Here is a 131,887-nt window from a genome sequence, read left to right as displayed (position 1 = left end):
TTTACAGCTGTGAGAAATTTTAACTTATTCAGAGGCCTTGTTCCCCATAATTTGGAATTCTCATTAGGATTTGACCAAGACAGGTAGAGTTAGTCAAATCCAATGGGAGAAAGGGACAACAACAAAAAAAACCAACAATATGATCACTTAGCGCTCTAATGGTAAGGAGAAATTAAGACCAGCTGGTTGTCAACTTTAACCTTTAGTCATTATGGAGAATTTTCAAGACAAAAAAAAAGCAAGCAAGCAAGCAAGAAAACCAAATCAGCTTCTTACCTAAAAATGGATCTCAGGTTGAAGACTACTCTCTAACATCCTAGAAGCAGGAAGAAACTCAAACTTGCCTTCCCTGTTAGGTATTAGCTAAAACTCCGAAAAGGAGTTACCTGTTACCTGCCTTCCAACATCATGGGAGCAGGAAAACTTGCCTTCCTTGCTGGAAGCAAGTATAACTCCAGAAAAGGAATTGTAGAGCAAAATAAACTTTAGATCTCAACCAAATTTTGAGAGATCAGGGGTTCTCTGGAGAAAGGGGAGTTCCCAAGCCTCAGCAAATTGTCCTGTTGATTTGAGCCATAAAGATAGCTCAAGCTGGTGCCGAGCACCGATAGGAGATTTGTCAAAGGTCAGGGCTACATACACTCAGACTCCCTTCATGGGCACCAATTTGTAAACCAAAAATTATCTGAGACAAGTCTCAATCAATTCAGAAAGCTTATTTTGCCAAGGTTAAGGATGCACCCATGATACAGCCTCAGGAGGTCCTGAGGACACGTGCCCAAAGTGGTCGAAGTACAGCTTGCTTTATACATTTTAAGGAGACATAATACATCAATCAGCACGCATAAGACTTAGAATGGTTAGATCTGGAAGTTTGTGATAACTCAAAGGCAGGGACAGGGGCTTCCAGGCCGTAGTTAGATTTAAACATATTCACTCTGATTGGCAATTGGTTGAAAGAGTAATTATCAGTAGAAAGGAATGTTTGGAGTAAGATAAGGGGTTTTGGAGACCTAGGTTTTATCATGAAGATGAAGGCTTCAGAGAGAATAGATTGTAAATGTTTCTTTCTCTTTTTTTTTTTTTTTTGAGACGGAGTCTTGCTCTATCGGCAGGCTGGAGTACGGTGGTGCAATCTCGGCTCACCGCAACCTCCGCCTCCCGGATTCAAGCAATTCTCCTGCCTCAGGCTCCCGAGTAGCTGGGACTACAGGTGCGTGCCACCATGCCCAGCTGATTTTGTATTTTAGTAGAGACGGGGTTTCACCATGTTGGCCAGGATGGTCTCGATCTCTTGACCTCGTGATCCTCTCACCTTGGCATCCCAAAGTGCTGGGATTACAGGCGTGAGCCACCACGCCCGGCCTGTAAATGTTTCTTATCAGACTTAAGGTTTGTATTGATGTTAGTGCCAGAGGGGTATAATGAGGCATGTCAGACCCCCACTTCCCATAATAGCCTGAAACAGTCTTTCAGGTTAAATTTTAGAGTGCCCTAGCCAAGGAAGAAGTCCATTCAGATGTACATGGGAGGCCTTCAAATTTTATTTTTGGTTTGCAGCTCCTTGAGGACAGGAACTTTGTCTTATTCAACTTAGAAACACCAATGTGTGACACATGGTAGATATTCCAAAAGTTGAGTAATATTTGTTTATTCTTTCAGCAAATGTTTGTAAAGCCTAGAGGTATGACATGATATGGTGTGCTTGGAAAACAGGAAACAGGATGTTTATTTCAAACATCCATGGATAAAGGACATCTATGAAAAACCCACAGCTAACATCACATTCAGCAAAAGGCTGAAAGCTTTTCCCTTAAGATCAATAAGATAGGGATGCCTGCTCTTGCCACTTTTATTCAACATTGTACTGGAGGTTCTAGCCCGGGTAATAAAGAAAGAAAATGAAATAAAACCACACAGAATGGAAGGGAAGAAATAAGACCCTTTATATTTGCAGATGACATGATCTTATTTAGAGAGAATGCCAAGGAATCCATAAAAAACTATTAAAAATAAATATGTTCAGCAAGGTTACCAAACTTGCAAGATACAAATCAATATAGCTGGGCAAATTGGCTGATGCCTGTAATCGCAGCACTTTGGGAAACCAAGGTGGGAGGATCACTTGAGACCAGGAGTTTGAGCCCAACCTGGGCAAGATGGCAAGACCGCATCTCTACAAAAAAAATTTTTTTAATTAGCCAGGTGTGGGGATGTACACTTGTAGTCCCAGCTACTCAGGAGACTGAGGTAGCAGGATCACCTGAGCCCAGGAGTTAAAAGCTGCGGTGAGCTATGAATGTGCCACCACACTCCAGCCTCAGTGACAGAAAGACTCTGTCTCTAAAAACAAATTAAGAAAAAATAAATCATATAAAACTTCAATTGTACTTCCATACAATAGCAATTTCAGAAATCTGAGAATGAAATTAAGAAAACCATTCCATTTACAATAGAAAAAAATCCCAAAATACTTAGGAATAAATTTAATGAAAGAAGTGCAAGACTTGTACACTGAAAACTATGGGACACCAATGAAAGAAATTAAGGACCTGAATACATGAAGAGACATTCACAGATTCGAAGACTTAATATTGTTAAGATGAGCCAGGTGTGATGGATCACGCCTGTAATCCCAGCACTTTGGGATGCCAAGGCAGGCCACTTGAGGTCAGGAGTTCAAGACCGGCCTGACCAACATGGTGAAACCCCTTCTCTACTGAAAATACAAAAATTAGCCAGGCGTGGTGGCGGATGCCTGTAATCCAAGCTACTCTGGAGGCTGAGGCAGGAGAATCGCTTGAATCCAGGAGGCAGAGGTTGCAGTGAGTCAAGATTGCACCACTGCACTCCAGCCTGGGTGACAAGAGCAAGACTCCATCTCAAAAAAATTAAATAAATAAATAAAATATATACATATACATTATTAAGATGGCAATACTCCCTAAATTGATCTATAGATTCAGTGTATTCACTATTAAAGTCCCAGCTGTCTTTTTTTCAGAAACTGATAAGCTGATTCTAAAATTGACATGGAAATACAAAAGACCCACAGTAGCTGAATAATCTTGAAAAAGAGCAAAATTGGCGGACTCACACTCCTAAAATTTCAAAATTTATTACAAAGCTACAGTAATATAGACAGTGTGGTACTGCCATAAGGACAAACACGAAAATCAATGGAATAGAATTGAGAGTCCAGAGACTGGTCAATTGATTTACAAAACGGGGACCAAGACAATTTAATGGGAAAAGAAGTCTTTTTAACAAATGATACTGGGACAACTGGATATCCACATGCAAAAGAAGAAAACTGGACCCCTGTCTTATACCATAAACAAAAATAAATTCAAGGGCGGGGTGTCTGTAATCCAGCACTTCAGGTCTGTAATCCAGCACTTCAGGAGGCTGAAGCGGGCAGATCACTTGCGGTCAGGAGTTCGAGATCAGCCTGGCCAACATGGTAAAACCCTGTCTCTACTAAAAATACAAAAATTAGCTGGGCGTGGTGGCAGGCACCTGTAATCCCAGCTACTCGGGAGGCTGAGGCATGAGAATTGCTTGAATCCAGTGGGCAGAGGTTGCAGTGAGCCGAGATCGCACCACTGCACTCCAGCCTGGGTGACAGAGTGAGACTCTGTCTCAATAAATAAATAAATATTTTTTTAAAAACTCAAAATGGATCAAAGACCTAAACATAAGAGCTAAAACTATAAAACTCTCAGTAGAAAATGAAGACACATCTTCATGACTTTTGTACTTCAAAAGATGCTGTCAAGAAAGCAAAGAACTGGGCCGGGCGCAGTGGCTCACGCCTGTAATCCCAGCACTTTGGGAGGCCGAGGCGGGCAGATCACGAGGTCAGGAGATCGAGACCACCCTGGCTAACACGGTGAAACCCCGTCTCTACTAAAAATACAACAAATTAGCCGGGCAAGGTGGCGGGCGCCTGTAGTCCCAGCTACTCGGGAGGCTGAGGCAGGAGAATGGCGTGAACCCTGGGGGGTAGAGCTTGCAGTAAGCCAAGATCGCGCCACTGCACTTCAGCCTGGGCAACAGTGAGACTCCATCTCAAAAAAAAAAAAAAAAAAAGCAAGCAAAGAACCCACAAAATTGAAGAAAATATTTGCAAATCATATATCTGATAAGTCTAGTCTTCAGTATTCAGTATTCAGCAAAGGAAGGCTGGGCATGCTGATGCATACCTGTAGTCCCAGCTGTTGGGGAGGCTGAGGCAGAGGGTTTGCCTAATGCCAGGAGTTCAAGGCTGAAGTGCACTATGGCATGCACTGGAGTACCATGCCTGTGTACGCTAGCCTGAGCAACATAGCAACACCTCATCTCTAAAAATAAAAAAAAAATAAAATTTAAAAATTAAAAAGAAGTCTTACAAGAAGACAATCTACTTTAAAAATGAGGGCCAGGCTTGGTGGCTCATCCCCGTAACCCCAGCACTTTGGGAGGCTGAGGCGGGCAGATTGCTTGAGACAGGAGTTCAAGAGCAGCCTGGGCAACATGGCGAAACCCCATTTCTAGAAAAATTAAAAACTAGGCGGGCGTGGTGGCACGCACCTGTAGTCCCAGCTACTCAAGAGGCTGAGGTAGGAAGATCACCTGAGCCTGGGGAGGTTGAGGCTGTGGATAGCCGTGATTGGGCCACCGCACTCCACCCTGAGGGACAGAGTGAGACCCAGTCTCAAAAAAAGAAAAAAGGCAAAGAATCTGAATATATATATATGCATATATATATATATACACACACACACATATATACAAATGGCAAATAAGCACATGAAAAGATGCTAAACATCTTTGAGTCATCAGACAAATGCAAATTAAAACTACGATGAGATACCTCTTCATACCCTCTAGGATGGCTATAGCCAAAGAGATTGACAATAACAAGTTTGGTGCAGATGTAAAGAGACCAGAAGCCTCATACATTGCTGGTGAAAATGTAAAATGATGCAGCTGCTTTGGAAAACAGTCTGGCAGTTCCTCAAAAGGTCAAACATAGTTACCATGGGTCTTAGTCCATTCATTTGGGCTGCTGTAGCAAAATAAGGTAGACTGGGTGGCTTACAAGCAAGAGAAGTTTATTTGTTGCAGTTCTGGGGACTGGGAAGCCCAATATCAAGGTTCCAGCAGATTTAATATCTGGTGAGATCCCATTTCCTGGTTCATAGATGGTACCTTCTCACTGTATCCTCACGTGATGTAAAAGGGCAAGGTAGCTCTCGGGGCTTCTCCTATGAACTAATGACCTCCCATAAGTCCCGAACTGCTAATATCATCACTTTGGGGGTTAGGATTTCAGCGTATGGATTGTGGTGGAGGTGCAAACACTCAAACCATAGCACAGTATGACCCAGCAACTCCATTCTTAAGTATATATCCAGAGAAATGAAAACATGTTCATACAAAAACTTATACAGTTGTTTGGAGCCAGACTATTTGTAATAGCCAAAAAAACAGAAACAACCCAAATGTCCATCAGTTGATGATGGAAACAAAATGTGTTATATCCAATGAAATACTATTCAGCCATAAAAAGGAATACTGGGCCAGGCATGGTGGCTTATGCCTGTAATCCAAGCACTTTGTGAGGCTGAGGTGGGAGGATCACTTGAGCCCAGGAGTTTGAGGCCAGCTTGGGCAACATAGCAAGATCTCATCTTTACAAAAAATAAAATATAATAAAATTCTGGCCCTGCGCGATGGCTCATGCCTGTAATCCCAGCACTTTGGGAGGCTGAGGCGGGCGGATCATGAGGTCAGGAGTTCAAGACCAGCCTGGTCAATATGGTGAAACCCCATCTCTACTAAAAAATAAAAAAATTAGACGAGCTTGGTGGTGCACGGCTGTAGTCCCAGCTACTTGGGAGGCTGAGGCAGGAGAATTGCTGGAACCCAGGAGACTGAGGTTGCAGTGAGCCAAGATCGCTCCATTGCACTCCAGCCTGGGTGACAGAGCAAGATTCCATCTCAAATAAATAAAAAATAATTAAAAAACAGAAAATTAGCCAGGCATGGTGGTATGTGCCTGTGGTCTCAGATACTTGGGAGGCTAAGGTGGAAGGATGGCTCAAGCCCAGGAGTTTGAGGTTTCAGTGAGATATGAATGTGTTGCTCATTCTGAGCAACAGAGCAAGACCTTGTCTCCATTAAAAAATAATAATAAGGCCGGGCGCAGTGGCTCATGCCTGTAATCCCAGCACTTTGGGAGGCCAAGGCAGGCAGATCATGAAGTCGGGAGTTCAAGACCAGCCTGACTACCATGGTGAAACCCCGTCTGTACTAAAAATACAAAAATTAGCCTGGCGTGGTGGCACACACCTGTAATTCCAGCTACTCGGGAGGCTGAGGCAGGAAAATCGCTTGAACCCAGGAGGTGGAGGTTGCAGTGAGCCGAGATCGTGCCACTGCACTCCAGCCTAGGCGACAGAGCAAGATTCCATCTCAAAAAATAATAATAATAATAAAATGTGATCATAATTTGAGAAAGGCTGCTCATTCTAACCATACATAAAAACAAGGAAAGCAGCAATATTATTGTAAAAACCCACCAACTGTTTCTTTTCTCCATTGCCAACGTCGGATTGGGCAAATCCTACCTTAAAAAGCACTGGCTTGCCTCGGTTTATTTTGCATCATCCAAAGGCCCTCTAAGGATCTCTGACTCACAGACCCTCACCCCAGACAGATTTTATACACAGGCTCTCCCAGTCTCTTTCTTCCCATGGAACTCCAGTGAGATTGGGCTCATTTCTATCCCTCAGTTAACAGAGAGCCGATCAGGAGTGACTGACAGAAATCATCCACCAAAAATAACCAAGCTTGCCTGAGGAAAGTAACTTTCTTTCCATGCTTCTTCCTCTAAACCTAGTCTCTTTTAAGTAAAATAGTCTGACTCTTATAAGAATAAAACTAAAGGCCGGGCACAGTGGCTCACGCTTGTAATCCCAGCACTTTGGGAGGCCGAGGTGGGTTAACCACGAGATCAGGAGATCGAGACCAGCCTGACCAACATGTTGAAACCCCGTCTCTACTAAAAATACAAAAAATTAGCCAGGCATGTGGCGCATGCCTGTAATCCTAGCTACTCAGGAGGCTGAGGCAGGAGAATTGCTTGAACCTGGGAGGTGGAGGTTGCAGTAAGCTGAGATGGCACCACTGCACTCCAGCTTGGGCGACAGAATGAAACTCTGTCTCAGGAAAAAAAAAAAAAAAAAGAGGAAGAAGAAAACTACCAGCTCCAGGTTAAAGGCAACACTATTGTTGTTACCGCCTTCTCCAGGACAGGAAAGGCAAGCCCAGGGTGAATAAACAACTTTTGGGCACCTACTAAATGGCAGGCCCTGTGAGGCAGACACAAAGTCACAATTGATGCCCTCAAGAAGCTTGCATTCTAGTGGGAAAACAGAAATGTAGTTAGTTTCATTATAAAACCACAAAGTAAATATTAAACAGGGATAGGAACAGTTTGTCCTGACTGCAGGAGTGATTACTTCTGACTTGGAAATCAGGAAAGGCTTCATGTCTGTTGTACCTGGCTTACACTTGGAAGGATATGCATGATTTTGATAGAAGAGTTGGAATGAGCATAGCAGGCTAGAGGGAACAGCATGAGGGATACATGAAAATAAATAACAACTACAATGCATAGTACATCAGGTGTAGGGCAGGATCTGGAAGAGAAATGTAATCAGGATCAGATTGAAAAAGGTTGTAGTTCCATGCTTGTGTTTGGACTTTGTACTTATTGGTGGCATCATAGAGGGCTTTTCTGGCAATAAGAAGTTTGGAGGCTGAGCATGGTAGCTTACGCCTATAAACCTAGCACTTTGGGAGGCCGAGGCAGGAGGATTGCTTGAGGCCAAGAGTTCAAGATCAACTTGGCCAACATAGCAAGACCCTATCTTTTAAGGTACTTTTTTTAGGAATTTTTATTTTTCAATAAAAAGTTTGAAGCCAATACATCTGCCAGGACCCCTGCAATGATGACGGGGAGTTACTCAAGCAGTGAAAGTAGGAATAGAGAGAACAGACAAGATACGGTAGAATTGACTGAACATGGAAAACTAAACCAGAGAAGGGTCAAAACATGATTCACCCTCCAAGAGCCAACAATTTATGGGGATCTTTTAGAGCCAGCCATTTAGTGCCCCCTGGTGGACAGATGAGACCATCACAGCATTAACAGCAACAAGTCACTTAGGCTGTTTCATTCTTCCAGTAAAAAGTTTATATTGAACATTATCCAGACCCTCACTAATCAGCCTCTGCAGAAGCCACAGAGATCACAGCACTATTTTAGGTGAATCTAGTTAGGAGAAAAGATAGACCTCAAATGCCTAACTAACCCATAACAGAAAGTAGAATAAATGACCAAATGCTAAAATATGTGGTGGATAACACTGACATGAGATTTTAGAAAATACTGCAATTTGAGAGGTGGGTTAAGGCTTCAGATATAACAGAGTTTTTTGTTTTACTTGTTTTGAGACAGTCTCGCTCTGTCACCCAGGCTGGAAGTGCAGTGGCTCAGTCTCAGCTCACCTCAATCTCCACCTATGTTCAAACGATTCTCCTGCCTTAGCCTCCAGAGTAGCTGGGACTACAGGTGCATGCCACCACACCTGGCTAATTTTTGTATTTTTAGTAGAGACGGGATTTCACCATGTTGGCCAGGTTGGTCTCAAACTCCTGACCTCAAGTGATCCGCCCACCTCTGCCTCCCAAAGTGCTGAGACTGCAGGTGTGAGCCACTGCGCCCAGCCACAGAGCCATTTCTTTAACATATGATTTTTGAAGAGCATCCAGGTCAGAGGCAATTGTGAACAAAACATCCTGAGAAGTAAATGAAAAAATAGTAAGGTTGAAATACTAAGAAATTCTATAGGTAATGAAGTCTGAAGGTTCAAGCTGGCTAGTGATGTAGTGTTCAAGTTTTAAGACCAATCTGACACTGGAATAAAAAATGGAGAAATTAGGATGCCCAAGACAAAATTTAGATATGAAAACAGTGAAAGCCAGTTGTGAAGTCCTAATAAACTAATCCTGGCCAGGAGCTGTGGCTCATGCCTATAGGAAGGCCAAGCCAGGAGGACTGCTTGAGCTCAGGAGTTTGGGACAGCCTGGGCAACATAGCAAAGTTGTCTCTACAAAAAATTAGCCAAGTGTGAAGGCAGGCACCTATAGTCACAGCTATGTAGGACACTGAGGTGGGAGGATCACTTGAGCCCGGGAGGTTGAGGCTGCAGTGAGCCACTGCACTCCAGCCTGGGTGACAAAGCAAGACCATCTCAAAAAAATAAATGATCCAATTAATATAAGTTAGCTGGACACATTAAATGGTTACTGCATGGTTGGAAAAACAAGCTTTCCGATTGTCTCTTAGCTAAGTGTATTTTGTCTTCTGCATTTCTTGGGCCCACCTTGAGGTAGAAAAGGTAGCTGGGCGCAGTGGTTCACACCTGTAATCCCAATACTTTGGGAGGCTAAGATGGGAAGATTGCTTGGTCAACATAGACCCCAAAGACAAGGTTACCCAGACCCCAATCCAAAGCTCTAGGGCTGCTGGCATGGGTAGTTCATTTGCACGTAAGCTGTATCAGGAGCACACAAAAGCGCCATTAGGTCAGTAATTCGGCTATTCCTTTTTTTATTTTGAGACAGAGTTTCACTCTGTCACCCAGGCTGGAGTGCAGTGGTGTGAACTCGGCTCACTGCAAGCTCCACCTCCTGGGTTCACGCCATCCTCCTGGCTCAGCCTCCCGAGTAGCTGGGACCACAGGCACCCGCCACCTCGTCAGGCTAATTTTTTGTATTTTTAGTAGAGATGGGGTTTCACCGTGTTAGCCAAGATGGTCTCGATCTCCTGACCTCGTGATCTGCCCACCTCAGCCTCCCAAAGTCCTGGAATTGTAGCAGTGAGCCACCGTGCCCGGCCCAATTCAGCTATTCTTTTACTTTCCCAGGCTTATTTCTCTCTCAAATGCCAATCAGGGTTACATGTTATCCAGAAAACCTATCATTCTCAACTAAACACATAATGTTCCTGCTAGTTGTAATGTAATTCCTACTCCTTAATTCACAAGTGGCAACCTCCCTTCCACACCACCAGTACTTCTACCACAAGGCAGAATTAATAGCCATCTGCAATCTAAGAGAGAATAGGAAGATAAATAATCCTTACACCCAAAAGGCCAAACAATTTTTATTTTCAAAAACAACTTTATTCATGACACATATTAAAAAAAAATTCCCACCCCTGGAAATGAGCTAAAAAAATAAACAAAATCCACCTCCCACCTCCCTGTTCCCACTTCCTCCCATTCCCTCCAAATAAAAGGGAAAAAAGGCAAAGAAAAAAAAAAAACAAAAAAACAAAACAACTGAAAAACAAAAACACCCCTAAACCCCCCAAAACAAGGTAGTGCATTTCCCCAGGGGGAAGGGGAATTTACACTGGAGCCGCTGGGAGCGGAACGGAGATCTTCCGGCTACAGAAACCTGCAAAGAAAGACACTCAAAACAGAAAAAGAAACACAAAAGGAAACAAAATAGATCACCAGGCAATCTGGAGGGGCAGGGAGCCGGAGAAGAGGGGTGGGGTGGGTGGTAGACCTGGCTGGACAGGAGCAGGCAGGAGGGGACTGTGAAAGGCGAGGAGAAGACGGAGGGAAGGTAACAAGCAGAACAGTTTGGTGTCCTTCCAGAGCCCTGGGTAAAAAAAAAACCTCCTACCACCCACGCCCACCTACCCTTGAGCAGCCCCCAAGGGGGTGAAGTGGGGCAGGGAAACATGGGGAGCAGCTTGCGCAGTTGAGACGTGTCCATGGCGAATCCCCAGAGTGAATAAGCAGCCCCCTGCCCCACTCCCTGGGCCTTCCCCTACTCCCCAAAGCAGGTCCCTCCTCAGCAGTTAGTTATGGGATTCTCCCCCCTTCCACAGTATATCTTTTTTTTAAAAAATATTTTTTTTCCATCAAGGTCATCTTCTGTTTTTCTTTTTTTTTTTTTTAATTCTTTTTTTTTTCCTTCTTTCCTCTTTTTTTCCTCTCTCTCCTCCTAATACACACTTTTTTTAGTAAGGGGAATACCATGATGTCGCTCTAGCCCGGCCCCTGGAAGAAAGAAGGAGAGTTAGGTGTTAACGTGATCACTAGATAGTTCAGTACAAGCCCCTCCCCGTAGGCCCTTGCCCCAGTTACTGGTGAAGGGAAGGGGGGAAAAGAAGTGTTCAAGTGTCCTAAAACTGACCCCATGATCCCAGAAATAGTAACGCACCTGGAGAACTGGGGCAGGGGAAGGGGGGCTTAACAGAAAACTTTGCCAAACAGTGGCGAAAAAGAAGCGCATCTGAGTGAGAGACGGGCAAGAAAAAGGACCCCCTTTTTATCCAGTTTTCAGTCCTCCACAGCTCTTAAACCCTAGGCCATCACAAATAGATCCTCCCTAACTCCTGGGGATAGGCAGGTAGAGCTTATGAAAAGCCAAGGTTTATATGCCTAACCCGTCTATTTAAATGTAGAGACAGAAGTGAAGCAAGGCAAAAACCTGGGCACCACACTAGGCCCAGTGAGAAGTTAACCTTGCAAGACTGGCTCAAATAAAGAATAAGTATCTCAAAATCCTCCCACAAGGCTGTTGGGGAGGATCAACTAGCTAGCCTCTGGTATTCTTCCAAGGGAGGTTCAGTCTTCAATCCCTCCCGAACTCCGAAAAAAGTAACAAAATGTCCAAGCAGCGCTTTCACTGCCTGGAGGCCCTGTTCCTCCCAGTTTTGTCCGCAAACACCTTCAAATGCCACCAACTCCCAAGAAAAAAAAGGCTGGGGGTGGAAGCCTCTTTGAACCAAGGGAGGGATGCAGCCCTTATCACCAATTCCTACTGCAGAAAAGATGATGAGGCTGGCCTTCTGGCCTGGCCTGCGACTACCTTCCTCAACCTGCACAGGCAGGAGACAAAGTTCCTGAAGACCACGGGGAGGGGTGGGGGGAGGGAGGTTCCTCAGACCAGAGAGAAGGAAGCATACAGGGCTCATGGGAGGCGGGGGAAAGAGGAGCAGCCCATCTATCCTGACCTGTAGACGCGACCCCGGGGCCTGCTGTTAAAACCACTGTAGAATCGAGAGCGGGAACTGTTGTAGTTGGTGGTCCGGGCGCGGTAGCGGGCTCGTGGAAAACCCCGGTCTGTTGTGCTGATGCCTGGTCTGTTGGTTCGTTTTGGGATCACCTGAGTCAGAGATGAACAAATGATAGCCTTAAAGTCAACCTGGAGAGTTTATACACAACTAGAACAGCAATGGACATAGGCTTACCTTGATTTGCCTTCCTCTAAATAGGGACTCATCTAAGGCCAAGGAAGTCCTCACTGACTCTTTGTCTGAGAACTCTATATACGCAAACCTGAAAAGAATTGTCATTGTATCTCTCTGAGGTTACAAATACCTCACAGGTCAAATTCAACCTGCAGGCATGCTTCGTTTTGGGCTACAATGCGGTTATATTTTTTATTTGTCAAAATTCTTCTAAATGGAAAAGTTCAATCATTCAAAATCATTTAAATTTTAAAATTTCCAGCTACTCTTTGAAATTTGTAAAAATAAGACACACAGGGCCTGAATTTCCATATGGCCATAATAGGCCAAGTAGAAGCTGCCCCTCCCCTTCTAGTTCGTGATCCCACCCACATCTAGCCTTCATTTTTGTTATCTGGCCTCTGAAGACATTTAGGTGCAACTCCTGATATATCAACATTAATGCCATGATCTTAAATGACACAGATCACCTGTGTTAACAGCAAATAACTTACTGCTCAATATAAAACATAATTTATCTATTTGTACACTGTAATTTAAATTATCTCAACTTACTCCCCTTTACTTACCCTTTGGGATGGCCACTAAATTTGTCACAGAGTATGGTAACACGGTTGACTGAACCACAGCCATGAAAGTGAGCTTCCAGCTCTTCTGCTGTTGCACCATAGTCCACCTGATGAGAGGAGAAAAATTTCACAGGCACCAGGCAAATTCCTGTCTCAAAAGGAACCCTCCCGAGCCTTTGGTCTGGGCCATCTATACACCAAAGTACATGAAATCTGGTAATTTGAGGAATTAATCTCTTTTCCTTCCAAACCCAGAGCCTTTGCTGATTACTGATCATTCCATTACCTTTAACCTCCTTCCCACACTCCCTCCACACCCAAAACCACATCTATCCCGGAGATGTTCCTTTCAGGACTATTAAATAATTCCCCAAAAGAAGAACTTGCCCCCAACCCCAGTCAGAACCCCAGTACGTACATTGCCAACATAGATGGAACGGGCATCAGCCTCCATCTTCTCCTCAATGGACATGATCACTGGGCCAGCTACCAGGAAAAAATAATTTTTTACAAAAACCACACACTTGTTTTCTACTTGACCAATATGTTGCACTTCCACCACCAGCACTATCCCATAAGCTCAGTGAAGGCAAAGATTTTGGTCTGTGCTGTTCCCTGCTGTACCCACCACGACCTAGAATAGTGCCTAGTGCATAGCAGGTACTCACTAAATATTCGATAAATTGAAAGAATTAATACACACTTAAAACAGTATAGGAATCCCTCCTGCCTCCAAATCAAATCCCTAATGAATGGCTTTGGTTGAAATGCTTTTAAGAGTGAGCAAAATTAAGTAGGCTGAGACGCCACATTTCTAGATTAAAGGGGAAACCCCTTGCAGCTTGCTTTCTCTTAGAATCCTAAAGCGTCTCCAGTTGGAGGAAAAACTATTAGATTTGAAGGTCAAATGCGAGCACGCAACCTCTACAAAGAAAGATAGACGTAAACTAAGAACAAAGAGCAACACAATTATAACAGGCACAAAGGGAGGCACAAGGCTACCACCACCAAAATATAGGTTCTGCCTCACAAAGGTCAGAGGAACACACAACGGACTATGACCGCGGCACAGTCATAATAGCTCAGACAAGCAGCTCCAGGGTGCCGAGTATCTAACCCCACATTCCCCATCCTCCCCACAACCCTTCCAACCCGAGAACCCGGGCTCCGCGTGCAACCGCCAATTACTCACCATTGCCTGGTGGTGGACTCATATTCATCTGCTTCTCTACCTCGTTCTGTAGCTCCTTTAGCTTCTCAGCTTCTTCCTCCATCTCCCTGACTCGAGCTTTGATAGCTTCCAGCTCCTAATATAAGTGGGGAGGGTATGGAGGACAGCTTAAGAGGAACCAACGCAGGGGCTGTGCCCTGCTCTCGGCCAGAGCGCGGCCTCAGCCATGCTCGGCCATTTCCCTCGCCCCATGCGAGGGTCGTGATAAAAGAAAAGCTACCCTCTCTACAACAACACTAGGCACCCGTGACGCCCGAATCAAGCCAGTCGGGCCCCTTGTAGTGATCGCTGACCCATCCCCGGCCCGACCCGGCCCCAGCCACGTTATTCCCCGCCCAACCCCACCCCCCGCCTGCCACCCGCTCGCCCGAGCTCTGGGCCTCCAGTGACCCGGCCGGCCAGCCGCCGGCCTGCTCGCTCGCCCTCCTTCCCTCACCGGGTCCTCAATGGCGCCGTCCCCCGGGTCACCCTCGACCAGTCCCGGCTCCTCCTCCTCCTCTTGGCTGCCGGGGGCTCCCGAACCAGGCCCAGGGCCCGGAGCTCCCGGGGGGGCGCGGGGCCGGGGCGGCTCCTCTTCGGGCTCGGGCTCCGGCTCGGGCTCCAGCAGCAGCTCCTCAGGCTCCAGTTCCTCAGACTCCAGGCCGTTCCCGTAGTCCCCTGCGCCCCCCGGGGCCCCCTCCCCGGCCTCCCCACCGGCCCCGGGCACAAGATGGCGCCGCCGCCCCGGCCCGGAGCCCCGACCGCCCGCAGCCCCCGCTGCTGCTGCCGCCGCCGCCGCCGCCGCCATCGCCGCTCAGACTGGGGCCCGCCGCCCGGCGATTGGAGAGCTGCACCGGCCACGCCGAGGACTCATTAGTCAAGCTGCCTGCCCGTCACCACGAGCTAGTACTCCATTGGGGAATATTACTTGGCAATCAAATAAGACCCCACCTCTAAGGCGGGGTACTGCGCCAAATTCTCAAATCCCGGTAGGGGAAATCTGCCTGTCAATCAACACGCGTCCCACCTCCTATCGAGTCCTTAGGTAATAATACCGCCATGCTCTGACGATATTCCTGCTTCTCCCCGGCCTACGGGCGGGCCCGCGAAGTATGGAACGCTCCGTGATTGGCCCTAGCTAGGCGACTGGAAAGGACCAATCTTCCGATCGCCTCACCGCAGTGGCCCAGTCTCAGATGCCGATTGGCTTGCGAGAGTCGAAGGGGTGACACTCGTTTCGTGACAGGTGAACCTTGCCCCCGAAAGGACTGCCGGGCTTCAAACTTGGGAAACCCGAGGTCACATGACTAGCCAGTCCTTAGGGGGCCGCCATCTTGATACTACTGCTTGCCAGCTAGTGAGCTGTTGGCCGGGTGAGGCCCAAAACAGAGCAGCAGTTTCAGGAAACTTGTATCTTGACCAGGAAGCACCAGTAGATGGGATGTTGCTGAAAATGGAGGTTGTGAATGAAGCATTCCAGGAGGGAGCTTACTTTCCCCATCCAGGTTATTGGCACCATCATCCACTAGCTCTCCCGCACCAGAAAGCAGGGAGGATTCCTCAGTCCAGAGCTACTAGTCACAAGTCCTGTCTGTCCCGCCCTCTTGCGTAGGCCTTCTGCTCCCCAGTTCCATTTTCTTCTCTTTCCTGGACAGCTTCCAATGTCACCCCTCCAATCTGCACCGCTAACAGACTGGCCCCCCTTTGCTGGCGAGGTAAAGTCTCAAAACCGTAAATCACGGCCTTCGACACCCCAGCATGTGGTTACTTTGTGGATGTTGTTTCCTTCCACTCTTCTCGTTCCTTTGGGTGTACCTGCACCCAGTCTGTGCCTCTAACATGTAGTCCCCCTTCAATCAAACCACTGCAAACCCCAGCTTCCCCTCATTTCCCAGGACAAGTGGGCCTATCTCCACGGCACGCTTAATTGTTTTGCTGTTTCCTAACTAGGTTGTGAGCGCCTGCAGATGAGGGGCCGGTTCCTATTTATATTCGCATCTCCACGGCCTGGCAATATGCCTACCACATAATGTCCTGTTAGATGTTTGTTGATTGAACAGGCATTGATTGGGGATTTGGGTGCTACCCTTCATTTAAGCCCTCAAGCCCCCAAGGTCCCAGAGGAATTTCTCCTGGCAGGTTCCCACTACACCCCTGCACCCGAAGTACCAATGAGACCTAGCCCTGAAAGGCAGGATTGCCACATTTTGGTAGCAGTCCTACACATTTATTAAAAAGAAAGGAATGGCAGTGTAAGTTTGCAAGAGAAATTTTTGTGGACACACTAACCTACAGTTCGAAAGATACATATAGCCCAACCAAAAAGTTAAACAAACATGGTTGGCCGAGGGATTTGGACAAGAGAAGATCCTCATTAGCAAACCAAAAAATCAAAAGTGACTCATTATACCCCACTATTCCCCTCACCCTCACTTTTTCTCACAATTCCTTACCTCAAGATCTGGGGAACTTGCAGCAGAGTCACAGTCGCTTAAAATTTCACTGCAAATTACTTCCATCAGCCATCTCAGCTTCAGTGATCTGGGATAACTAAAGTTGAGCACCGAAGACAAGCTCTAAATGATTGAATACCCTGGAAGAAAGGTCTTTTATACTAATCTTAACCTAATCAAGATTTGTTAATCTTATTGGTACCCAATTTAATCAAGCCAACAAAAGGAAATGTGATTTTTAAAAATGGCTTTGAATCCTATTTTTGTTGAGCGTTTGATTTTGTAATAAGCACCACTCCTTATTATTTCATTGGACTCTCACAACAACCCCATGGGGAAAGTATTTCCAAAACCATAACCTTTTTTAGGGAAAAAGAAAAAGGCTTAATGAAATGAAGAAACTTGCCTAAGTCATTGGACTAATTAGAAGTGTGCAGGGCTGGCTGGGCGTGGTGGCTCACACCTGTTATCCCAGCTCTTTGGGAGGCTGTGGCGGGAGGATCACCTGAACCCAGGAGTTTCAGACCAGCCTGGCCAACATGGTGAAACCCCATCTCTACTAAAAATACAAAAATTAGCTGGGCATGGTGGTACATGCCTGTAAACCCAGCTGCTCAGGAGGCTGAGGCAGGAGAATCGCCTGGGCAACAGCAAGACTCTGTCTCAAAGGAAAAAATAAAAATTATATATATATTATACATAATATATATTATGTAATATATATAATAATGTGCAGGGAATTCAAAGCCAGCTTTCAAAGCTCAGATCACTACTACTATAAGGCCTGCTTTAATACATAAAAATTATGTGTGAAAAATGGCAAGACTAAATTCCAACAATAAACAAAAGTTTAAGCAAACTATAATTATATCCAAAAAAAATTATTATGCATCTCTTAAAAGGGTTACATAGTATGACAAACATGCGAAAATAATTTTGTTAAGCCAAAGAAGAATGTAAAATTGTACATAATATATAATTACAACTATATCTGATTTTTTTTAAAAACTTAGGCATGGGAGGAAAAAAGGAGCAAGAACCAGTACAATCTTTCTATTCTTTGGCAGTATATACCAAAAGCTTTTAAAATGGTGAGATTCTTAAGACCAGGTGGAGTGGCTCACAACACTTTGGGAGCCAGATTGCTTGAGTCCAGGAGTTCAAAACCAGCTTGGGCAATATGGCAAAACCCATTCTCCACTAAAAATACAAAAATTAGCTGGGCAAAGTGGCGTGTGCCTGTAGTCCCTGCCCAGCTACTTGGGAGGCTGAGGCTACAGTGAACCATAATTGGTGCTACGTGCACTTCAGACTGGCAACAGAGTGAGACCCTGTCTCAAAAAAAAAAAAAAAAAAAAAAAGAGCCAGGTGAGGTGGCTCATGGCCTGTAATCCCAGCACTTTGGGAGGCCAAGGCAGGTGGATCACCTAAGGTCAGGAGTTCGAGACCAGCCTGGCCAAAATGGTGAAACCCTGTCTCTATTAAAAGTACAAAAATTAACTGGGTGTGGTGGTGGGCGCCTGTAATCCCAGCTAGTCAGGAGGCTGAGGCAGGAGAAAGGCTTGAACCTGGGAGGTGGAGGTTGCAGTGAGCCAAGATCGCGACACTATATTCCAGCCTGGGTGACAGAGGGAGACTCTCTCCAAAAAAAAAAAAAAAAAAAAAGTTGAGATTCTTAACCCAGTAATCCTATTTCTTATCTCTTCTAAAAATGTAATCCAATTTGTGAATAAATATTTTTTGTTTTTTTGTTTTTGTTTTGTTTTTTTTGAGACAGAGTCTCACTCCATAGCCCAACCAAGCTGGAGTGCAGTGGCGTAATCTCAGCTCACTGCAACCTCCACCTCCAGGGCTCAAGCGATTCTTGTGCCTCAGCCTCCTAAGTATCTGGTACTACAGGCACACCACCACCAAGCCCAGCTAATTTTTTGTATTTTAGTAGAGATGGGGTTTTACCATATTATCCACGGTGGTCTCGAACTCCTGAACTCAGGTGATCAGCCCGCCTCAGCCTCCCAAAGTGCTGGAATTACAGGCGTGAGCCACAATGCCCAGCCAGAATAAGTATTTTTATCAAAGTGAAAAAATACAGATAAATGACCAAGTGGGCATTAAAATTACTGTACACAAGTAGAGGTAATTGTATATAGTCACTATGACTTTGAAACATTTTAACATCAAGAAAAAATGCTTGCAATATAATGGTAAGCAGAATTGCGTATACAAAATTGCATGATCATAAAAGCAGACAAACAAATACTAGAAAGAAGTATACCAAAATAGTAATTGTCTCTGGGTGACAGCATTATGATTCATTTTCTTTATAATTTTCTATGTTCTACAAATTTTCCACAATCATTATTTTTTATTTACTTGTTTATTTTGCTGCCTTTGTTGTTTGAGACAGGGTCTCTGTCGCCCAGGCTGGAATATAGTGGCATGATCACAGCCGACCACACCCTCAAACTCCTGGCTCAAGCAATCCTCCCTCCTCAGCTTCCGAAGTGGCTGGGACTACAGGTGTGCACCACTATGCCCAGCTAATTTTTTCTATTTTTGTGGAGACAAGGTCTCACTATGTTGCTTAGGCTTGTCTCAAACTCCTGAGGCTCAAGCCATCTGCCCAACTCAGCCTCCCAAAGTGTTGGGATTACAGGCATGAGACACCATGTCCAGCCCATTACATATTTATTTTTAAAAAATCACTCCAACTTTCAAACTTCTTCTAATAGGCATAATTACCTTATGAAAGAAACAAACACATTAGCTGAGTGTGGTGGCATAGTCCCAGCTAATCCAGACGCTGAGACAGAAGGATCACTTGAACCCAGGGGTTCCAGGCTGCAGTGAGCTATGATCATGCCACAATACTCCAGCCTCAGCAACAGAGTAGGACCCTGTCTCAAAAAAAGAAAAAAGCAAACATATTTAAAAGGCTATTTGAGGGACAGGTGCGATGACTCATGCCTGTAATCCCAGCACTTTGGGAGGCCGAGGAGGGTGAATCACCTGAGGTCAGGAGTTCAAGACCAGCCTGGCCAACATGGCGAAACCCCGTCTCTACTAAAAATACAAAAATTAGCTGGGCATGGTGGCGTGCGCCTGTAATCCCAGCTACTCAGCAGGCTGAGGCACGAGAATGACTTGAACCCGTGAGGCGGAGGTTGCAGTGAGCCGAGATCGTGCCACTGCACTCCAGTCTGGGCAGCAGAGTGAGACTGTCTCAAAAAAAAAAAAAAAAAAGCTTTTTGAATGGTGACTTGTAAGATCCTTCTTTTACAGTCTATAAACTGTAAAAGACAGGGAACCATCTTATATTTGTGTTCCCTTTGCCTATCACTCTGTGCTCAATAAATGATAACTGAATGAGTCATCTTCAGTAATGAATAATCTTATTTTTTTAAAAAAGAAAGTAAAAAAATAAATGAATGAATAATCGTATTTATTATCTTGCCTGTTGTTGATGCATAGAGAATATCAAAGAGATAAGTTTTCCTCTGAGAATGAATTTTTTGAAATTTGGTATGTAATGGTGTGAGATTCACCCATTATAATTCTCTCTAAGTAATAACCTATAAACAAAGGACCATGGAGTTTTGGAAAAAGTTAAACTCCAATGATACTGTGCCCCAGAAGACGGGAAAATGTATTAATAAAAGGGAATCGGCCGGGCGCGGTGGCTCACGAGGTCAGGAGATCAAGACCATCCTGGCCAACATGGTGAAACCCCATCTCAACTAAAAATACAAAAATTAGCTGGGCGTGGTGACCTGCGCCTGTAGTCCCAGCTACTCGGGAGGCTGAGGCAGGAGAATCGATTGAACCCGGGATGCAGAGGTTGCAGTGAGCCGAGATCGCGCCACTGCACTCCAGCCTGGGCGATCTCAAAAAAAAGAAGAAGAAGGGAATGGCTCAGTGGAGTTAAGAAAAGGAGAATTAAGTAGTAAAAATGGGTGAGGGCATTCATAGTTCTTCCCAGAAAAGTTTTCTCACCAAACGACATAAATATTTGACGTCTTGGTAGTTTCATCCCTATTTTTATCTCCTTTCTTGAAATTTTTACAGACTACAATAATGCTCTATGATCTGGAACTACTTTGAAATTTTTACAGACTATAATAATGACCTATGATCTAGAGCTACACTTTAATATGATAGCCACTAGTCACACATGGCTACTGACCACTTGAAACATGAGTAGTCCAATTTGAGATGTGCTAAAAGTGTTGAATACACACTGAATTTTGAAGACTTAGTATGAAAAACAGAATGTGACATAATTCATTAATAACTGTTTAATATTAATTCCATGTTGAAATGATAATATTTTTATATACTGGGCTAAATAAAATATTAAAATTGGTTTAATAATTTCTTTTTGCATTTTAAATGAGGTTACTAGAAAATGTAAAACTACATGTGGCTTGCATTATATTTCTATTGGACAGTGCTGATGTAGAACCTTGGAGTCTTTCTCCTTTACTGACCTCTGTCTTGGAGCAGACCTCAATAATCTTCTAATGTGGTCTGGTCCTGCTTACCTTGGCTCCCTAAGTTTGCCTTTGCATGGAAGTGGGGTGGCCATTTAAATGTGAAGGACCCTCTGTTGGGCTGCTTAATTTCCATCCTGCTTCGTTAACTTTTTCAAAATTTTGTACCTAAAGAACTTGTTTTCATATACTGTACTGGAAATATCTGGAAATATATGTTCATTGTCAAAGAATCAGAAAATACTGACAGCAAAAAGAACAAAATAAAAGCACTCATAAAGCCCACTATCCAGAGACAATCACTAATGATATTTTGGCATATATACTTCCTGAAAGTTTCAATATGCAAATATATATCAAGGCACACAGATATAAATATTTTAGCAAAATGGGATCATACTGTATATATTATTTTCTAATCTATTTTCTTTTTTTACCCAATTAAAAAAAAAGACAAACATCTTCCCATGTCAATAAATATATTTTTCCAATTTTGTTTGTCATAGTTTTACCCAAAAGTCACCCTAGAAATGAGGCCTTCTCTGACCACTCAATTTAAAATTGAACTCTTATGTGTGTATATATACACACACATTCCCCTCAATGAATTATTTTTCTTTATGGTATTCATCGCCTTCTCACATACTACATAATTTTTAAGTTTTCTGTTTCTTTTACTAGAATATAAGCAACATGAGAACAGAGATTTGCATCTGTCTGTTCACTCTACCTCAGAGCCTGTAACTGTGCTTAGCACACAGATGATGCTTGAATATTTGCTGCATAAATGACTGACTGAATAAACTACACAGCATTTCGGTGTGTTTTCTGCTGAGTTTCAAAATAGTCGATTTATTTCTGTATTTCTCCTGTATCTACATTTAAGGCAAATTTTATTTTATTTTATTTTATTTTTTTATTTTTATTTTTTTTTTGAGACGGAGTCTCACTCTGTCGCCAGTCTGGAGTGCAGTGGCGCCATCTCGGCTCCCTGAAACCTCCGTCTCCCAGGTTCAATCGATTCTCCTGCCTCAGCCTCCCAAGTAGCTGGGACTACAGGGACTGCGCCACCACACCCAACTAATTTTTGTATTTTTAGTAGAGACGGGGTTTCACTGTGTTAGCCAGGATGGTCACGATCTCCTGACCTTGTGATCCTGACCTCGTGATCCGCCCGCCTCGGCCTCACAAAGTGCTGGGATTACAGGCGTGAGCCACCGCGCCCAGCCTTAAGGCAGCTTTTAAAGTCTTCAAAGGATTTGCTATTAAGTTACAACACAGAGGGCCGGTCGCGGTGGCTTACGCCTGTAATCCCAGCACATTGGGAGGCCGAGGCGGGCGGATCACGAGGTCAGGAGATGGTAACCATCCTGGCTAACACGGTGAAACCCCGTCTCTACTAAAAATACAAAAAATTAGCCGGGCGTGGTGGCGGGCGCCTGTAGTCCCAGCTACTCGGGAGGCTGAGGCAAGAGAATGGAGTGAACCCGGGAGGTGGAGGTTGCAGTGAACCGAGATCGCGCCACTGCACTCCAGCCTGGGCGACAGAGCGAGATTCCATCTCAAAAATAAATAAATAAATAAAAATTTAAAAAAGTAACAACACAGAATATCTACAATCTATCCATTTACTAATAATTGTAACTAAGTGTTGCCCAACTTTATTGAAGGTGTCATTTGTCCTAACACACTTAGGACCTTCTAATAGATTCAGAAGGTCCTAAGTGTGTTCTACTAGGCTCATCACAATTTAGCCCAAATATGCTGCTCTATGATGATTTGGTTTAATACAGGATTAAATTTTGGGCTATCTAAAGCGATAGATGGATTATATTTCCTTCATATAGTTCTCCACCAGTGTTATTTCTCGCTTAGGACCTTCTGAATCTCCATTTGGTGTTTTTAGAAGAAACAGTGGTCAAAACTCAACATCATATTTGCTTTTAGATGTCACAGAAGGTGGTGTCCACTATATCATTGTCTTCTTAGAAAAGCCACAAAATTTTTTTTGCCCCTCTTGAGTAACTGATAGGCTTTTATAAATCCTAAGAGGAATGTGAATTTCATTCTGTATTTTAATTTGCTTTAGCCACCAAGAAGCTCACAGCTGAATTCACAGCCTAGCTTTAGTATTTGGAAATGCTACTTATAGAATGTTTTTCTGTGCATTAATTTTCCTTTTGCCGCCATCTTATTTCAATTTTCCCTTTACCCCTACTTATTTTTTTTACTTAACCTTGTCTTGAAATTCAACCCTAACTTAAAAAATTTATGTTTTCCTATTATTTTGTGTATTATAGTAAGATATTGCAAATATTTTTTGGAACTAGGCAAATGCAAATCAATCATTAAATCAATCACACAGCAGTGGAGATAAATACACCAGCTATCATACTTGATGATATTAACTATTAAGAACATCTAATTTCCTTTCCCATAGTGCCATCCATATTCACTAAGCCACTCTCTGATTTTAATATGGTTTCCCCTGTAGACTTTTGTATAAAGAATAGAAAGAGAATGCTGGATTCCTCTAAACAATTATATTTCTTGCAATTTAACACATAAACCCAAGTACCAGTCTATTGCACTGGATTACAGAAAGGCTAGAAATTCCCACCTGAAATTTAAAATTAGGATCACTGTTTCAGTTAACATGATTTTGATGTGGTCCAAGATTAGAGGTAGAGAAGGATGAGCTGAATATTCTTAGAAATTCCATCCAGTTTATCAATTTGCATTAAAATGGCTGAAACCAAATGTCTCACAGGACCAGCAAAGGAAGCAGGGACTCCCATTTTTGCCAGACTCCGCCTTGCCTTATTTTTTGTTTGTTTGTTGTTTGAGATAGAGTCTCCCTCTGTCACCCAGGCTGGAGTACAGTGGCTCGATCTTGGCTCACTGCAAACTCCACCTTCTAGGTTCAAGTGATCCTCATGCCTCAGCCTCCTGAGTAGCTGGGATTACAGGCACGCACCACCATGCCCGGCTAATTTTTGTATTTTTAGTAGAGACAGGGTTTCCCCATATTGGCCAGGCTGGTCTCGAACTCCTGACCTCAAGTGATCTGCCCGCCTCGGCCTCCCAAAGTGCTGGGATTAGAGGTGTGAGCCACCGCACCTGGCCCAGACCTATTTTTAAGTCTGAGGTAGGCAGGAAGGCACCATGGAGAAATGTTCATTATTATCACACACTTCTGATTAGAGCCTGAACCACAACTGGGGGCTTGATTACTATCACACAAAGATTTTTGGTAGGTTTTCTTTGTTTCTCATTTGGTTATTGTTAGTGGCAGTCCCAGAGTACCATATACACACACCCTCCCAAGGCTCAGGTTGAAATAGAAGGAATTCTTGGCTTTGACCATTTGGCTGGTATAGGAGTGGGGTGAGGATGGGGGAAAGACTCTTTTTTTCTTAATGATCCCAACACTTTCTCAAATCCCTGTTATTCTAATTCTTGCCTTTAACAAGGTCATGAAGAGATGATTGGATCAAGGAAATGTCCTGACCCCAGGCTATACAGTGTAGAAGTCACAAACCCTGTTCAGTCCTTCTCATTAAACTTCTGGGCTTTATTTATTGTTTTTAATACGACCATTACATATTACACAAAAATAAAAGTCAAATGAACTTGGTATTTATAAATTATTAAATAAAAATACAGGAATATAGATTTATATTTATAGAGCTTTCTTTTCTTCTAAACTAACCAAATCTGTTCTGCCGTTTTATGATTTTAAAAAAGTAAAATAGTGTTTGTGTGCCCTAGAATAAGTGGGGAGTGGGATTAATAATCGCAGGACCGAGTTGCCCTACTTCCGCTCCTTCCTTGGCCTAAACAAAGTCCCTATTTGTCCCTTTGGGCTCTGGAGAGCAAGAAACCCCTCTCCTCCTACTTAATCTTTGAAAAATGGCAATTACATTTATTTCCCTTATTTTTTAAAAAATGAAATGGATTTAAAAATTGGGAACCATACTCAGCCTTCTTGGCCAAGAGCTAATCCCAAGGAACTATATGGCTCTAGAAGAGAGTCCCTAGTTTTCCCTGACAGAAGAGTCTCTGGGGTTTCCCTTCAAGCTAAGAAGGGCAGGACAGGTCAAAATTGCCCACTGTGGTCCCATCTAAGCTATGCTTCTGGGAATCCAGACCAAGCCCTTTACCCTTTCAGAAAACAGCCTCTCTTTCCACCCAGGTGTCAAGGCTTCAGAGCAGGGCATTTTGGTAACCTGGCCATGGTCCCTGCAGCTCCTCTTGGCTAAAGGTCCCGGGGAATGCTAACAGGGATATGCGTCCTGTGGTAGAGGGTAGGGTGAAGAGTGTGCTCCATACCTGGGGAAGGAAGCACAGACTCCAATTTGGAGCCGATGGTCTAGTCAGTGGTTTTCCAACTTTTTTTCAGCAGCAAACCCCTTAATGCAAATAAAATCTTACCCTGAACCCCGATATGTAAGACAGCTACAAGGGGAGCTGTTCTGTTTGAGGGCAAATTGCCCAGCCTGCTCAGCTCCCCACCCCCTTCATCTCCCCAAGGACTCCTGAGGCAACCCCTAGGAAACTTCAGGGCTCTGCCAAGCAGTTTGAAAACCACTGGCCTAGTTTGTCCTGAGCAAGTCAGAGACTCCCCACCCCAACTGCTTGCCACAAGCTGGCTCTGAGTTTCTGGTGTCAGCATACTCACAACAAGACCAAGTGGCACATGCAGCCTACCACCTCCCCTAGAAATACCATGAAAAAGTGCAGCCCTCTCTCAAAAGCAGAAGTCTGGACTCAACACCTGAGGCCAATTTGGTCCCACGTTCTGGCGAGCACAACTACGTTGCCACATTCTAGGACCAAGTGAAAATCTCCAAGAAGAGTCAACCATGGTCTAGCTAAGCTGATCAGTGCTCAGGACCACAGGCAGGGTTCTAGAGCACTGTGTCAGAAAGTTAGCATTGGAGAGCAGCAATCTTAGCACCTTGGAAAGTGCAGCAGTGAGGTCTGGCTCAGGGCATGCATCTGGAGTGAATAATTTCTTCCTCAAAAGAAAAAGCCATAATCTGAAGCTGTTCTAGAGGACTGCGAGTTCCAAAGTTAACATCCTCAGACTCTGAGGTACAGACAAGTAACACCCATGCAAACAGTGTGGCTTCAAATAAATCATAAATGCTTCTAGGTCATGGTAGGTACTCTAGAACCCATATGCCTGGCCCCCGATAAAGCCGAACCAAAGCCCACAACACAGCATAGGCCAGTCCTGGAGTACCCATCACCCTCACACCCATGGGATTCAGATCTGAAATGGTCATCTCAAGGCATCAACAGTCTCACTGAGACACAGTGTGGGACCCAGACTGTATTCTAGATCAGCACTTATGCCCACAACCTCAAAAGGAAAATTAGTTAGGGCCCCAATTTAGAGTTTCAGTTTGGGTACAGAGGTCCCAGAGATTGGAAACACTTTAGGCACCATTGTGCCTGAGTGGGAGAGGAGGGTGGCAGGCAGGTCCGGCTACCTAAGCCTCCACCCATCCAAGCTCAACAGCCCTGCCCTTCTATCAGAGCCCAGGAGGCAGCAGCAAGTGCATAATGCACAAGGAAGGGGGATGATGAAGGAACAAGGCCAGCTGCAGAACTGCTCTTCTCTCCAAAGCCTTGCCAATCACTTTCTGGAAAGAAGCAGCAGAGCCCTCGGTCTGGATACAATGTTTCTCTCTAAGCCTTGAGGCATCAGGACAAGGGCAGGGGAAAGGAGGGGTTGGGAGGAGGGACAGAGAACTGCCCCTAGTTCTTGCCATTGCAAGAGGGAATGTTTTCTCCTTGAGGAATCCCACCACCACCAGATTTGCCAGGCAGCCCAGCATGCACACCAGCATGCGTGCACATGCACACGCGTGTCCAAGCAGCCCACTGTTAACAGCCACCTCTCCCTATCACCTGAGAACCCCTAAGCTTCCATTCCAAAGGGATGTGCCTTCTGCGTTCCCTAAATCCCACTCATCTAATGGAATACAGCTGCTTATGTAAGTCCACCTTCCTCAGGGCTGCAAAGCAAGTTCCAGGTCGTTTCATGTGCCCACACCTATAGGCGTGATCCCTCCCACCTCCCCCAGCCCTGGAACGACTCCATCTCTTGCGCCCCTAAACTTGCCAAAACATTCCCCTCCCCTATGTGTCCTGCTCACTCTTCCAATCGCCTACCTGGCCTACTCAGCTCCCTCACACACTACCCTTCCCCTGCCCATCCTGTTCCATGCCCACCCATCCACCAACTCCACTTCTTCCAAGGGCATTTCTCTGTTCTGTTCCTGCTCTCCTGGCCCCCAGCCACACCTAGCCCCACCTGGCCCTGGACTTTCACTTGCTAGCAAAAAAGGCCCCTACAGTTACCAGGGCCCCCAGTGCCACGGCCCCCGTCAGCACTGTCCTCACTGATGCCCAGTTCCCCTCCCGCAGACGCCGCGCCTCCTCCAGGGCCCCGTCCCCGTATAGAGCTGTGAACTCCGCCTGTGGGAGAGAAGGGAAGCAGGAGAGAAAGAAGGAGAAAGGGATATCAGGAGAGGAAAGAGTGGAGAGAAGAGGAGAGGAAGAGTTCCAGTTCCATCCACTGCGAGCACTACCCCATACCCAGCTCCTCTCTGGCCAAAGCTCTTCTCGCTGCAAGCCCCTCTGATCCCCCCAGGTGCACCCCCACCCTGAGAGACTGGTTCGTCTGCCCACTCTGCCTCCAGTGAATTCCATCCTTTCCTTGGCGAAAAATTCTGCTCAGAACTAGCATCCTTTGCCAAGGCTTGCCTGACCACCACCCATCCCTGGTCCTCCCCACCTCCCACGCCATGACTCAGATGTAAAAAGTCCCTGACAACATTCCCCTGCAGGCACTCCTTGGGTGTGTATTCTGTCCTCTGCTTGGGACCATGAGCCCATCCAGTGTTGACTGCATGGCAGCCCTGGAGTGCAGAGTCCAGGCATCTCTCAATCTAATTCCATCCAGACGGGGAGACTCAGCCCCGTACCTCATTCCCAACATAGCTGCCTCAGCCTCCAATCAGAGCCCCCATCTTCCCCCTGGAGACCAGCTTTGCAGAAGGATGTGCAGAGCGGCAATTGAGAAGCTTCTTACCCAGCCCCCACTGCTGTGGATCCAGTCAGCCAGCCGCGTCTCCAGGTAGGCCACCATCCACTCCTGCACTTGTCCCACCAGTGGTTCCATCTCCTTGTTGACACTCTCAGCACACAGTGCAGCCCCAAAGACAAAGAAGGCTACAAGGCGGCCCCAGTTGGGGCCCCCTTGAAAAAGTTCATCGGAGACCTGGGTGAAGCGTTGTTGGGCTGAGCCTGGGGTCACATGCAGCTGAGCCGCCAGATCAGAGAAGGTGCGCTGGAAGCGGGTCTCGAACTCATCTCCAGCTGCCCGCATGGCTTGGTGCAGCGGGTCAGCTGCTGGGCCCTCCCCGGGGCCAGCTCCACAGACATAACCCTTCTGCCTCAGCTTATAACCTACAAAGTCTGCCACCAGAGCCCGTGTGTCTGGGGCTGAGGCTGGGGTCGCCATCCGGGCGGCTATAAGAGGCAAGGATGAAAGACTGGCATGAATATATGGAGAGAGAATCAGAAGGAGCATTTCTGGTTTGACCAACCCAGTGAGATGAGGAGAGAGGAAATGCTCAGGACTCACTGGACAGGGAGAGGCAAGAACAAGGGAATTAAGTCATGATATGAGACTAGGCTGTGAGAGGCTGGCCATTACATTCCTAATATGCCAAATTAAATGTAAAACAAGTAAATTTTCTGTTTAGAATACTTTAGATTCTTTTCACAATAAGACAACGTCAGCTCTATGACACCCCTACAACACCCCCGCCCCCGGGTCTCCTTAGTCCACACCTTCTTGGCTAGAGGAAGGGTCTTAGGACCTCCCCAAATGCAAGATGTAAAGATGTTGGCAGAGACACAAGATGAGGGGGAGCAGATGGGCTGAAGAGAAAGGTGGGAGACGCAATGGGTTACTCCAGACAGAGAAAGGAAGGAGACACTCACCCAGCCGGGATGGCAGCTCTTAAGACACAGCACTGGTGGCAAGGAGCCCCCAGCTGGGGCCTTTCATCCTCCCGGCCAGCGTGGAGCCCTGGAAAGGGGAGGGGGAGATCAGAACCAGGAGGGGAAGGCCAGGGATCAGGTTCTGGCCTGGGAAGGGCTGGGGTTGCAGCTCTGGGCCTAGGCCCCTGCCCCCAACGCTCTACCAGCTGTGTGGCCGAATCCATGTTTAATGACTGTCCTCCCGGGAAACCCAAGGCCAAGGGCTTCCTGCCGACACCATCTCTATTCCCGGTTCCCCCTAGTGCAGCCCAAAGGCCCAGCTCCTCCCTTACCCCCACCTCAGCCAGTCTCCAACCCCGCCCGCCTGCCAGGTTAGGGATCTCACGGGTCAGGCCGCTGCCGGGATCCGGGCCGTTTCCTGGTGCAGGAGCTGGGAGGGAGGGAGAGAGGGAGGAAGGGAGGGAAGGAAGGAGGGAGGAGAAAGGGGGGGGCAGAGGGAGGGCCCGGCGCCGGGTGATGATGGGGCCCAGAGATGCGTCCAGAGAGAGGGGCGGGGCTGGGACGCAGGCCTGCAAAGGGCCACTACTCAGGAAGAGGGAGGGCTGCTGAAGGCAAAGAAGGGCTGGCTGAGAGGGCATGGTGGGCTGGGCTGGGCTGGGCTCCTGAGCCTCTAGGCTGCCCAGAGAAATATGCCGGACTTCGGGACATCTCGGGGCAAATTTAGCATTTCCAGGAGGTTTCCGATGTTCCATGCACTTGTTGAACTTTTCCAGCCCTGAACTGTGTGCCTGGAAAGCAGGAGCAGTTCCCATTAAGCTGGGAACCGTCTACCAGGTGCCTTACCCTTATGGGGCTAGCAGACACCACATAAACACCAAACCTTTCCCATCTTTTCTCCGGGACCTTTAACCCAGTGTTCTCTTTGTGGGCTGGGCTTCAGCCAGGCATCAAGGAGCCAGGACTTGGATCACAAGCAGTTTCTCTCGGTACTTTTCTTTAATTCATCTTCTTTTGTAATTAGATTGATTTTAGTGGGGTTTTTTTCTTTTTCTTTTTTTTACCCAACACACAAACTAATTCTCATTATGAAAAAAATCAAACAATAAAGAGGTGCGGAGTAATAAAATACAGGTTCTCAAATACACACACACATACACACCCAATTCCACTTCCCTCCCTGCAGGTTGCCAGTGTTAAGCTTGATGTTTATCCTTCCAGATTACATACATATGGGGCCATTATTTATACATGGCAGTATATTTATACAGGGCAGGTCACAGGTGTGAAGCAGTCTGACCACAGCTGATCCACATGAGGGCACTCACAGCCAGCCCCCTGGGCTCTTGGATCTGGCACTTTTTTAAAGAGCGCCCCAACCAAAGGCCAGAAAGAGGCAACCTAATTCTCCTATTCTGCTAGCTCCCTTTGCTTCTACCTCCAATCCAAGCCTCTGTATTACCATCTTCCCTTATGGTCACTGGAGAAGCAAGGTCTTTTCTGCAGCAATAACAGTAACAACTAGCTGGGTTCGGTGGCTCATACCTGTAATCCCAACACTTTGGGAGGCCAAGGCGGGTGGATCACTTGAGGCCAGGAGTTCGAGACCAGCCTGACCAACATGGCAAAACCCCATCTCTACTAAAAATACAAAAATTAGCCAGATGTAAAATACAAAAATTAGCCAGCCTGTAATCCCAGCTGCTCAGGAGGCTGAGGCATGAGAATCACTTGAACCCAGGAGGCTGAGATCATGCCACTGCACTCCAGACTGGGTGATAGAACGAGACTCTATCTCAAAAAAAAAAAAAGGTGAAAACTAACATATTTTGAGGAGTTATTAGATGCTGTGCTTTTTTTACATGTGTATTTTTTCCTCTCACCAGTCCTTATGCTGTTTTATCCTCATTCTATGAATGAGGAAATTGAGGTTTGGAGAGGTTAAGTGATTTGCCTAAAGCCATATGCTGATATGTAAGAAGCTAGCACAGCCATCTCATGCTGTAACTTTGACACTGTCGCTTCAAGATCACCTCTTGCCTTCACATAGTCAATATGGTTCTCATAGTCTGAATCCACACCATTTACAAGTCCATACTCAATTCTCTCCTCTATTCTAAACACACAGCCTATTACACTCCTTTATGGCTGTATCCTTTCAACCATCCTCATTTCATTTTTGCTCTTAGCCTGATCATTCTGGCTGCCACCAGCAAGGTTGCCCTCTTCTTTAGAGAATAACCTAGTCCAAGTCTTCATTTGCACTCCTGGTTTATTTGTTTGTTTGTGAGACAGGGTTCTCACTCCATGGCCTAAACTGGAGTGCAGTGGTACAAGCACAGTTCACTTCAGCTTCCACCGTCTAGGCTCAAGCAGTCTTCCCACTTCAGCCTCCCCGGTAGCTGGGACTAGAGATGTGCTGCACCATGCTTGGTTAAATTCATTTTTTATAGAGATAGGGATCTCATTATGTTGCCCAGACTGATCTCAAACTCCTGGGCCAGCTTGATTGTAACATAAATTAATGTATGATTTATTATACATTAATTTATATGCATAATATATATTATATTGTATATGCATATACTATATATACATTGTATATATTGTATCACATATAATGATATGAAGAGAATACATCCATGCATTCTATATACGTGTAAAATTTAAAAAGTCAATATTGCTTTAAAAATGAGTCCCAGCTAACTAGTATTGCTACAGTCAATACTAGTGCGAATGCATGTAAACAGGAATGAATTGTATAATAATAAGATAACATGTATCTCATGGTTTATTTTCAACTTAGTCACTTGTGGTTTTACAGTTAAACTATCCTGCTGCTTTAAATTTAGAGACTTCATTTCTACTCTAATATTCCCTCTTTTAACACTCTGAGGATGTTAACTATTATTGTTAAATGTTTTAATCTTATATAACCAAGTGGGTAAGAGCGTGGACTCTAGAGCTAAACTGTTTAGGTCCTAATCCCACCTCCCCAATTATTAACTATGTGACCCTGGGTAAGAGTCCTCTCCCCTCTCTCCCTCAATTCTCTCATCTTTAAACTAGACATAATAGTCTCTATTCCTCTGATGGTTGTATTACATGGGTTAGTATTTGTAAAACCCTTACAACAGTACCTAGCACATTGTAAGTGCTACATTAGATCAGCAGGAAGGTTAGAAAAAAACTAAAAACAACTTCACTTTTTTTTTTTTTCACTAATGTAAAAAAAAAATGAAAGGGGAAAAAGCCAGCTCTGCCCTTCTTGGAAGCTCCCACTGGACCTAGAATTCCACAGTCCCAACTCCAAGAGAGTTGTTGGGTGCTTGTTCATTCAATAATTCGAGTGCCTACCATATACTAAAACTCACCATGAATCAGACAAAGCCCCTGCCCTCAAAGGGCTTACACTTGGATTAGAAATCAGAACTCCACCACTTTTTTACAGATAAGAACACTGAGTTCAGAGTATGGCTCTGAGTTCAGAGGTGGCTCACACCTGTAATCCCAGCACTTTGGGAGGCCGAGACGGGCAGATCACCTGAGATCAGGAGTTCAAGACCAGCCTGGCCAAGATGGTGAAACCCCGTGTCTACTAAAAATACAAAAATTAGCCAGGCGTGGTGGCGGACGCCTGTAATCCCAGCTACTCAGGCGGCTGAGGCAGGAGAACCGCTTGAACCCAGGAGGCAGAAGTTGCAGTGAGCCGAGATCATGCCACTGCACTCCAGCCTGGGCGACAGAGCGAGACTCCATCACACACACACACACACACACACACACACACACACACACACACACACACACGAACACTGACTCCAGAGAAGTTATGCCTTGCTTGCTCAAGGTCACTAGAAGCTAGGTCTTCCCGCAGTTCTCAGTTCGGGTGCCATATTCTCACCTTCTATTTGAAAGACTCTACCTAGCTTTCATGACCTTTCCTTCTTTGCACCCACCGCCACCCCCTGCCCAAACCAGGAGCCTAGGTTTCAGAAAAGAAAACAGTGAACCCCAAAGATAAAGTCACATGCTGGGCGTTTTGAACCTTCCCCTGCAAGAAAATGAAAGGTTATTTTTTCTTCCCGGCGTTAACCTTTCCTGTGCTGTGCCGGAAAAGTTGAGGACTTTTTACATTTTATTATTATTATTATTATTGTAGAGATTAGGGGTCTCACTATGACGCCCAGGCTGGTCTTGAACTCCAGGCTTCAAGCGATCCTCCCACCTCGGCCTCCCAAAGTGCTGGGATTTGAGGCGTGAGCCATCGCGTCCTGTCCGTGGACGTTTTTTTTAAAAGGTTGAGTAGCTTCACTCGGGACCGTAAAGATGGAGTCCCCGCCCCCTGGTGCAGCAGCGAAGACAAGCGGATCCACCTGTCAGAGGGCTGTGGGCGGGGGCGCCCGGCCGTGAGGGCCTTGGAACCGGAGGGTGAGTGCCGTTGAGCGCACGCTCAGAGCAGACCGCTAGCAGGAGGCAGGATGTGATAGTCTAAGACCCTGGAAGCTGACGGCCAGAGGGAGGGAAGGGTGGTCACAGAGGAGAGGCAAAGCAACGGGAGGTGGAGGATCCTGGAGGTGACTGCAAGGAGAATACACAGCAGCGAGGGGCTGCAGAAGCGGACCCAGCGACTTCTGCGCCGCCGCGGGGCGGGCGGGAGAGAGGAAGAGAGGGGAGCGCGGTGGCGCTGCGAGCTGGCCCCGCCGGGGAAGGGGCTGCCATGTCCCGTGAGCGGCCCCCGGGCACCGACATTCCCCGCAACCTGAGCTTCATCGCCGCGCTAACGGAGCGCGCCTACTACCGTAGCCAGCGGCCCAGCCTCGAGGAGGAGCCGGAGGAGGAGCCAGGCGAGGGCGGGACGCGGTTCGGGGCCCGATCCCGCGCTCACGCACCGAGTCGGGGCCGCCGGGCCCGCTCTGCACCAGCCGGAGGCGGCGGGTCCCGGGCGCCCCGCAGCCGTAGCCCAGACACCCGCAAGAGAGTGCGTTTCGCCGACGCACTGGGGTTGGAGCTGGCTGCCGTGCGCCGCTTCCGTCCCGGTGAGCTGCCCCGGGTGCCCCGCCACGTGCAGATCCAATTGCAGAGGGACGCCCTCCGCCACTTCGCGCCCTGCCAGCCCCGCGCCCGCGGCCTCCAGGTAGGCGGCGGGGGCACCTCCCCTCCTGGGGACTTCCTCCAGTCGGCCGCAGCGGGCTTGTGGGAGTGGATTTGCCAAAGAGCACCCATCTCCATCCCTTCCCTGGGCTTGCGCCTGCCCATCCCTTTTGGGGACCCCATCTGCGAGTGGCTCTAGGCCACCCTGGCAGCTGGGCCGCACTCTGCCCGCCTGGACGCCGGGGTCGGCCTCTGATTGGTCCAGTGCCTTGCTCTGACACCGCCCCCTGTCTCTCCCCTCTCTCCGCCCTGGGCTCCCTCCTCTCGCTTCTTTTTTCCCCTAGGAGGCGCGCGCCGCCCTGGAGCCGGCCAGCGAGCCCGGCTTCGCCGCCCGCTTGCAGGCGCAGCGAATCTGCCTGGAACGCGCCGAGGCGGGCCCGCTGGGCGTGGCCGGGAGCGCGCGCGTGCTGGACCTGGCCTACAAGAAGCGCGTGAGCGTGCGCTGGAGCGCCGACGGCTGGCGGAGCCAACGCGAGGCGCCAGCCGCCTACGCCGGTCCGGCCCCGCCCCCGCCGCGCGCCGACCGCTTCGCCTTCCGCCTGCCCGCGCCGCCGATTGGGGGCGCCCTGCTCTTCGCCTTGCGCTACCGTGTGACAGGTCACGAGTTCTGGGACAACAACGGCGGCCGTGACTATGCTCTACGTGGGCCCGAGCACCCGGGCAGTGGCGGAGCCCCGGAGCCGCAGGGCTGGATCCACTTTATCTGAGACGAGGCGCCTGCGGCCGACGGCGGAAAACACCAAAGGCACCCGGGGGCGGGGCGACCCGATGTGGCGGGGAGGAGTAGGAGAGACCAGGATTGGCGGGAGCGGTCCAAGGGAGTCAGCCGGGGAGGGCGAAAAGGGTGGGGAAATCAGGGGCATGGGGGCATGGGGGCGTGGGGGCGTGGAGGCGTGGGGGCGGGGGGAGTGAGCGGAACCAAAGAAGCTCCGGGAGATCCGGGTGTTAAAAGCTGGTTGGATGTGAGTGGAAGGAACTCAGAATATAGGAGGAAGGAGACCCGAAACGGCACCGGAGGGATTATAAAAAAAGGAAAAGAATGGGGATGATGGTGGCCTTCCCTTCAGTGAGTGGGCTCTGGGAGAAAGGGAGGAGGATCCATCAGGCCTAGGCGGTTGAAGAAGGTTAAGAACCTTTTGGAGATGGAGGAGGTATGATGTGAAGTAGCCCACCCCGTCGAAGGCATTTACATTGCTGGCGCATTCCCTCCTCTTACCGGCCTTTTCCACCTCAGATCCCCCTGTCCTACCCATCCTAGCTTTAACTCAGCCATAATTGCCTTGCTTAATCCCAGGAACCTGGCCACTGCTCCTTGGTCCTTGGCATTATGACGGGATTCCCTTGTCACCTCTGACAGTTCCTGGCTGCGGTGTCCGCGGACTGGCTGGGGAGTGATGACAGGTAGCCATCAGAGCTCCAGCCTCCAGGCAGCTTTAGGGATTAAAACGGAGGCCAAAGCAACTCCAGACCTGTTTTTATAGCCAAATACTGAGCCTCAGGGGTTGTACACTCAGGGGCTTCCAGGAAAATGCCAGCCTTACTTTTCTGGGGTGCCTTTTAATAACCTCCAAGCACTTTATGGACTGTTTGTCGAGGGACGGTGAATCAGGAGAATCACTATTCTGATTTCCTTTGTCTCCGAAGAGGAAGTCCCTGACTAGCTATATAACTTTGGGCAAGTTACCTCTCACCTCTTTGTGCCCCAGTGTTCTCCTTGGGAAACTGGATTTAGGTTAGATGATCTTTTAAGGCTCCTTGTATGATATTTTGTGATCTGTGCATGGCAGAGTATAGATTAGAAGCCACATTTTCCAACCTAGTGCTATAGTTCAGAATACATAGCACCCCAAGCGTCTGGCTGGAGCCGAGGATGGGTCCTCCAGTTTTTGGCACAGATGTTCCGGAGCCCAGGAAGCATCCCATAACCAACCTTCAGCCCCACCGCCACCCCCAGCGTATTCCAGAGCCGCTTCCAAACCACAGCCTATCCTCTGCTCCATTTCGCTCTTGCCCTCACAGACTTTCAGCCTCCATGCTCTGAGACAACTGTGCGTAGGTACATCTCTGTTGGTGAAAATGATGCTTAAGAACCCCAAAGATTAAAGGAAACAATGTTAAGGGCTTTTGTGAGGATAAAAGATAATGGGTATATGGAATAGAAACATTTCAAATGAAGAATCAAAGCATTTCAATCAATCCACTTGGTTGTAAAAAAAAAAACAAACAAACAAAAACAAAAAAACACCAAAGCAACTTGAATAGTAAATGGCACCAGAAGATGGCGGTCTGCTCCATAACCAGAGCAAGTGCAGTGGGAAAGCTGGACTCTCATACCCACTCACATTCATGCCTTATATAAGCCTCTCCTCCTGGTTAACCTTAGCAGGGGAGTGATTCCTCTGCTGGTTGCTGTTTTTCCTTTTCTCTTACCCTATTCCTAACCTCTTTGCTTCTCTCTTTCTTTCCTTGTGTCTCTTCCTTCTCTTTTCTTTTTTCTTTTAACATATAGGGTATTTTTTTCTTTTAACATATAGGGTATTTACCTTCATTTTGTTTATTTCCATTTGTTTCCTTCTTCATTCATGTTCATCTCTGCTATTCCTTCTCCCTCCAGAAGGGATGGAAACCCTATTTTCTTTTCTCCAAGACCATGGTTGGTCTGCTTCCCTCACTCGGGCTCCTTGACAGTCTTCTAGAAGAGAGGAGGAGGAAAAGAAGCAGTTCCTGATGTTACAAATGAACAAGGATCTCCCAGGTAACCAGCTCCCCACACCCATTTCTGTTACTAATTTCTCAAAGAGAAATTTCTGGTTCCCCTTCTTCCTTATCACTGAGTGAAAGGGGACGGGCATGCACATGTGCCCATACATGCATTCAGAATAGAGTGTGGGGGCAGGGGCGGTAGTTCATGCCTGTAATCCCAGCACTTTGGGAGGCTGAGGCAGGTGGATCATTTGAGGTCAGTAGTTCAAGACCAGCCTGGCCAACATACTGAAACCCTGTCTCTACTAAAAATACAAAAATTAGCCGGGCATGGTGATTCATGCCTGTAGTCCCAGCTACTTATGAGGCTGAGGCAGGAGAATCACTTTAACGGGGTGACAGAGGTTGCAGTGAGCTGAGATTGCACCACTGCACTCCAGCCTGGGTGACAGAGTGAGACTCTGTCTCAAAAAATAAAAAAAAAGAATAGAGTATGGGGCTTGTTGGCTTGTTACCATGCCCCTCCTGTCCACAGCCTTAGTCTTTGAGAAAAGATGGCTGAAAGAGAGGAACTCTCCAAGTCATTCCGCAAACAAATGCCCATTTAAACATCATCCTTGTCTTGTGAAGAAAACAGGAAGAATGTCATGCACCGTGTGGATCACCTTCAGTTCAAAGTTGCAGCAAAGTGAAGAAACTACTGGAAGCCACCCAGCAATGCACTGTTTAGTCATCAATTAGGAGCCCATGGGAGGATAATAGGGAGACTGGGTGGAGGCTCAGTGTGTAATAATCTCTTGTCTAATGTATGTGTGTCACTGCCATGTTGTATGAACAATAGTGAGGGCTCACATTTACTTAACACTTGTGTACTCAAATCTGGGTTTTTCTTTCTTTCCAGAACTATGACTCAATCATAAAATCTGTTTTGTTTGCATGCATGCCCAAAACAACCCTATAGGTAGAACATTATCATTATCTCTGTTTTAGAGATGAGGAAACAGGCTCAGAGAAGCTCAGAAATTTGTTCAAGATCGCACAGCTAGTAAATGGCAGAAGTAGGATTGTGAACCCAGGGAATCTCCAGAGCCTCTGTGTAACCATGATATTATATTTTTTTCCTCTTTAAAAACAAAATTAAAAACCTTGCTATAATCTCTTATTAGGAAAAGATCATAGTTTCTGATTGTGCTCTGCCTTCCCATCCTGCCAATCTCCTGGACTGGGTTGGAGAAGACAGGGGGCCCCCGAGCTTCATCTGTGACTCAAAGGAGTTTGCTGCTGTCTCCTGTGTCAGTGTCCCATCTATGCAGGATCAGCACAGGACCCCCCTCGCCTTCCTACTTACACTCTAGCCTTTCCATACATTGGCATTCTCTCCTGGCCCTAGCCAGCGCTCCACACCTGTTGGTGTGCCACCTCCCTCCCTCTTCCCCCACTGGCCTTGAACAGGCAAACCCCCTAATGTTGCCACTAGGTTGGGTCCATGACTAGGACACCTGCTAGACGGTCTGTGCTTGGGCCTTTTCTAGGAATCCTGATGTTACTGGGTAAGTGCCAACTCTGTGGGCAGAATGCTAATGATAATCCTGTTCCCTAACCTCTTTCTCAGAAGTACCCTGGCTCACTCTCCCCAATCTCAGCTTTATAGAACAACATTTTGGTCTTGATTATTCCCATATCAAGCTGCCCCAGGGCTTCGGTAAGCTGTTAGTTGCCCCACTGCCTCAAGGCTGGGTCTGGCTGAGCTACTTTCTTATGCACACAAATAATGGGTGTCTCCTTGGAACCTGACACAAAACTATCAGTGCTACCAAGCCTTGTAAAATAGGGAAGAAACTAATATTTCTTGAGTGGCTTCTGAGTGCCTGGTGCTTTCACGGCTCTCTGGAGAGATTCCTTGCCCTGATGCCTTTGGTGTGTACTCCTCTCCCAGGACTTCAGCACTGAGATTTTCCCAACCCCCTGGCTTTTCCTCACCTTGGGTTGAGTTGATCCGGCACTACCACAAACCCCAGCATCTGCAAACCAACCAAGATTAGGCAGTATGCCCTTTCCGTCTTGCACTGCTCTTCCAAAACTTCCATCTGTATTTCTCACACCCTCAGTAAGCAAAGCTGAGTGTGCGTAGACAGAGCTGCATCCACTGCTTTCTCCCAACGGGTGCAGTCTAATCTGACACGGGGAACACTAGGAGTTTAGCGGAATCTTCAGCCACCCTATTAATGTGTTACGCATTAGGCATTGTAGTGGAAACTACTCTGACGGCTCATGATTATATGAACAGGAGCAATTTGGAATATAACATGTCAGCCGTGGACTGGGAGGTGCCGTAAGAGAAAACACTACCAGGGTCATAGGCTTGGGTCCTTGAGGCAACCTAGCAGGGACGCTGTTGCCCATTCCTCTCATCCAGACTGCAGGTATCTTCCTACACCTCCCTGTCCCATAGCCTCCGTCCTGTTTTTTGTTTGTTTGTTTTTCTTTGTGAATGTAGAAAAACATTTCATCATGAGCCCTAGCTCCTCAGTTTTCCACCTAACACCCACATTCCCTTGTTTCTAACTGCCGTGTTTTTCTGGAGCCTGCTGGGATCTTTGCAGTTTGCAGGTCATAGAATCAGACATGAAAAGGCTTCTCTTCAGACGTCATTGGTTCCTGGCTCCTTTACAGATGAGAACACAGGCCCAGAGGTGAGAAATGACTCTAGCAGGGTCATAGAATTTGTTAGTGCAGCTCAAGATGGGACTTAAACTCAGGCCTCCTGATCACATCCCATTCCCAGGCTAGGAAACAGGTCTCTGCTCGGTGTGGTGGTTCATACCTGTAATCGCAACACTTTGGGAGGCTGAGGCAGGAGCGTTGCTTGAGCCCAGGAGTTCGAGACCAGTCTGAGCAACATAGTGGGACCCTGTCTCTACAAAAACTTTAAAAATTAGCTGGGCATGGTGGCACACATCTGTAGTCCCAGCTACTCGGGAAGCTGAGACAGGAGGATCGCTTGAGCCCAGGAGTTGGAGGTTACTGAGCTATGATCGCACCACTGCACTCCAGCTTGGTGACAGTGAGACCCTCAAAAAAAAAAAAAAAAAGAAAAGAAAGAGGTCTCTACACAAGCCCGTGATTCTTCATGGCAAGGGATAACATCAGAAATGTTTTATTTTCTGCTATTAGTTTCCATTCCTTTCCCCATCCAGGCATAAAGAGAAACAAAAGACAATGACGGTATTCTCTGTGTCCTCAGCTTTGGCACTTTTGTTGATGTTGCTAAGGAGCAGTGACCTTGCTAAAAAGACTGAATAATCCACCCACTGAATAGCTAACCTGGGAAGGAAATGAAAATTTCCTATGTGGATCTCCCCAAATCCATTGTTGTCACCAGGCCCTCCCAGAGCCTCCTCAGTTCCTTCACAGTGCAACCCTGTGTACTTGGCCCGCAACCCAATAGTATTGTGCCTCACTTCGCCTTCCATGGGCAACTGCCCTCCCTTCTGGACATAAAACCTCATATTTTAAATAAAGTTGAAATATGAAAAGAAAGTATGTCATAAGATATTCAGAAGTATTGTGTGTTTTGGGCTAAGGGCAGCAAGAGACACAGAGGCAAGATTCCCTCCTTGACTCAATTCCTTGGTCACCTTGTTTTTTTTGTGTGTGTGTCCAGAAAAATTTAATAAGTTTGCTTAAATTATTATAAAGTTGAACCACTGAAATGTTCACTGAAACATTTTGACTTGCATTAATGCTTTACTTCCCCACCCACATTTACATTAAAAATTCACACACAAATGAAAATTGAAAACTGACAACACCTGACTTCTGTCTCCTATTTTTCTGCTCACAGTCATATACTTAGGTACCTTTTGACCCCATGGGAGAAAAAATATCTAATATTCAGAACTACCAATGACAGGAAGCAGAGACTTTTTTTTTTTTAAGAATGAAGTTTCCCCCATCACAATGGATTCTTAAGCACATTCTTCACGCATGCGGCGTGCTAGCTGGATGTCTTTTGACATAGGTGTTACACGTTTGGCATGGACAACACACAGGTTGGTGTCTTCAAAAAGCCAACCAGATAGACTTTGCTTGCCTCCTGCAAAGCACCACTAAGCTGCACTCTGCAACGGCAGATCTGTTTTAAAGTCCTGAGCAATTTCTCACACCAGATGCTGGAAGGGAAGTTTGCGAATCAGTTCAGTAGATGTCTGATAATGGCTAATTTCACGGAGTGCCACAGTACCAGGCCTGTAATGACGAGGTTTCTTCGCCCTCCAGTAGAGGGCGCACTCTTATGAGCAGTTTTTTTGTTTTTTTTTTTTGGGGGGGGGAGGGGGGTGTGTGTGTTGTTTTTTATTTTTTGTTTTTCCTGAGAGTCTTGCTGTCACCCAGGCTGGAGTGCAATGGCGAGATCTCGTCTGGCTGCAACCTCTGCCTCCCGGGTTCAAGTGATTCTCCTGCCTCAGCCTCCGGAGTAGCTGGGATTACAGGGGCGTGCCACCACGCCCGGCTAATTTTTGTATTTTTAGTGGAGACAGGGTTTCACCATGTTGGCCAGGCTGGTTTCGAACTCCTGACCTCAGATGATCCACCCGCCTCGGCCTCCCAAAGTGCTGAGATTACAGGCGTGAGCCATGCGCCTGGCCCCCAGTTTTTGTATTTTTTTAATAGTCGGGGTTTTGCCATGTTGGGCAGGCTGGTGTCGAACTCCAGGCCCCAAGTGATCCGCCCGCCTTGGCCTCCTGAAGGAGGAGGAATTACACGCGTGAGCCACCTCGCCCAGCCGGAGCAGCTTTTGTAGCCAGTTGCTTCCTGGGTGCTTTACCTTCAGTCAATTTGTGAGCAATCTGCTTTGTGTGAGACTGTGAGAGAGACCTCCTTACTTACTCCCCTTCTTCAGCTAGAGCTCAGGGAGCTAGAGATGGTCCTGGTTAGAGAGCTACCTTATTTCCTAAAAGTCCTATTCGCATTCTGCTGGAGTCCCCTCTGGCTATGCAAATGCTGAGGGGAAGGAGTTTTGGAGGACTTAGGCAGTCCTGATGTAAGACACTCCCAACAGGATCCTATCATCATTTTGGGTAGTGGGAAGTTTACCAGGGCCCAGCTCTTCTCTGGAACCCAGCACCAACTGCTTTAACCAACAGTTAAAGGGAAGAGCTTGGGAAAAGCCCTGCGTTTCTCCTTGGGTGGGGAAATCCTTCCTTAAGAAGACCATCTGAGTTACATTCTGCTGCTGCTGCTTCTTTTTTTTCTTTTTTTTTGAGGCAGAGTCTCACTCTGTCGCTAGGCCAGAGTGCAGTGACGCAGTCTCGGCTCACTGCAACCTCTGTCTCCCAGCTTCAAGCGATTCCCCTGCCTCAGCCTCCCGAGTAGCTGGGACTACAGGCGTGCGCCACCACGCCCAGCTAATTTTTGTATTTTTAGTAGAGACGGGGTTTCACCATGTTGGCCAGGATGGTCTCTATCTCTTGACCACGCGATCCGCCCACCTCGGCCTCCCAAAGGGTTGGGATTACCGGTGTGAGCCACTGTGCCTGGCCTACATTCTGCTCCTTAAAAGTGCTGGATGAAAGAGCAAAGCCCTTATCAAAGGCAACCCCCTAAGGCAACGGAGGAGAAATATGGAAAGGAAAAGCAAAGACGTCTGCCTAATTCAGAATGGAGTGATACATTATAAAAGGAGGGAGTCCTTGAAAAAGATTAAGTTCTAACAGGATTGACTTCTACATCACCGGAATAATGAAACAATCCAATTACCTTCAAAGTAATTAGAATGTTCCTAATAGGGAAGCCCTACCCTGAGAATAACAGATGCCTCCTCATTACATCATAATGGCCAAGTTGTGATGTCGGCACAGAGAACTTACTCTTCACTAAGTGTTGTAAGTGAAACAAGATATGCTGAAGAGCAGAATCAGCATGAGGAGCAGACACCCCAGGAGAGGTAAGTGGGTTCTCTCCATGGCTTATTGTCCAGGGTCTCTGTGGCCCCAACCTCACTGCAGACTTCTCACATTTTAACTTGGGGTTAGGTGTGTCTAAACTCTTTTCTCCACTAACCTTCAGTGCAGCTTTTGCTATCCCAAGTCTATCCGAAATCCTCAATCATTTCGGATAGCTGCAGTTCTTACTAATCAGCTCTCCAGTTCTGATATTTCTTAGGAGACACAGCACAGGGTATTGGAGTATGATTTCCCCAGACGGCACAGAAACTCTCCATATCCATTTGGTTAGTCCCAGGGGTAGATCCAGGTTTTTGGGTGCCTGAAGTGTGCAACTTTTGGAGCCCCCTTTAAGACAAATAAATACAAGATTGGGGGGGAAAGTGAATATTTGTTTTAGAATGAGAAAAGCTGTCAACGAATAATTTTTTTAAAAGCTGTCAAAAATTGTCTACCCGACAAACCTATATATTGCTCTACGTTTTTTAAGCTGCCTGCTCTTTGATAGCCTTTTCATATGATGATTATGTTTTCCTAAAGAGAAAAGTAATTCAGTCTTCCAGAAAGATTAATCATATTTCAAAAATTCCGGCCCCCCCCTTTTTTAATTTTTTAATTTTTTAATTTATTTTATGTACTTTATTTTATTTTGAGCCAGATTCTCACTGTGTCACCCAGGCTGGAGTGCAGTGACGAAATCACAGCTCACTATAGCCTCAACCTCCTGGGCCCAAGTGAGTCTCCCACCTCAGCCTCCCAAGTAGCTGGGACCGCAAGCATGCACTACCACAGCTAATTTTTTTTTTTTTTTTTTTTTTTCTGAGGAGATGGGATTTTGCCATGTTGCCCGGGCTGGTCTCAAACTCCTGAACTCAATCAGTCTGCCTGCCTCGGCCTCCCAAAGTGCTGGGATTACAGGAATGAGCCACTGCCCTTGGCCTTCTTTGTTTGTTTGTTTGTTTGTTTGTTTTTTGAGACAGAGTCTCGCACTGTGGCCCAGGCTGGAGTGCAGTGGTGCAATCTCATTTCACTGCAAGCTCCACCTCTCAGGTTCACGACATTCTCCTGCCTCAGCCTCCTGAGTAGCTGGGACTACAGGCGCCCATCACCATACCCGGCTAATTTTTTGGTATTTTTAGTGGAGACAGAGTTTCACCGTGTTAGCCAGGATGGTCTTGATCTCCTGACCTCGTGATCTGCCCGCCTTGGCCTCCCAATTTTTTTTTTTTTTTTGAGAGAGCGAGAGACAGGATCTTGCTGTGTTGCCCAGGCGATCCTCCTGCCTCAGTCTCCCAAGTGCTGGGATTACAGACATGAGCCATGCACCAGGCCACATTTTTAAAATTCTTGATAGTTTACAAAAATTTTATCTTCACACCTTATAGTGATAATGTCACAGATTTTTAGGATTTTTGTCAAACTTGTAGTGTTTCAAATTTGTAATAACTAATGTCATATACTATTTGAATTGGTGACATTATTTCTGGAAGCTATGCGTATTAGTTTACTAGGGCTGCCATAGCAAAATAGCACAGGTTGGGTGACTTGAACAACAAATTTATTTTCTCAGATCTGAAAGCTAGATGCTCAAGATCAAGGTGTTGGGAGAGTTGCTTTTTTCTGAGGTCTCTCCTTGGCTTCTAAACGGCTATCTTCTCCCTGTGCCTTCACATGCTCTTTCCTCTGTGTGCACATACACACCTGTGTCCAAATTTCCTCTCATAAGGACACCAGTGACACTGTATTAGAATCCACCCTATAGACCTCATTTTATTATTTTATTTCGAGATGGGGTCTCGCTCTGTCACTCAGACTGGAGAACAGTGGTGCGATCACGTTTCACTGAAGCCTCAGTCTCCTGGGCTCAAGCAATCCTCCCACCTCAGTCTCCCAAGTGGCTGGGACTACAGGCACACATCATCACACTGGGCTAATTTTTTATTTTCTGTAGAGATGGGGGACGGGGTCTCACTGTGTTGCTCAGGCTGGTCTCAAGCTCCTGGGCTCAAGTGATCCTCCCGCCTTGGCCTCCCATAGTGCTGGGATTACAGGTGTGAGCCACTGCGCCCAGATCCTAAAGACCTCATTTTAACACAGCTACCTCTTTAAAGATCTTATCTCCAAACACGGTTACATTCTGAAGTACTAGGGGTTAAGACTTTAACATGAATTTTTGGAGGGATATAGTTCAGTTCATAACATTATAACTACATGGGGATACTTTATTCACAGAAGTAACTGCAAAGCACTTAAGTATACCTACTAAACCCACACTAAATGTATTCCTGCTCGGCACAGTGGCTCATGCCTGTAATCCCAACACTTTGGGAGGCCAAGGTGGGCAGATTGCTTGAGCTCAGGAGTTTGAGACCAATCTGGGCCACAAAAAAGTACAACAAATTAGCCAGGTGTGGCGGTGTGCCTGTAGTCCCAGCTACTTGGAAGGCTGAAGTGGGAGGATCACCTGAGCCTGGGGAGGTCAAGGCTGCAGTGTGCCATGGTCGAACCAATGCACTTCGGCCTGGGGGATAGAGCGAGACCCTGTCTCAAGAAAAAATATATATATATTACCAACTCCCATAGCCAATCCCAAAATGTCCATGTCTTTTCCACTGCCACCTGACAAAAGGAGACATGTGATGGAGGGGAAATCATAAAGGAAAAAGACCTCAATTTTTTTCTTCTTTGTTTTTTTTGTTTGCCTTTTAAAATTTTTTTATTTCAATAGGTTTTGGGGAACAGGTGGTGTTTGGTTACATGGATAAGTTCTTTAGTGGTGATTTCTGAGATTCTGGTGCACCCATCACCTAAGCAGTGTACACTGCAAGCAATGTGTAGTCTTTTTTTTTTTTTTTTTTTAGATGGAGTTTCACTCTTGTCGCCCAGGCTGTAGTGCAATGGCTCCATCTCAACTCATTGCAACCTCCGCCTCCTGGGTTCAAGCGATTCTCCTGCCTCAGCCTCCCGAGTAGTTGGGATTACAGGCATGCGCCACCACGCCCAGCTAATTTTGTATTTTTAGTGGAGACGCGGTTTCACCATGTTGGCCAGGCTGGTCTTGAACTCCTGACCTCAGATGATCCGCCCACCTCGGCCTCCCAAAGTGCTGGGATTACAGGCATGAGCCACTGTGCCCAGCCCAATGTGTAGTCTTTTATCCCTCACTCCCCTCCTACTCTTTCCCCCGACCCCAGTCCCCAAATTCCATTGTATCATTCTAGCACCTTTATGTACTCAAATAACTTCTAGGCTTAATTGTTTGTTAAACAATCCAATAGTAAAGATATCCATCTTACCGGAAATGTCTCAGAAGAATAATTTTGTTACTATCTTTAAAAGTGTGAAAGCAACCAGAGGAGGAAAAAATACAGTAAACTTTAGCTCAATTAAGTTTGAGGTTGCAGTCAAGAAATGTGAAATTATTAATATACTGGGTTTTTCTACTGACTTCTACATCCATAATTGCAGAATAAAAATTAAGATTCAAAAATTTCTCTTTTTTTTTAAATTTTACTTTAAGTTCTGGGCTACATGTGGAGAACGTCCAGGTTTGTTACATAGGTATACATGGGCCATGGTGGTTTGCTGCCCCCGTCAACTCATCATCTAGGAGACCTCAGTCTTAACCAATTACCATTTAAGTATATTTTTTCAAACTTTACAAAAACCTACAATCATGTTAACACATTGTTGGGGCTCCTCCCATGCTTTGGGTGAGGTCTGTGCAGGGAAGGACTCTGAAACTTTAGAATCCTTAGCTATAGAATAGGGTTGTCCAATTTTTTTGCTTCCCTGGGGCCACGTTGGAAGAAGAATTGTCTTGGACCTCGCATAAAATACACTAACACTAATGATAGCTGATGAACAAAAATAACAACAACAAAATCACAAAAATTCAAAATGTTTTAAGAAAGTTTATGAATTTGTGTTGGGCTGCATTCAAAGCTGAGCTGTCCTGGGCCACATGTTGAACAAGCTTGCTATAGAGTAAAATGTGCCTCCAGACAGCCCTGCTAATGTCTCACTCATGCAAAGGGAAAGAAAGCTTTCACTAGAGATGGAGTATTAACATCTCTACAGTGAGGATGACATGAGTCCCCATTCCTTAGCAGTGGTCCCTGGAAGAGCTGGGGGAGATTATTGTCTTGCTAAAGTTGGGATCCTTGTCAGCCTGGACATCTCCCTTCCCTTCACTTCCCCACCCCAGTTCATTCCATCCAAAGCTATAGGGAGAAACCCACATAGAAGGAGGAGGCTTCAGCCTGCACTCTAGAACTGAGGCAGGAGAGTTTCTTTTCCCTTCCTGGGATTCCCCTTATTCCTAAATCTGTCTTCGATTCTGCCCCCCACTCCTGATTCTTGGCAGTGTCTTTCTGAGACAAGAAAGGTGACTGGACCATCCACCTTTTGTAATTCCAAGCCCATGATTAGTGACATCCAGAGTGACTCATTGAACCCTCCAGGGTCAGGTGTTTTGTTCCCACTGACGGTTCTTACCTGGCTTTCTAGTCAAACACGCATGAATTCCTCTCAGTCAATGCAGTCTCATTAATTGTTTGGATTATGAGGGAATAACCTCTCCACAGGTAACAGAGTTGTTGCTGCCGCCTAAAATGTTTCACTTTTCCCTTCATTACATACAAACCAATGAGGCATTGTGGATAATCATGATTTATCAAAAGGTTTGTATATATCACCAGCCTTGGTTCAAACCCTAAAGGATCAAAAGTGTCTAATTAAAGCTGATTTATATATGTCTTTCCATTGTTTACCCCATGATGGTTTTTGCCAGATATTAGTTTGAAGGATGTGGAACTGGCTATTAGGAGTTGAGATTGTTACTAAGTGAAATGAGGGAGGAGAGGAGGCAGGGGCAAAGACAGGGATAGCAGCAGAAAATAGAGCTCAGTTCTGCAGGAGAGATATGATGCCTGGCCACCTTAAAATAGCTCTGTACCTTAGAATGCAGCAACAAAGAATACATTATGATGGCTTCTTGGAGGTATGTAAGGAGGGGGAGTGGTGAGGTCTGGGAATACAGGACAAAGTCTGAAAATGTTTTATATTATATATACGGTATTACATTACCTAAGTAGGCAAGTATATTATACATACGGTATTACATTAACCTAAGTAGGCAAGAAGAGACTTTTTCAAAGACCAAAGAACAGAAAAGTCACTTCAGAAAAGATTGTTTCCAAGTTTTAGGCACGTTTACTAAAGAAAAGTTGTGGGCCGGGCGCAGTGGCTCACGCCTGTAATCCCAGCACATTGGGAGGTCGAGGCGGGCGGATCACGAGGTCAGGAGATCAAGACCATCCTGGCTAACACGGTGAAACCCCGTCTCTACTAAAAATACAAAAAATTAGCCGGGCATGGTGGCGGGCGCCTGTAGTCCCAGCTACTCGGGAGGCTGAGGCAGGAGAATGGCGTGAACCCGGGAGGTGGAGCTTGCAGTGAGCCGAGATTGCACCACTGCACTCCAGCCTGGACGGCAGAGTGAGACTCTGTCTCAAAAAAAAAAAAAAAAGAAAAGAAAAAGAAAAAAGAAAAAAAATTTTTAATCAGAAAACTTACTGAGGATCATAGACTCAGGTCTATAGACCAAAAGCAGCCCTTTAGAAAGGTTCAGTCAGGCGTGGTGGCTCATGCCTGTAATCTCAGCACTTTGGAGGCAGAGGTAGGTGGATAGCTTGAGCCCAGGAGTTTGAGGCCAGCCTGGCCAACATGGCAAAAACCCATCTCTACAAAAAAATACAAAAATTAGTCATGGCAGCGCATGCCTGTAGTCTCAGCTACTCGGGAGGCTGAGGCAGGAGGATTGCTTCAGCCTGGGAGGTCAAGGCTGCCGTGAGCCAAGATGGCACCACTACATTCCAGCCTGGACAACAGAGTGAGACCCAGTCTCAAAAAATAAAATAAAAATAAAAATAAATTTTTTTAAATAGAAAGGTTCAGACTGCTCTGACGGTATTTTAATTTACAGCTTACATACAGGTAGTGGGGGTTCAGTATGTGCTCAGAAGTTACCTCAAATTTGCTCACAAGTTACATTAAAGCAGAATCACATAAAAGTTTGGGTGTAAGAGTACATTTGGTTATAGATTACAGAGGCAACATCCCTAACCCCATTAGACATCATCTTATGTGCAGGAAAAGGCAAGGACTAGGGTCATTTATCTTTTATTATTATTATTAATTTTTAGAGGCAGGGTGTCACTCTGTTGCCTAGGCTGCAGTGCAGTGGTGCAATCATAGCTCACTACAGCCTACAACTCCTGGGCTCAAATGATCCCCCTGCTTCAGCCTCCTGAGTAGCTACAAGTGCATGCCACCAAGTCCAGCTAATTTTTAAATTTTTCTGTAGAGACAGGGACTCGCTATGTTGCTCTTGCTGGTCTTGGATCCTAGCCTCAAGCAGTCCTCCCTCTTTGGCCTCCCAAAGCGTTGGGATTAGGTTTATGAGCCACTGCGCCCAGCCCATTTATCTTTTAAGGAATATAGCGACTCAGGCAAGAGACATAGAGGACTGTGTGCCCTATCCTGTTTTGTCTTCAAAGGATCTTTCCAGAGACGTCAGAGTCAGAGGCTTTGTGAAATTATGTTGCCAAACAGAATTGAGCAAGCCTGTCTTCTTACATTTGTTACTCTGTCTCCCAGAAGATGGGGAATCCTAAAATACAAATTTTGGCCCATAACTTCATACTGTGTGGGATACTGCTTTGTTGAAGTCCATTTTATTGTCATCCCTTTCTTTTTGTAAGTTAAAAAAAATTTTTTTGAGACAAGGTCTCGCTATGTTGCCCAGACTGGCCTCGAACTCTTGAAATCAAGTCATTCTCCCACCTCAGTCTTCATCCCTTTCTAGCTAGTGAAAAACAAATACTATGCAGAGCTCCGCGTCCTCTTTTCTAGGGCAGGGAGGGGAGCCTGAGGGTCTGGTAGGTCCCAATGAGGTGACTGCTCCAGCACTTCGTCTTTGGGAACATCTGTCTGGTGCTAGTTTGACCCGGGAAACGGCCTAAGTCGCCCGCAGGCTCCTAAGGTCCTCGTCTTTCCGGGTGGCAAGACATCTGATCCATCTCGAGAACAAGTTCCCGGTTGCTTTAGGCGCTTTGTTACAGCTGACGCTGCTGGTGGCGGTTGGGCTCTCGGCTGGGAAAGGCGCAGCTCGTTTGTATGGCTCGGGAGGGGGCACTGAAAAGGTCTTCCTGGAGGGCTTCCTTCAGAAGGAAACAAATTGGGAGTTGTTGGCGGTCCAGACAGTTCAGCAAAGTGCAGTATCCCTCCTTGGGGAATTTCGGAAGGATCCTGGCCCGGTGTACTCCAAAGGTCCGGCGCCGATAGGTCGACGGTAGGGGGAGGTACCATGCACTGCAGCTTGGCCCCAGGGGACATCTTCCCTGCCCCACGCATCCAATAGATGACCCCAGCTGAGGCCCACGCAGCCAATACCTGACTTCAGCCGAGACCCACGCAGCCAATGGCCAGCCCGGTGCGCTTCGCCCGTGCCCGCCCGCCTGCGCCTACCAATCAGGACTCGGGCCACCTTGGCACCGCCTCTGGACGCCCACCCCACCCATCCGCCCCGCCTCCAACTTGCTCGAGCAGGGCTGGGTAGACCGGCGCGCTCCCGGGGACGGTGGGGGGGGCAGTCCCGGTTTCGGCCATCGCTGGGGTGGGCTCGGAGCGGCCGCACCGGGCAGCAACCCCACTCCCACTCGGAGGCCCCCTGCCCTCTCCCCCACTTCCCCCCGGCCCATGGTGCGAGGCTGGGAGCCGCCGCCCGGGCTGGACTGCGGTGAGTGATCCCCAGCCCCTTGGACTTCCCCTCCCAGCTCGTGTACGGTCTCCCACCTCTGGAGCCCCATCCCCGCGCTGGTGGGGGGATAATTCTAGGTTCGAAGTGGCCCGGTTCTCTCTTTTTTCTCCTCTGGACTTTTCGGTTCCCTCCCCTGTTGTAACTAGGGGAGGGTGAGTGTCTGTGTAGGGGAGGGCAAGAAGGTTGGGTTGGGGCGCCCTTGGCGAGAGTAGGATTGAGATTCGCCTGCCTCATGGGGCTCATCGTCCCAAGTGCAATAACTTTTTGTTCCCTGACCCAGTTCGGAGCCTTCTGGACTGCCTGTGAAATGGAGGATAGGAGAAACATTTCCTTCCCAGGCCCCCCCGCCACACAAACCCCCAACCCCCACGGCTACCTCCTGGCGACCTCAACACACGTGCAGAACCTGGCCTTGCTTCTGGGGATCAGTGGCCTTTGGGAATGAAAGGTTTAGAAGAAACTGCCCCTCTGACTCCCGTACCCAGCCATACTAAGAGAACCAACCAGGAAACTGAGAACCCGAGTCCTCTGGGGTTCCTAGTGTTGCGTCCTATTCTGAGACTCCTAAACTGAAAGAAGACTCAAGCTGAGACCTGTTTGGTAATGTGGGCCCCTATCAGGAGATTTTTTTTTTTTTTTTTTGGTCATGTGAACCTCCTTCCCATCATACACTTGAAGCCCTTTTATATTACATGATTCGGTTAGTTGGTAGTAATTGAAAAAGCCAGATTGGGAATTTTAAAGATAATGCATACATATCTTAAACATTATAATTAAAAGTATATCCATTTCACCAATCTTTTGATGTAGTGGTGAGACTGTTTTTGTGTCTAAGACTGCTGTTCAGAGTTCCCAATTCTCTTTCCAGTATTAACTACACAGGGAGTCTCAAACCTGGCTGTACCCTGAGAACTTTTAAAAACTGTGGATGCCTGGACCCCAGTACAGACTATTGAACCTGAATGGGGAGGAGGGTGGCCTGGTTTTTAAGCTTCCCAGGTAATTCTAGTGTGCAGTCTGAGAGCCACTCAGGCACTTTCATCATCTTTGGTTTCCCGTTTTGCTTTATTTAAAGTGAAGTATGAATTTAGACACTTCTGAGTGCAGAGTACTTTTGAGATTCAGTCCCACCGCTCAATCTTTTACAGTTGTCTTGCTCACTCCCAACTCAACAATTTTTAAAATGCATACTCTTCTTTGCGTTATGTCTCTCCAAAACATTTGACTTAGTTTTCATAGGAGCACTTTTTTAAAAATCAGTATTCCTGAAGAAACAATTTTTAATGCAGTGATTTTTCATAGGCTTAACATGAGGTTTAATTACATTATTATATAGACACTGAAAAATATGGACATAAGCAGGTTTGTAATCACACAAAACTGGCCCCAGGACACAGGACAACTGAATGAAGCAGATGATTTTGGCGCACTAGTAGCAGCCTACTAGCCTTTAGTTTCCAGTGTACTGTGGGTATTGGTCATGTAATCCAGTGGCTCAGTTAAGCCAGGCTCCTGGCCCAGTTGAGCATCCCTCCCTTCCACTCTTTCCAACTAATACCACAAATACTTTGGCCCTTCTAGACGCACTTGAATTCTTGAGTATTCCATCAACTCTTTACGTTCATTCACATCAAACTGTTCATCTTTAAGTGACTATCACTATTGCCTTTGTTAAGTTGGAAGGATATGAGGCAGTAAGCCTTAACCTGGCTTCTTGGCAGTAACTAAAGCCCCTGAGTTTATTGTGTAAGTGTGAATGTTTATTTTGGGAAGGTTAGTCATAACTTTCTGAGGGTCTGTAACTTTTGTCTGATTCTCAAAGAGGTTCATGAACTAAAAAGTTAAGAAGCATATAAGCTGAATATCACTATAAGTCTTTAAGGCCCTTAAAACTGTATCCCCAAACACATTTCAGGAGTACTTCAGATTGTCTCTAAATAAAGATTTAGGGAATTCTAAAGGATCATATCTCATCTCCCACTTTTATTTATTTATTTATTTGAGACAGAGTCTCACTCTGTCCCCCAGGCTGGAGTACAGTGGCGTGATCTTGGCTCACTGCAACGTCCGCCCCCCAGATTCAAGCGATTCTCTTGCCTCAGCCTTCCCAGTAGCTGGGACTACAGGCGCATGCCACCATGCCCGGCTAATTTTTGTATTTTTAGTAGAGACGGGGTTTCACCATGTTAGCCAGGCTGGTCTCGAACTCCTGACCTCAAGTGATCCTCCCGCCTCGGCCTCCCAAAGTGCTGGGATTACAGGCGTGAGCCATTACACCCAGCCTCGCCTCCCACTTTAACTGTCTCCTACTTTAACGATAAGCCTAGGTTCAAACCTAAAGTTCTAGAGTCCTCTTTTTCCTAGGACTGTGTAAACACAGAAACTGGAAGTTGAAGACAGTCCATTCTTGTCTTCCATCTGTCCAGGGATATGGAAAGCCCAAGGGGAAAGAAGGGTGTTATACTGTCTCAGAGAGAGAGAGAATTTTTTTTTCCATTTTTAAAATTTATATATTTATTTGTAGAGGTGAGGTCTCGCTATGTTGCCCAGGCTAGTCTTGAATTCCTGAGCTCAAGTGATCCTCCTGCCTCCCAAAGTGCTGGGAATACGGGCATGAGCCACTGCACCCAGCCATGACTCCATATATTTTTATTAGTGATTTTTAAGTAGCAATGGGACATATCTGGCATATTTAATAAGGATACAAATTTAGAAGTTGTTCAGAATAGATATTCACCACCACCACCACCACTACCTCCTCTGCGCTAGGACTCCTCACTTCAGCTTTTGATTCCCTTCTTTTTCTACTCAATCCAAAATGGACACACAAGAACACAAGATACTCTAGTGTCTTTATTATGATTTTGATTACTATAGGGTCTACCCTACCTGTTATAATTCTCATGAGCCATTCTGGTTGTAGTTTTCTCTTAGTTCAAAGCCAGATTCTTCCAGGGAAGTACCAGCTATACAGCTGTGCCTTGATTTAAGCCACCATTCTATTTCAGGAAGTGTTCCATAACTGGTGTTTTGTGTAAGTGAAAACTGAATGCATATATTACACCAAATATGTTGTTTGCAGTACTGTATGTTACACCGAAATATCAAGCTGATGCCGAGAATATGAAGGACATCAAGCCACCTAAACGAAAGTAAAATGCTTCCTTACAGCTTTTAATACTTATAAATGTGCCTGCCTTATATTCCCATCTGGCAGTATTCATCCTCACACTGGACTGCTTTGTTCCTTATGCTTTATTTTCCTTATCTCTAAAGTGTTATTGTGTCTTTATATAATAGGACACAAATGAGGTTAAGTAGATGTCAAGCATTGCCGTCATAAAGTATTCTCCAGCTTGGATTCGGTGGTGTTCTCGGTGGGCCACAATTTGTAAATGGTAGTTTAGCACCTGGCCATGCAAGCAGTGCCTCCCAGGCCATTTCAGCTGTGTCCTGGATGAACCTGGAAGGCGAAAGGTGGAACTATCACATAGGCAACTGACACACCGATCACAAAGGATCCAAATTATGGATGCAGTTCTAAAGCACTGGTTTTCATACATTTTTTTAAGTGGCAAATACATTCTGAAATTGTATTTAAACCCCAAAATATAAAAGTATAGAATCACAGATACACTGGTTTCCTCATCGCTAACTAGAATTAGGGCTCTGCAAAAATAGATTGAAAACAGTGAATGTTAAATGATTCAGTCTTTGTCCCAGTTACCCCATTGTCTAGGAGGAGCATTACTTCACATCAAAATCACCTCCATGAAGTTGAAGTCATGATAAAAGCTGCTATTTATTGAGCCCTTACTTTGTTCTAGTTATAATGTCAAGTGCACTTTTTCATTTAGTCATAAACTTGCTGGGTAGGTGCTTTTTTGCTTTTTTCTTTTCTTTTTGAGACAGGGTCTCTCTCTGTCACCCAGGCTGTGGTGCAGTGCACAATCTCGACTCACTGCAACCTCCACCTCCCAGGCTCAAGCAATCCTCCCACCTCAGCCTCCTGAGTAGCTAGGACTACAGTTGCGCCACCATGCCCAGCTAATATTTTGTATTATTATTATTTGTAGAGACAGTTTCACCATGTTGCCCAGGCTGGTCTCAAACTCCTGGGCTCAAACCATCTGCCCACCTTGGCCTCCCAAGGTGTTGGCATTACAGGCATGAGCCACTGCGCTCGGCCCAAGGTGCTTTTTTTCTCATGAGAAACTAAGGCTTAGAGAAGTTAAATAACTGCCCGAGGACAAGCAGCATTCTAGGAAGTGGAGTTGCATTAATTTGTCTCACCCCGGACATCCATCCCCTAACATTTGCTCTATGCCCTGCCTATGCATAACACCTAGCACGTAGTACTATTACGTACTCTCTGCACTGTCTTCACTTTGTTACATAGGAGGAAACCAGGCTCATGTAAGTTAAGTAACTTGCCTGAGATCACATAGCTGATAAGTGGCAGAACCGGGATTCAAACTCAGAGGTTGGCCTTATTGAAGAATTCATATTTCTACCCATCATGCCATGCTGCCTCCATTGACCCTCTTAAGGGGCTCTTCAAGCAGTATTGCTTTCAGCGTCTGCGTGGCCTCAGTTAGTTAGATTTGCTTGTTAAAAGGAAATGATGACACGTATTAAAATGCTTCTGAATTTTAAAAATCATGGTGTAAAATCCCTGCGATCACATTGCTCTAAATGTATGGACTTGAGGTTTATTTTTGCAATTCATCGTGTAGCATTTACATAGGAATCCTGTCCTGTCCTTAGCAGATCAGGAGTAATACTTAAAAACACAGATAGAAGGCTGGGCCCGGTGTTTCACGCCTGAAATCCCAGCACTTTGGGAGGCTGAGGCAGGCAGATGACGAGGTCAGGAGATCAAGACCATCCTGGCCAACATGGTGAAACCCTGTCTCTACTAAAATACAAAAAATTAGCCAGGTGTGGTGGCGTGCGCCTGTAGTCCTAGCTACTCAGGAGGCTGAGGCAAGGGAATCACTTGAACCCAGGAGGCGGAGGTTGCAGTGAGCCAAGATCGCGCCACTGCACTCCAGCCTGGCGACAGAGCAAGACTCCGTCTCCAAATAAAATAAAATAAAATAAAAACAGATGGGATTCCCCTAAGAGTAAAGGGTGATGGATGTGTTAAAGGGTCTCTAGTGCCCACACAGGGAGCTGAGTTAAAAATTGTCAACAGAATATTCTGGGAAATAACTTGAGCAGTCATTTCAGGAAAGCAGCACAGTCAAAGGCTATTCCTGCAGTCCCCATACCCATAATCCTGGGAGCAGTGGTGCTGCTGGGTAGCTTGCAGGAGCTGGTTACAATTTATAATGAGCCTGTCCACCTGGTCCTGAGGAGAAAGCTGGGCTGAAAAGATAAGCTCAGGAGACCTTCTGCCCTGTGTGGAGGGGGCTGTTAGTGACTGAGGGAGCTTTCTGGGCTCCCTGGGGAGAAGCTGAGCTGTTGGAAGAGACAAAGGCTGGGGGAGGGGATAACCTTTGTTCCAAGGCTGACTTGGAGGAGGAAACATTCCCCTCTCTATTTTCACATGACCTAAAGGGTTAGGGGAGTGAGCCTCATTTATCCCCAATCTCTGACCCATATCTCTCATCCAACCAAGAGATGGAAAAAATAAAGCTATCAGGTTTGGGCTTAGGGCTTAAAGGTACTGTCAGTCGCCTTCCCCCAACACTCCACCACCAAGAAGGGAAAGAAAAAAGGGGGCTGGGCAGAGGACAGTGCTGTCCTACCTTCCAGATATTCATCAGTTGTATTCCCAATCTGTTGATCCACATTCTAAATATAAATTGTTAGCAGCCAAAGAGTTAGTAACAAGCCAGGAACAATGTTGTGCACCTGTAGTTCTAACTACTCAGGAGGTTGAGGCAGGAGGGTCACTTGATCCCAGGAATTCGAGGCTGTAGTGCATTATGATTGCACCTATGCATAGCACGCCAGCCTGGGCAACATAACGAGAACTTGTCTCTAAAAAAAAATAGTGGCCGGGCGCGGTGGCTCACGCCTGTAATCCCAGCACTTTGGGAGGCCAAGGCAGGTGGATCACCTGAGGTCAGGAGTTCGAGACCAGCCTGGCCAACATAGCATTAGATATGAGTTCTAAATTTCTCTTCAAAGAATCAATATGTCAGTATGTTCAATTCTTTGCCTTCTACTTTTAAACTTAACTTCCTTGTAAAGCAACCTTTTTCGATCACCTGCTCCACCCTGACTCATTCCGATTACCTGCTCTGCCCTGACTCATTCTCCACCCTGACTCATTCCGATTTCCTGCTCTGCCATAACCATTTTCCCCACCAAACCACTCACCCGGTCACTCTCTTTAAATTAGCCAATCGGAATTAGTTTAGCCTGTGCGGGCTAACCCTAGCCAATATGGGAATGACAGCGGCAGGGGCCACCTGTGTCAGGAATAAGAACTTCTTCCCCTCTTTTGTCCAGGTGTGTGCTCACCACTGCTCCATCTATGAGGGCGCACCCTTCTATAGAAGTAAATTGCCCTACTGAGAAGAAAAAAAAAAGAAAATTTTATATTCGATTGCTATTTCTTTTGTGGCACCGAAACTTTATTTATAACAATAGTGAAACTTCGTCTCTACTAAAAGTACAAAAATTAGCTGGGCATCATGGTGCACGCTTGTAATTCCAGCTACTCGGGAGGCTGAGGCAGGAGAATCACTTGAACCCGGGAGGTGGAGGTTGCAGTGAGCCAAGATCACGCCACTGCACTCCAGCCTGGGTGACAGAAAGACTCTGTCTCAAAAAAAAAAAAAATAGTTATTAACAATTCTGGCCAGGCGCCGTGGCTCACGCCTGTAATCCCAGCACTTTGGGAGGCCGAGGCCGGTGGATCACTTGAGGTCAGGAGTTCGGGACCAGCCTGGTTAACATGGTAAAACCTTGTCTCTACTAAAAATACAAAATGTAGCAGGGCATGGTGGCACACGCCTGTAGTCCCAGCTACTCAGGAGGCTGAGGCACAAGAATCACTTGAACCCAGGAGGCGGAGGCTGCAGTAAGCTGAGATCATGCCACTGCACTCCAGTCTAGGCAACAGAGCAAGATCCTGCTCAAAAACAAACAAACAAACAAACAATTCTGAGGGCCGGGTACAGTGGCTCACTCCAGTAATCTCAGCAGTTTGGGAGGCTGAGGTGGGAGGATCACTTGAGGCTAGGAGTTTGAGACCAGCCTAGGCAACATAGTGAGACCCTGTCTACAAAAAATTTTAAAATTAGCCGGATATGGCTGCATGTACCTGTAGTCCTAGCTACTTAGGAGGCTGAGGTGGGAGGATTGCTTGAGCCTAAGAGTTCAAAGCTGCAATGAGCCATGATCATGCCACTGCACTCCAGCCTAAGCAACAGAGTGAGACCCTGTCTCTTGAAAAAACAAAAACAAAAATGCACACACACACAAACCAGTTGAAATTATTGCTCCTCTTGTTTTTGTGGTTGAGTCTTCACTATGTGATTCTTGTTCCATGAATTTAGAAGGTGAGAGTTGGTGGATAGCTTCTAGAAGTGGGTTTGAATAGGAAAGATAAAGGCTGTATCAGAGCTATGATGGTGCCACTGCACTCCAGCCTGGGTGGCCTGGGTGACAGAGCAATATTATCTCTTTAAAAAAAAAAAAACCCACCAGCTGGGTGTGGTGACTCATGCCTGTAATTCCAGCTTTGGGAGGCCAGAGGCAGGTGGATCACGAGGTCAGGAGTTCAAGACCAGCCTGGCCAAGACGGTGAAACCCCATCTCTACTAAAAATACAAAAAGTAGCCGGGCGTGGTGGTGGGCACCTGTAATCCCAGCTACTCGGGAGGCTGAGGTAGAGAATTGCTTGAATCTGGGAGGTGGAGGTTGCAGTGAGCCAAGATCGTGCCACTGCACTCCAGCCTGGGCGAGAGAGTGAGACTCCATCTCAAAACACACGCACACACACACAGACACACACATACACACTAAAAAAAGCTATATCAGGATCAGTTTTCCTTCTTAACTTCTAAAGACAGATTTTTTTTTTTTTTTGATAGGGTCTCACTCTATCACCCAGGCTGGAGTGCAGTGGTGCAATCATAGCTCACTGCAGCCTCAACCTCTCAGGCTCAAGCAGTCCTCCTGCCTCAGCCTCCCAAGTAGTTGGGACGACAGGCACGAACCACCATGCCCAGCTGATTTTTAAATTTTTTGTAGTCTCACTGTGTTGCCCAGGCTGGTATCAAAGCTCTGGGCTCAAGCAATCCTCCCACCTCGGCCTCCCGAAGTGCTGGGATTACAGGCATGAGCCACCATGGCTGGCTTTAAAGACAGATTTTTTTCTTGGAACAACACTCACCAGTCATGTGGCTTGGGGTAATTTAACGTCTATGGACTTTAGTCCACAGAAAATGGGAATTAAAGCAGGGTCTGATGACTTAAGTTTATGAAAATTAAATAAGAAATTGTTGAAGCACTTAAAAAGCAATACAACATGATACAAATAGAAATTAAATTGTTTTGGTGTCCAGCAGTTAGTTTGGTAGAAATTGAGCAGTGTGTCAGAAGAGGAGACCCAGTGATTGAGCTGTTTGTCTTCTTATTACAGCTATCTCTGAAGGGCACAAATCAGAAAGCACCATGCCTCCTAATAAAGAGGCCAGCGGTCTCAGTAGTTCACCAGCGGGGCTCATCTGCCTCCCTCCAATCTCTGAGGAGCTACAGCTTGTGTGGACCCAAGCAGCCCAGACCAGTGAGCTAGACAGCAATGAACACCTGCTAAAAACCTTCAGCTACTTTCCCTATCCCAGCCTAGCAGACATTGCCCTTCTCTGCCTACGTTATGGGTTGCAGATGGAGAAAGTCAAGACTTGGTTTATGGCCCAGCGCCTCCGCTGTGGTATTAGCTGGTCATCTGAAGAAATAGAAGAGACTCGAGCCCGAGTAGTCTACCGTCGGGACCAACTCCATTTCAAATCCCTTCTCTCTTTTACTCATCATGCGGGGCGGCCCCCAGAGGAGGTGCCTCCTCCTCCAATGCCAGCTCCAGAACAAGTTGGTATTGGAATAGGTCCTCCAACTCTTAGCAAGCCCACCCAGACGAAAGGATTGAAGGTAGAGCCTGAGGAGTCCTCTCAGATGCCACCACTGCCACAGAGTCACCAGAAATTAAAGGAGTCCCTGATGACACCTGGCAGTGGGGCATTCCCCCACCAGTCAGATTTTTGGCAACATCTTCAAAGCAGTGGCCTCTCAAAGGAGCAGGCAGGCAGGGGTCCCAGCCAGTCACATGGCATAGGTACTGCTTCCTGGAACCACTCCACAACCGTCCCCCAGCCACAAGCTCGGGATAAACCCCCACCAATTGCATTAATTGCCAGTAGTTGTAAGGAGGAGTCAGCATCTAGTGTTACTCCCTCTTCTTCCTCTACCTCTTCTTCTTTCCAGGTACTGGCTAATGGAGCTACTGCCGCCTCTAAACCCCTCCAGCCACTAGGCTGTGTCCCACAGTCAGTGTCACCCAGTGAACAGGCATTACCCCCACATCTGGAACCAGCCTGGCCCCAAGGGCTACGGCATAACTCAATACCAGGTAGAGTTGGCCCCACAGAATACCTTTCCCCAGATATGCAACGCCAGCGAAAGACCAAGCGCAAAACCAAAGAGCAGCTGGCTATCCTTAAATCCTTTTTTTTACAGTGCCAGTGGGCACGGCGTGAGGATTACCAAAAGTTAGAACAGATCACTGGTTTACCTCGGCCTGAGATCATTCAGTGGTTTGGTGACACACGCTATGCCTTGAAGCATGGGCAACTAAAGTGGTTTCGGGACAACGCAGTACCTGGTGCCCCTAGTTTCCAAGACCCAGCAATTCCTACACCGCCACCATCAACCCGCTCCTTGAACGAAAGGGCTGAGACACCACCTCTGCCGATCCCTCCACCCCCACCGGATATACAACCCTTGGAGAGGTACTGGGCAGCCCACCAACAGCTACGGGAAACTGATATTCCTCAATTGAGTCAGGCATCAAGGCTTAGCACCCAGCAGGTGCTGGATTGGTTTGACTCTCGATTACCTCAGCCAGCTGAGGTGGTAGTTTGTCTAGATGAAGAAGAGGAAGAGGAGGAGGAAGAACTGCCAGAAGATGATGAGGAAGAGGAGGAGGAGGAGGAAGATGATGATGATGATGATGATGTGATCATACAAGACTGAGTGGGGAGCTGGGGGAGGGGAGGTCTGTTACTGAAAGATGAACCAACTTAGTAACTGTTTAAACAAAGAAACCACATTTTTAAAATTACGTTGTGGCAGAGAACTAAAAAGCTTTGTGTTCTTCAGGGTGGGTGGCAGGGGGATACAGTGAGGGTGGACCAGGGAGAATGACCATAGGGCACTAAGTAAGGCTGGGATTGGATCAGCAGAAATCCAGACCTCTAACCTTAGGGTAGGGAGTGCTAAGGATCTGGGGAAACCATGGGCTGGGAAGCTGCTCTTGCTCTCCTCGTGTCTGCTGTTCTTTTCCCTTGGTGTACTATACAGAGGCCAGACGTTGGCACCACCTCTCCAGGAGGATTGGAAAGGAGGAGTAAAGGATTCTGATTTAATTGATGATTCCAGTGCATCCCCAATCCCACCATCTTACCTGGAATATAAGGCTGCCTTGTACCCCTTTTCTGAGCACAAGTCTGTGCGTAATGCAACTGACTCTCTTTTTTTCTTAATAACTGATCATTTCCTAGACAACCAAGATTCTCAATAAGTCCCAGTCTCATCACAAATATTAATATTTCCTTTTCCTCATACCAACTTGACTATGTTTCACCCGCTTCATGACTAAATCACAGGTGGCAGAATTTTTCAGTTCTTTTTTTTTTTTTTTTTTTTTTTTTGAGGTGGAGTCTTGCTCTGTCGCCCAGGCTGTAGTGCAATGGCACAATCTCAGCTCACTGCAAGCTCCGCCTCCCAGGTTCATGCCATTCTCCTGCCTCAGCCTCCCGAGTAGCTGGGACTACAGGCACCTGCCACCACACCCGGCTACTTTTTTGTATTTTTAGTAGAGACGGGTTTCATCATGTTAGCCAGGATGGTCTTGATCTCCTGACCTCATGATCCGCCCACCTCGGCCTCCCAAAGTGCTGGGATTATAGGCATGAGCCACCCGTGCCCGGCTATTTTCAGTTCTTATGCTGTGACCACTTTGCCTTGTAGCTTTTTCTGTCTTTCCAAAATCCTCACTCTGTTCATTGTTTGTCTCAGGGAAAATCTTCCCCCACCGAGCTTGTAAAAAACTTTAGTAATTGGGTGGAGAATAATTTAGAATGGATATTTATTGGAGGTGGTAATTAGGGAAGATGCCCTTTTAAAAAGTAGAATTGTGTTACAAGGGGTGAAAGAGAGGGAATAGTTTCTCCTTGTTGAAGGGCAGTGAAGGTAGGTTTCAGGTTTGGTTTTACAAACCTGTTAACTACCTCCTGTCCAGCTTGACAGAGACTAATTTTTCATCTTTTTGTTGTCAATTTGTTTCCAGAAAAGAGACTTTTCCCTCTCTTGATAGGATCTGTCTTAGGGACAGAGGGACCATCGTCTTTAAGTGAATTAATTATTGATGTTTTAGAATGGTTTTCATCAGTTGGGATCAGCTATATGGCAAATAGGTATCATCAATGAGTTAACCATCTAAAAATAAAAGAGTGGAAGCCCTAAAATGCTAGAATAATAATAAAAAGGCCAAAAATAAAATTGTTTCTCTCTCATCCACTTTGCCACTCCTATGTTTAGGGATTAATGGAACCAAATCCATTAACATTCTAACTCAGCATACTTTTAACTTATTGTTTGGAGGGGCAGGACTTATTGAGGTAAATTAAAAGAAAAAAAACTTTAAAAAGGAAGTAGTTCAGCATCTATCGCCAGCCAGGTTGTTTCTCAGCCATCAAATGATAATGACTAAAATTTCTGAGGCTTCAGGAGTAACAGAGATACAACAGTCTTGGAGGCAACTCCATTTGCTATAGGACAGGCCCTTGCCTAAAAGAGAAGGTATCTAGAAATGCCTTTAAAATAAATTCAGAGTACCAGAAAGGGTATGGGGATCCTAGTTCAGATACAAGATCATTCCCAAGACCTAATTTATTTCTGGCAGATGCCTGCTATTTTCTGTTTTTCCAGTATTTTTGCTTAAGGCCAGCTTGTGAGTGGCTAACCTATTTAATTCGTCATTTCTGCCTTTTAAAACCCAAAGTAGAATACATGTTTGATCTCAGTGATAGTGTTGTTCGCCCATTCCACCATTCTAGAGCTTGTAAAAGTGATAGAATTGTAGCAATAAAAGGGCATCGTCTTTATTTTACTATCTATATACTAAGCTGAAAATCAGTGTCTCCAACAGTTGTTTTCAATAGAAAGGAAAATTAACATTTAATAGTAACTAAGCATAGAGGAAATAATAGACAAATAAAAAAGTATAATAAGGAAAAGAACAGAGATATTGCTCGTTAACATTGGCAATGGGACAGTATATCCAAAGCTAAAAATGAAATCCAGAAATGAAACAGTGATGAGTATATGATCCATCACAATCCCCATTCCCAACTCCCAACCAAGCATGATGCCAAGAATTATTTTTTTGACCTTTGTTCCAAATTGTAGGAAATGAGGGGAGCTACCAATGTCTTCTGGAAGAGATATAAACATCTTCCTGAAGCACTGGCCTTTTGTAAGACCTGACCACTGTCCTGGGAGGTGATAAGGGTGAATAGGGTAAAGATGGAGGGAGCATAAGGTATAGAGTGAAACTAGGAAACAATGCAGGGATACATTTTCCAGGGCCATCACCCCTAATGTGTACTGGAAGCTACAGTCCATCCTTCAGCAGCATGTATAGATCAGATCTTGAAGATGATCTATCTAGAAGTGGTCCATGCTTCTCTCCCACTGGGTAATCCCATATGCCTCCGTTGTTGGTAGAGAGTCTGCAGCAGAGGACAAGAAGGTAGATGTGGGTGTTTATAACAGCAAAAAGGGCAAGCAAGTCTCTCTGAACCTGTTGTATGAAGCTTATCGAGACAGACACCACTGCTTTTGCTTCCCCATAGTTTTCTTCATTGCATGATAACTAACTTTTCCAAACTAGGATTTGCTACATCTAGTGTGACAATCTCTGGAACATTTCAGTAGCTTATGGTGATAATAATAAGGATGAATATTTGAAAATTAAACTATTTTGGAAAATCTGGGACATATGACTACCACACCCAGAGATGACTACCAGGGAGGCAGAGTTCTTAGGCCTCTGAGGAGGTGGCATTTCCTTCAATAACTTTAAAATTTTTTCACATTTTCGTTTTTTGTTTGTTTGTTTGTTTGTTGTTTTTTTGAGATGGAGTCTCGCTCTGTCGCCCAGGCTGGAGTGCAGTGGTGCATCTCCGCTTACTGCAAGCTCCGCCTCCCGGGTTCACGCCATTCTCCTGCCTCAGCCTCCCACGTAGCTGGGACTACAGGCGCCCGCCACCATGCCCGGCTAATTTTTTGTACTTTTTTTAGTATAGACGGGGTTTCACCATGTTAGCCAGGATGGTCTCGATCTCCTGACCTCATAATCGGCCCGCCTCGGCCTCCCAAAGTGCTGGGATTACAGGCGTGAGCCACCACGCCTGGCCCACATTTTCAAAAAATACATAGAATAGTATAATGAACTCATGTGCACATTGTCCATCTTTAACAAATAATTAATGGCCAATCTTTTATTTCTACTCTCCCAGTGTCCCTCCCTACTAAATTACACTGATGCAAATGCCAGACATCATTTGACTTTCCATCCATAAATACTTTAGTATGTACCTATAAAAGAGAAAGGCTATTTTTAAAAACATAACTACAATATCATCATACCAAAAAACTCTCCAATGTTAACAATTATTTAATATCAAATGTCCAATAGATAATTTTGTTCAACTGTCTCATGAATTGTTTTATTTATTTTTTTTACAGCTTGTTTCAGTCAAGATCCAATTAGGGGCCATATATTTGTAGACGGTTTATAGAGCTTTTAAGTCTTTTTTCATCTTAGGTTAATCCCTCCATTTGAGGATTTTAGGGAGGAATGTTATTTCCCCAGTGTTGCCTCTTAAGGCTTAGACCCTAATTTCTTACTGATGAAAATAAAGGGCATCTTGGAATATGGGAGCAAAATGTATACTTATCTTAGTATGAAGGAACTGTGCCTAGGGACACCAGGAGCTTGGAGTGAAAAAGGAGCCTAAATATGCTCAAAACCCAAGCCATTAAAAAAACAAACAAAAAAAGGCAAGACTGGACTTTTATTTTTTTCTTTTTCTTTTTTTTTCTTTTTTTTTTTTTGAGATGGAGTCTCACTCTGCTGCCCAGGCTGGAGTGCAGTGGCGCAATCTCGGCTCACTGCAAGCTCCGCCTCCCGGGTTCAAGCAATTCTCCTGTCTCAGCCTCTCATGTAGCTGAGATTACAGGCACCTGCCACCACACCTGGCTAATTTTTGTATTTTCAGTAGAGAGAGACGGGGTTTTACCATATTGGTCAGGCTGGTCTCTAACTCCTGACCTCAGGTTATCCACCTGCCTCGGCCTCCCAAAGTGCTGGGATTACTGGCGTGTACCACCGCCCCCGGTGACTTTTCATTTAATAGCACTCTTTACAAACCTCTCCTTGTTACCATGCCCTTTACCTTTTGTTGCTGGAATCAGGATCATAGTCCCATAAATTTATAAAATATTATTCTAGCGGTCTCTGGAGAAGTAAATGTGGTTTTTCCTAGTTCAAGTAGTACCTCTACCCAAAAGATGTATTTCATAGAAAATACTTTCTTGTGGAACTACTGAAGATGTCAATGTGTCCACACTTATTTCACGCTGGCCAAGACCTCTCAGTTTAAAGCCTCCCACTACCATGTGACCTCATTTTAAAACCCCAAACCAGGAAGCTAATCTAACAGTAGGAAAAAATCTGAAATTGAGATCATTCTGGAAGATTGTGAACATATAGTTACCAGAGTTGAAACCCATGTCGTTCTTCACTGGTTATATTCCACTACCCTGAGGTATTTAGTGTGCAGGCCTAACCATGTGAGATTTTATGCACAGACAAGTTAGACTAGCCAGGTCTCACCTGCAGGACTGGTAGCTGGAAACTAGGAAGACTCTCTAGTGTAGTTGTGCTCTCCCTCTGAGCTGAAGGATAGAATGGAACAGTGAAAGATAACTTACTTGGGCAGTATCTCGGCAGTGTTACTTTTGGGTCAGGGTAATGAGGTAGTTCTTAAAGGAACACTACTCAGAAGGGGAACACAATCAGCAATTTAAGAGATGGGATATAAAGTCTGTTATTTTCCTGTGAGGACCAGGTACTGGCAGAGAGGTCTGAGATTTAACTATGAGTGGGAAAATAGCCAATATAAATATTTAGGTGAGCTATGGAAGATGGCAGCCTCTTAGCAAGAGGACTGGTGGTACCACCTTTACTGAAAAAGATGGGGAGAAGAATGGATATTGGCCTTATAATCCTCAGAACTGAGCGCCCAGCATTTTCAATATAGGGAGTTTTGAGAAGCCAGTTTAATCCTATAGGCCAACCTTCTGGCTAAATAGTAGGACTCGACTGGTGACAGGATGAGTGCTAACCAGGCAAAATCCAGAGTTTCCCTTCACTCTGAAGAAAATGGGATGGCTCTTAAAGAATATTAAGGAGCCAACTAGAGACAATGCTCTTTGGGGGGCAAACCTCAACATCTTGTCATCTTGAAAATCTTCATTTTAGTATATGTGTCTATAGTTGAAGCTCCATTCCTTTGGAAATGTTATTTAACTTACCAAAATTGTTGGGGGTGAGGACTCTTGTGTGGCCTGAATGCCCATTTGGGGATGGTCTGAAAGAAAAAATCCCCTGTCCAGAGGAGGCAGATGAAGTTCTAAGGAAAGCAAATAAAAGCATCAGCAGAGAAAAGGACAGGTAAAGGTAAAAATAAAAAGCATATGTAATGGAAGAGCCTATACAGCTAGGCCAGAGAGGAAAAAATCCCCTGCTTGCAACTGATGATAATTTTTTCTTTTTTTTTTTTTGAGACAGGGTCTCACTCTGTTGCCCAGGTTGGAGTGCAGTAGTATGATCATGGCTCACTGCAGCCTTGACTTCCTAAACTCAAGTGATCCTCCTGTCTTAGCCTCCCAAGTAGCTGGGACCACAAGCATACACCCACCAAGCCTGGGTAATTAGGTCTCACTTTGTTGCTCAGCCTGGTCTCCAACACCTGGGCTTAAGCAATCCTCCCACCTTAGCCTCCCGAAGTGCTAGGATTACAGGTGGGAGCCACTACCGGGCCAAAATACAGTAATTTGGATGTATATTAAACACAGTGCTATCCAGCTTTCTTTTTTGCTTATAAGGCACATTGTAAACTTCGGTGGTACAAGCCAGTGGAGAAGTAATCCCAGGACTGCTGGCAGAGTTTTGTTTTTTTGTTTGTTTTTTTGAGATGGAGTCTCACTCTGTCACCCAGGCTGGAGGGCAGTGACACCATGTCAGCTCACTGCAACCTCCGCCTCCTGGATTCAGCAATTCTCCTGCCTCAACCTCCCGAGTAGCTGGGATTACAGGCACGTGACGCCGCTCCCGGCTAATTTTTTATTTTTAGTAGAGACAGGGTTTCGCCATGTTGGCCATACTGGTCTCAAACTCCTGACCTCAAGTGATCCACCCTCCTCGGCCTCCCAAAGTGCTGGGATTACAGGCGTGAGCCACCGCACCCAGCCTGCTGGCAGAGTTTAAGTATGAACACATCCCAAGAAAAAGGAAGCATAGTGTTACTGACCTATAAGATAGGCTGTGAGTTGAAGCCGGTGAAGGGGTTTCTGGAAAGCATAAAAATAAGCCTGTGAGATAATCCATGAACTGGAGAAGAGATTCAGGTATACTTGGGGCCAGGGCAAAGGAAATGGAGATAAAAGATTTTTAGTATATAGGTTAGGGTTGGGGGCTAATGCCAAGTGAAAAAGCTCACAAATCACATAGCAGTATCTCTTATAGGTGCTTTCCGCTCCCTTTCATGAGTCTGTGGGCTGAGATCCCTCACTGCCTTCATGTGCTCTCATGTATCTGTGCCTTGGTTTCCCCTCTAAGATGGAAATCACCAGAAAGAATGGGTAAAGACAAAAATTAGCTAGGAGTGACATCAACAAAAATTAGCTAGGAGTGACATCAACAAAAATGGCAGAGCAAAGACCTCCAAAAATTTCCTCCTCCATAAAAGCAATGAGAAAATTGGCATAATGGTCAGAATCAACTTTTTCAGAAATCTGAAAATTAACAAAGGGCTTGTAGTAATCTGGAGAATGTTTATTCAAGAAAAATAGCAAAATGTTAGTAAAAACAGCAAGGTTTGTGGCATTTTAACTTGCTCTATTGCCATTTCTCCTTCTCCACCTCCATGATAGCCTTGAAAACCAACAGGGCATGCTCATGGTGAAACCCAACAGTCTGGCAGTCACTAGAGGGGATGGAACAGGGTTGGAGCTTTTTGAAGGATTCATTCCCAGAGAACTGTCATTATATGACCTGTCTAGTGGCTCCCTGGAAGACCCCACTTTCAAGGTTGTCTTAATTTGACAGCACCAGGACTTGGAGCTCAAGTTCACCAGGACTTGGAGCTCAGAGCTTACCAAGTGCAGAAAAACCTTTCTCCAGTCTGTTGAAAACAATTAGAAGCACTTGTTTGGCTGCCTAAGGAGATAAATATCAGCTGGGACAAACAAAAGGCTAACCAAAAAGCATGACATATAGAAAACAAATAACAAAATGCAGAAGTCAGTCCTTCCTTATCTGTAATTACATTAAATGTAAATGAATTAAAAGGCAGAAACTGGCAGAACAGATGAAAGAAAAAACAAGTCCAACTATGCACAGTCTACAAGATACTCACTTTGGATTCAAAGATGCATATAGGTTGAAAGGAGAAGGATGAAAAAATATATTCCATGCAAAAAACAAGGAACAAAAGAGTGGCTATACTAATATCAGACAAAATAGACTTTAAGACAAAATTGTTGGGCCAGGCACAGTGGCTCATGCCTGTAATCCTCAGCACTTTGGGAGGCCAAGGCAGGCAGATCACTTGAGGCCAGGAGTTCGAGACCAGCCTAGCCAACATGGTGAAACCTTGTCTCTACTAAAAATACAAAAATTAGCTAGGCGTGGTGGCACATGCCTATAATCCCAGCTACTAAAGAGGCTGAGGCACAAAAATCACTTGAAGCCGGGAGGAGGAGGTTGCAGTGAGCCAAGATTTTGCCACTGCATTCTAGCCAAGACGAGAGTGAGACTCTGTCCCAAAAAAAAAAAAAAAAAATTGTTACAAGAGACAAAGGCATTAAATAATGATAAAGGGGTCCATTTATCAAGAAGAGAAACATTTATATGTGCATCTAACAATAGAGTCCTAAAATACATGAAGCAAAAACTGATAGAATTGAAGAGAAAATAAGACAATTTGACAATAATAGGGACTGGGCATGGTTGCTCATGCCTATAATCTCAGCACTTTGGGAGCTGAGGCAGGAGGATTGCTTGAGCCCAGGAGTTCGAGACCAGCCAGGGCAGAACAGGGAGACCTCGTCTCTACAAAGACATGAAAATTGAAATAAAAAGACTAGCCAGGCGTGGTGGTGCATGCCTTTTGTTCTAGCTACTCAGGAGGCTGAAGTGGGACTATCGCTTAAGCCTGGAAGATGGAGGCTGCAGTGAGCCACAATTGTGCCACTACACTCCAGCATCAACAACAGCACGAGACTCTGTCTCAAAAAACAAGAAAACAAAAAACCAAAAACCACAATAATAGTTGGTGACTTTAATACCCCACTTTCAATAACAGACAGAACAACTGGACAGAAGATCAGCAAGGAAAGGAAACAGAAGCATACTAATTGAACAAAACGATATACTAGCTAAACCTAGCAGACTCTATAGAATACACCACCCAAAAATAGTAGAATATACATTCTTTCCACATACACATGGAGCATTCTCCAGGATAGACCACATGTTAGGTCATAAATTTAAAAGGATTTAAATCAGGCCGGGTGTGGTGGCTCACGCCTGTAATCTCAGCACTTTGGGAGGATGAGGCAGGCAGATCACCTGAGGTCAGGCGTTTGAGACCAGCCTCAACATGGAGAAACCCCGTCTCTACTAAAAATACAAAATTAGCCGGGTGTGGTGGTGGTGCAGGCCTGTAATCCCAGCTACTCGGGAGGCTGAGGCAGGAGAATTGCTTGAATCTGGGAGGCGGAGGTTGCGGTGAGCCGAGATTGCACCACTGCACTCCAGCCTGGGCAACAAGAAAGAAACACCATCTCAAAAAAAAAAAAAAAAAAAAAAAAAAAAAAAAAAACATTTAAAAGGATTTAAATCACTGAAAGTCAAAATCAATAACAATAGGAAATTTGGGAACTTCACACATATGTAGATATTGAGCAACACATTGATAAACAACCAATGGGTCCAAAAAACAAAAATCACAAAGGACATTAGAAAATACTTTGGAATTGGGATCAGCCATGGTGGCTCACACCTGTAATCCCAGCACTTTGGGAGGCTGAGGCAGGCAGATCACCTGAGGTAAGGAGTTGGAGACCAGCCTGGCCAACATGGTGAAACCCCGTCTCTACTAAAAATACAAAAATTTGCCAAGCATGGTGGCGCGTGCCTGTAGTCCCAGCTACTTGGGAGGCTGAACCTGGGAGGCGAAGGTGGCAGTGAGCTGAGATGGCGCCACTGCACTCCAGTCTGGGCAACAGAGTGAGACCCCATCTCAAAAAAAAAAAACAAATGAACAAACAACTTTTGGAATGAATGTAAACAAAACACAGCATGCCAAATGTTATAGGATGCAGTAAAAGCAATGCTACAGTGAAATTTATGACTGGAAACATCAATAGTAAAAAAGATCTCAAATCAATAATCGAACCTTCCACCTTAGGAAACTAGAAAAAGAACTAAATCCAAAATAATGAGAAGGAAGGAAATAGACTAAACCAGAAGTAAATGAAACAGATAATAGAAAAAGTAATACAGACTCTCAACAAAATGAATTCTTTGAAATGATTGACAAAGAAATAAAGAGGAAAAGACTCAAATTACTAAAATTAAGAATGAAAAAGAGAACACTGTTGTTACCAACCTGACAGAAATAAATTGGCTAGAACATCTATGTTTTTCAAAGGAGTGGGAGATTTCAAATGTGGGAGATTTAGAGGGAGACTATTTGGAGAATTTAAAAAAGAGATTTGGGAATTTCAAATTCTTTCTTGTGAAAGTCTTCTCTGATAGGTATTCTCTAGGTACTGGCTAATGCCCTTGAAAATGGTAACAACAGTAATAATTTTAAGGGGCTTTAGGTAAGAAATTAAGTAAGCAGACCCAAAATATTCCTTCACTGGAATATTTTTATGTTTAAAACACAGCAAAGAAGCCAGATACCCTTCAGGCCAACAATCAGCATCCTGTGAACCTTCTTTTTACACTTAGCTTGTAATGCCATCTTGTGGCAATTCAAAAAAATCCAAGTCAATTTTACTGAAAAGTTATCCTCCATCTCCTGACCAGAGGTTTTCAATGACTTTCTATCACTCAAATCTTTATTTTCCCCTTATTAGTTGGAAAACAAAAATATCATTATTTGAAAAACTTGTAGGCCGGGCACAGTGGCTCACGCCTGTAATCCCAACACTTTGGGAGGCCGAGGAAGGCGGATCACCTGAGGTCAGGAGTTCGAGATCAGCCTGGGCAACACGATGAAACCCCGTCTCTACTAAAAATACAGAATTAGCCAGGCGTGGTGGCACATGCCTGTAATCCTAGCTACTCGGGAGGCTGAGGCAGGAGAATCGCTTGAACATGGGAGGTGGAGGATGTGGTGAGCCGAGATCATGCCATTGCACTCCAGCCTGGGCAACAAGAGTAAATCTCCATCTCACCAAAAAAAAAAAACAACCTTGTAATATACGTATGGATACATGGAATCACTGTCAGGAAAAAAAACAAGTGAAATGGCATTATATTATGCATAGAAAACCAGAAATCCGCAGATCTTCGCATAGAGTAAGTTGATTTCTGACACCCTTTCCCCCCACCTCACCATTATAAGAGTCTCTGGGAGTTCTCCTTCCCTGCAGACCTCTGCCTCCCTGATAGACAAATAATAAGCATCAATTAATAAATGTATCTCAGTTATCTGGCTTCCCTATTCCCTATTTATCTATAGCTACACATTCAAGCATATATTGTTCTACTACAGTGGGCATACTAGTCAAAGAAAGATCCATACTTTACTCCTTCCAAAATGAACACCATGGACACTGTTGATTCAGTCCTTAAACACTTTCACTATTTCCACCCCTATTTATTCTCTGTCAGTTTCTAATATCAGGTCTCCATTGCCAAAAGAAAATAGGGTCCAGTATGACATCAGATAATTTATGCCAAAACCAATATAAATTTAAGTTCTTGATAAACCTTTGCTTTCATTTAGCATTAGAAACTTCAATCTGGAAAGATAAGGTGAACATTACTTACTTGTCCCAAGCTACCAAAGCCAGCCTCTCTATAAGGAATAGATTCCGCTGAGGAGGACCGACTGTATAAGGTGAAACAAAAAGAAAAAAAAGGCAAAAAACCTAGTTTTACTTTTTATTGTTGTTGTTTTTTTGTTTTTGTTTTTTTCAGACAGAGTCTCACTCTGTTGCCCAGGCTAGAGCACAATGGCACAAGCTTAGCTCACTGCAGCCTCCGCATCCTGGGTTCAAGTGATTCTCATGCCTCAGCCTCCCAAGTAGCTAGGACTACAGGCGTGCACCACCATGCCCAGCTAAGTTTTGTATTTTTAGTAGAGACAGGGTTTCACCATGTTGGCCACACTGGTCTCGAACTCCTGGCCTCAAATGATCCACTCGCCTCGGCCTCCCAAAGTGCTGGGATTACAGGCATAAGCTACTGTACCCAGCCTCAGAAAACCTAGCTTTATATGTTGTTAGCACACAGAACACTCGTTTTTTTGGGGGGGAAGGGGCATATGTCACTAATAGAAAGTCTCCGAAGCTGGATTGATGGGAGGAAAACACCTTTCCCTTCTAGTTTTGAGAGACTTCCTCTTGGCTCCCAGGAGGAGGGATTCCCTGACTTTGACACACATGGCCACCTTGGCACAAAAGCCTTGTGGTATGAAAAAACAAATTCGTTTTTATGTCCTCGTCTCCTTTTCCATCTTTCAGCATAAACTTAACTCCCTTAAGCCGAGACATCTGTTAGGACCTGACCCCCAGTCATTGATTACCAGTTTGTCTGGCAATCTGGACTTTCCAGTGATGCCACTGAGATGGCACCTGTCAAAAGAGCAGTGGTTCCATTTCTAGATTGTGGATCTTCAGATAAACTCTGCCATTTTCATTTCATTCCCTGAAAGTCAGGGTTGGCTTGTGAAAAGTTGTTAAACAATATGCTAAATGTGAAATGTCAACCCTCACTCTCAACTTTCCCTGTTCAGAGCATGAGATGAAGACTTCATTGGGTTTTATAGTGGCTTTCTGATTTTTGGTAATCCATTGAAGAAGGGAGTTTGAGAGTTGTTGTATACTGTTAATGATTGTCTGCCCATGTCCTGCCTGAATGGACAGTATCTTTAATAAAGCTGGATACAGTTTGGCTTAGGGAAAAAAAAAAAAAAACCCTAGCTTTACACTTCTACATAGACCTAAAATTTCATCAGTCCCAATCTGAGCTACAACTAGATATTTCTTCTATCTTCCAACTTTTGCCAACAGTTTTAATGTTGCTGTGTAGGTTTACCTGACCACTTGACTGCTATGCTGGAAACTGGGTCGTGGGGTAACTGAAAGAGAATAAAGTACAGAATAAAAAGTTGCCATCAATGGTGCGCCTGCCTTGCCTGGCCAATTTGTTGTGCATGGTTATCTGGTTATATAATGTTTTCATATTACACATAAAGTTAGGAAGATCACATTATTGTCTCTGAGAGGAAACCATCTTCTACATAAGGAAAGGATATTCATCTCACACAGATATTTAGGGGAAAAATGTTCTCCACCTGACTGTGACGGGGAAGTAATGCCCACTGGTCGAGGTGTGATTGACCTGCAAGGGAAAAAAAAAGAGGCGGCTCTAATCTCTCTAGGCAGAGGTCAAGTGCCACTTTAGAGGATCAATCAGATCATTGTTTATAGAATAATAGCTTCCTCTCTGGGCACAAACTGCTTACTCTCATGTATTATAGGTAGCATCCTAAAATATGGAAGCAAAGTTTCCATATAAAACCCATTGCTCTCCAACTCCCTAACTGGAGCTTTCTCCACCTCTGTGTTGCCCATAATAGAAGTTTTAAAGTACACCTTTCTTCTCTCCTCAGTGCCTTACCAAGTACTCTCAACCATACATCTGTCCATCCATTCATACATCCCTCCATCCTCTCATCCACCTTAAGAAACTAGAAAAATAACTAAACCCAAAGTAACCAGAAAGAAGGATGCCATCCAACAAGCATATATTTGGGTCTATATTTCCTAGATCCTGAGATTACAAAGATAACTAGAATAACTGAGAGGCTTACAGGCTAGTGGGAGAGATGAAAAAAAAAATCAGAGCAGTGTTTAAGTGTTGTAATGGGCTTATCAGAAGTATAGAAGGACAAAAGAACATTAGACTGTAACTTCTATGAATGTAGGGGCAGTGTCTCTTTAATCCATAATGCAGGACTGATATTAAAAAATATATGTGTGTGTGTGTATATATAGAGAGAGTTTTGTTTTGTTTTCTGTTTTTTTGTTTGTTTGTTTTGAGACAGAGTCCCACTCTGTCACCCAGGCTGGAGTGCAGTGGGGTGATCTCGGCTCACCACTGCCAGCTCTGCCTCCTGGGTTCCCGCCATTCTCCTGCCTCAGCCTCCCGAGCAGCTGGGACTACAGGTGTCCTCCACCACGCCCGGCTAATTTTCTTTTTGTATTTTTAGTAGAGATGGGGTTTCACCATGTTAGCCAGAACGGTCTCAATCTCCTGGCCCCATGATCTGCCCACCTTGGCCTCCCAAAGTGCTGTGATTACGGGTGTGAGCCACCACACCCAGCCGATACTAAAAATATATTTAAGAGTTGGTAGAGCATAGATATCACTAATTAGAAAGGACCGGTGGTATACATCCAGCCTGTAACATGGTACCTGATAAACAGTAGGCACTTAATATTGAATGAATGAACAGACCATCTAACTCCACCTAATGCAGTCTTCACAGAGGAAATGACTGAGTTCAATTTTGAAGGATGAGTAGTGTAAAAAGTAAGGTGGAGGTTCCTCTTTAAAGACTTTCCTCTTCATCTAATTAGGAAAAAATAGTAACTTCTCTTAAAAGCAAAATTTATTTAAAGACCTGTACTAACATTCTTAAATATCTGCTAGCCGTAATAAAGAAATCAATGTACTTTATGTTCTTAGCTCCCACAATTTAGCCTAAATATTTGCCCTGGCATGCTTATATTGGTCCAAACAAGCATTCGGTTATAGTCTGTTCCTCTTCCTTATTTGAAGGTGTTTTTACCTTTCTCAGCATTCCACAAGTTACTTCCTCCTTCCTTTGTTCTCCTCTACCTTTGCCCCTTTTCATAAGTTCTAAGTTGCTAGCCAATCGGAACAAATACAGAATGTGAGGTCCCGTTCCAGCCAATGGAAACCGGACACAGCAGTAAGGTAGACGTGTCAGGTTATGAATGACCCTGTCTCCTTTGTTCAGTGTACTCTCGTGGCAAAACTGCCAGCGAGTGTACCCTTTCTGCAGGAAGTAAAAATGACCTTGCTGAGTAAATTAAATTTATGTTCAAATGCTATTTCTTTATGGCACCAGGGAACAAGCATTTCAAACACTAGGATTTCATAAGATGACAATCCAGGGTGAGCATTACAATTAAGATTTTACTTCGGCACTTTCAGTAACTCTTCCTCGGAGAAGTGAAAGCTAAATTCATTAACCATTTTCTCTCTCTCAGAGTTCACACAGCCAGGAGTCAAGAAAGAACAGGAATTTTCAGGGGGCTGGGCTAGTATGGGAGCTGATAAAACTGACCTGCTTCCTTGGTACCGACTTGGAGATTCCTATAGGTGAAAAAACCAAGAGTGAAGAAAGCTGCAACTGAGGATCCTAATCAACAGATCTTCAGTCTTACTTGCGAGATAACTAAGCTCAGTGCCCCTTAGTCATGGTTGCTAAGATTCCCAGTAGGAGGAAAAGTAGCGCAGTATTTCCTTAGGATATTATTAGCTTTGAGGGGATAAAAGTTTAGTTCTTCATAAGAGTGCATACGGAATCCCATAGACTAACATATGTGGGGAAATACGGAGTCTCTGGTGAGAGAAAGGAAAATGACACACTACAATGTGCTAGAATAATTACAGGAGTAGGATCAATAGGAAAATTATATAAATACACAGAACATTCTCAGGAAGAAAAACTATTTAGGAAGTAGAGTGTGATGCAGAGGAAGGGTCCTGAGGTATCTTTGAGTTTCTTGAAGAGAAATGTTTAAGTTGCAACAGCTGTCTCTTCTATAAGAGAGCTTTCCAACTGGTAGGTCATGACTCACTGATGTTCAGGAATGGGTTACGAGTGTGCTATATATTGATCCTTTCAGTCCCCCAAGGTCTGCTGAGACCTCATCCATTTACTATAGTGTGCTTGTTATACAAATATCAATTTCTGTGTATGCCATGATGAGAAAAAGATTAGGAAACACTATTCTATACAGTCAGCTAGATAGATGAGAAAAGTAAGAGAGAAAATAATAATAAGGAAAATCTATTTCATTCACCTTTAGAATGGCTAGAAATTTCTTCAGTTCTCCATTCTCCTTCCTTAAGACTGACAATTCTCTAGGCAAAGGATGAAAACAATCAGCTCCAGCAAATCAGGGATTAAAACCTGATTTTTTATTATTATAACTATTAACATCTAGTTAATACTTACTGAGAAATGCTTGCAGCTATACAAGCTATTTCTATCACGGATTTGATGATTCAAGGAGACTAATGGCAGGGTTTTGATAATGAGAACAATTAGGTGGACAAAATAAGCAATTACTTGGTATGATTTCAGGGGAATTTGCAAAGAATTCCATTTCCTCTCTCCACCCACACACACACCCCTGGCCTGCTGATGTCTAAAAATTTTTATCAAGGACTCCATCTTGTGATTGCTTTGGCAGCACATACACTAAAATTGGAACAATACAGAGGAGATTAACATAGCCCCCAAAGAAAGTTAACATGTAAATGCTTGAAGCATTCCATACAAAAAAAAAAAAAAAAAACTTTAAAAGAAGAAAAAAAAAAGGATTCCAGACCAGCCTGGGCAATATGCAGAGACTCCTCTCTACAAAAAAAAAAAAAATACAAAAATTAGCCAGGCATGGTGGTGTGCACTTGTAGTCCCAGCTACTTGGGAGGCTGAGGTGGGAGGATTGCTTGAGCCCAGGAGATTGAGGCTACAATGAGTGTTATCAGTGTGAATCAGCTATATCTGATTTCCCAAGGAAGCAGAGGTTTTTTTTGTTTTTGTTTTTGAGACAGTGTCTCACTTTTTCACCCACGCTGGAGTGTCGTGGTGTGATCATAGCTCACTGTAACTCAGACTCCTGGGCTCAAACGATCCTCTGGCCTCAGCCTCCCAAGTAGCTGGGACTACAGGTATGAACCACCATGTCTGGCTAATTTTTGCTTAAAATTTTTTTTTTTTTAGAAACAGAGTCTTGCTGTGTTGCCCAGGCTGATCTTCTCCTGGCCTCAAGTGATCCTCTGCTTCGGTCACCCAAAGTGCTGGGATTACAGGTGTGAGCCACTGCACCTGGCCTGGGAAGCAGTTTTTGATACCGAGAAATAGAAGAGGAAAACTATAAAGTGAGGAGGGCCTCTGGAGGGAAGAAAGAGAAAAAATGGAGATTCAGGGGATCAAAAATTCTGTACCTGATTTTCCCAAACAAACAAATACATATGGAGCAATTTCCAGGCTTTGCAAACACAATAAGGACTATCACTTCTTAGAAAAAAAAAAAAAAAGCTCTCTTGGGACTTGATTTGTTACTTACTTGTCCTGGCTCACCAGTGCTTGCTGTGCCTCCTGCATGGCTGTTTCTAACTTTGTAATTCTATGCTTATAAAAGGCGATGAGGAGATCTGTTTGTTTCTTCTGGAAACTCCACACCTACTAGGGAAAAACAAGCCTTTGACATACTCTCCCATAACTCCTTTCCCTTCACTTCTGGCAAGAAAGGGAAGCCATCAAATCACACTTTATTATACTGCTCATTTTCTTCTAGAACATCTGGCCTGATTCACAACTTCCCAGAGCTAGAGAGCTCAGCACTCATTTCCAGGACACTAGCCTTCTACTGTCTTTTTTTTTTTTTTTTTTTGAGACAGAGTTTCGCTATTGTTGCCCAGGCTAGAGTGCAATAGTGCGATCTCGGCTCACCGTAACCTCTGCCTCCTGGGTTCAAGCTATTCTCCTGCCTCAGCCTCCCGAATAGCTGGGTTTACAGGCATGTGCTACCACACCCAGCTAATTTTGTATTTTTAGTAGAGACAGGGTTTCTACATGTTGGTCAGGCTAGTCTTGAACTCCCGACCTCAGGTGATCTACCCACCTCAGCCTCCCAAAGTGTTGGGATTACAGGCGTGAGCCACCGCACCCGGCCCCTTTTACTATCTTAATGAGAATATTCTACCATAGTAGAATGACCCTTTAAATATATAATTTTTCATCCCGTGCAAGAAGAGAGATTTTTTTAAAAACTGTTTTTCAAGCTTAGAATTGGTTCTAACTTGTCAACTATTAGTTTGGATCAGCCTCCACATTCATAACTATTACACAGCCTTGGTGACCAATTTATTTTCCCTAAAGACACCTACACAGAGTCACCTGCAGGCTGCTTATGCTGCTATAGGAAAGGGTGGAGAGGCACAGAAGGAGATTACCTATGCTTGAATTTTTTTTTCTGGGCATGCACACGTAATTTTTTCTTTTGCCTCACTTTACCATTTGCTATACTAATGTGTCTATCATGGGATTGCTGAATCGGATCAAAAGTTAATATTTACAAAGTGTTTTAGCTTTGTCAGGCTCTACTTTTGAGTACACAGCAGTATTTACGTCTCATCTGCTTCCTCCCTGTTCAGACTATAAACCCTCTTTTGTCTAGGGTCCTTTCCTAGATCTTGGTACTCTTCTCATAAACTTTTTGTTCTCACTTAATTTTCAAATTGCTCTTGCCACCTTACTAAAGAATTGTACTTAAGAGTTTCCTTTCTACTTGAAAGTAAACTAAACTAGTTTTAAATAGATAAGAATTTACTCTAGTCTATTTTTTTAAACCCTCATTTTTAATAAAACTAAAATGTTTATTTTAAGCTGTGAAAAGAAAATGTTTATTTTAAGCCAGGCATGGTGATCATGCCTATAATCTCAGAGACTCAGGAAGCCAAGGCTGAGGCAGGAGGATTGCTTGAGGCCAGGAATTTGAGACCAGCCTAAGCAACATAGCAAGACCCTGTCTCTATGAAAAATAATTTTGATATATTTTATTTTATTTTTTATTTTTTTTGTGACTGAGTCTCGCTCTGTCGCCCAGGCTGGAGTGCAATGGCACGATCTCAGCTCACTGCAACCTCCGCCACCCACGTTCAAGCGATTCTCCTGCCTCAGCCTCCTGAGTAGCTGGGATTACAGGCGCCCGCCACCACGCCTGGCTAATATTTGTATTTTTAATAGAGACAGGGTTTCACCATGTTGGTCAGACTGGTCTCGAACTCCTGACCTCGTGATCCACCTGCCTCAGCCTCCCAAAGTGCTGGGATTACAGGTGTGAGCCACCGTGCCCGGCCAAAAAATAATTTAAAAAATTTAGCCAGGCGTGATGATACATTCCTGTAATCTCAACTACCTGAAAGGCTGAAGTGGGTGGATTGCTTGAACCCAGGAGTTTGAGGCTGCAGGGACCCATGATCGTGCCTCTGCACTGCAGTCTGGGCAACAGAGCAACAGCCTAACTTAAAAAAATTATTTTAGAAAATTTGAATAGACGAGGCCAGGCGTGGTGGCTCATGCTTGTAATCCTAGCACTTTGGGAGACCAAGGTGGGCAGATCACTTGAGGTCAGGAGTTCGAGACCAGCCTGGCCAATATGGCGAAACCCCGTCTCTATTAAAACTGCAAAAATTAGCCAGGCATGGTGGCGTGCACCTGTAATTCCAGCTAATGGAGAGGCTGAGGCAGGAGAATCACTTGAACCCAGAAGGTGGAGGTTGCGGTGAGCCAAGATTGCACCACTGCACTCCAGCCTGAGCAACAGAGTGAGACTCCATCTCAAAAAAAAAAAAATTAAACAGTGGAGAAGCAGAATAAAAGTCACTCTGAATCCTGGGAATTACCTAAAATGGCAGAGGGGTAGGAGTGAGGAGCAACAGAGATAAAGCTATATAATAGACAGCCAAATCACAATGTTAGTAACCCAAATATCCTAATCCTACCCTTGGGATTAGTGGGATTAGTCAGAAGTAAAATTATGTCAAAATCAGGCTAGCATCAAGAAAAGCCAAATCCTACCCTAGATTAGTTAGCCCTCCCTTTGACATTACCAAGGGTCGTAAGTGCATAAACAGACCCCACTGTGGAACTCCAGGGAGCCAGACTGGACTATGGGAGGGTCTTTTGCCAGGCCTAAGCAGACCTACTTTGTCTACTTGTCCCAAAACACTGATCATTCCAAGAAGAAGAAAGACCAGTCCAGAAAACAACCAGCAAGGAGTATTAAAGAAGAAGTGATTTTGCCTGATGCCAGGGTACAAATGTTTAGCCTATATCAAACACATTCACTGAAGAAGATTCTAAAATCTAACTCAGTAATGTACCTCAGTACAGTACTTTAAAAAATTACCAATAGTTAGCAATCTTTCAAATCCCTCAGCCTCATGAAGAGGTTGGTCTCTTTCGTTTTTCCAAAGAAGATTAACTTTTGTTTGCTTGCTTGCTTTTTTAAAAATTAAAAAAATTTTTTTAGAAATGATATCTTGCTATATTACCCAGACTGGTCTTGAACTCCTGGTCCCAAACAATCCTCCTGCCTTGGCCTCCCAATAACTTACTTTTTCTTAAAGGTGTGATTATTTTGTTAATACAGTAACACAGAGCTGATAATAATAAAAGTAGTTCTATTGATGATAACACTTAACATTGTCTGGATAATGCAAGTGTTAAATATTGTTTGTTTTATTGGAACATTGATACCAACATTTTATTGGTATGAAACTATCTACTTCTATACCCTGATTCCTTTCCTTTATCTCCATACTAGGACCAGGTAAGGATATCATGGTCTTCATGCTCTGGATTCCTACCATTTTACTATTGATAACATGTCAAAATACAAAATTACAACAAATTTAGTTTAAAGATATTAACTGGCTTTGATTTGCAGTCCTAGACTTGAGGAACACATTATTCTAAAAAACAGAATGAGTGTTCTGATTAACTGAGAAGACAAGTTGGCTTTTTAGGCAGAAAAGGGCTGAAGAAAGCAGAAACAGAGAACAAAAAGTGCATAGGTTGGTTCAAAGTTACTTTCCTTGTAAAGGGTAAAGCAGAGAGGACTTCTTTATTATGCCAGCTAAAATTGGCCTGTTTGGAGATTTAGCTATTACCTCTCTCTCTCCTGATTTCTTGGAAGATCAGATGAACTGTCAGCATGAGTAATTCCATTTTGGTTTGGTCTGTTGGACCTAGTACAGAAACTCAATCCAAACCAACAGCCTTGTATAAACTTTATTTTATATATGAAACATAATTTTTATTTTATATGCTTGAGAGAGCATATTAAAACTTCAGTTCTGAATTAGGTCCAACAAAAGGTTGGAAAGAGTAAAGGAGAAATAACTGAAAAATACTGAGAGAGGCACAGTAATGGAAGCAAAGGGGGAGCTTAGTAGGTTTACTATGATAAGACAAGACGTTTTGGTCCAATGTGGGTTATTGTAAACAAAACATTCTTGTTTGTTTATAAAACTAGGCCAGGTGCAGTGGCTCATGCCTGTAATCTTGGCACTTTGGGAAGCCAAGGTGGGCAGATATCTTGAACTCAGGAGTTTGAGAACAGCCTGGGCAACGTGGCAAAATGCTATCTCTACCAAAAGCACACACATACAAAAAAGTAATATATGCTTTGGAAATGAATATTAGTTTGATTATCATTTTTGTACTAAAGAATGACCTTCCCAGTTCTTATTTTTATTTATTTTTATTTTGATAGAGATGGGGTCCTGCTATGTTGCCCAAGCTGGTCTCAAATTTCTGGCCTCATGTCATCCTCCAAGTGCTGGGATTATAGGAGTGAGCCACCATGCCCAGTTTTAGTTTTGTTTTTTTTTTTTTGAGATAAAGAGTATTGCTCTGTCACCCAGGCTGGAGTGCAGGGGTTTGTTCACAGTTCACTGCAGGCTCAACCTCCTGGACTCAAGTGATCCTCCCACTTCAGCCTCCCGAGTAGCTGGGACAACAGGTGCATGCCACCATACCCCTCTAATTTTTTAATTTTTTTCTTCTTAAGAGAAAGGGTCTCACTATGTTGCCCAGGCTGATCTCAAACTCCTGGGATCTAGCCGTTCTCCCACTTCGGCCTCCCAAAGTGTTGGGATTACAGGAATGAGCCACTGTGCCTAGCCTTAGTTCTTATTTTTAAATGTCAGCATTTGTATTTAGTTGAAGATTTATTTTTGCACGCGATTTAATTTTTGAACATCTGTAAATAAGTCACTAAGTTTTAGAAATTCACTTTAAAGATATTGGTAAATTCACGATCTCTTTGACATTCAAAACCTATTAGTTGGCTTTATCTATCTTTTGTGAAACTCCCTCATTCCATAATATCTACAAGCAAGTCTTAGTATTTTTGAACTATATATCTGGATAATCATTTGCTTGATAAAAGGACATTTCTCTTTAGAAGTACTCCAACTCAAAAAATAAGAAAGGATGACAGAATTGGAATTTTACAACTTCTAATGAATTAAGGATCTCTGCAAAGTTCATCAATGGCTACCCTCATACAAAATAAGAGACATAGACCATTAAGTACCTCTTGGTGGAATACAACACTGGAATAAAGTGGTCTTGCCTCACCTTTCCCCGCCCCCAAACCAATGACGGTGATAAACCCTAAACTTACCTAACAATTTACAAGAAATAGAGGACAGAGGAACATATGAAATGACTCCATAGGTACAATAAACAAAATCCACACTGTGAACAACTCTATAGACAAAAGACCATTTTCTTCAATAATAACTTAAAAAGAAACAAGAGAAAACTTACAGTGTAAAAGAAACTTAAGAGACATAATAACCAACTGAAATATATACCTTTATCGAAACTCAATTCAAAATGTGGGAACATTTTAAAACTGAGACAACTGGAGAAATGTGAATGGGGACTGATAATTTGATAATATTATGGAATTGTTATTTTAGCATGATGTGGTTATATTTAAGAAAAAAGTTCCTATCTTTTAGAGATACACACTGAAATGTTTACAGATAGAAATTACGTAATATTTGGTTTTGGCTTTAAAATAATCTGGGTGGGGGTGGCAAGAGGTATGGATGGAGGAAAATTGGCCATTCACTGATAATTGTTGAAGTGGAGTGATGGATGCATGAAAATAAACCGTCCTCATAGGGTTTAACAAGAATTACATGCTTGGCTCTGGACAGAAATATAGTTATAATTAAGCATTAATCAGGCTGCACTTTGGCCCACTTCCTTTTAGCTGCGAAAGTCACATCACACTAGATGCTGACCATTTGCATCCTCATTGTTCTCATAAATAGAATATGACATTAGAATCATAAGGCTTTTGCTTAAAAGTTGCTTAAGATAGTTTTCAGATCCTGAATTCCAGTGGAACAGTGAGTCTAAAGACCCCCACAGAGGAACTGAATCAGCATGAGAATGCAATTTCTTCATCCCCGCGTCTCATGACTTCAACCTGCATTCCTTAACCAATCAATGATCCCCACACCTTGGCTTACTACCTGTCCAACCCTTTAAAAACCTCTAGCCTCAAACTCCTCCTGGAGGCAAATTTGAGGTTTCCTATCTCCTTGTTCAGCTGTCTTATGATTAAACCCCTTTCTCTGCTGCAACCCAGTGTCTTGGTGTACTAATTTGCCATGCACTGGGCAATGAACCTGATATGGTTCAGAAATTAATTATATTATACATATCATTATATTCTTTTAAACATTTGAAATTACATGTGATAAAATCATAATAAACTTTTTTTTAACGGGCTGATTTTGAGGGGGATCTTTTGAACAGGGTGTGGTGTAAGAAATACACATATGGTCTTTGCCCCTGGTTCCTCACAGAGTTACTAAAACCCTTGGCATTTCCTGAGTGATAGGAGCATCTTTTGTTATTCATAACAAGCCCCTTTCAACCATACCTGAATTTGTGCTAATGAGGTGACTCTTGGTGGGTCCTAGGTAGCATCAAAATGGGGACTTGTTGCCAGAGGAACCAAATACTGTTTAGAGGGTTGGGGTCCCAACCTTTCTTCCCACCCCCCCAACCCCTGACAATCAGAGAGGGAAAAGGGGCTAGAGATTGGGTTCAATCGCCAATGACAAATTCTTTAATCAATCATGCCTATGTAATGGAACGTTCATAACAACTCCTGAACAAGGGGGTTCAGAGAGTTACCAAGTTGGTGAACACTTGGAGGTGCTGGGAGGGTAGTGCATCTGGAGAGGGTATGGAAGCTCTGCACCCCTCCTCACATACTTTGCATCTTTTCCATTTGGCTATTTCCATGATATATGGTTTTCTTTCTTTCTTTCTTTCTTTTTTTTTGAGACAGAGTCTAGCTCTGTTGCCAGACTGGAGTGTGGTGGCACAATCTTGGCTCACTGCAACCTCCACCTCCCAGGTTCAAGTGATTCTCCTGCTTCAGCCTCCAGAGTAGCTGGGATTACAGGCGCCCGCCACCACACCCATCTACTTTTGGTATTTTTAGTAGAGGCAGGGTTTCACCATGTTGGCCAGGCTGGTCTCGAACTCCTGACCTCAGGTGATCTGCCCGCCTCAGCCTCCCAAAGTGCTGGGATTACAGGCGTGAGCCACTGCACCTGGCCCCCATGTTGTATCTTTTATAATAAACTGGTAATAATAAATAAAGTACTTTTCTGAGTTCTGTGAGTCATTCTAGCAAATTATTGAAGCTTGTGGGAGCAGGAGGAAGTTCATGGGAATCCTCAAGTTTGTTGTTGGCCAGTCTGAAGTATTTTAGCCTGGGTACCCCATTCGTGGCTGGTGTCCAGAGTCGGGGCAGTCTTGTGAGGCTGAGCCCTAAACATGTGAAGTATGATACTAAAACTCTAGGAATTAGTGTTAGAATTGAATTGAATTGAATTGTTGCATACCTAGTTGGTGTCAGAGAACTGGTTGGTATCAGAAAACATCTCACACAGGGGCAGAAAATATATAGTGCAAATATTATTCATCTTTCCATTTAGCAAACCTTTACTGAACACTTTACGTCAGGCATAAGAACTGGAAATGCTAAGATGAATAGTATGGGTTCTTGTCTTTTAGTAGTGTCAAAGGAAAATATGTTGGACCCCCCAAATCACTAAGCTAAAGGGAAAAGCCAAGATGGGAAATGCTCAGGGCAAACCTGCCTTTCATTCTATTCAAAGTCACCCTTCTGCTCACTGAGATACATGCATATCTGATTGCCTCTTTTGGAGAGGCTAATCAGAAACTCAAAAGAAGGCAACCATTGGTCTCTTATCTACCTATGACCTAGAAGCCTCTTCCCACTTTGAGCTGTCCCACCTTTCCCGATTGAACCAATGTTCATCATACATATGTTGATTGATGTCTCATGTCTCCCTAAAATGTATAAAACCAAACTGTACTCTGACCACCTTGGGCACATGTCGTCTGAACCTTCTGAGGCGCATGTCCTCAATCTTGGCAAAATAAACTTTCTAAATTAACTGAGACTTGTCTCAGATTTTCCGGGTTTACAGCAGCTTATCACAGTCTAGTAGAAGAGACATTCTGACACATGAACTAATAAGTAAAACACTAGGTTATACGCAGAACACAAGCACGTACAAGATATAGAGATAATGATTAAGAGGTAACTATTAATTCAGTCTTTTTTTTTTTTTTTTTTTGAGACAGAGTCTCGCTCTGTCACCCAGGCTGGAGTACAGTGGCGCATTCTAGGCTCACTGCAACCTCTGCCTCCCAGGTTCAAGCAATTCTCATGCCTCAGCCTCCCAAGCAGCTGGGATTACAGGCACGCGCCACCATGACACCTGGCTAATCTTTTGTATTTTTAGTAGAGACAGGGTTTTACCATATTGGCCAGGCTGATCTTGAACCCCTGACCTCAAGTGATCCACCCCCTCAGCCTCCAGAAGTGCTGGGATTACAGGCGTGAGCCACCACGGCTGGCCTAACTTAGTTTTTAAAGTGTAGAAATCAGGCATTTCAGGTATAAAGGTATGAAAGTATATGGTCTGTAAAAGAACTGCAAAGACCTAAATCTGCCTAATAGATTAGGTAATAAATAACCTTACGTAATAACTTGTGTTTGTACATGAGAGGTGAGATGGTAGTTGTGACTGAAATTGGAGAGGTTAGGAGGAACCAGAACGTTAAGGTAACTATGTATCACTCTGAGCAGTCTGAAACTTAAGTGATAGGAAGCCACCAAAGGATTTTGAAAAGGCAGTTACTTGTTCAGATTTGTAATTGAAATAGATTATCGTGACGGTTCAGAGGGAACAGATTTGAGCAAAAAAGAACCCTAAAAATGCTTTCTTAGCAAAAGCAATTGGAGAATTGTTAGTAAGATGTCTGAAGTACCCACTCTGGATGAGAGCCACAGCAGCCCACCAGGCAGAGTGTTATGTTTTGGGTTGCACAGTTTGTATGATCAAAGGAATAATACCTCACACTGGCCTAAGGTTCCTCAATCCCCTGCTCAGTAGTGATGAAGAATTCAACTACACTCTTTCAGAAGTCCTAAATACTGAAAGCTTTTCCTTTTTAGGTAAAATAATATCAAACTAAATACAACTTTTCTTCAAAAGCATCATTGAGTATCTCTTTTTAATTTTTTATTTTTACACAAGCTGGAGTATGGTGGTACAATCATGGCTCACTGCAGCCTCAACCTCTTGGGATCAAGCGATTCTCCCACCTCAGCCTCCTGAGTAGCTGGGACTACAGGTGTGTGCCACCATGCCCAGCTAATTTTTAAATTTTTTGTAGCGAAGGGGTTTCACTATGTTGCCCAAGCTAGTCTCAAACCCCTGGCCTCAAGCAATCCTCCCACCTTGGCCTCCAAAGTGGTATGAACCACTGCGCCTGGCCCACTGAGTACCTCAGTTGTTCAAATTCTTGATTCAGCTGAGGGATGGAGAAGCTCTGGTCTATTGATGAGATCAAATCTTGACCTGATTTTATTCCAACAGTATATGTAGCAATTATGTATGTATATATTAGTAAAAACATATGACTTCAAAAATCTTTTAAAAACCATAAAATAGACCAAGGGTCAGCAAACAACTGACCATAACCAGCTGTCTGTTTTTGTAAATAAGTTTTATTGGAACATAATTACACACATTTGCTTACATGCTGTCTGTGGCTGCTTACATGCTGTCTATGGCTGCTTCCATGCTACAACAGCAGAGTTGGGTAGCAGCATCGGAAATTGTATGGCCTGCAAAGCTTAAAATATTTACTGGCCTGCTGTGGTCTGAATATTTGTGTCCCACAAAAATTCATTTGTTGACACTCAACTCCCAATGCAATAGTATTAAGAGATGGAGGCTTTAGGAGGTGATTATGTCATGAAGGCTTTGCTCTTGTGAATGGGATTAGTGTCCTTATAAAAAGAGGCTTGGGGGCCGGGCGCGATGGCTCATGCCCGTAATCTCAGCACTTTGGGAGGCTGAGGTGGGCGGATCACGAGGTCAGGAATTCGAGACTAGCCTGACCAACACGGTGAAACCCCATCTCTATTAAAAATACAAAAATTAGCCAGGTGTGGTGGCGCATGCCCGTAATCCCAGCTACTCAGGAGGTGGAGGCAGGATAATTGCTTGAACCCGGGAGGCGGAGACTGCAGTGAGCCGAGATCGTGCCACTGCACTCCAGCCTGGGCGACAGAGCAAGACTCTGTCTCAAAAAAAAGAGGCTTGGGGTTGGGCGCGGTGGCTCATGCCTGTAATTGCAGCACTTTGGGAGGCGGAGGCGGGCAGATTGCGTGAGCCCAGGGGTTCGAGACCTGGGCAACATGGTAAAACCCTGTATCTATTAAAAAATATATATATACAAAAACTAGCCAGGTGTGGTGACATGTGCTTGTAGTCCCAGCTACCTGGGAGGGTGAGGTGAAAGGATCGCCTGAGCTCAAGAGGGCAAGACTGCAGGGAGCCATGATTGCACCACTGGCCACGACCACACCACTGCACTCCAGCCTTTGTGACAGAGTGAGACCCTGTCTCAAAAAAATAAATAAAAAGAGGCTTGAAGGAGCCTGTTTGCCACTTTTGCCATGTGAGGATGCAGCAAGAAGGCATTATCTTGGAAGCAAAGAGTAAGCCCTCACCAGACACTGAATCTGTTGGTGCCTTGATGTTGAACTTCCCAGCCTCCAGAACTATGAAAATTAAATTCCTGTTATTTAGAAATTGCCCAGTCTAAGATATTTTATTATAGCAGCCCAGACAGACTAAAAGAGCTGCTAAGGATGTAAAATGGTACAGCCACTTGGGAAAACAGTCTGGCAGTTCCTAAAAAAGTTAAATATAGAGTTACCATTTGACCCAGAAATTCCACTCGTAGGTATATACCCAAGAGGAATAAAAATATACGTCCATGTAAAAACTTGTACATAAATGTTCCATAGCAATATTGCTTATAATAGCCCCAAAGTAGGAACAACCCAAATGTCTATTGACTAATGAATGGATAAGTAAAATGTATATCCATTTATATAATAGATTATTATTTGGCCATAAAATGGAATGAAATACTAATAAAGTCCTAATAGAGATGCTACAACACGGATGAAACTTGAGAGCATTATACTTAGTGAATGCAGCAAGTCACAAAAGACCATACATTATATGATTCCGTATTTATGAAATGTCCTGAACAGGAAAAACCATAGCAACAGAAAGTAAATTAGTGATCGCCTGGGGATGGGGAGGGTGGGAAGGGTTTGGGAAGTGCCTGCCAATAAGTACAGAGCTTCTTTCTGGGGTGATGAAAATGTTTGAAAATTAGGCAGTAGTGTTTGCACAATTCTGCGGATGTATTAAAAACCACTGAATTGCATACTTTAAAAGGGTAAATTTTATGGTATGTAAATTACATCTCAATAAAGCTGTTATTAAAAAAGAAGGTGATTGCATGAAAACTAGTGGACCTAAAAAAAAAAGTAGATGGGGTGTTTATACTTCCCCTTGAAAACAATTTTTTTTTTTTTTTTTTTGAGATGGAGTTTTGCTCGTGTTGCCCAGGATGGAGTGCAATGGTGTGATCTTGGCTCACCGCAATCTCCACCTCCCAGGTTCAAGTGATTCTCCTGCCTCAGCCTCCCGAGTAGCTGGGATTAAAGGCACGTGCCACCACACCTGGCTAATTTTTTATTTTTAGTAGAGACGGGGTTTCTCCATGTTGGTCAGCCTGGTCTCGAACCCCCGACCTCAGGTGATCCGCCCACCGTGGCCTCCAAAAGTGCTGGGATTACAGGCGTGAGCCACCACACCCGGCCAACAATTTTTTAAAATACAAACTTCTTTTCACTTATATGATCTTCAACTATTTTTAAGTGGGTTTGTGATCACTCATAACCTTTCATGACTTTTCCACATTATTCTTTAAACTAATAAAGTACAGTTTTCAGATTGGGCATGGTGGCTCACACCTGTAATCCTGGCACTTTGGTAGGGCAAGGTGGGAGGACTGCTTGAGGCCAGGAGTTTGAGAACAGCCTGGGCAATATAGCAAGACTGTCTCTGTTTTTTGTTTTTTGTTTTTTAAAGTACTTTACAGTTTTTAAAATATTTCCATAAACATTGTCTCATTGGATCTTTACAAGAAGTAGGATAAGTATTATTATTTCATATTACATGTGAGGAAGTATGACTGGTTCAAAGAAATAAAGCTATAAGTTAGCAGGCCGAGTTGGTCATTAGATTTCTACATCAACAGTTTTCCCAGTATTATCACTTTACTGTATTTCATATACATTAAAGGAAAACTTCAATAGGGAAGATTATTTCATTAATTCTTTCAAAAATTATTTATTGAATCCTTCTATGCTCCTGGTACTATGTTAGGAGCTGACATATAAGATGAGTAAGACTGAAATTGCCCTGCCCCCAGGAGAATCGCTTGAACCCTGGAGGCAGAGGTTGCAGTGAGCTGAGATCTTGCCACTGCACTCCAGCCTGGGTGACAGACAAAAGCAAGACTCCATCTCAAAAAAAAAAAAAGAAAACTTACAGACTTACAGATCTATATGAGGTTCTCCAATCCCTCAGAAAGATTATCTTGAGGTGAGTAAAGAATTCAAAACAGTCAGTTTGATCAACTATTAGCACAAAGTACAGCAGAAAAATGGCCTTAAGTCATTGTAGAGATCGGAGAACGTAAAAACATAAATAGATATTTACAACAACATTCCATTCATTCATTCAATGACAACGTCTTGAGTGTCCACTACTTATTAAGGACTATTAAAAGAGAACAATAAGCAAAACCAACCACATCTGTTTTCATGGAGCTTATATTCCAGTGCAGGATTCAGACAACAAATATATAACATAATGTTAGAGAAAAGAACTACAATGAAAAAAAAAGCATGGTAAGGAGTAGAAAATGTTGGGGCTACTATTTGAAATATGAGAGTCACTAAAGGACTGACTGAAGAAGAATGTTTTGAGCAGAAGCCTGAATGAAACAATCTAGGTATTGGATCAGTTACTCAGCTTCACAAATTAGGAAAACACATTTTCAGACTTTGCTGACTTCACCAAATTGGCCCTTCACTAAAGTGATGATTAACTGACCCTTTCCATTTCTTTTATCTTGATTACTTGACCATGTGTAATTGGTCCCATGATCAGGCAGGTTAGGATTCAGACTACATAAGATTTCTCTACTGATCATTAACTATGCCTAGGTTTATTTATTAACTAAAGGTCAGCTCTTTCTCTTGTTCCTATGACCTTGTTTACATTTCTCCTTGAGTCTCAGCTGGATTTTAATATACTTATAATGTTAAATATAGTGTATGTCAAATATGATGGCTCAACCAAGCAGCTAAAGACAGCAAGCAGCAAGCCGTAATTCCCCTTACTCCATCTCTAGAGTGAGGATTGAGAGGCAGGACACTGAAGAAAAATTAAATCTTCAACCAGAAAATGACTAAGGATCATCTTGAGGTTTAGAAAAGGGGTATTTTCAAAAGAATAAGAAGTAAGAGTATAGAAAGGGAACAGTGATAAAAACCTCAAGAAATATGCCAAGATAGGAATTCCATGAGGCTATAGAATAATCTAAGAGAAATGGGGAGTAGAAAGAAAAAAACCAAAGTTTTTACAACTTGGGAACTCTCTCAAATGGTTGTCCTGCCTTCTCTACCTTCTTCTACATTCCTGTTGCTCCTGATCAAGTCAATTGTATGCCAACATATGACACATCAAGAAAAGATATTTCCTAAAATTCAAGCAACCAGTTATGAACACTAAATGAAGAGGTAAGTATTACTAAAAAGGTTATTGAAAAGTGAGAATGGGAAACAAGAAATACTCTCGTAAACTTAGTGCTATAAACTACTGGTTGCAAGTTAAACCATCAAACCTATTGTTTGCAGGGCCAGGCCTATATACTCAAAGCAATTTTTAGAAGGTGCATCTATCTGCTGAGAAAAATGATAAAGCTCCCTAAAACAACCTTTAGTCGTAGAAATTAATTAATACAACTAGGAAATACAAGGCAAGATGTTAGCTACTTAGTGACTTTTACAGCCTATCACAGATTCTGGGTCAATAAAAAGTTAACTGATTGAAATTTGTATCATCAAGGAAGAAAGCAAAGAAAGCAGTCAATTTCCCTCCATTGTGTACAAATGCAGTTTAAAGAAAACCTTTGATAAAGGAATAAGATGCAATTAGAATTTGCCTGGAGAATCAGATTTTCTTCACTTTTGTTTCTCATACCTGAGAGATGTGACTAAAATACTGCAAAGCTGTCTCCACAGGACTTTTGAAAAACATCTTCTCCTGAGGCTTCAGCTACGAAGAGAGCAATACACACTGTGAGAATATCCACAATTGAATAAAATAAAATACTGACTAACATGACAAAAGATGTACCACCTTTTCTAATGTACCTGGCATTATCTCCACTGTGTGTAAAAGGGAGATCACCACTCTTCTAGATGTACATTATATGTCCAATTCTCCTTACCTTGTGCTTCTGTAACAGTGGTCACAAATAATGCTTCCATCTGTTGTTTATACTCTTTTTTTTTTCTTTGAGACAGAGTTTTGCTGTTGTCACCCAGGCTGGAGTGCAGTGGTGTGATCTAGGCTCATTGCAACCCTCGCCTTTTGGGTTCAAGTGATTCTTCTGCCTCAGCCTCTTGAGTAGCTGGGATTACAGGTGCCTACCAACACACCCAGCTAATTTTTGTATTTTTAGTAGAGACGGGGGTTTCCTCATGTTGGCCAGGCTGGTCTCGAACTCCTGACCTCAGGTGATCCACCTGCATCAGCCTCCCAAAGTGCTGGGATTACAGGTGTGAGCCTCCTCAGCTGGCCTGTTATTTATACTCTTTTTACAAACTTCTATCTGCAAGTTTGTTTCTTTGCTTGCTTGCTTGCTTGCTTGCTTGCATTTTTTTTTTTTGAGACAGAGTCTTACTCTGAGCCCAAGCTGGAGTGCAGTGGCGCGAGCTCAGCTCACTGCAACTTCCACCTCCTGGGCTCAAAGTAATTCTCGTGCCTCAGCCTCCCAAGTTGCTGGGACTACAGGCCCGCACCACCACGCCTGGCTAATTTTTTGTATTTTAGTAGAGACAGGGTTTCACTATGTTGCCCAGGGTGGTCTCAAATTCCTGAGCTCAGGCGATCCACCCGCCTTGACCTCCCAAAGTGCTGGGATTACAGGCCTGAGCCACCACGCCCGGTCTTCTTTTCTTTCTTTTTGAAACAATTCATCATCTGTACTGTGTATATACTTCCTACAGGCCAGGAATGGGATGAGACAGTTTGTGGCAGGGGGAGAAAAACTTACATTATCAGAAAGAGCCAGATGCTTGCAGGCAGTTCCACAAACAGCACATTTTTCTGGGAGGAAAAGGGAAAAAAATATTTGGCTCTCATGAGCATGAGGTAAGATTTAAAGACTTAAAGTACATGGCAACAATCTAGTATGCTAGCAAAGGAAGAAAAAAAGGGTTCTTACTGAATTTAGAATATCATTGTGTTATAAAAGGACATCAACTTAAGCTCTGTTCTCTAAACAAGTGTTTCCAAACTAATATGTTGAGGTATAAGTAGGGCTTTCACACCGTACGTCTACCCATCTCCCTATCTTTTTAAATTTTATTTTACTTTTTCTTTGAGACAAGGTCTCACTCTATCACCCAGGCTGGAATGCAGTGGCACAATTATGGCTCACTGCAGCCTCAACCTCCCGGGCTCAAGTGATCCTCCTGCTTCAGCCTCCTGACTAGCTGGGACCACAGGCGCACACCACCACCTCAGCTCATTTTAATTTTGTTATTATCTTTAGAGATGGAGTCTCCCTATGTTGCTCAAGCTGGTCTTGAACTCCTGGGCTCAAGTGATCCTCCCACCTTGGCCCCCGCAAAGTGGTGAGTTTATAAGCATGAGCCACCACCCCAGCACCTCCTGCCCCATCTTTTTATAAATTCCCAATTTTCTTCTGTGGGACAGAAGGGACAATTCTAAACTCCCAGCAGAAGTACTGGAGTACATTTACAAGAGTAAGGAAGAGTACAAGATACCAAAGATCTTAACTTTAAGTTACTCTTTTTTATTCTATTGACCTGACAGCAGGCACACATTGGGTACTATAAGAAAGTCCCCAGTTATGCCTACCTTGTCATCACTTTGCTAATATTTGTTAATCTTGCTTTGAAGCTCTGCTACTCTCATTCCCCAATTAACCCAATCTGAAAGAAGCAAAAATTAAGATTCCTAATCTTTCCCTGTAAAGTGAAATTTTAGTAGTGGGACTGGTCATTGATTAAGACAAATGCCATGTCAGGAGAAAACATCACATGGCATATGCTTCACGGAGACAAACCACTCCAAAGTGAGCTGCTGTTACCATAGTAAACAGCTTTTTACATTAGCGAAACTTTAAAAGGTCATGAGATTGGTACAGAGAAAAAACCTTCCCCTGAGGCTACTTAACTTGACTGTTCTTTCTCTGGGGACTAAAGGTTTTTCTTTTTCTTTTTCTTTTTCTTTTTTTTTTTTTTTTTTTTTTTTGAGACGGAGTCTTGCTCTGTCGCCCAGGCTGGAGTGCAGTGGCACGATCTTGGCTCACTGCAAGCTCTGCCTGCGGGGTTCACACCATTCTCCTGCCTCAGCCTCCGGAGTAGCTGGGACCATAGGCGCCCGCCACCACGCCCAGCTAATTTTTTGTAGTTTTAGTAGAGACGGGGTTTCACCGTGTTAGCAGGATGGTCTCAATCTCCCGACCTTGTGATCCGCCCGCCTCGGCCTCCCAAAGTGCTGGGATTACAGGCATGAGCCACCGCGCCCGGCCAGGTTTTTCTTTTTCCCGGTCCGTAACGTTGCCAGAGTGAGCTAGAAAGTACATAACATTCTTCTCTTAAGACAAAACAAAACAAAACAAAAAAATGGCTTACACCTGTAATCCCAGCACTTTGGGAGGCTGAGGCAGGCGGATCACTTGAGGCCGGGAGTTCGAGATCAGCCTGGCCAACATGGTGAAACCCCATCTCTACTAAAAATACAAAAGTTAGCCAGGCATGGTGGTGCATGCCTATAATCCCAGCTACTCAAGTGGCTGAGACATGAGAATCGCTTGAACCTGGGAAGCAGAGGTTGCAGTGAGCCAAGACTGCGCCACTGCATTCCAGCCTGGGTGACGAAGTGAGACTATGTCAAAAACAAAACAAAACAAAAACTCCCACAGGTCTCCATCACCTGCAGGATGAAGTTCAGGCTCTTTAGCCCAGTGTATAGAGCCTTCCATCACCCGACACTGCCTACTTCACTAGCCTCATCTCTCACCACTTCTTACCTTACTGTTTATACTCTAACAATCTCAACTATGTGTAGTCCCCTGCACTATGGTTTTGTGATGTAATATGTCTTTGTACATGCTGTTCTCTTAAACTAGAATAAATCTTCCCTGCCTTATCCACTTGGCAAATTCCATTTTATCATTCAAAACCCTACTGAAGCATCACTCCTTCTGTGAAGTCTTCCGTGATCAAAACACCCTACCCCAAGTCCCTCTTCTAGGGATTTACACACCTTGTAAGTATTGCAGCATTAAAAAAAAAAAAAAAAAACACTGAAATTTAAATATCCTTTCTAAGACTTAATAGCAATAAGAACTTGGTCAAATCACTTATCCTCTCTGAGCCAGTCTCTTCATTTGTAAAATGATTCTACTAATAATTACCACCTGGGCTTGTGGTGAGGCTTACATAAAATTGGTTGATATGAAACTGCTTTTTAAGCTGCAAAGGTATCATCATCATCATTTCTAATCAAATTGATGTCACAGACTAGACCACTTCCCCTTTAGAAATGGCTCTTCTATCAGCCAAACTTTCCTCTATTCCCATCCATTATACTTATTCTATCTCTTTTCCCTGAAGAGTCTGATGCCTTGTGGCTTTCCCAGCCAGACTTCAAAACACTAACGAGTACATTCTGGTCCTCAAGTAACAGATTTGCTAAATCATTTGCTAAATAATTTAGCACCATTCTTTATTAATGGATTCCTTCAATTTCTAAAATTGACAGTTTCCTACAGTATCTTTATCACCATTGACCTAATAAGTGATTTTTATCCTAAGTCACACATAGAAATGGCTACTCCTTACATCCTTACATGAAAACATTTTTCCCTGAATCTGAAAACAGTTGAGTCACTCACCCAGAGTCACACACTTTTTACAGAAAATATGGCCGCAGCTGGTGACAAAGAAATGGGCCCCATCTTTTCGGAAGCACTCGTTGCAATGAAACCAATCCATTCTGGAGCAGATAAAGAGAAAGAGTAAGAATAACCTAGAGAATAACATAATTATAGCTGTTCCAAAATCTGTGTAACCATGCTTGCTTAGCTTCTGATAGCTTTTTGGGATGTGGCATATCATTGTGGGTATTCCAATTGGTTGTAAAGAAGTATATGTACATATAAAGTGAAAAAAAAGCAGACTGCTTTTTATAACAGCAGGCTGTTATAACATTGTATATATAAATGTGTGTGTGTGTGTATATATATATATACACATATAAACACACATTTAGAAAAGTAATGGACAGACAGTGGTGAGATTTTTTTAATTTTTTGAGTGGTGAGGTTATGAGTGTGTGTGTGTGTGTGTGTGTATTTTCCTTTACTTTTTTTTCCCCCGGGTTTTCTGGATTAATACATGTGCCAGTTTGTAATTAGAAAATACAATCCTGGCCAAGCACAGTGGCTCACGCCTGTAATCCCAGCACTTTGGGAGGCCGAGGCAGGTGGATCACCTGAAGTCAAAAGTTTAAGACCAGCCTGGCCAACATGGTGAAACCCCATCTCTACTAAAAATATAAAAATTAGCCGGGCATGGTGGCAGGCACCTGTAATCCCAGCTAACCAGGAGGCTGAGGCAGGAGAATCACTTGAACCCGGGAGGCAGAGGTTGTAGTGAGCTGAGATCATGCCATTGCACTCCAGCCTAGGCGACAGAGCCAGACTCCATCTCAAAAAAAAAAAAAAGAAAAAAGAAAATACAATCCTAAAAATATAAAAACAAAAAATGAATCGTCCATTTCTTTTTTAACTACTTCCTGTGATATGGTGAGAGTGGAGCCAAGAGAAGGTAGTGAACCAGAAAGAGAAGATCACATATTAGCCACTTGGGACACATTTTATCTAAGGGAAATAGGGCTGATGAATGATGGTATGGTCTCAGCTTGTATAATTTCCTTCCACAGAAGGAAATATACTTTTCTTCTGCAGAAACTCAGAATCAGGCCAAGCGCAGTGTCTCACACCTGTAATCCCAGCACTTTGGGAGGCCGAGGTGGGTGGATCACCTGAGGCCAGGAGTTCAAGACCAGCCTGGCCAACGTGGCAAAACTCCGTCTCTACTAAAAATAAAAAAAAATTAGCTGGGTGTGGTGGTGCACGCCTGTAACCCCAGCTACTTGGGAGGCTGAGGCATGATAATTGTTTGAACCCAGGAGGTTGCAGTGAGCCAAGATCGTGCCACTGCACTCCAGCCTGGGCGACAGAGTGAGACTCCATCTGAAAAAAAAGAAACTCAGAATCATAGATCTGAAATGGACTTTGAAAAATCACTTAATGTTTTGTTCAGTCCCCACATTTTTCAAAAGAGGTACCTGATATTCAGTAAAATTAAATGACTTGTCGAAAGTTCCATCTTTAGTTATTGGTCTCCTGATTCCCTATGTAAAGTTCTTGCTCCCACATTAAATAACTTTTGTGTTAGACATGGTAATCATATAGCCTGTATTTTCTGCCAATACCAATTTCATATACTTTGTTAAATACCTGAGTAAATGTGACTTTGTAAGGTTTCTTTGTGGGATTATTATTATTATTATTATTATTTTGAGACAGGGTCTGGCTCTGTCTCCAGGCTGGAGTGCAGTGGCAGATGAGGGCTCGCTGCAGCCTGGAACTCCTGGGCTCAAGCGATCTTCCCACCTCAGCCTCTGGAGTAGCTGGGACTACAGGCGAGCACCACCACGCCTGGCTATTTTTTATTTTTATTTTTATTTTTTGTAGAGACAAGGCCTCTCTGTGTTACCCAGGCTGGTCTGGAACTCCTGGACTCAAACGATCCTCCTTCCTTGGCCTCCCAAAGTGCTGGGATTACAGGCGGGAGTCACTGCACCGGGACTTTTCGTAGGATGTGTGTGTGTGTAACCGCTGAGGGATACAAACTTCGTAAGATTTACGATAAAAAATGTACTGAATAAACAGCTCAACGCAAACGCATCCCACAGTGCCACGAGCTTCGTTGTCCTATTTGTTTGATCGTGATACACTAACTTTCACCAGCAAGTGAGTCTAAAAAACCACTGAAAAGGCCCCGTTCTATATGCCCAGGTTTGTTTAAGGGCAGCAACAATGTCATCCCCTGAATTGACCAGATGAGCCCAACATAAAAAAGGCAGTGAACAGGGTGATTAAGGCGACCCTGAGGGCAAAATTCCCCTGCTTTCCAGAGGCGATGGGGCCTCAGCCGTCTCAAGTTTCTCAGTTCTTTTTCTGGCTACACCCCCTACCCGCTTGGCTGCTGTGATTCCAGAAAGCCTCAGATCTCAGGAAATCATCCAGTTCTCCTCACGAAGAGCTGGACATGGCGGGAAAGTAAACAGCTGGCTTGGCACCGGGTGAGGAAAGAGGCTGGGCGCAGCCGAGGCAGTGTGTGAGGTGTGGGCGGGGCCTGGCGGTATGCTAAATCAGTGGGCGTGGCTCCGTGGCGTGCGCGGGGCGTGGGCGGGGCCCGCAGAGGCTGTCACTGGGCGCGGAGCGGCTCGCGGTGGCGGGAGAGGGGTGTAGGAGCCTTTTCCCAGCAGCCCAGGAAAATTCACCTCACTTAAAAGATTGGGGACAAATAAACACTGAACCTAATCCCATACATGTTACTGTGGAAACAAAAAGGTGAAAATAAAACCTAATTAATGTTCCAATAAACGATGAGAACGCAATATAAATTGTGGTCATAAAGTGGGCGAAAACTTTTGCTTAATATTCTAAAATGAAATGAAAATAATGGGTGCTTTGAAAGAATAGCGTAAAATCGGAAATAGGAAAATTTAAAAATGATGCGGACAAAGAACGGTGTGATATTAATTGAGAACTAACAAATTTCAATTAAAAAAAGTCAACCTTTATTCAGAAATTTTTGGCCAGGGGCGGTGGCTCACGCCTGTAATCCCAGCACCTTGGGAGGCCGAGGCGGGCGGATCACTTGAGGTCAGGAGTTATAGACCAGACTGGCCAACATGGCGAAACCCCGCTTCTACTAAAAATACAAAAATTAGCCGAGTGTGGCGGCACGCACCTGTAATCTCAGCTACTGAGGAGGCTGAGGCAGGAGAATCGTTTGAACCCGGAAGGCGGAGGTTGCAGTGAGCCGAGATCGCGCCACTGCACTTCAGCCTGGGAGACAGAGAGAGACTCCGTCTTAAAAAAAAAAAAAAATTAGCCGGGTGTGGTGGCGGGTGCCTGTAGTCCCAGCTACTTAGGGAGGCTGAGGCAGGTGTATCACTTAATCCCACGGGGTCGAGGCTGCAGTTAGCTGTGTTCACGCCACTGCACTCCAACCTGGTTGAGGGAGCAAGACACTGCCTCAAACAAAAAAAAAAAAAAAGAGAGAGACAGAATAAGATTGGCATCAGATTTCTCCACAGAAGCATTCTAGATAACAATGAAACAACATTTTCCAGATTTTCACGGAAACTATGATCCCAGAAATTTATATCCCCTTATATTGTGTTCAGGTATAAAGGCCACTGGCAAAAAGCATGCAAATGAGCTTTTCCTGAGGAATCCACTTAGAGTAGTAGTTCTCAAACTTTTTGGTCTCAGGCTTCCTTTACAAAATTATTGAAGACCCTCCAAAGAGCTTTTGTTTATGTAAATTGCATCTACCAATATTTACCAAATTAGCAATTAAAAGTGAGAAATTTTAAAATATTTATTATTTGAAATTTTAAAATATTATTTGAAAACAATAATAAACCCATTAAATGTGTGTTTGTTTGTTGTTGTTTTTTGGGGTTTTTTTGTTTTTTGTTGTTGTTGTTGTTGTTGTTTGAAACAGAGTCTCACTCTGTCGCCAGGGCTGGAGTGCAGTGGCGCCATCTCGGCTCACTGCAACCTCCGCCTCCTGGGTTCAAGCGATTCTCCTGCCTCAGCCTCCCGAGTAGCTGGGATTACAGGCGCCTGCCATTATGCCCAGCTAATTTTTTGTATTTTTAGTAGAGACGGGGTTTCACCGTGTTGGCCAGGCTGCTCTCGAACTCCTGACATCATGATCCACCCGCCTTGGTCTCCCAAAGTGCTGGGATTACAGGTGTGAGCCCCCGCGCCTGGCCAAAATGTTAATATAAATAATCTATGGAAAATATGTTTTCCAAAACAAGAAAAATTCAGTGAGAAGAGTGGCATCGTTTTTACATTTTTGTAATCTCTTGCTATGTAGCTTAATAGAAAGCTGGTGGAGTCCTATATTTGCTTCTGCATTAACTTTTGCAGTATGCTGTTTTGGTTGGAGTGTGTGAAGAACATTTGGATTCACTCAAATATGTGGGGAAAGAGAATGGTATTTAAATGGCCTTTTCAGATAATTGTGAACATTTCTCTTTGATATCACATAAAAATTCAGGAAGTCTGAGTTTAAAGTTGATTGCAAAGTGGGATCTGAACCATATCAATGAACTTTTTATAGCCGGTTACATTAAAATTATTTGGTCTGTTTTGCACTTTAAATGGATCTTTTGCCCATGCACGATTTTATAACATCATACATTTAGACCAAACTGGTCATTTGAAAAATTTTGGTTCACTGAGTTATACACATCAGTGCATTTTGTTATACAATATTAAATATTGACACAGTTCATTACACAATATAAAAAATCACTTTTGTTAATATCACTATCTATCTCATCAGGTAAGTATTTGAGTCTTGGGAAGCTGTCAAGCTGTCAGTTGCAGGTACAAGTTTTCCAAAGGTCTAATTTTCCTCTGAAAGCTTGAATTTTATCATTGGCAACAAATACTGTCACTGGTTTTCCTTGAAGTGGCAAGGCAATTTTGTTTATTTTTGAGAAAATGCCTACCAAATACCTAAGTCTGAATAGTTTGTATGTTAGATGTTCTTTCAAGTAAAAACAGTATTCCATGAAAAAAGTGATTAGCTTAGGTTACAAATCAAACTATTCCATAAATAGTTTTCTTAAATATAATTGTTTTTAAGAGATGGGCGTCTCCCTCTGCTGCCCAGGCTAGAGTTTAGTGGCACAATCATAGCTTGCTACAGCCTAGAATACCTGGGCTCAAGGGATCCTTCTGCCTCAGCCTCCTCCACCTTGCCTGGCTATTTTTTTTTTTTCCTGAGACAGAGTATTGCTCTGTCACCCAGGCTGGAGTGCAGTGGCACCATCTCAGCTCACTGCAACCTCCGCCCACTGGGTTCAAGCAATTCTCCTGCCTCAGCTTCCCAAGTAGCTGGGATTACAGGCATTCACCACCACTCCTGGTTAATTTTTGTATTCTTAGTTGAGATGGGGTTTCACCATGTTGGCCAGGCTGGTCTCAAACTCTTGACCTCGTGATCCGCCTGCCTCGGCCTCCCAAAGTGCTGGGATTACAGGTATGAGCCACCGTACCCAGCCCTAATTTTTAATATTTTTTTAAGAGACAAGGTCTCACTGTGTTGCCCAGGCTGGTCTCAAATTCCTGACCTCAAACCATCTTGCTGCCTCAGCCTCCCCAGCAGCTGGGATTACAGGCACGTAGCATCATGCCTGAGTAATCTTAATTCTACTTAAATAAAAGTTTTCACTGGAAAATATTTTAGTGCCATGTGGAGTGGGGCGTTAGCCCCAACCAATATTAAAATATATTATAAAACGTCTGTAATTTAAAGTGTGGTGTTGGTGCATAAATGTGTAGACCAATGAAACAGAATCAAGTCTAGAAATAGAACCAAGTACGTTAATAAATTTTAATTGGTAAGTGTGCATGGGGAATTGAATTTTTATATACATAGAATTGGGACAACTGAATAGCCATCTGAAAAAATATAAAATTGAGTCTGTTTCTCATACTGTTTACCAGGATAAATTTCAAATGGATCAGAAATCTAAACAGACAGGTACCAGACGAAAATATTAGTAAGTACTCTTATAACCTAGGTGTGCAGGAAATCTTCCTAGGATCCAAAAATCTAGAAGAGAGAAAAGATTGACAAATTTGACTAAGTAATTTTTAAAAAGCTTTTTGCATGTACACACACACACACACACACGAAAAGTAAAGCACAAAGTGACAAATTACAAAAAAAAAAATCAACTTAAATCCTAGAGGGCTAATAGCTTTAATATACAAAGAGCTTTTTAAAAAAGAAAACCAACAACTTAATAGAAATTTGAACAGTTGAAAAAAAAAAAGAGACCAACAGTTTTCCTAGAAAATATCTTGGTTTTGAGTGTTCTGGGCTTTTTGAGTGTTCCTTTGTATACATGGTATACATGGCTGGAGTGCAAGTGCAGTGGTACTATCTCAGCTCACTGCAACCTCTGCCTCCCAGGTTCAAGCAATTCTCCTGCCTTAGCCTCCTGAGTAGCTGGAACTATAGGCATGCACCACCAGGCCTGGCTAATTTTTGTATTTTTAGTAGAGACAGGGTTTCACCATGTTGGCCAGGCTGGTCTCGAACTCCTGACCTCAGGTGATCCACCCACCTTGGCTTCCCAAAGTGCTGGGATTACAGGCATGAGCCACCATGCCCAACCTACCCATTTTTAATTGGGTTGTTTATTTTCTTATTGTTGAGTTTTGAGAATTCTTTTTTTTTTTTTTTTTTTTTTGAGACAGGGTCTCACTGTGTTGCCCAGGCTGAAGTGCAGTGTCATGATTATGGCTCACTGCAGCCTCAACCTCCCAGGCCCAAGTGATTCCCCTAACTCAGCCTCCCGAGTGGCTGGGACTACAAGCATGCACCACCATACCCAGCTAATTTTTCTACTTTTTTTTTTTGTAGAGATGGGGTTTCACCATGTTGCCCAGGCTGGTCTCAGACTCCTGGGCTCAACTGATCCTCCCACCTCAGCCTCCTAAAGTACTGGGATTATAGGCATGAGCCACCAAACCCAGATAAAATTTTCTTTTCTTTAAATATTCTTATCTTTTCTTCTACTCTGAAAGGAAAATGGGGTACCTCTGGAAATTTTCTTCAAAAATTCTAGAAATCTAGATTTGTAATTTTGATTTTACATTTAGGTATATGATTCATTTGAGTTAATTTTCTACATGGTGTGAGGTATGGATTAAAGTTTGCATGTGCATATGTGGGTGTGTTTTGCATGTGGATATCCAATTGTTTCAGCACCATTTTTTTAAAAGATTAACTTTTCTCAACTAAATTGCCTTTGTCAAAAATTGATTGCCCAGAGAAAATAATTCCATCTGTGACAGCATCAAAAAGGATAAAATATTTAGGAATGAATTTAATCAAGGAGAGGCACAAGACTTGTTTGTACATAGAACACTACTTAATATTGTTTACAATAGCATCCAAAGCTATATACAGATTCAACGTCATCCCTATCAAAATTCCAATTATTTTTTCAGAAATTGAAAAATCCACCCTAAAATTAATATAAAATTTCAAAGAACTTAGAATAGTCAAAACAATCTTAAAAAGGAAAAAATTTGGAAGACTCATATTGCCCAATTTCAAAACCTACTACAAAGCTACTGTAATCAAAACAGTGTGTTTCTAGCATAAGGATAGACGTATATAGACCAACAGAATAGAACTGAGAATCCAGAAATAAACCCTCACATCTATGGTCAGTTGATTTTTGACAAGGGTGTCAAGACCATTGAATAGGGGAAAGAACAGTCTCTGCAACAAACAGTGCTGGAAAAACTATGTCCATATGCAAAAGAATAAAGTTGAATCATTACCTTACACCATATACAAAAATTAACTCAAAATGGATCAAAGACCTAAATGTATGGGGGAAAACTCTAAAACTCTTAGAAGAAAATATAGGGGAAAATCTTCATGACCTTGTATTTGGCAATGGTTTTTTACATACAAAAATAGCACAGGCAACAGAAGAAAAATAAATAAAAGGCACTTAGTTAAAATTAAAAACTTTTGTGCAACAAAGGATACTATCAAGAAAGTGAAAGGCAACCCACAGAATGGGATAAAATATTAGTAAATCATATATCTGATAAGGTTTTAATATTCAAAATATAAAAAGAACTACAACTCTCTCTCTCTTCCTTTTTCCACCATTGTGGTGTGTATTCGACTCCGCTTCTCATCATGTCTTCTCACAAGACTTTCGGTATTAAGCAATTCCTAACCAAGAAACAAAAGCAAAATCATCCCATTCCCCAGTGGATTTGGATGAAAATTGATAATAAAATCAGGTACAACTTTAAAAGGAGACATTGGAGAAGATTCAAGCTGGATCTATAAGGAATTGTGCACGAGATGGCACACATATTTATGCAGTATCAAGCTCATAACCATCTTACCATATCAAGCTAAAAATGTCACCGCTATCTGGACAGTTGGGCGTGTTTTATTGGGAATATAGTTTTTCTGTTTGTTTATTTGCTGTGCACTAGTAGTCTGGGTTCAGTAATAAATACATGAGAACTTTTGTTTCAAAAAAAAGAACAACTCAACAACAAAAAAGTCAAACAACCCAATTAAAAATAGGCAAAAGATTTGAATAGACATTTCTAAAAAGAAGATATAGAAGTGTCCAGCAGACACATGAAAAGATTCTCAATATCATTAGTCATAGGGGAAATGCAAATTAAAACCACAGTGAAATATCATTTTACATGTGGTGGGGTGGCTATAATTTTCTAAATGAAAATATGTTTTAGGAGGATATGGAGAAATCAGAACCCTTGTACATTGCTGATGGGAATGTACAATGATGCACCTGCTTTGGAAAGCAATTTGGTGGTTCCTCAAAAAGTGAAAAATAGAACTATCCTGCCATGTGACCCAGCAATTCCATTCCTAGGTGTATACAAAATAATTTAAGACAGGGGCTCAGATATGTGTACACCAATATTCATACCAGCATTATTCACAATAACCAAAAGATAGAAACAACCCAAATGTCCATTAGTAGATGAATGGATAAACAATGTGGTGTGTATATATATATATATATATAAAAAATATTATTCAGCCATAAAGGAAATAAAGTTTTGATACATGCTACAACATGGATGAACCCTGAAAAAATTATGCTAAGTGAAATAAGCCAGACACAAAAAGAGAAATATTGTATAATCTCACTGAAATATCCAGAACAGTCAGATTTATAGAGACAGAAAGTAGATTAGAGGTTAGCAGGAACTAGGGGAATGAGAGATAGGAAGTAATTGCTTAATGGGTGAAGAGTTTCTGTTAGTGGTTATGAAAAATTATGGAAATAGAGATGATGATTGTACAACATTGTGAATGTACCTAATGCCACTGAATTGCACACTAACAATGGTTAAAATAGCAAATTTTATGTTATACATTTTACCGAAATAAAAAGGAAAATCGGTTGTCTATACATATTCAAGCCCATTTCTGCATGCTCTATTCTGTTCCACTGATTGATTTGTCTGTCTTGATGCCAATACCATACTGTCACTTACTGTAGCCTTATGATAAGTCTTGAAATGATGTAGTCTTGATCCTCTAACTTTGTTCTTTCTTCTTCTTGTGTTTTTGTTTTGTTTTGTTTTGTTTTTTTGTTTTTTTAGAGAGAGTCTTGCTCTGTCACCCAGGCTGGATTGCGTTAATGTGATCACAAGTCACTGCAACCTGGAAGTTCTGGGCTCAAGTGATCCTCCCTGCTCATCCTCCCTGCTCATCCTCCCTGCTCATCCTCCCTGCTCATCCTCCCTGCTCATCCTCCCTGCTCATCCTCCCTGCTCATCCTCCCAAGTAGTTAGGACTACAGGCACATGCCACCACACCTGTTAATTTTTTTTTTTTTTTTTTTTTTTTTTTGGGTAGGGATAGGGTTTTACTATGTGGGCCAGGCTGGCCTCAAACTCCTGGCCTCAAGTGATTTTCCTGCCTTGGCCTCCCAAAGCTCTGGGATTACAGCTGTGATCCACTGCACCTGGCCAGCCTGTTCTTTTGCAGAGTTGCTTTGACCATTCTAACTCATTTGCATTTCCAAATGAATTTTATTATCAGATAAACAATTTCTAAAAAGAGCCTGATGAGTTTTTTTTTTTTAGACAGAGTTTCGCTCTCGTCACCCAGGCTGGAGTGCGATGGCATGATCTCAGCTCACCGCAATCTCCACCTCCACTACCTTCAAGCAATTCTCCTGCCTCAGCCTCCTGAGTAGCTGGGATTACAGGCATGTGCCACCACGCCCGGCTAATTTTGTATTTTTAGTAGAGACGAGGTTTCTCCATGTTGGTCAGGCTGGTCTTGAACTCCCGACCTCAGGTGATCCACCTGCCTCGGCCTCCCAAAGTGCTGGGATTACAGGCTTGAGCCACCATGCCTGGCATTGCCTGATGAGATTTTAAAAAAACTTTTATATTTTTAGAACTTTTTATTGACCAGGTGTGGTGGCTCAAGCCTGTAATCCCAGCACTTTGGGGGGCTGAGGTGGGTGAATCACCTGAGTCCAGGAGTTTGAGATCAGCCTGGCCAATGTAGTAAAATCCTGTCTCTACAAAAAATACAAAATTAGCCAGGCGTGCTGATGCATGCCTGTAGTCCCAGCTACTAAGGAGGTTGAGGTGGGAGAATCTCTTGAGCCTGCAGGTTGAGGCTGCAGTGAGCAGTGATTGCACCACTGCCTCCAGCCTGGGTGACAGGGCGAGAACTAGTCTCAAAACAAACAAACAAAAAAACACTTTTTGTTCGATTTAATGTATATTCAATGTATATTGATATTTAATGTATATTCAATGTATATTGATGTATAATATACATACAGAAGTATGCCTATTTCTTGCACACATAGCTTACTGAATTTCCACAAACTCAACACACCCATGTAATCAGCCACCCTGATCAGAAATCATAACATTCCCAGCACCCAGAAAACCCCTGTGCCCACTTCCATACACCATCTCCCCTAAAGACAACCATTGTCCTGCTTTCTAATACCATAAATTGTAACTTTTTGTTTTAAAATAATTACAGAGAGAAGGTTCTTTGAGCACAAACTCCTCTTCTCCATTCCCTGATCAACGAATAAAGTTTCTACTCCGTTTTACCAAAAAAAAAATTATAATAATAAAATAAAATAGCTATAGATTCATAGGAAATTGCCAAAAGTAGTGTAGAAAGGTTCCATATACCCTTGACTCATTTATTTCCCCAACAATAACTTCTTATATAAATATAATACAATATCAAAACCAATAAATTGACATTGGTACCATCCATAGACCTCATGACATTACTGATTTCATTAGTCTTACATATACTCATTTTTGTGTGTGTTCACAATTTTATCACATGTAAAGATTTGTGAGGCCACCACCACAATCAAGAAACAGACTGAAGGGCTGGGTGTGATGGCTCATGTCTGTAATCTTAGCAGTCTGAGAGGCCAAACCCGGAGGATTACTTGAGCTCAGGAGTTCAAGACCAGCCTGAGCAACATAGACCTCCTCTCTATTTAAAAAAAAAAAAAAAAAAAAAAAGGAAGGAAGGAAGGAAAGGAAAAAAAAAGAAGAGAGGAGAGGAGAGGGGAGGGGAGGGGAGGGGACTAGCCGAGATAAGACGAGACTGGTCCAGCACCACAAAGATGCCTTGTGCCATCTCTTACCATCACCCACCGGTTTTCCGTGTCCCCTTTGTTTGTTTTGTTTTGTTTTTGAGACAGAGTCTCGCTCTGTCACCCAGGCTGGAGTGTAGTGGCGCGATCTCGGCTCACTGCAAGCTCCGCCTCCCGGGTTCACCCCATTCTCCTGCCTCAGCCTCCCCAGCAGCTGGGACTACAGGCGCACGCCGCCATGTCCGGCTAATTTTTTTGTATTTTTAGTAGAGACGGGGTTCCGCCGTGTTAGCCAGGATGGTCTCGATCTCCTGACCTCGTGATCCGCCCGCCACAGCTTCCTAAAGTGCTGGGATTACAGGCGTGAGCCACCGCGCCCGGCCCCGTGTCCCCATTTATTTATTTATTTATTTATTTATTTATTTATTTATTTTTTTTTTTTTTTTTTTGAGACGGTTTCTTGCTCTGTCGCCCAGGCTAGAGTGCAGCGATCTTGGCTCACTGCAACCTCCGCCTCCTGGGTTCAAGCGATTCTCCTGCCTCAGCCTCCCGAGTAACTGGGATTACAGGCACCCGCCACCACACCCTGCTAATTTTTTTTTTTTTTTTTTTTTTTTTTGAGACGGAGTCTCGCTCTGTCGCCCAGGCTGGAGTGCAGTGGCGCAGTCTCACCTCACTGCAAACTCCACCTCCTAGGTTCACGCCATTCTCCTGCCTCAGCCTCCCGAGTAGCTGGGACTACAGGCGCCCGCTACCACGCCCGGCTAATTTTTTGTATTTTTAGTAGAGACGGGGTTTCACCATCTTGGCCAGGCTGGTCTCCAACTCCTGACCTCGTGATCCGCCCGCCTCAGCTTCCCAAAGTGCTGAGATTAATTTTTTAAAAAATTTTTCATTTTTGTGGGTACATACTTGGTGTGTATACTTACAGGGTACATGAGATATTTTGCAATGTGTAATAGTGCAATGAGTGATATTCACATCATGAAAGATAGGGTATCGATCCCCTCGTGCTTTTATCCTTTGTGTTACAAACAATCCAATTATACTTTTAGTTATTTTTTAATGTACAATACTCTTTTAGTTATTTTTAAATGTATGATTAAATTATTATTCACTATAGTCACCCTGTTATGCTATCAAATACTAGGTCTTATTTATTCTTTCTATTTTTTTGGTATGCATTAACTATCCCCATCTCCTCCCCACCCCATCCCCACTACCCTTCCCTGCCTCTAATAACCATCCTTCTATTCTCTATCTTCATGAATTGTTTTGATTTTTGATCCCACAAATAAATGAGAACATGAAATGTTTGTCTTTCTGTGCCTGGCTTTTTTCACTTAACATAATGACCTCCAGTTCCACCCATGTTGCTACAAATGACAGAATCTCATTCTTGTTTATGGCTGAATAGTACTCTACAGTATATAAGTACCACATTTTCTTTATCCATTCATCTGTTGATGGACACTTAAGTTGCTTCCAAATCTTGGCTATTGTGAACAGTGCTGCAACACACAAGGGAGTGCAGATATCTCTTTGATATACTGATTTCCTTTCTTTTGGGTATATACCCAGTAGTGGGATTGCTGGATCATGTGGTAGCTCTATTTTTAGTTTTTTGAGGAATCCCCAAACTGTTCTCCACAGTGGCTGTACTAATTTACATTCCCACCAACAGTGTACAAGGGTTCTCTCTTCTCCAGATCCTCGCCGGCACTTGTTATTGCCTGACTTTTGAATAAAAGCCATTTTAACTGGGGTAAGATGATATCTTATTGTAGGTGTTTTTTTTTTTTTTGTGGGGTGGCATCAAGGTGTCTTAATCTGATCACTGTAGTTGCAATTTGCATTTATGTGATCAATGATGTTGAGCACCTTTTCATATGCCTGTTTGCCATTTGTATGTCTTCTTTTGAGAAATGTCTACTCAAATCTTTTGCCCACTTAAAAATCAGATTATCAGATTTTTTCCCATAGAGTTGTTTGAGCTCCTTATATAGTCTAGTTATTAATCCCTTGTCAGATGGAAAGTTTGCAAATATATTCTCTCATTCTGTGGATTGTCTGTTCACTTTGTTGATTGTTTCCTTTGCTGTGCAGAAGCTTTTTAACTTGATGTGATCCCATTTGTCCATTTTTGTTTTGGTTGCCTGAGCTTGTGGGATATTACACAAGAAATTTTTGCCCGGACCGATGTCCTGGAAAGTTTCCCCAATGTTTTCTTGAAGTAGTTTCATAGTTTGAGGTCTTAGATTTAATTATTTAATTCATTTTGATTTGACTTTTGTGTATGGGCAAGAGCTAGGGGTTTCGTTTCATTCTTTTGCATATGGACATCAAGTTTTCCAGCACTATTTGCTGAAGAGACTGTCTTTTCCCCAGTGTACGTTGTTGGCATCCTTGCCCAAAATGAGTTCACTGTTGTTGTGTGGATTTGTTTCTGGGTTCTCTAGTTTGTTCCATTGGTCTATGTGTCTGGTTTTATGCTAGTAGCATGCTGTTTTGGTTACTTTAGCTCTGCAGTATAATTTGAAGTCAGATAATATGATTCCTCCCTTTTTGTTCTTTTTGCTCAGGATAGCTTTGGCTATTCTGGGTCTTCTGTTGTTTCATATAAATTTTAGGATAGTTTTTTTTTTGACATTCTATATTTGTGGAGAATGTCATCGGTATTTTGATAAGAATTGCATTGAATCTGTAGATTACTTTGGGTAGCATGGACATTTTAACAATGTTGATTCTTCCAATCCGTGAACATGAAATATCTTTCCTTTGTGTGTATGTGTGTTCTCCTCAATTTCTTTCATCAATGTTTTATAGTTTTCATCATAGAGATCTTTTACTTCTTTGGTTAATTCCTCAGTAATTAATTTTATATGTGGCTGTTGTAAATAAGATTACTTTTTTATTTCTCTTTCAGATTATTCACTGTTGGCATATAAAAAGTTACTGGTTTTTGTATGCTGATTTTGTATCCTGCAACTTTACTGGATTTTTAAAAATCAATTCTAATAGTTTTTGGTGGAGTCTTTAAGTTTTTCTAAATATAAAATTATGACAACTGCAAACAAGGATAATTTGACCTTTTCCTTTCCAATTTGGATGTCCTTTATTTCTTTCTCTTGTCTGATTACTCTAGCTAAGACTTCCAGTCCTATGTTGAATAACAGTGGTGAAAATGGGCATTCTTATCACATTCCAGATCTGAAAAGAAAGGCTTGGCCGGGCGCGGTGGCTCACGCCTGTAATCCCAGCACTTTGGGAGGCTGAGGCGGGCGGATCACGGGGTCAGGAGATCGAGACCATCCTGGCTAACATCGTGTAACCCCGTCTCTACTAAAAATACAAAAAAATTAGCCGGGCTTGATGGCGGGCGCCTGTAGTCCAGCTACTCGGGAGGCTGAGGCAGAAGAATGGCGTGAACCCGTGAGGCGGAGGTTGCAGTGAGCCGAGATCATATCACTGCACTCCAGCCTGGGCGACAGAGCAAGACTCCATCTCAAAAAAAAAAAGGAAAGGCTTTCAGTTTTTCTCCATTCAGTGTAATATTAGCTGTGGGTCTGTCATATGTGGCTTTTATTATATTGAGGTATCATTCTTCTATACCCAGTTTTTTAAGGGTTTTTTTGTCATGAAGTGACATTGAACTTTATCAAGTGCTATTTCAGCATCAATTGAAATGATCATATGGTTTGTCCTTCGTTCTATTGATATGATGTATAACGTATATTGATTTGCATATCTGAACCATCCTTGCATCCCTGAGATAAATCTCAGTTGATCATGATGAACAATCTTTTCTTTTCCTTTTTTTTTTTTTTTTTGAGACGGAGTTTCACTCTTGTTGCCCAAGCTGGAGTTCAATGGCGCAATTTTGGCTCACTGCAACCTTTGCCTCCCAGGTTCAAGCGATTCTCCTGCCTCAACTTCCTGAGTAGCTAGGATTACAGGTGCGGGCCACCATGCCCGGCTAATTTTTTGTATTTTTAGTAGAAACGGGGGTTCACCATGTTAGCCAGGCAGGTCTCGAACTCCTGACCTCAGATGATCCCCCCGCCTCAGCCTCCCAAAGTGCTAGGATTACAGATATGAGCCACCTCACCCAGCTGATGAACAATCTTTTTAATGTATTGTTGAATTTGGTTTACTAGCATTTTCGCATCAATATTCATCAGAGATACTGGCCATAGTTTTCTTTTTCTGATGTTTCTTTGTCTGGTTTTGGTATAGGGGAAATACTGGCCTCATAGAATGAGTTTGGAAGTATTCCCTCCTCCTCTACTTTTCAGAACAGTTTGAATAGGATTGGTAGTAGTTCTTTAAATGTTTGGTAGAACTCAGCAATGAAGCCATTGGGTCTCGGGCTTTTCTTTATTGGGAGACTTTTTATTGTGACTTCTATCTTGTTACTTGTTATTTTTCTGTTTAGGTTTTGGTTTTCTTCATAGTTCAATCTTGGTAGGTTGTATATGTCTAAAAATTTATCCATTTCTTCTAGATTTTCCAATTTATTGACATATAGTTGTTCATAGTAGCCATTAATAACCCTTTGAATTCCTGTGGTATTAGTTATGTCTCCTTTTTCTTCTCTGATTTTATTTATTTGGGTCTTCTTTTTTTTTTCTTATTCAGTCTGGCTAAATGTTTATCAATTTTGTTCATCTTTTCAAAAGAACTTTTTTTCTGTTTCATTGACCTGTTGTATTGTTTTCTTCTTGTCAAATTCATTTATTTCTGCTCTGATCCATATTTTTGCTTTTTTTCTCGTAATTTTGGGTTTGGTTTGCTCTTGCTTTTCTAATTCTTTAAGATAATCATTAGGTTATTTGTTTGAAGTTCTTCTTCCTTTTTGATGTAGGCACTTATAGCTATACATTTCCCTCTTAATACTGCTTTCACTATATCCCATAGGTTTTGGTATGTTGTGTTTCCATTATCACTTGTTTCAAGGCACTTTTCAGTTTCCTTCTTAATATCTTCATTGGCCCACTGTTCATTCAGAAGCATACTGTTTAATTTCCATGTGTTCGTATACTTTCCAAAATTCCTTCTGTTATTGATTTTTAGTTTTATTCCATTGTGGTCAGACAAGATGCCTGATATTATTTCAGTTTTTTTAAAGTTTTCAGATTTGTTTGGTGACTAACATATCGTCTATCCTTAAGAATTACCCATGCGCTAAAAAGAGGAATGTGTATCCTACAGCTGTTGGATGAAATGTTCTGCAAATGTTTATTAGGTTCATTTGTTCAGTATTACAGATTAAGTCTGATGTTTGTTGATTTTCTACCTGGGAGATCTGTCCAATGCTGAAAATGGAGTGTTGATATCTCCAGCTACTACCGTATTGGAGTCTGTCTCTCTCTTTAGCTCTAATAATATTTGCTTTATATATCTGGGTACTCCAGCATTGGGGGCATATATACTTACAATTGTGACACTCTCATGCTGAATTGACCCCTTTATCATTATAGAATGACTTTGTCTCTTCTTACAGTTTTTGTCTTGAAATCTATTTTGTCTTTTATAACTATAGCTATTCTTGCTCTTTTTTAGTTTCCATTGTCATGGCATATCTTTTTACATCCCTTTATCTATGTGTATCTGTATAAGTGAAGGGTGTTTCTTTTTTTTTTTTTTTTTTTTTTTTCCTATTTTCAGTAGAGACAGGGTTTCACCATGCGGCCAGGCTGGTCTCAAACTCCTGACCTCAAGCAATCTGCCCACCTCAGCCTCCCAAAGTGCTGGGATTACAGGCGTGAGCCACTGCGCCTGGCCTGAAGTGTATTTCTTCTAGGTGACAGATCATTGTGTCTTGTTTTTTCATCCATTCAGCCACTTTTGATTGGAGAGTTTAGTCCATTTACATTCAATGTTATTATTGATAAATAGCAGCTTACTCCTGCCATTTTATTTGTTTTCTGGTTGTTTTACAGTCTTCTCTTCCTTTTATCCTTCCTTCCTCTCTTCCTTTTAGTGAAGGTGATTTTCTCTGGTGGTATGCTTTAATTTCTTCCTTTTATTTTTTGTGTATTTGTTTTTTGTTTTGTTTTTTTTTTTTGATGGAGTCTCGCTCTGTCGCCCAGGCTGGAGTGCAGTGGCGCAATCTCGGCTCACTTCAAGTTCCATCTCCCAGGTTCACGCCATTCTCCTGCCTTAGCCTCCTGAGTAGCTGGGACTACAGGTGCCCGCCACCACGCCCAGCTAATTTTCTGTATTTTTAGTAAAGATGGGGTTTCACTGTGTTAGCCAGGGTGATCTCGATCTCCTGACCTCGTGATCCACCTGCCTCGGCCTCCCAAAGTGCTGGGATTACAGGCGTGAGCCACCGAGCCCGGCTGTTTTGTTTTTTGAGACAGAGTCTCGCTGTGTTGCCCAGGCTGGAGTGCAGTGGTGTGATCTCGGCTCACAGCAACCTCCATCTCCTGGGTTCCAATAATTCTTGTGTCTCAGCCTCCCAAGTAGCTGGAACTACAGGTGTGCACCACCAGACCCAGCTAACTTTTGTATTTTTAGTAAAGATGGGGTTTTGCCATGTTAGCCAGGCTGGTCTTGAACTCTGGGTCTCAAGCAATCCACCTACCTCGACCTCCCAAAGTGCTGAGATTACAGGCATAAGCCACCGTGCCTGGCCTTGTTGTATGGTTTTTGTTTTTGTTTTTGTTTTTCCCGAGACAGTTTTGCTCTTGTTGCCCAGGCTGGAGTACAATGGTGCCATCCAGGCTCACTGCAACCTCTGCCTCCCAGGTTCAAGGGATACTCCTGCCTCAGTCTCTGGAGTAGCTGGGATTACAGGCATGTGCCACCATGTCTGACTAATTTTTGTATTTTTGGTAGAGATGGAGTTTCACCATGTTGGCTAGGCTGGTCTCGAACTCCTGACCTCAAATGATCCGCCTGCCTCGGCTTCCCAAAATGCTGGGATTACAGGTGTGAGCCACCGTGCCCAGCCCCTTGTTGTGTGTTTTTTTGATTTGAGGTTATCGTGAGGCTTGCAAATATTATCTTAGAACCCAATATTTTAAACTGATGACAACACTGATTGCATATACAAACAAACACACTAAAAGAAAACTAATAAAGGCTGGGAGTAGTGGCTCATGTCTGTAATCCCAGCACTTTGGGAGGCTGAGGCAGGCAGATCACCTGAGGTCGGCAGTTTGAGACCAGCCTGACCAACATGGTGAAACCCCATCTCTACTAAAAATACAAAAACTAGCTGGGCATGGTGGTGCCCGCCTATCATTCCAGCTACTTGGGAGGCTAAGGCACAAGAATCACTTGAACCCAGGTGGCAGAGGTTGCAGTGAGCCGAGATCGTGCCACTGCACTCCAGTCTGCGCGACAGAGTGAGACTCTGTCTCAAAAAAAAAAAAAAAAGGAGAAGGAGAGCACTACACTTCAACTTCATTCCTCTGCTTTTAAACGTTTTGTTGTTTCTCTGTATGTTTTATTGCACTGTCTTTGTCTTAAAAAGTTGTTGTTGTTATTTTTATTAGTTCATCATTTAGTCTTTCTATTTAAGACAAGAGTAGAAACCACCATTACAGTGTTATACTATTCTGTGGTTTTCTGGGTACTTACCAGTGAGTTTTGTACCTTCCGATGATTTCTTCTTGCTCATTAGCATCCTTTTCTTTCAGATTGAAGAACTCCGTTTAGCATTTCTTGTAAGACAGGTCTGGTGTTAATGAAATCCCTCGGCTTTTGTTTGTCTGGGAAGGCCTTTATTTCTCCTTCATGTTTGAAGGATATTTCACCGAATATATTCTAAGGTAAAAGTTTTTTTCTTTCAGCATTTTAAATATGTCATGCCACTCTCTCCGGGCTTGTAAGTCTTCACTGAAAAGTCTACTGCCAGACATATTGGTGCTCTATTTTATGTTATTTGTTTCTTTTCTCCTCGTACTTTTAGAATCCTTTTTTTTAATCCTTGACCTTTGGGAGTTTGATTATTAAATGCCCGGAGGTACTCTTCTTTGGGTTAAATCTGTTTGGTGTTCTATAACTTTCCTGTACTTGAATGTTGATATCTTTCTCTAGGTTTAGGAAGTTCTCTGATATAATCCTTTGAATAAACTTTCTACCCCTAGCTCTCTTTCTCTACCTCCTCTTTAAGGATACCTCCTCTTTAAGGCCAATAACTCACATTTGCCCTTTTGAGGCTATTTTCTAGATCTTGTAGGTGTGCTTTATTGTTTTTTATTTTCTTTTGTCTCCTCTGACTCTGTATTTTCTTTTGAGACAGCATCTCACTTCTGTCACCCAGGCTAGGGTGCAGTGGTGTGATCATGGCTCACTGCAGCCTCAACTTCCCAGACTCACATGATTCCTTCTTCTCTGACTCTGTATTTTCAAATAGCCTGTCTTCAAACTCACTAATTCTTTCTTCTGCTTGATCAATTCTACTTTTAAGAGATTACTTTTAAGAGGCTTTCTTCAGCATGTTAATTGCATTTTTCTTTTTATTTATTTTTTGTTGTTGTTGAGATAGAGTCTCACTGTGTCACCCAGGCTATAGTGCAGAGGTGCAATCTTGGCTCACTGCAACCTCCGCCTCCCAGGTTCAAGCAATTCTCCTGTCTCAGCCTCCTGAGTAGCTGGGACTACAGGTGTGTGCCACCACACCCGGCTAATTTTTTGTATTTTTAGTAGAGACGGGGTTTCACCGTGTTAGCCAGGATGGTCTCAATCTCCTGACCTCGTGATCCGCCCACCTCAGCCTCCCAAAGTGCTGGGATTACAGGCGTGAGCCACAGCGCCCGGCCTGCAATTTTCAACTCTAGAATTTCTGCTTGATTCTTTTTAATTATTTCAATCTCTTTGTTAAGTGTATCTAATAGAATTCTGAATTTCCTCTCTGCATTATCTTGAATTTTTTTGAGTTCCTTAAAACAGCTATTTTGAATTCTCTGCCTCAAAAGTCATATATCCCTGTTTCTCCAGTATTGATCCCTGGTGCCTTATTTAGTTCATTTGATGAGGTCATGTTTCCCTGGATGGTGTTGATGCTTGTAGATGTTCATCAGTGTCTGGGAACTGGTGCGTTAGTTATTTATTATAGTCTTCATAGTCTGGGCTTGTTTGTGCCTGTCCTTCTTAGGAAGGCTTTCTAGGTATTCAAACAGACCTGGGCCCCAAGCCCTATAATACCGTGATTTTTGCAGACTCATAGAAGTACCACCTTGGTGGTCTTGGATGTGATCTGGAAGAACTCTATGGATTACCAAGCAGAGACTCTTATTCTTTTCCCTTACTTTCTCCCCCACCCCAAAATGGAATCTCTCTCTCTGTGTGCTCAGCCACATGGAGCTGTGGGTGTGGTGATGCAAGCACCCATGTGGCAACCACCACTGGGACTGTGCTGGGTCCCATGAAGCCAGCACAGCACTATTTCTTGGCCAAGGCCCTTCTCTTCAGGGCAGCGAGTTCCCCAGGACTCAGAGGTGTCCAGAGATGCTCTCTGGGAACCAGGAATTGAAGTTAAAAATCTTAGCAGTTTAGCTGATGTCCTAGTGCAGCTAAGCTGGCACTCACACCACAATATAAAGTTCTTCCCGCTCTTCCCTCCCCTTTCCACAGGCAGAGGAGCCCCCCCTCCCCCCACTGCCACCACTGCCACCACTGGTCCATGGTGGTTCTGCCAGGCCACTGCTGATGTTAACTTAAAACCCAGGAGCTTCTCTGTCAGCTTGTGGTGAATTCTGCCAGGCCTAAGACTCACCCTTCAGGGCAGGGGGCTCCACTCTGGTCCATGGCAGGTTCAGAAATGCTGTCCAAGAGCCTAGGCCTGGACTCAGGGACCCCGGGAACCTTCTTGTTGCTTTACCCTTCTGTGCCTGTCCCCATTCTTAACATCTGTCAGTCACTAATCTGCTCTCCAGTTCTATAATTTTATCATTTAAAATGTTGTATAAGTGGAATCATACAATATGTAACCTTTGAGATTGGTCTTTTCTTTTTTTTTTTTTTTTTTGAGACAGGGTCACATTCAGTCACCCACACTAGGATGCAGTAGCGCAATCTCAGCTCACTGCAACCTCTGTTCCCCAGGCTTGAGCAATCCTTCCACCTCAGCTTCCCACGTAGCTGAGACCACAGATGCATGCCACCACATCCAGCTAAGTTTTAGATTTTTGGTAGAGATGGGGTTTCACCATGTTGCCCAAGCTTGTCTTGAACTCCTGAGCTCAAGCAATCTGCCTACCTTGGCCTCCCAAAGTGCTGGGATTACAGGCGTGAGCCACCACACCCAGCCAGATTGGCCTTATTATTATTATTATTTTTTATTTAGCATAATTTATTTGTTTGGAAATTGTGCTCGGTCATGTTTGTTTTTTAATCTGTTCTGTCGACGTCTATCTTTTGATTGATACAGTTAGACCATTTAAATTTAATGTACTTATTAATATGTTAGGGATTAAGTATGCTATTTTATTGTTTGTTTTCTGTATGTTCCTCTGTTTTTTTATTTCTCTGTTTCACTTCTTTTTGCTTTTTTGTAGGTTACTTGAACATTGTTTAGAATTGCATTTTTATTTATTTATAATGTTTTGGAATGTATCATCTTGTATAGATTTTGTTTTGTTTTGTTTTGTTTTTGTTTTTTTGAAATGGAGTCTCGCTCTGTCACCCAGGCTGGAGTGCAGTGGCACGATCTCGACTCACTGCAAGCTCCGCCTCCCAGGTTCACGCCATTCTCCTGCCTCAGCCTCCGGAGTAGCTGGGACTACAGGCACCTGCCACCACACTCAGCTAATTTTTTGTATTTTTAGTAGAGATGGGGTTTCACCGTGTTAGCCAGGATGGTCTCGATCTCCTGATCTCGTGATCCGCCCGCCTTGGCCTCCCAAAGTGCTGGGTTTACAGGCGTGAGCCACCACACCTGGCAAATGTTTTAATGGTTGCTCTAGAGATTACATTATACATGCATAAAATAACTCAGTCTAGTGGTGTCAATGTAATTCAATATGAAACATAATTAGATAACTCACTAAGAATGGATAAGGACTAGGAGAAGGATAGTCAACATTTACCCATGTTTTTACTCTTTCTGCTGTTCTTTTTTCACTAATTGTGTTCCATGTGTCTTTCGTTTATCATTTCCTTTCTGTTTGAAAAATTTTCATTAGCCATTCTTTTAGGGTACATCTGCTCATGATCCCTTTTCTTAGTTTTCCTTTATTTGGGAATGTCTTGAGTTTACCTTATTCCTAAAGAATATTTTTGCTGGGTATAGAATTCTGGATGGACAGTTCCTTTCTTTCAGCACTTGAAGAATGTTGTGCAGTTTTCTTTGGGCATTGATGATTTCTGTTTGTTTGTGTGTGTGTTTGTTTGTTTGTTTAAAGATACAGAGTCTTGCTCTGTCACCCAGGCTAGAATGCTGTGACACAATCATGTCTCATTGTAAGCTCAAATTCCTGGGTTTAAGAATTGATGGTTTCTAAGGAGAAATACACTGTCATTTGAATCTTTGTTTCTCCATAGGAAACTGTATTAGTCTGTCTTGATGCTGCTATAAAGAACTGGGAAATTTATAAAGAAAAGAGATTTAATTGACTCACAGTTCTGCACGGCTAGGGAGGACTCAGGAAACTTACAATCATGGCAAAAAATGAAGGAGAAGCAAGGCACACCTTACATAACAACAGGAGAGGCAGAGGGGTGGGGGGAACTGCCAAACACTTTTAAACCATCATGTCTCATGAGAACTCACTCACCATCATGAGAACAGTATGGGGGAAACTGCCCCCATGATCCAATCACCTCCCACCAGGTCCCTCCCTCAACACATTGGAATTACAATTCAATTCAAGATGAGATTTGTGTGGGGACACAGAGCCAAATCATATCAGTAATGTATCATTCCTCTCTAGCTATCAAGACTTTGTCTTTATTTTTTTCTGAAAATTATTAGTGTTAATTATGATATGTCTTGGCATGGATTTATTTGGGTTTCTTCTTCTTGAAGCTCACTCAGCTTTTTGAATTTATGGCCTTATTTCTTTCACCAGATTTGGAAAGGTTTCAGCCATTATTTCTTCTAATATGTTTTCATTTTTTCTCCTCTTTTTCTCCTCTTTTTCTGGGACTACAATGACACAAATGTTAAATCTGATTTCTGAAGTCCTGACATTAGTTAGGCCCGTTTTCTCTCTATTTTGATTATTATTATTATTATTTTATCTTCAAGTTCACTGACTTTTTCCTATGCTTTATTCATTCTGTTATTGATCCTATCCAATGAAGTTTAAATATTTTTTTTGGTTATATTATTCAGATCTGAGGTTTCTATTTGGTTCTCCTTTTTTTAAATTAAATTAATTTAATTTTAAAATTTTAATTTAATTTAATTATTGGGGGGACTGAGTCTCACTCTGTTGCCCAGGCTGGAGTACATTGGCGCAATTTTGGCTCACCACAACCTCCACCTCCTGGGTTCAAGCGATTCTCCTGACTCAGCCTCCCAAGTAGCTGAGATTACAGGCATGTACCACCATGCCCAGCTAACTTTTGTATTTTTAGTAGAGACGGGGTTTCACTATGTTGGCCAGGCTGGTCTCAGACTCCTGACCTCAAATGATCCACCTGCCTTGGCCTCCCAAAATGCTGGGATTACAGGCTTGAGCCGCCGTGCCCAGCCTTAGTTTTTCTTTGTATCTTCTATTTCTTTGCTGAGACTTTCTACTTTAAAAAAATTTTATAAGTGTTTTTGTAATTGTTTATTGAAGCTTTTTAAAAAAAGATACAGAGTCTCACTATGTTGCCTATGGATTACATTACAGCACACTACAACCTCGAACTCCTGGGCTCAAGTGATCCTCCTGCGCTAGCCTCTCAAACAGCTAGGACTACAGGTATACCCAATTCATTGAAGCACTTTTTATGGTGGCTCCTTTAAAATCCTTGTTAGATAAGGCTAACATCTATGTAACACTGAAATGTTAGTGCCTGTTGACTGTTGGGGTTTTTTCTGTTTAAACTGAGATTTTCCTGGTTCTTGTATGATGAGTGCTTTTTGATTATATACTAGGCATTTTGAGTATTATTTTGTGAGGCTGAATCATTTTCTCTCTCTGCCTCTCTTTCTCTCTCTCTACCTCTCTTCCTCACTTCTTCTCTCTCTTTCTTCATTTGGCATGCAGTCACCCTGTTTAGGTATAGCACACAGTTCCTAAAAGTGGTAAATGTTCAGCTCCCCACTGGGTCCCAGGAAAAGCTCCCCACTGGGTCCCACCTTTCCAGGAAAAGCTGAGCACTGACTCCCACCACTTTCTTGCTGCCGAGTCAGGGTGGAAGTTTAGCTCTCTGCAGTGATTTGCTGATACCCAGAGGGACAGGAGAATGTGGATGAATTGTCTCAATACTTCTTCTTTCCACCTCATGACTCCTGGTGGAATTTTTATTGGAAATGCATTGAATCTATAGATCAAATTGGGAAAAATTGACTTCTTAACAATATTGAGTCTTCCATCTCATGAACAAAGTATATCTCTTCATTTATTTAGGTCTTCTTTAATTTCTCTCAGTAACGTTTTATAATTTTTTTTTTTTTTTTGAGACGGAGTCTTACTCTGTCGCCCAGGCTGGAGTGCAGTGGTGCGATCTCGGCTCACTGCAAGCTCCACCTCACGGGTTCACGCCATTCTCCTGCCTCAGCCTCCCGAGTAGCTGGGACTACAGGCGCCCGCCACCACGCCCGGCTAATTTTTTGTATTTTTTAGTAGAGACGGGGTTTCACTGTGTTAGCCAGGATGGTCTCGATCTCCTGACCTTGTGATATGCCCACCTCGGCCTCCCAAAGTGCTGGGATTACAGGCATAACCCACCATGCCTGGCCTGTGTTATAATTTTTAGTGTACAGGTCTTTTACATGTTTTATCAGATTTAGCCCTAATAATTTTATATTTGCTGATATTATCATAAATGATAATGTCTGAAATCTACTATTAGGCTGGCAAAAAAGAAATTACTTCAAAAAATTGTAAAAAGAAATAAAGTAAATAATTTTAGAAAAATAAACAAAAACTAAAAAGTGGTATTGTCTTTTAGAATTTAAATTTCTGGCTGGGCATGGTGACTCACACCTGTAATCCCAGCACTTTGGGAAGCTGAGGTGGGAGGGGACCACCCTGGGCAACACAGCAAGACTCCATCTCTATTAAATTAAAAAATAAAGGAGAATAGCGTGAACCCAGGAGGCGGAGCTTGCAGTGAGCCGAGACTGCGCCACTGCACTCCAGCCTGGGCCTGGGCGACAGAGCGAGACTCTGTCTCAAAAATAAATAAATAAATAAAATAAAATAAAATTTAAAAATAAAAAATAAAGTTTAAATTTCTGATTGCTTATTGTGTAGAAGTACAATTGATTTTTCTGTTATTGATCTTGTATTCTACAAACTTGTCAAACCCCATTATTATAGAGCTTTTTCACAGATTCCATTTGATTTTATAGATAATCATGCCGTCTGTGAGTAAAAACACTTTTAAGTTTTACTTCTTAAGCAGTAGAGCTCAAAAAAAGAAAAACAGTTTTCCTTCTTCCTTTCCAGTTTGTATACCTTTATTTTTTCTTGCCTAACTGCAGTGGCCATAGCCATCGGCATAATGTTGAAGAGAAGTGGTGAAGGCAGACATCCTTGTGTTAGTCTTGATCATAGGGAAAAAGCATTCAGTATTTCACCATTATGTATAAGGCTGGCTACAATTTTCTCCTAAGTGCCCTTTCAAGGATGTTCCCTTCTATTTCTAATTTGTTGAGATTTTTTTAAAGTCAGGATTGGATATTGGATTGTGTTAAATGCTTTTGCTGTATCTGTTAATATAATTTTTCTTTTTTGGTCAGGCACGGTGGCTCATGCCTGTAATCCCAGCACTTTGGGAGGCTGAGGAGGGCAGATAACTTGAGGTCAGGACTTCAAGACCAGCCTGGCCAACATGGCAAAACCCTGTCTCTACTAAAAATAGTACAAAAAAATTAGCCAGGCATGGTGGCATGTGCCTGTAGTCCTCGCTACTTGGGAGACTGAGGCAAGAGAAATGCTTGAATCCTGGAGGCAGAGGTTTCAGTGAGCCAAGATTGCACCACTGCACTCCAGCTTGGGTGACAGTGGGAGACTCTGTCTCAAAAATAATAATACTAATTTTTATTTTTTAAGTGTGTCTCTATGGTGAATTACATTGTTTTTGAATGTTAAATCAATTATGTGTTCCTGGGATAAATTTGTTCGTGACGTATTATCCTTTTTATGCATTGTTTGATTTTATTTGCTGCATTTATGTTCGTGAGAGGAACTGGTCTTTAGTTTTCTGGTACGATCTTTATATGATTTTGGTATCTGAATAATGCTGACCTCTAAGAATCATTGGGGAACTATTCCTTTCTCTTTAACTTTTGGGGAGTATTTGTGTAGAATTGGCATTATTTTTTTCTTAAATGTTTGGTAGAACTTACCAGTGAAGCCATGTAAGCCTGGAGTTTTCTTTGTGGGAAGATTTTTAGCTACAAATTCAATTATTTTAATAGGTATAGAGATATTTAGGTTATCTATTCATCTTGCCTGTGTTTTAGTAGTTTATGTCTTTCAAGGAGTTCGTTCATTTTTATCTAAGTTGTTCAATTTGTTGCTTTTTCTTTTTTTTTTTTTTTGAGACAGAGTCTCACTCTGTTGCCCAGGCTGGAGGGCAGTGGTGCAACCTCGGCTCACCACAACTTTCACCTCCCAGATTCAAGCAATTCTCCTGCCTCAGCCTCCCAGGTAGCTGGGATTACAGGCGCACGCCATCACGACCAGCTAATTTTTTTATTTTCAGTAGAGACGGGGTTTCACTATGTTGGCCAGTCTGGTCTCGAAGTCCTGACCTCGTGATCTGTCCACCTCGGCCTCCCAAAGTGAATTTGTTGCTTTAACACTGTTTATAACATGATCTTATTCATTATCTTTTTGTAAAATAGCTTTTTATTTTGGAATAATTTTAGATTTACAGGAAAGTTTGCAAAGGTAGTACAGAGAGTTCCTGGATATCCTTCCCCCAGTTTCAGTTTTCCCTAATGTTATCATCCTACATTTCTTTTCTTTTTTTTTTTTTTTTGAGACGGAGTCTCACACTGTCACCTGGACTGGAGTGCAATGGCGTGATCCTGGCTCACTGCAACCTCCACCTCCTGGGCTCATGCAATTCTCCTGCCTCAGCCTCCTGAGTAGCTGGGATTACAGGCTCACACCACCACACCCAGCTAATTTTTTGCATTTTTAGTAGAGACGGGGTTTCACTATGTTGGCAAGACTGGTCTCAAACTCCTGACCTCGTGATCCACCCGCCTCGGCCTCCCAAAGTTCTGGGATTATAGGCGTGAGCCACCACGCCCACCCCATCCTACATTTCTATGTGATATTTGTCAAAACTGAGAAACCAACAGTGGCACATTATAATTAACTGAACTCCAGACTTTGTTCAAATCTCATTTTCCTACTAATATCCTTTCTCTGTTCTACAGTCCAAGCCTATATACCGCACTGCATTTCATTGTCATGTCTCATTAGCATTCTCTGGTCAGTGACGGTTTCTCAATCTTTCATTGTGTTTCATGAGCTTGACGGTTTTAAGGAAAATGGGTCATGTGTTTTGTAGAATGTCCCTCAGTTTGGGCTTGTCTGATGCTTGTATCATAATTCAACTTAGTCATAGGGGTATTTGTTTATTTTGTTTGTTCGTGTTTTGAGACAGTCTCACTCTATTGCCCAGGCGGAGTGCAGTGGTGCAATCTTGGCTCCCTGCAACCTCCACCTTCCAGGTTCAAGCAATTTTCCTGCCTCAGCCTCCCCAGTAGCTGGGATTACAGGCACACACATCATGCCAGCTAATTTTTGTATTTTTAACAGAGACAGCGTTTCATCATGTTGGCCAGGCTGGTCTCAAACTCCTGGCTTCAAGTGATCAGCCCACCTCGGCCTCCCAAAGTGCTGTGATTACAGGTTTGAGTCACCTCACCGGGCCAGTCATAGATGTTTTAAAAGAATCACAGAGGCAAAGTGCCCTGTCATCATGTTGTATCAGGGGTACATGATATCCATATATCTAACTGATGATATTAATTTTGAGTAGTTGTTTAAGAGAGTGGTTGCCAGGTTTCTCCACTGTAAAGTTACTATTTTTCCCTTTCCATCTATTCTTTGAAAGAGAGTCCCTCAATCCAGCCTACCCTCAAAGTGGTTAAGCATTACCTCCTGCAAGAAAAAGTATCTACATATATTATTTAAAATTTGGAAGTCAAAGTCTTCTGTAAAGATTTGTTTCCACTCCACCATTTAGTCTTTTAGTCAATCATTTGTTTATATCAGTATGGAGGCATGTATATTTTATACATTGGATATCTAATATTAGATATTTTTACACATTTTATACATTGGATTATAATCTAATACTGTCAGAGGTGTGTGAACCAGAGCAACTCCATCTTAAATAGGAGCTGGGTAAAATGAGGCTGAAACCTACTGGGCTGCATTCCCAGATGGTTAAGGCATTCTAAGTCACAGGATGAGATAGGTCAGCACAAAATACAGGTCATAAAGACCTTGCTGGTAAAACAGGTTGCGGTAAAGGAGCCGGCCAAAACCCACCAAAACCAAAATGGCTACGAGAGTGACCTCTGGTCGTCCTTACTGCTACACTCCCACCAGCACCATGACAGTTTACAAATGCCATGGCAACGTCAGGAAGTTATCTTATATGGTCTAAAAAGGGGAGGCATGAATAATCCACCCCTTGTTTAGCATATCATCAATACATAACCATAAACATGGGCAACCAGGCACGGTGGCTCACGCCTGTAATCCCAGCACTTTGGGAGGCCAAGGCGGGCGGATCACGAGGTCAGGAGATCGAGACCATCCTGGCTAACACGATGAAACCCCGTCTCTACTAAAAATACAAAAAATTAGCCAGGCGTAGTGGCGGGCGCCTGTAGTCCCAACTACTCGGGGGGCTGAGTCAGGAGAATGGCGTGAACCTGGGAGGCAGAGCTTGCAGTGAGCTGAGATCGCGCCATTGCACTCCAGCCTGGGCGACAGAGCGAGACTCCGTCTCAAAAAAAAAAAAAAAAAAAAAAAAACGGCAACCAGCAGCCCTTGGGACTGCTCTGTCTGTGAAGTAGCCATTCTTTTATTCCTTTACTTTCTTAATAAACTTGCTTTCACTTTGCACTGCGGACTCACCCTGAGTTCTTTCTTGAGTGAGATCCAAGAACTCTCTCTTGGGGTCTGGGTCTGGGCCCCTTTCCTGTAACAATACTATGCTACTTATTTTGTTGCTCAAATTATTCCAGCTTTGGCCATGGAAGAGCACTTTCAGATTGACTCCTATGTCATTTTTTTTAGAGATAGGATCTCACTCTGTCACCCATTCTAGAGTGCAGTGTGATCATAGCTCATTGCAGTCTTGAACTCCTGGGCTCAAGTTATTCTCCAGCTCCAATCTTCCAGGTAGCTAGAACTACAGGCACACACCATCACTCTGGACTAATTTATGTATTTATTTATTTTTGGAGGGACAGGGTCTCAAACTCCTGGCCTCCAGTGATCTTCTCGTCCAATGTGCTGGAATTACAAGTGTGAGCCACCACATCCGGCTGACTCCTAAGTCTTTTGAAATGTGCCACACTCATCTCGTGCTTTCCTTGACCCAGCTCTAAAAGCCATTTCTCCAAGGAGCCCAGGTTGCCCTTATTGTGAAAGGAAATAAATCTTGGGGCCCCCAAATCACTAAGCTAAAGGGAATAGTCAAGCTGGGAACTGCTTAGGGCAAACCTGCCTCCCATTCTCTTCAAAGTCACCCCTGTACTCACTGATATAGATGCATATCTGATTGCCTCCTTTGGAAAGGCTAACAGAAACTCAAAAGAATGCAATGTCTCATTTATCTGTGACCTGGAAGCCCCCTCTCCACTTAGAGTCTGCCTACCTTTGCTTCAAGTTGTCCCACCTTTCCAGACTGAACCAATGTTATTCTTACATATATTGATTGATGTCTCATGTCTTCCTAAAATGTATAAAACTAAGCTGTACCCCGACCACCTTGGGCACATGTTGTCAGGACTTCCTGAGGCTGTGTCATGGGGGGGCGTGTTCTCAACCTTGGCAAAATAAACTTTCTAAATTAACTGAGACCTGTCTCAAATTTAGGACAGGATTCACATTTTGGTAACCATGGGAGGATTCTGAGTGGAGCTGCCCCCCACCTTTGACAAATCTCCTATCTGTGCTTGGTACCAGCATGAGCTAACTCTATGGCTCAAACCAATAGGACAATTTGCTGAGGTCTGAAAATACCCTCTACAGAGAATGCCTGATCTCCCCAAATTTGGTGGAGATCTAAAGTTTATTTTGCTGTACAACTCTTCTTTTTGTTTTTTGTAGTTTTACTTGCTTCCAACAGGAAGGCAAGTTTTCCTCCTTCCATGACGATGAAAGGCAGGTAACTCCTTTATGGAATTTGAGCTGGCTTCCAACAGGGGAGATGAGGTTTTTTTTTCCTGCCTCTAGAATAGTAGAGAGCAGTCTACAGCCTGAGACCCATCACTAGGTAAGAAACTGGTTTGGGATTCTGTCTTGCAAATTCCTTTTAAATGACTAAAGTTAGCATTTACCAGCCAGCTGGTGTTAATTCCTACTTACACTTAGAACACTCAGAAATCGTATGTTGTGTGATCATTGTTAGTTTCGCTTAACTCTTGTTGGCTGTACTTCTGAAATAGCAGCATTTTGTCCTAGCTGAAATATGGTAATAAGATTTAAAGAAAAAAAATTTTAAGCAGCTCAATGGTTAAAAATCAGCTTAATTAAAAGGATAACACACCCAAGATGTGTGTGTGTATGTGTGCATGTTTGTATTTGAAAGGCCTTCATGTTTTTGTTTGTTGTTGTTGTTGTTTTTCTCTTCTAAGACCTTGTCTTTTTTTTTTAACGAAAGTTTGTTTTTCTTTTTCTTCTCAGTTATCTGAATTCTGTTTTCACCTGATTTTTTGTTTGTTTGTTTGTTTTACTAAAATAGTTACTGCAACAGAGGCTACTCTTGGGTTTTTAAGACAGAGTATAGTTTAATTTTATGTTTAATTTGACTCAGAGAAAAATAAAAGTGTCTCCCTCTAGCACCACCACATTTTTTCTCTCTCTACCTTATGATGTAAATTTTGCTATTTGATTTTCACCTGAGTTGTTTCCTTTAATGTGCAAATTTAAGGCTATTTAGCTGACAACTGCCTAGGTTTGTGAAACAGGTTATCAAGAATCTGACAGTCTAAGATAGGGAAAAAAAAGGGGGTGGGGGTCTTTATAAATGTATAAAATGTACTGCTGTCGGCATGCCTAGTACGTCTTTATATATATTTATGTGTTGTGTACAAAATGTTTCACTACTAAAAATATATGAAAGAGCTCTAACTAATTGGCTTAAAGAAAAATACATGCATGTAAATCAGATACTGAAAAAGAAAAGACTAGGCCGGGCACGGTGGCTCACGCCTGTAATCCCAGCACTTTGGGAGGCCAAAGCAGGTGGATCAAGAGGTCAGGAGTTCAAGACCAGCCTGGCCAACGTGGTGAAACCCTGTATCTACTAAAAATACAAAAATTAGCTGGGCATGGTGGTGCGCACCTATAATCCCAGCTACTGGGGAGGCTGAGGCAGGAGAATGGCTTGAACCCAGGAGGCAGAGGTTGCAGTGAGATGAGATCCTGCCACTGCACTCCAGCCTGGCTGACAGAGCAAGACTCCGTCTCAAAAAAAAAGACTAGTCAAATGCTTTTTCAGGTTTATGTAATAAGTAAAATCTTTAATAAATAAACTAGCTTTAAAATTACTGGTAAAGTACTATTAGAAATATCTAAAGAATTGCCAGCATACACTTTGTGTGCATTATTAATCAAGCAAATTTCATACTTATCCCTGCCAAATAATGTAAGGTGTCAAAATTTGGCATAGAAGTTACAAAACTATAAACCCAGGCCAAAACAGAATGATCTATGCTTGTGTAATTTTTAGTAAATAAGACATTGATATGGGTTTAATAAAAATAGCTGCATTTTGAATTTAATAAGATTACCATAACTTCTAATCCTGTGGCTTTAGACAGTCTGGTCCACAGACAGTAAGGAGGTTTGTTTTGGGAAAGGACTGTTATTGTCTTTGTTTCAAAGCTAAACTATAAACTCAGTTCCTTCCCAAAGTTAGTTCAGCCTATGCCCAGGAATGAACTAGGACAGCTTGGAGGTTAAGAGCAATATGGAGTCAGTTAGGTCAAATCTTTTTCCACTGTCTCAGTTATAATTTTGCAATGGCAGCTTCATAGTTTTAAATCGTGACTATCACAGTTTTCGTAAATAATCTAGGTAAACAATTAAAATAAAATAATTAGGTAAATGTAATGGGATAAATACTTGCAGACAAACTGGTCACAATTTAGAAATAAAGTTAAATTCAATAATAGGTATTTTATTATTTGGGTATTTTCCAATAAATATATATTGTAGGAAAACATTCTTGCTTAAAAAAAAAAAGGGTGTCCTTTTTTTAAAAAAAAAGAGAAAAATTTTTGTCTAATTCCAAGCTTATTTAAAGGCTCTGTATAAAACAAGGTAAAAGGAACCAGGAAATAAAAAACAGAAGTAAAGAAAGTTATAAAAATAAAGAGATTTTTTGTGTGTGTAGTAAGAAAGCTTAAAGAGAAATAATTGTATATGAGAAAGAATCTTTTATAGTAAATGTTTAGTCCTAAAATAAAAATGACTGGTTGATTAAGAAGGAGGGATGTTCCGGACAAACCAGAAAGTCCAAATATTATTATTAAGTTTTGGTTTGCTTAGGAAAAAAACTGAGATAAAACTTTTTTTAAACTAAGATATTTCATCCATGTATCTTTCTATACGTGCTTTTAAAGTCCTTGTTGACCTCTACAAGGAAAAGTACAAAACACTGCTGAGAGAAATCATAGACGACAGAAACAAATGAAAATATACCCCATGCTCATGGATGGGTAGAATCAATATTGTGAAAATGACCATACACAATCCCCATCAAAATACAACACAATCCCCTCAAAATACCACCATCATTCTTCATAGAATTAGAAAAAACAATTCTAAACTTCATATGGAATGAAAAAAGTGCCTGCATAGCCAAAGCAAGACTAAGCAAAAAGGACAAATCTGGAGGTATCACACTAACTGATTTCAAACTATACTATAAGGTCATAGTCACCAAAACAGCATGGTACTGGTATAAAAATAGGCACATACACCAATGGAACAGAACAGAGAATCCAGAAATAAACCAAATACTTACAGCCAACTGAGCTTTGACAAAGCAAACAAAAACATAAAGTGGGGAAAGGACACTTTTTAATAAATGGCGCTGGGATAATTGGCTAGCCACAGGTAGGAGAATGAAACTAGATCCTCATCTCTCACCTTATACAAAAATCAACTCAAGATGGATTAAGGACTTAAATCTAAGACCTGAAACTATAAAAACTCTAGAAGATAATTTTGGAAAAATGCTTCTAGACATTGGCTTAGGCAAGGATTTCATGACCAAGAACCCAAAAGCAAATATAATAAAAACAAAGATAAATAGTTGGGACTTAATTAAACTAAAGAGTTATTTTGCACGGCAAAAGGAACAGTCAGCAGAGTAAACAGACAACCCACAGAGTGGGAGAAAATCTTCACAATCTATCCATCTGACAAAGGACTAATATCCGGAATCTACAACGAACTCAAACAAATCAGTAAGAAAAAAACAAACAATCCCATCAAAAAGTGGGCTAAGGACATGAATAGACAATTCTCAAGAGAAGATATACAAATGGCAAACAAACGTATGCTCAGCATCACTAGTGATCAGGGAAATGCAAATCAAAACCACAATGCAACACCACCTTACTCCTGCAAGAATGGCTATAATCAAAAAATCAAAAAACTGTAGATGTTGGTATGGATACGGTGATCAGAGAACACTTCTACACTACTGGTGGTAATGTAAACTAGTACAGCCACTAGGGAAAACAGTGGAGATTCCTTAAATAACTAAAGTAAGGCCTACCATGGTGGCTCATGCCTGTAATCCCAGCACTTTGGGAGGCCGAGGCAGGTGGATCACATGAGGTCAGGAGTTCAACACCAGCCTGACCAACATGGTGAAATCCCATCTCTACTAAAAATACAAAATTAGCCAGGTGTGGTGGCACACACTTATAATCTCAGCTACTTGAGAGGCTGAGGCATGAGAATTGCTTGAACCCGGAAGGTGGAGATTGCAGTGAGCCAAGATCGTGCTATTGCACTCCAGCGTGGGTGACAGAGCAAGGCTCCATCTCAAAAAAAAAAAGGGGGGGACTAAAAGTAGAACTACCATTCGATCCAGCAATACCACTACCGGGTATAGACCCAGAGGAAAAGAAGTCATTATACAAAAAAGATATTTGCACGCACATGTTTATAGCAGCACAATTCACAATTGCAAAATCGCGGAACCAACCCAAATGCCCATCAATCAACAAGTGGATAAAGAAATTGTGGTAGATGAGATTGGAGACTATTATTCTAAGTGAAGTAGCCCAGGAATGGAAAACCAAACATCATATGTTCTCACTGATCTGTGGAAGCTAAGCTATAAAGATACACAGGCATAAGAATGATATAATGGACTTTGGGGACTTTGGGATCTTGGGGGTGAGGGTCGGGGGGATGAGAGATAAAAGACTACAAATAGGGTGCAGTGTATACTGCTTGGGTGATGGGTACACCAAAATCTCACAAATCACCACTAAAGAACTCAGTCATGTAACCAAATACTCCCTGTTCCCCAAAAAACCTATGGAAAAATTAAAAAACAAAATAAAATGAAATAAAATAAAGTCCTTGTAACATTGAGTTAGAGGGCTTTAACTCCTGGGTCTAAAATGGACACCAAGTCCTGTTAAATTTTAAACACTCACGGCAATTTTTTTTTTTTTTTTTTTTTTTTTTTTTGAGACAGGGTCTCGCTCTGTCGCCCAGGCTAGAGTGCAGTGACCAATCTCAGCTCACTGCAACCTCCACCTCCCAGGTTCACGCCATTCTTCTGCCTCAGCCTCTCGAGTAGCTGGGACTACAGGTGCCCACCACCATGCCCGGCTAATTTTTTGTATTTTTAGTACAGACAGGGTTTCACCGTGTAAGCCAGGGTGGTCTCGATCTCCTGACCTCGTGATCCACCCGCCTCG

General features: G+C 43.3%; 4 protein-coding genes, 1 long non-coding RNA gene and 1 other non-coding gene across 17 annotated transcripts in view; 4 read left to right on the top strand and 2 right to left on the bottom strand.

The window, feature by feature from the left end:
• Positions 1-10,216: 10,216 nt before the first annotated feature.
• On the bottom strand, positions 10,217-29,611 carry PABPN1 (poly(A) binding protein nuclear 1). 4 transcript variants are annotated; one of them, XM_024925440.4, is made up of 7 exons: positions 14,562-14,927; positions 14,087-14,201; positions 13,313-13,380; positions 12,895-13,001; positions 12,326-12,413; positions 12,089-12,240; positions 10,217-11,129 (listed from the first exon to the last, which is right to left on the bottom strand). In XM_024925440.4, the coding sequence occupies exons 1-7, from the start codon at positions 14,910-14,912 to the stop codon at positions 11,090-11,092; spliced, it is 921 nt and encodes a 306-aa protein (XP_024781208.2). In that variant the 5' UTR covers positions 14,913-14,927; the 3' UTR covers positions 10,217-11,089. The 4 variants fall into 4 exon arrangements, with proteins under 4 accessions (XP_024781208.2, XP_008958430.2, XP_008958432.2 ...); XM_008960182.4 differs by lacking the exons at positions 10,217-11,129; positions 12,089-12,240; positions 12,326-12,413; ... (2 more) ...; positions 14,087-14,201; positions 14,562-14,927 and adding exons at positions 24,601-27,536; positions 28,153-28,592; positions 29,070-29,157; positions 29,455-29,611; XM_008960184.5 differs by lacking the exons at positions 10,217-11,129; positions 12,089-12,240; positions 12,326-12,413; ... (2 more) ...; positions 14,087-14,201; positions 14,562-14,927 and adding exons at positions 24,601-27,536; positions 28,153-28,592; positions 29,070-29,157; positions 29,408-29,546.
• A 3,892-nt stretch (positions 29,612-33,503) lies between these two features.
• PPP1R3E (protein phosphatase 1 regulatory subunit 3E) lies at positions 33,504-37,243 on the top strand. 7 transcript variants are annotated; one of them, XR_004666093.1, is made up of 4 exons: positions 33,504-34,203; positions 34,505-35,064; positions 35,515-35,621; positions 36,835-36,867. XR_004666093.1 is itself a non-coding variant. In XM_034937297.2 (3 exons), the coding sequence occupies exons 1-2, from the start codon at positions 33,787-33,789 to the stop codon at positions 34,925-34,927; spliced, it is 840 nt and encodes a 279-aa protein (XP_034793188.1). In that variant the 5' UTR covers positions 33,504-33,786; the 3' UTR covers positions 34,928-34,965; positions 36,838-36,975. The 7 variants fall into 7 exon arrangements, 4 of the variants coding, with proteins under 4 accessions (XP_034793188.1, XP_034793186.1, XP_034793187.1 ...); XR_004666095.3 differs by having other exon boundaries at positions 34,505-35,621; positions 36,838-36,975; XR_008620817.1 differs by lacking the exon at positions 36,835-36,867 and having other exon boundaries at positions 34,505-35,003.
• Positions 37,244-37,855: 612 nt separating this feature from the next.
• HOMEZ (homeobox and leucine zipper encoding) lies at positions 37,856-62,437 on the top strand. Of its 2 annotated transcripts, XM_055097345.2 has the most exons (3): positions 37,856-40,975; positions 42,348-42,867; positions 59,290-60,984. In XM_055097345.2, exons 2-3 carry the CDS (start codon positions 42,822-42,824, stop codon positions 60,894-60,896), a joined length of 1,653 nt encoding a protein of 550 aa, XP_054953320.1. In that variant the 5' UTR covers positions 37,856-40,975; positions 42,348-42,821; the 3' UTR covers positions 60,897-60,984. The 2 variants fall into 2 exon arrangements, with proteins under 2 accessions (XP_054953320.1, XP_003808144.1); XM_003808096.6 differs by lacking the exons at positions 37,856-40,975; positions 42,348-42,867 and adding an exon at positions 47,930-50,666 and having other exon boundaries at positions 59,290-62,437.
• RNF212B (ring finger protein 212B) lies at positions 61,546-100,186 on the bottom strand. Of its 2 annotated transcripts, XM_003808095.4 has the most exons (15): positions 98,383-100,186; positions 96,014-96,114; positions 93,140-93,192; positions 92,062-92,136; positions 77,844-77,959; positions 76,572-76,632; positions 75,830-75,858; positions 73,808-73,854; positions 73,549-73,591; positions 72,280-72,340; positions 71,843-71,891; positions 67,523-67,562; positions 66,525-66,622; positions 65,824-65,885; positions 61,546-63,655 (listed from the first exon to the last, which is right to left on the bottom strand). In XM_003808095.4, the coding sequence occupies exons 2-15, from the start codon at positions 96,111-96,113 to the stop codon at positions 63,587-63,589; spliced, it is 903 nt and encodes a 300-aa protein (XP_003808143.3). In that variant the 5' UTR covers position 96,114; positions 98,383-100,186; the 3' UTR covers positions 61,546-63,586. The 2 variants fall into 2 exon arrangements, with proteins under 2 accessions (XP_003808143.3, XP_063452534.1); XM_063596464.1 differs by having other exon boundaries at positions 96,014-100,186.
• LOC112437031 (U6 spliceosomal RNA) lies at positions 76,949-77,055 on the top strand. Its single transcript, XR_003025704.2, has one exon. It is a non-coding gene; the product is annotated as a U6 spliceosomal RNA (small nuclear RNA).
• A 24,937-nt stretch (positions 100,187-125,123) lies between the features above and the next one.
• Positions 125,124-131,887, top strand: part of LOC106635467 (uncharacterized) — a 10,268-nt gene continuing 3,504 nt past the window's right edge. Inside the window, exon 1 of the long non-coding RNA XR_001338791.4 lies at positions 125,124-127,209. This is a non-coding gene — a long non-coding RNA (uncharacterized LOC106635467). The remainder of the gene's footprint in view (positions 127,210-131,887) is intronic.

Source organism: Pan paniscus, chromosome 15 (assembly GCF_029289425.2).
Source record: "Pan paniscus chromosome 15, NHGRI_mPanPan1-v2.0_pri, whole genome shotgun sequence".
Lineage (NCBI taxonomy): Eukaryota > Metazoa > Chordata > Mammalia > Primates > Hominidae > Pan > Pan paniscus.
Note: the sequence above shows the minus strand (reverse complement) of the source record. Positions and strands in the feature narration are given on the sequence as shown.

Excerpts from the sequence above, each read along its gene's own strand:
- RNF212B (XM_063596464.1), bottom strand. The coding sequence starts at position 96,236 with ATGATATGCCACATCCCAAAAAGCTATCAGAAGCTAAGCAAGCATGGT. Across the intron at positions 77,960-92,061 it reads ATTTTAGTCACATCTCTCAG|GTGTGGAGTTTCCAGAAGAA; the intron begins GTATGAGAAACA and ends TTTCCCTAGTAG. Across the intron at positions 73,855-75,829 it reads AGTCGGTACCAAGGAAGCAG|GTCAATCACACCTCGACCAG; the intron begins GTCAGTTTTATC and ends TTTCCCTTGCAG.
- PABPN1 (XM_024925440.4), bottom strand. The coding sequence starts at position 14,912 with ATGGCGGCGGCGGCGGCGGCGGCAGCAGCAGCGGGGGCTGCGGGCGGT. Across the intron at positions 12,241-12,325 it reads TTAGAGGAAGGCAAATCAAG|GTGATCCCAAAACGAACCAA; the intron begins GTAAGCCTATGT and ends TCTCTGACTCAG. Across the intron at positions 11,130-12,088 it reads CCCCGGGGTCGCGTCTACAG|GGGCCGGGCTAGAGCGACAT; the intron begins GTCAGGATAGAT and ends TCTTTCTTCCAG.
- HOMEZ (XM_055097345.2), top strand. The coding sequence starts at position 42,822 with ATGCTGAAGAGCAGAATCAGCATGAGGAGCAGACACCCCAGGAGAG. Across the intron at positions 42,868-59,289 it reads GAGCAGACACCCCAGGAGAG|CTATCTCTGAAGGGCACAAA; the intron begins GTAAGTGGGTTC and ends TTCTTATTACAG.
- PPP1R3E (XM_063596465.1), top strand. The coding sequence starts at position 33,787 with ATGTCCCGTGAGCGGCCCCCGGGCACCGACATTCCCCGCAACCTGAGC. Across the intron at positions 34,204-34,504 it reads CCCGCGCCCGCGGCCTCCAG|GAGGCGCGCGCCGCCCTGGA; the intron begins GTAGGCGGCGGG and ends TTTTTCCCCTAG.